At 41.6% G+C, this 144,179-nt stretch overlaps 2 protein-coding genes across 3 annotated transcripts; one reads left to right on the top strand and one right to left on the bottom strand.

Moving 5' to 3' along the window:
- The first annotated feature begins 69,896 nt into the window (after positions 1-69,896).
- Positions 69,897-70,595, top strand: LOC147881122 (plasmodesmata-located protein 8-like). The gene has a single exon (XM_087402335.1). The coding sequence runs from the start codon at positions 69,897-69,899 to the stop codon at positions 70,593-70,595; it is 699 nt and encodes a 232-aa protein (XP_087258461.1).
- A 31,616-nt stretch (positions 70,596-102,211) lies between these two features.
- Positions 102,212-115,481, bottom strand: LOC147881121 (ultraviolet-B receptor UVR8-like). Of its 2 annotated transcripts, none has more exons than XM_087402307.1 (12): positions 115,301-115,481; positions 115,005-115,149; positions 114,858-114,909; positions 114,717-114,749; positions 114,570-114,630; positions 114,272-114,387; positions 113,836-113,921; positions 113,538-113,739; positions 113,124-113,177; positions 103,055-103,165; positions 102,897-102,953; positions 102,212-102,802 (listed from the first exon to the last, which is right to left on the bottom strand). In XM_087402307.1, the coding sequence occupies exons 2-12, from the start codon at positions 115,133-115,135 to the stop codon at positions 102,554-102,556; spliced, it is 1,152 nt and encodes a 383-aa protein (XP_087258433.1). In that variant the 5' UTR covers positions 115,136-115,149; positions 115,301-115,481; the 3' UTR covers positions 102,212-102,553. The 2 variants fall into 2 exon arrangements, with proteins under 2 accessions (XP_087258433.1, XP_087258434.1); XM_087402308.1 differs by having other exon boundaries at positions 102,213-102,802; positions 114,832-114,909.
- Between the last annotated feature and the right edge of the window lie 28,698 nt (positions 115,482-144,179).

Here is a 144,179-nt window from a genome sequence, read left to right as displayed (position 1 = left end):
CAAGTTGTAATACATATTCTAAACTTGAACATGAGAGCAAAAAATTATGGAATAAGTATTTGGAATGAGACCATCAAAGAATTACGAGTGCTATGTTGCATGTGAAGCATGCATCCTAAAGACTATAAGATATAGCAATTTATTCAAAAACATCAAAATTTTGTTCTATCCATACAATGTCATCCAACCAAGTAATCATTCTAAAGTACACTATGTGAGCTTCTTCTCAATCTAAGGACACACCTAAATGAGATCATTATGCATGGGTTAACGGGCCTCCAATGTTGTGCTAAAGTGATGCATACCCATTTGAGAGCATGCTCCGTAACTTTTTTTTGATTTGTTGAAAACCAAAATGGATTGAAAATATGGAATCCAAACTATTGGGACAAGTGCATGGTGGTCTTAAAACCTTGATAGTTGTTGGTATAGATATCTAGATTCACCCTAAAACGGAAGAAGTTGAAAAAGTGCAATTTGTGCATGTGCAAATATATTTTAATAAATCCAACAGTATTTACAATTTTGAATTGTTTCTTTTTCTATGCACTTGCTTGCTATATGGCTCATAAGGATGCCAAAGTTCATTGCATTTAATAATACACAACATCAAACCTGATAGCGTGCCCTTTGTCCTATTTGTGTTTTGAAGCATTTTAGGCCACATTGCACTTGTTTGGGATATCCCAGTCTGCTGATGTGTATCGCCAGAGGGGGGAAAACCGGAGGCTGAAATTTCGCTACTCCCACAAATTTTGAATTTTCACACCTCCTGCCCATCAAATCTTGGAAGATTAAGTACCTGCAACTTGCCCTCACCCTGCGTAGACTTTGGTTTGCCATTGTCTTCTTTCGGGTAAGTTGTCTTCTATTCTTTGCTTGCCTCACTAGCTAACTTCTCTGTTTCTATTCTAGACTGATCGTGACCATGGCGTCAATGGCAACATGCAGCTCGCCATGGCTTGCAAGAGAAGCAGACAGAGGCTGCAAGATAGGAAAGCCAAAAATCTAGGTCAAGGCACAAGGAACAGAGTGCGGGTTGAGGACAATGCTGGCACGGTATCGAATCGACAACGGAAGACACTTTTACAACATCTACAAAGGGAGAAACAATGAGAAGAAAGAAGACTCCTTGTAGAGCAGCAGTAAGAAGCGATTGCACATGCATGCATTCGATCATTGCCATCGGAGTGAAGAATATGAGCTGTGGTGCCACGATTGGTGGGAGCATTCGAGGCAGCAACATCAGGCCATTCAGGTGATTACTAGTCTCGAGTCTTCACAAGCTTTAGCCTACACCCTAAAGTTCGTAGAGTAACAACCCTACCAACACCTCGAGAGATGCACGCCCAAGAGGCAATGCTCTCTAACTTGAGAAATGGCCTATAGAAAGTGAAAGGGGTGCAAAGCTTAGATCAACTAGCTGCATAGAGGGCAACATTAGCTATGTTGGTATCCCCTAAAACAAAGGAGGAACGGTTTGGGTGCACAATGTCGAAGATGTCAATTAGAAGGACCAATGTGGCTCCAGCGGTTGAACGTAGAGTAGAAGCAATGCACGTTCATCCCGATCTGAGAAGTCTGTGGGCTTCAACAGAACGTAAGAAAAGGAGAGACAGCCTAAGTGTGGAAGTCATTGCTACAGTGACAACGTTTTGGCACGAAAATACAAGAGTTTCTCCAAATAGAAAAGACATATGTAAGAAGGGGATGGGACGCAAGGTGTTTGAGGAGCACATCATACACATGCATCATACACATGCTAGATACAACACAGGTAACTAGTGTCTAAACTAGCTTGGTGGTTGTTTGTGATTGAGCTTTGAGATAGTTTACTTGTTTCATTTCTTAAACCAGCAGGCTTGGACTGAATGTGATTGTCCTAAACTAGCCCGGTGGTTGGAACATCATGCAAACCATAGGCTAGTTCAACTCAATCGCCAGTTATGTGATTGTCTTGAACCAACGTGGTTGAACAAACATTAGTTGTTGTCCTGTCCGGTGGCATGATTAAGCAGAAATTAATAGCAATATATTGTTATTTTACTAAACCAACCCGGTGGTTGGAACATCATGCAACTGTGGGCTGCTTCAGCTCAATCACCAGTTATGTGAGTATCTTGAACTAGCGTGATTGAACAGACATTAGTTATTGACCAGCTCGGTGGTTGAAATTATTGTGTTTCTTAGTACTTAAATTCGTTAAATTTATTTCCTACTATTCGGGTCATATACCACTATTAAATTATGGAATTCAGAATATATTGTTATTTTCTAATGGTGAAATCCAGAAATGAAAAAAATATACTTGTTATCATCTAATATGTGAAGTTAAGATCACCAAACTAAACCATCCCGGTGGTTGAAATGGTGAAAGTGTCCTAAACCATCCCAGTGGTTGAAATTAAGACTATCCTAAACATGTCCTAAACCATCCCGATAGCTGACTGTCCTAAACGTGTCCTAAACCATCTCGATGATTGAAATTGTGACTGTCCTAAACCAGCGTGGTGGTTGAAAATTGTTTTGCTTCATTATATACTTTAAGAGTACTTTAATTACACTGTGTTTTGTATTCTTTTAGTAGTAACAAAAAGGGGACTCATTGTTTTGTTGTTCCTGCATGTTGGGTCAGCAGATGGAGTTGTATCTCAAGTTTGTGGATCCGAATCTGAACATTTCAATTGGGCAGAGGAGCGTTGAGCATTGTAAGCCCTGGTACATCAGGAAACTCAAAGGCAGGAATGTTTGTTGTTGCAAAACACACATAGACTTTGACCTTCCCTGGCAAGCTATGAATGACTTGAGATCTAGTCGTGTTGGAGCATGGCTCCATGGGGATCGATGATGCCCATGTCTCCCCAATGAATGTGCAATCTATAGGCCACCTGGATCTTCATCATGTGTTGCAAGGGAGGGCAAGTTTTGTAGCCTAAGGTCTTTGTGGGAGCCAGTGGTTTGTCCAAAGGGAGACCATGAGTGGCACATGATTGATTGGATTCAGGCACATGCAAGCATTGCAATTTGAAGTTGAAGAAGAAGACATTTAGTGTCTATCCAAATGATATGATGGAAGACAACCACATTGCTTTAAAATGGAGGAGATTTGAAAATGTCAATGTTGAAGGATCTGATAAAAAGAGATGGCTACTATCTATACGAGCACCTAGCTAAGGGAGCTTGTAGGTCCTCGCAAATATGGCTTGGGAGCTCATTATCGTCCTTTATGGCATCGAATTTCAGCAATGCTCCAACCGTACTTGCCGGTACGTGGTTCAATCCATTCCAAAATATGTGCTTCACAATTTCATGGCCAGCTGGCAGGATAACTAGTTTAGGATGTGCCTTGCCAATTTTCCCCGTGACACTATTGTGTCTATCATAGATTTTGCAAAAAATTATTATTTTCAAGAACAAGATGAGATACAAAGTGCTCCCTAGTACAACAAGTAGATAACAATTCTTGTGCATATCACGTATAGTCATTTGCTTGATTCTTCCATTCCTGATGCCAATCTAATTGCTGACTCACAAGAGTCTAGGTTAGTGCAATGCAATTACCATTTCTACATTTCAAATGAAAGGGAACATGACACCCTATTTGTACAACATGGTTTTCTATTGCATTGGGAATGGCTGAAAACGGAAAATCCCCATACAGAAAATATAAAACAACATTGGGTGTGGTCAGATGGTGTTGCCTCTCAATTTAAATCAGCACGTGGATTGTACTTCGTCTCAAGGTGAAAATCCCTAACCGGTCTAGACATGATGTGGAATTTCTTTGGGTCTATCCATGGCAAGGGTGAACATGATGGATGCAGTGATGTTATTAAGCAATCTCTATTTAAACACCAATTAACATGCCCTCAAGAAAAACTCAATGATGCCCATGATGCTGTAACACGGCTTACAGCCAACCTCTCCATAGGTGTGCATTCAACATACAGTAAACAAAGCCTTAAGAATATTGTAGTACACAAAGTGTTCCATGAAGTGAAAGTGGATGAAGTGGAAAGGAGAAGCCGGCATGATTGCAAGAAAATTAAAGGAGTTCGTGGTCTTCACAACATATGGGGCTTTTCAAACAATCAACTGATTAAAATGAGAAAACCTTCTTGTTTCTGCAGTGTGTGCATCATAGAGGATCATGACGATTGTGAGAACATTGCAACTATGAAGACATGGGAGCAAGTTCAAGTTTTCCCTCTACGTTCAGATGGAGTGACAAACAATGGAGAGACAAACGACTCGCCATAGTTTGGGGAGACTTTTGATGACCTCACTGATTGTCTCGAAGAGTGGGATAACTTTGTAGTTGTCATAGATTCTGGGGAGAACGAGAAAGATGAACCATACTTTCTATTGCAGTGCACAAAACCTAAGTACAAGGTTGAGGAAACATTTAAGGATAATTGGGGAATAACCTATGAGAAGTGGGATGTAGTAGTCGGAGCTTTTTGGTACAAAAAAACATCCAAGAGATGCTAGAATTACGAAGTGCTACATAAGAGTCCACAAACATGTGTGTACTCTAATCTAGTAAGGTTCCAGATGCAACCTGTGCCTTCAAATTGGATTTAGACATGCATGAGCACATCTTGGGGTGTCTTGGAGCGGTGGATGAGGACGACTGAGGTAGTACTAAGAAAATGTATGTAGTCTCAACAATATGTCCACTTGTCCTACAGAATGGAATTTGTATTTGAGACTGCTTCTTTTTAGTATATCCCAAACAACCACCGTGCTGCTTTTAAATTGTTTTTGTAAATCCCAAATGGTAAAACCCATGCTTGTTTTTAGTATATCCCAACAACCATCGTGTTGGTTTCCCATAACAAATCCACACATCATACAAATCCATTCATCTTGTAATAATAGAAGCAAACCACCGCACTGGTGGCTGTTAATATCCTAGTGCAAACCAACCACCGCACTGGTGATAACTTATCCTACACTAATCGTGCACTACTACCGTGCTATCCCTACACTACTGTCATGCTATCCTAAAATTTGTTGTATAGTGCTATACTAAAATAGTGCCCTTTAGAATGTTTATCATTTTGTTAACCATCATATTTCATCCCATGTTTGCTTTTGGTATATCCCAACAACCACCGTGTTGGTTTCCCATAACGAATCCACACATCCTACAAATCCATTCATCTTGTAATAATAGAAGCAAACCATTGGGCTAGTGGCTGTTAATATTTTAGTGCAATTAACCACCGTGCTGGCGATAACTTATCCTACACTACTGCTGTGCTACTACTGCTGTGCTATCCTAAAATTTGTTGCAGAGTGCTAGTGCCCTTTAGATTGGTTATAGTTAACTGTCATATTTCAACCACTAGGCTACTTAAAACATTTAAGTACTAACATGGAAGCAGGTCGATACAAAATTAGGTATTACGAGCATCATGAGAATATCCACAAGTTCAAGAAATGTCTGCAAGATTTTTATTATTTCAAAACAAAACAACATTTTGCTCTTTCAAGGAAATTCTAGACTTCCAACTATCTTATCAACCTCTCTATGGCAAGCATCTCCCAGCTCTTGAGGCCAGTCTGCTGCACAATCGTAGACCTCTTCACGCACTTGGATTACACATTGCTTGCTTGACTCTACAGACTTATATGCCCATAGTAACTCCTCCTTTCACTGGGGGTCCTCTTCATCCTAGTCTTTGCGCTCTATACATCTTCGCGCCTCTATCATGTCCTACCAAAAGAGACCTACATCATGATCTTGACAAGTATCTTAAAGGAGCATGAAAAACAATAGCCAGGGAAATTAATATTCAATGTCTGTGTTGAATCGAAGTAATACACCCACCATCGAAGCATGTCCTTCTTCTTCTCTGGGTCTGTTTCTGTGAGGATGCCATCCAACATCATTTTTAGATAGAACAACAACATCCCAAATTTTTTTGGGTATGCCATATGTTTGCTATAGGTGGATCGGTGTACAAAGTTTGGATCGGTGTATAGACTTTTGGGGCTAGATTTTGTAATGGGCTCTTAGTTGTATCTGCACTACACTTAAATAGGGAGAGAGTTCATCGAGCCCGACCTTCTCATTCTTCAATCTCATGCTAGTTGTTTAATCAAAATCTTTCATCTCACATTAGTTGTCTAATCGAAATCTTTCATCTCACATTAGTTCACTAATCAAAATCTTTCAATTGTCTCACATTAGTGATCTAATCGAAATATTTTGTCTCACATTACTTCTCAAATCGAAATCTTTCGTCTGATTATTATCACTGCACTATCATGGATCAAAGGACACTAACTAGTCACATAGTTGAGAAAACATTGCCCAAGTGAACTCTGGAGAAGATTAACAATTCAATAGATTACACACAGATTACATAGATTACAATCTCAAAGACTCCTTTACTTCAGATTACATCTCAAGGACTCCTTATTGAGCTCCTTGATTGTAGGCTTGGCCCTCCTTGCTCCTTTCCAGAATGGGGCTGGTTCCTTCTTGCAAGGGCCTGGCCCCTCCATGCCACTCTCTCTTCCTTGATTTGAGCTTCCTGGTTTGGCCCTTATTACTCCTTTCTTGAAGGGGGTTGGTTCCTCCCTTCAGGCTCTTTTCTCTCACAGTCAAGCTCGATCTTAGCCTTCTTCAATTTTAGCTCCTTGTCTTTAAGATATTTTGCCCAAATGGCAAATTGAGCTACATCATCTACTTTCTCATCATAGATAGCTGTAGTAGGCATGCACATTTGATCTGTCCATGACCTGGGCAATGACAAATGGCATTCTCTACATAGTGATTTTGTATGCACAAACACTCCAAAGCAAAAAATATGCACAAGGTGGTAGCACGTAGGCCATCGGATGCAGCAGTCATCTATGATGGGGGTATGATAGACCATGCATTTTGAACCCTATTGCATAGCAGGATAGGCATCCGATTTAACTATTACAGCTGTCAATACCACAATCTTGCTCTGTACATGACGAAGGTGCTTTTTGATTCCTTCCTCCCTCATCCTAAAGTTGCAAATGTTCTCCTTCATCTCCTCCACTTTTTGCTCACTCTGTGCAACAGCTTCATCTGAATCCCTCAGCATGTATTGAAGCTGCGTAAATTGCTAAAAAATATCTTCATGTGCCATTTCCAAGACTTCCACTCTAGTTTGGAAATCTCTCAGTGTTGACTCTGTGCCAACATGAACTTATGAAGAAAGAGAAGGTGTAACAACTTTGTGTAACAACTTTGTGTAACAACTTTGTGTTACATCTTCTACATGAAGAGAGAGAATGTGTTACGACTTTGTGACACAACTTTGTGTTACAACTTTGTGATACGACTTTGTGTTACATGCAGAGAGGGAAGCTCTCCAACTTGTATAAATACCCCATAATGGAATGAAGCCCACACTCTTGGGGCATTGTGTTGAGTCTACATTGGTATTCCAAGCATTTGTCTCAAGTGTCCATGCTTCCTTGCACTGCACGTCCAAAAGCATGTCCTAACCTTGCAACCCTTCTCCCCTCTCCTCCAACCCTGCAACCCATCCTCTCCCTCTCCTCCTCCCTCCTCCCTCCTCCTCCTCCCTCCTCCTCCCTCCTCCTCCTCCCTCCTCCTCCTCCCTCCTCCTCCCTCCTCCTCCTCCTCCTCCTCCTCCTCCTCTCTCCTCCCTCTCCCTCCTCCTCTTCCCTCCTCCTCCTTCCTCCTCTCTCTCTTACTTCACCCATGCTCTTACACCTTCTTCCTCTCCCACTCCTATGCTTTCCTAAACCCTTAAACTCAATGATCTACAAGGGAGACGAGTTCTCCACCATGTACTTTACTCTGAACCTTGGATCCTTCTCCTAACCCTGAACTCCTTCTAAACCTTGGAACCTCCTTCTGAACCCTGGAACTCTTTCTAACCCTGAACTCTTTCTAAACCCTGGAACCTCCTTCTGAACCCTTAAACTCCTCCTAAACCCTACAACCCCCAATGAAGGCGGAAGCCTTCATTACCCCAACAACAATGGTTTACGTGCCTTTTACACATGCTTGCATTATGTTTACTCACCACACTTAAGCCTACGTCTCTCACCGGAACACGACTCGAGGTCCTAAGCTACATATATACTACAACGACAATCCTAATATATCTGTAGGTGACAAAAAGCCTCGGAACCCTGCAACATAGAAGACCCAGCTCTTCCTACGGAAGCAGTAGGAAGAGCCAACATTTGGCGCCGCTGCCGGGGAGACTAGCGTCTCAAGTAGCGACGAGTAAACATGCGTAGGTAGGTATAAAAGCCACATGATGTACAATTAGGCTAGGTAGTAAACACGGTTGCGTAGAGCTTTCAATTACGATCATTTTACCTTTTTACAGAAAGGCAAACCGAGCTCTCCATAAAAAGTTATGGCTCGGGAAGAGTTTAGGGTTAAACCCTAAACCTAAACCCTAACCCTAAAATCCAAACCTATAAAAACCTACTCCACCCCCCTCATTCTTCATCTTTCACTTTTTGCCTCCATTCTCTTCCACCTTCCGAGCCCCACGCAAGACACTCCTCCCTCTCCATCGACCGCCCCCTTACTCCTATCCTCGCCATGTAAGTGACATCGAGCCCTTCTCGCAGCAATGACCTAGCCTTCCACCCACCGTCCATTGTTCCGCGACAATCCCGTTCCATCGAGAAAGACTTGGAGAGCGTCAGGTAACCACTCCGCCTTGCTTTTCAAGTTCCGTCTTTCGTTTTTTTTTTTTTTTTTTTTTTTTTTTTTTTTGTTGCTCTTTTACCCCCCCCCTTCACCACCATCTCCCCCTCTCCCCCTCCCCCTTCATCTCCCCCTCCCCCTCCACCACCATCTCCCCCTTCCCCCCCCCTTTCATCTCCACCCCCCCCTCTCCTCTCATCTCCCCCTCCCCCTCCCTCTTCATCTCCCCCTCCCCCTCCCTCTTCATCTCCACCCCCCCTCTCCTCTCATCTCCCCCTCCCCCTCCCTCTTCATCTCCCCCTCCCCCTCCCTCTTCATCTCCCCCCCCCCCTCCCTCTTCATCTCCACCCCCCCTCTCCTCTCATCTCCCCCTCCCCCTCCCTCTTCATCTCCACCCCCCCTCTCCTCTCATCTCCCCCTCCCCCTCCCTCTTCATCCCCCCCTCCCCCACCACCTCCCCCCTCCCCCTCTCCCACTCCCCCTCCATTACCACCTCCCCTCTCCCCCACCACCTCCCCCTCTCCACCACCTCCCCTCTCCCCCTCCCCCTTCATCTTCCCCCTCCCCCTCTCCGCCTCCCCCTCTCCACCACCACCTCCCCCCTCCCCCCTCACCTCCCCCTCACCCCCTCTCTCTCTCACTCCCCCCCTCATTCCCGCCCCCACCCATTCTCTCTCTCTCCCCCTTACCCCCCTCGTCCCCCCATCCCCCTCACCCCCCTCCCCCTCTCGTTCCCCCTTACCCCCCTCACCCCCCTCTTCCTCTCGTTCCCCCTTACCCCCCTCACCCCCCTCTTCCTCTCGTTCCCCCATCCCCCTCACCCCCCTCTTCCTCTCGTTCCCCCACCCCTTCTCTCTCCCTTACCCCGCTCAACCCCCCCCCTCCCACCCACCCCACCCCACCCACCCCCTCGTTCTCGCGGCGGCGCTCCGCAGAGACGCCGCCGCCGCCCCCGCCCGGGCCGCCGACGCCCGCCCGCCAGCAGCAGCGCCACCAGCGGCGGCGCCCGCCCGCTCCGCCCCGCGGCGGCGCAACGCGCCGCCCCCGCCCCGCGCCGCCCCGCGGCGGCGCAGCCCCCGCTCCCCGCCCCCTACCCTACCCGCCCGCCGCCCTCGCCCGCGGCGGCGCCCCCCGCCCGCCGCCCTACCCGCTCGCCGCTCCCCGCGCGGCGGCGGCGCCCGCCGCCCCCGCTCCCCACCCGCCGCCCGCGCCCTCCTTCCCCGCGCACCCCGCCCGCACCCCGCGCCACCCCCGCCCCGCCCCGCGCAACCCCCTCGCAACCCCCCGCCCTCCCCTGCGCAACCCCCTCACCCTCCCTCGCCCTCCCCCTCCCCCTCGCAGACCCCTTTTCCCCCCCCCTGCGCAACCCCCTCCTCCTCCCCTGCGCAACCCCCCTTGCGAAACCCCCCCCCGGCGCCGCCGTCGACAACGCCCCCACCCTTAAAAAAAAAAAAAAAAAAAATAAAATAAAATTAACTACACCTAACCTAAACTAACCTCCAGTTAGTCCTAACTACGGTTAGGTTAGGTTAGATTAGGTTAGGTTAGGTTAGTCGATTAACCTTAGGTTAGTTAGTCTTAACTACAGTTAGGTTAGGTTAGTTAGGTTAGGCCAACTAAGTTAGTTAGTTAACCTAAGTTAGATTAGTTACGTAGGTTTGGTTAGTAGGAACTGCGGTTAGGTTAGTTTAGTTAGCCCTCGGTTACGTTAGACTAACTCTTCGGTTAGTATCTAACTGCAGTTAGTTTAACCTCCCAGTTACAGTAACTGGGAGGATCTAGGTTAGTTACTCTAACTAGAGTCACTTGGTTTCAACCCCTCGGTTGGACTTAAAGTCCATTCACACCACCATTAGGACCCCCCAAACACCAAATTTACCCCTCCTTTAACCCCTCGAAACTCATCCGTTTGGGACCCAAATTGAACCCCGTTTGAACCCAGATTTCACACACGGAAACACCACGTTACGAGGTATTTTTCCAGCCCATTGCACACCATTTCGGCATCCCTAGCACACGTTCGTTCGCGCCCCCGTGTGGGCCTCATTTTGCATTTATTCACTCGTATTTTCACGCCGCAACCTCCGATTAACGATCCGTCTGCACCGGCACATTTCCCTACACACGTAGGACAATCCTAGGCACATTATTAACACGACGGTCCCTACACAAACTAACATCACTCTAACTCTCCTAACGACACCACCTCCACGCCCGCCCTTGGGGTAGCGATCCCCTTGGCAAATCACGCACCATCTGCATGCAGTTACGTTCCGGCCAACGACTTCGTCTCCAACGCTCGCCCCATCCGCAACTAACTCCACTGCAACAACCGCCCCCGCCAATCCTCTACCCCGAATCCCCCCCTGAGATTCAACAACTTCCTTTAACTCCTCCTCGCCCCAACATGGCTGGACGTCGTCCTGAGCATGATGGGGACATCGAGCTCGATGCCGAGGCTGACAACTTCTTCAATCGACGAAATCACAACAATCACGGCCGACGCCCCTTGGGAAAACTGGAACTTCCCAAATATAATGGTAGGGGAGACCCTGCTCGCTTCCTCCAACATTTTGATGCCGCATGTCGAGCAGGTGGTGATCAATCCCATGAAACTAAGGTGGCTTGGTTTCCAATGGCCTTAACTGATGAGGCGTCAGAATGGTACCTCGACCTTCTTGTGGAAGAACGTGCCACATGGGACCTACTTCAAACCGAATTCAAACGTCGCTTTCAAACGGAAAGGCTACAAGATGACCCCGCTCTCCAACTCAGCAAGATCGAACAAGGCCGGAGGGAAGATGTACGCACATACCTGGGAAAGATGAAGAGATTGATCGCCAAATGTGACCCACGCCCAGATGCAAAGCACCTCACGGCATGGTTCATAGCAGGTCTACGAAAGAAAATCCGCAAGGAGATGAAAAAGATAAGTAGCTATGAAACATTCAGTGCTGCTCATGCGGCAGCCATTGACATCGAAGATGGCATGACAGATTCAGACACTAGCAGTGATGATGCCAGGTCCAATACACGAGATAAGCGCTCGAAAAAAGGTAAATCAAAGGACATTGCCGAAACATCCAATGAAGATCGCCTCGAGGCCATGACCTTGAAGCTGAAAGAAGATATGATGCAGGCCATGGATCAAAAACTTCACTTGTCTCAGCCGCCAACTCAAACATACCCACGGCGAGAAAATGTCTGGTGCCCACACTGCTTGGCAAATCATACAGCAAATGAATGCCCAGTCCTAAGAGCAAGAATCAATGCACAAGCAAATCCACCGCCATGGTTGTGGTGCCATATCTGTGTCGTCGGCGGCCATGATGAGACCAGTTGCATCTTCAACATGCGCAACAATCCGCCTCGACCACCACAATACCAAGCGGCACCCATGCCAGTATACAGGCAACCGGCACTTGCACAAGCGCCCCCAGCTCCGAGACTAAATCCTGTTCCCGTTCGGACACAAGTCCCACAACTACTCAGGAATCCAAATCCACGACCGTATCCAAGAGCACCAAATCCAGCTCCTCCGGCAGTTCCCATACATCAATTACAAGCCGAGGAAGTAGACTCGCTATTTGAGTATGAAGCAGAGTACCCAGTGTACTATGTAGAAGGTGCAGAGGGTCTAATACCAGTCTATGCAAATCAAGTGCGACCCAACACATTTCGAGCACCAATCAGATGTTACGGTTGTGGAGAAAATCATAGAATTGCAGAGTGCCCTCATCGCGGTAGCCCAGCTACTTTCCAACCACTTTGCAGAGATTGTGGCATAGGACATGCCTGTATGGATTGTCCCATGAAAAATAAGGTCCCAGAACAAACAGAGGTTAAGCCTGACGTCCCCATCGGCATCATTGGGGTGGACCATCAAAGTCTGGGTCCAGCAAGTCTAAGGTCACAACCTATCAATGTAATTACACGCCAACAGAAAGAGGCCACGAAGGACCCTATCATTCCAATCCAACCGAAGCGACTTCTGAGAAAGAAAGCACAAGTGCCTCCACCTCCGCCAAGCAATGAGCAGCCGAGCTCATCCACATCCACTCCCGAGCCTCGAATACAAGAAGCTCCATTCCCGAATGCAGAGGTGGAGAAGGCTCGTTTTCAGGTACTTCAGCAATGGGTTCAAAATGAACAAGCTCAATTTGAGGCTCAGAAACAAGCTCAAGACCCAATCCATGACTTGGCCCCACAAAGTATTGATACTGTACTCGAGCCTTTGTTCCAACAACAGACTCCACAACAGAATGTACCGCCACGTCAACTTGAAGGAGCTGCACTCTCAAGCATCTTGAGTTGCCCTGTGTCCATTCCCATCGGAATCCTCTTACGAAATTGTCCCAATCTCTGGGAGAGTTTCAAAGGATGGATTGAACTCGCAAATCCCCCTCCACCTATGAACGACATTGATGATATCCCTGTGCGGATGGGTGAGAAAGATGACATACGCAACATCACTGTGCCTTTGATCCACAAGGCATATAATGAAATCCAAGCCATAGTGGATGGTGGAGCAGGTGTCAATGTCCTATCAAAGGAGCTTTACGAAGAATGGGGTCTCCCACCAATGCAAAAGGCTAATTTCAACATACGCCTTGCCGATGATTCACGGGCTAAACCCTTGGGAATAGTGAATGGTGTGTCCACAAAGATCGCAGGAGTCCGCTTTTCCCTTCAATTCACAATCTTGGATCTCCCCAAAAAATCCTATCAAATCTTACTGGGACGTCCTTGGTTACGGGAAGCATCAGTCCTCCATGACTGGGGAACGGATAGATTGACAATCTAGAATCGAGACACTGCAGTCAGGGTGAATGTGGGGACAGGAGCTATTAAACCCATTGTTCCTAGAGCATTGGATGACACATCTTCCACGACAATTTCGAGCAAATCAGATCCCTTGCAACAGCATGCCATAGCAGGTGACTCACAAAGCAATGTCAATAACTGGATACAAACATTGGCAACCATTGACAACTGCCATTCATTAGACCCCATCTTCTCACAGATAGATGTTAACACACTACAGGTTGATCCTCCACCGACACATGAAGAACCAATCGATCTAGAGATGCCTTTCTTTATGGCTGACCTCGAATGGGATAATGAACCTGAAGAAGGTACCCATACCAATGATGACTCCGATTTTCCTTGGGACCTTGACACAGAGGCTACGAATGCTGCAATTGAAGATCAAATCTTTGATAATGACCTAACCATTCTGCATGCCTTAATGGCAGTTGAGCTCCCAAAGGTTGAACCTCCACAGTTGCATAACAGCAGAAGATCCCGCAAGAAAGCTGCCGGAGGAAATCGCAGAAGAGCCAAGGCTGAGCACTTCAATGAATTCGAACGAGTCCAAACACGGATTGTGGAATTGTATCTTGCAAAGGCAGTCCCCTCAACGTCAAAACCACCACCTCTTGAATGGTCCCCTGAAGGACTGGAAGGAGTATGTGCAGCACATGAACCCTTACTTGGAAACACCTTGCCAGTGGAAAAGTTACCCCACAGTTCCCAACGTAAGAAGTTTCGGAAATATAAGCCACATGTGCGGATGAAGCTTGATCCAGAGACTTCAGAAAAAGAAAGGAAAGAAGAGCCTAACAAATTACTTAATGCAACTATGCCACCCAGTACTCATGACACATCTCAGGCTAGTTCAACCCCATCAGAGGCCGATCTTCGAGAAGTGCCGGAATACTTTAAGAATTATACAAGTGGCAGTGCACCAATAGCAATGCCAAGACCAATCAGAGAATCTGAAGTTCAAGAAACCGATAGCATTGGAGAAACTCCAATCTATGAGGGACCGGCAAAAACACGCACAATAAACCTCGCCCTGGAAGGGGAGGAAGAAAAGTTGGTTTTCATTGGGAAACAGCTCCGTCAAGAAGATGAAATCAAACTCAAAGACCTCCTAATGGAATACCGTGACTGCCTCGCATGGTCATACAAAGAGATGAAAGGAATTTCACCAGAAGTGGCAGTTCACACGATCCCTATAAGGGAAGGTGCTCGCCCTAAGGTATGTGGACCTTATCGCACAAATCCTAAATATGGCACCATGGTTTATGATGAGCTGGAAAAACTCCTAGATGCCGGATTCATCTACGAGATAGAGCACACTGATTGGGTTTCACCCATTGTCATTGTGCCTAAACGCAACAAGAAGCTCAGAATATGCGTAAACTTGAAAAATGTGAATGCCGCCACAATTAGGGATCACTACCCCCTACCCTTAACAGAAACAGTGTTGGAAAAGGTGGCAGGATCCGAAATTTATAGCTTCTTGGATGGCTTCAGTGGCTATAACCAAGTACAAATTGCTCCTCAAGACCAATCAAAAACAGCATTTGCTACAGAATGGGGTATTTTTGCATATAGAGTCATGCCTTTCGGCCTTTGTAATGCCCCGGCCACATTCCAGCGAGTCATGTTCACAGCTTTCAAGTCATTCTTGAATAAGTTTTTACAGGTGTTCTTGGATGATTTGTGCATCCATTCAACCAAACAGGACCACTTCAAATGTCTGGAAGAAGTACTAATCAAATGCAGGGAGTATGGCATCTCCCTAAATCCAACAAAATGCCAGTTCATGGTCACCCACGGAGTTGTTTTAGGACACATCGTCTCTCAACATGGGATTGCAACTGACATGGACAAAATCAAAATCATCATGGAATTGCCTCCTCCTACAAATTCCAAAGGTGTACAGGTCTTTATGGGACATGCCGGCTATTATAGAAGATTTATATTGCGGTATGCCATGATAGCTAGACCACTTTACAAGTTATTAGTGGAGTTCTTATGGACCGAAGAGTGCGACCAAGCCTTTGAGCTTTTAAAGTGGCGCCTAATCACAGCACCCATCCTTCTATCTCCCAATTGGGATATTGATTTTCATGTTCATACTGATGGATCCAAGTATGCAATTGGGAGTGTGCTTTGTCAACCTGGTGAACATAAGAAAGACTATCCAGTCTACTTCGCCAGTCGACAACTCAATGATGCAGAGATCAACTATACAACCACAGAAAGAGAAGCCCTAGCAATGGTGTACAGTGTAAAGAAATTTCGGCACTATCTCCTTGCAAATGATTTTGTCTTCTACACCGACCATCAAGCATTGCTTTATCTTGTGAACCGTCCGTGTACCACAGGAAGAATAACCAGATGGCTCCTCTTGCTACAAGAATTCAACTTCAAAATTGTGGTCCGCAAAGGTGCCCAACACTACATTGCCGATCACATGTCTCGAGTAAAGACAGGAGAAGAAGCCACTGGAGTAGAAGATGACTTACCAGATGCCACACTATTTCAAATAGATGCTGTTCCAGAATGGTGTGGAGATATCATTGGGTACTTGATGGCAGGAAGACCACCCCCTGACATGAAAGCAGTAGATGCCAGAAAATTGATTCTAAAGGCTGCACCATATCAACTCATTGCAGGACAACTATACAAGATGGGCAAGGACCAGATATTAAGAAGATGTGTAATGCCTCATGAGATCCTGCCAATCCTGAGTGAAGTCCATGAAGGCATTGCAGGAGGACACTTCCAAGGGGAAGCCACAGCAAGAAAAGTTCTCCTCGCAGGCTACTGGTGGCCAACACTGTGGGCAGATGCCTATGAATTTGTAAAAGGCTGTGATGTATGCCAACGAACTATTAAACCACAACACAAAGACTTCAATCCCCTAACAACAGTTGTTGCACAACAGCCATTTGAAAAATGGGGGATTGATTATGTGGGTCGCATACATCCAGCAGCAAAAGGAACACAGGCACGCTACATCATTGTGGCCACTGATTACTTTACAAAATGGGCTGAAGCTAAGGCAGTCAGAAAGGCAGATGCCAAAAGCACAGCAAGATTCTTGTATGAACATGTGATCACCCGATTCGGATGCCCCATTGAAATTGTGTCGGATAGAGGCACACATTTTGTCAATGAGGTAATCCAAGAACTCTTGTCTGGCTTCATGGTCATTCATAGAAAAAGCACACCCTACTACCCCCAAGGGAATGGATTAGCAGAATCCACAAACAAAATCATATGCAATATCCTCACCAAGGTAGTAGAACCGCAGCGTTCTGATTGGGCAGAGAAACTGCATGCAGCCTTATGGGCATATAGAACCACATTCAAGGTCAGTACAGGGAACACACCTTTTCAATTGGTGTACGGCCTTGAAGCCGTGGTCCCGCTCGAATTTGTAATACCAAGCCTGCGCATCGCAATATACAAGAACGCATGGGTGATCATGAGTCCTTGAAAGAAAGGCTCTGTCAGTTGGAAAAGCATACAGAGACAAGACTAGTCGCTTATCATGCCATGACAATAGAAAAACGTCGAAGAAAGGCATGGTTTGACAGGAATCTAAAAGCTAAAGACATCAAGGAAGGCGACTTAGTCCTGTTATACAATGCCAAAGTACACAAGGGAAAACTGAAATATCTAGGTCAAGGACCCTACCGAGTACGCAAGATGAATCCCATTGGAGCTGTGCTCCTTGAAACACTAGATGGAGTGCAATTCAACACAACAATAAACGGGAGCCGACTGAAGCGCTACTACATCAACACGCGAGCCATCCCCGACAAAAACGAAGATTTGGGAAACCAAGTCTTCCTTAGTTAGGATTAGATTGTATCACAAGCACTCACTCGCATATGCACGTTTTTGCACATATAGTTTGCACTAGATTGTTACACGCACACTCACTGCATACGCACATTTTTTGCACATTCGGGATGTTTGAGTCTTAGTTTCCCTATCAAATCCCACAAATAAGCATATAGTTAGACACATCACATGCACTCACATGATTTTGCATAGGCACATAATAGATTGCATAAAAAATAGTATCACACACTTTCATTCCATACTCTCAAAGCATGCAATGAACTCACACGCAGTACACAAAGCTATGCCAAAACTCAAGATGAGTTGGCAACAGAGTCTGCAGCCTCCGCAACGAGACCCCCGCCAAACATCACAGCCGTCTCCTATATGCAAAAATATCAAACTTGCATACTAATTATCTACAAGCTCAATGCTACGGGTGCAATCGCATCCAACCTGTATGCAAGATAGCAAGAAATGACAGCCTCATCAACGAGACCCCCGCCAAACCTCTTCCCAAGAAGATTCGATGGCAGTGTCCGCAACCTCAGCAACGAGATCCCCTCTGACATCTACCCCTCCTGAAGTGAAGATAAGCTTCTTGACCAACATCCTTTTATACCAATCCTCCACAACGAGACCCCCGCTAAACCTCTTCCCAAGAAGATTCGATGGCAGCGTCCGCAACCTCAGCAACGAGATCCCCTCTGACATTCATAGTCATCTACCCCTCCTTAAGAGAAGATAAGTTTCTTGACTATTAACTACACATTGTGTGGTGCAAAAGAATTACAGCAGGAACGACTCGCATACCACAAGCTAAATAGCCACTGGATTACGCACATGGCATCTCAACTCTGAAATCAAAATAATCCATAACCCGAGGACGGGTAATAAAATGGATCCGGGAGTATGTTGACTCTGTGCCAACATGAACTTATGAAGAAAGAGAAGGTGTAACAACTTTGTGTTACATCTTCTACATGAAGAGAGAGAATGTGTTACGACTTTGTGACACAACTTTGTGTTACAACTTTGTGATACGACTTTGTGTTACATGCAGAGAGGGAAGCTCTCCAACTTGTATAAATACCCCATAATGGAATGAAGCCCACACTCTTGGGGCATTGTGTTGAGTCTACATTGGTATTCCAAGCATTTGTCTCAAGTGTCCATGCTTCCTTGCACTGCACGTCCAAAAGCATGTCCTAACCTTGCAACCCTTCTCCCCTCTCCTCCAACCCTGCAACCCATCCTCTCCCTCTCCTCCTCCCTCCTCCCTCCTCCTCCTCCCTCCTCCTCCCTCCTCCTCCTCCCTCCTCCTCCTCCCTCCTCCTCCCTCCTCCTCCTCCTCCTCCTCCTCCTCCTCTCTCCTCCCTCTCCCTCCTCCTCTTCCCTCCTCCTCCTTCCTCCTCTCTCTCTTACTTCACCCATGCTCTTACACCTTCTTCCTCTCCCACTCCTATGCTTTCCTAAACCCTTAAACTCAATGATCTACGAGGGAGACGAGTTCTCCACCATGTACTTTACTCTGAACCTTGGATCCTCCTCCTAACCCTGAACTCCTTCTAAACCTTGGAACCTCCTTCTGAACCCTGGAACTCTTTCTAACCCTGAACTCTTTCTAAACCCTGGAACCTCCTTCTGAACCCTTAAACTCCTCCTAAACCCTACAACCCCCAATGAAGGCGGAAGCCTTCATTACCCCAACAACAATGGTTTACGTGCCTTTTACACATGCTTGCATTATGTTTACTCACCACACTTAAGCCTACGTCTCTCACCGGAACACGACTCGAGGTCCTAAGCTACATATATACTACAACGACAATCCTAATATATCTGTAGGTGACAAAAAGCCTCGGAACCCTGCAACATAGAAGACCCAGCTCTTCCTACGGAAGCAGTAGGAAGAGCCAACACTCAGGATGGCGGACCACTTTTCATAACTGTCGAAAGCCATGGCAAGCTCATGCAAACATCTATCCTGATCTTCTTGCTAGGTCTTGTAGCTTGCTCTTTGGACTTCCAACAGTGTTTTGAAAAAACAACCCTCACCGTGGCTACTGCAAATTGCTCCACCATGGTGGCTATAACTTGCTCCGTCTTGTGGCTCCTCTCTGCATCCTTCCTAGCCTGGGGAACTTCCTCGTTGTCTTCTCCATGCCGGCTGCTCTCTACCCCATCCTTCCTAGCCTTGAATCTCTCTCGCAATTCCTACATCACCTTTCTATTTTCTGCATCCTCCCTTTTCAGCTCCTCCATCATCTGGTCTTTTTCAATGTTCAATGCATTCTGCATGTTCCAGAGCTGTTTGTACGGACCCTCCTTTTCAGCTCTCTGATGTTCAAGACCCTTTCACATCTTTTCTAGCTCCTTGTCCACGATGTCCCCGTCATTTCTCACTTCTTCGAGCCTATCTCAGAGCTCCTTCAATGAGGAAGCTCCACCATGGTGGCTAGTGCTCTGTCTGCTCTCTACATCCTTCCTAGCCTGGGGAGCTTCCTCCTTGTCTTCTCCATGCCGGCTGCTCTCTACCCCATCCTTCCTGGCCTTGAATCTCTCTTGCACTTCCTGCATCACCTTTCTGTTTTCTACATCCTCCCTTTTCAGCTCCTCCATCATCTGGTCTTTTTCAATGTTCAATGCATTCTGCATGTTCCAGAGCCGTTTGTAAGAACGCTCCTTTTCAGGCCTCTAATGTTCAAGACCCTTTCACATCTTTTCTAGCTCCTTGTCCACCATGTCCTTGTCATTTCTCACTTCTTCTAGCCTATCTCGGAGCTCCTTCATGCACTTCTCTGCTTCTTCTCTTTTATGCCTTTCCATGTCGACCAATTTTGTAGCGGCCTCACCTTGCTCTTGTGCCTGCAAGGCCCTCATTTGTGCCTCCTCTACTTTGGCTTCTGCACCTTCTATGAGACTTTTATCAAGTTGCATTGCCTTTGCTGCATCAGCGGATTTCTCTTCTATAAAAGTACCCTTCTGAGACATTTTCTTATCGTATTGCTTAAAAATCCCTTTGAGGGTAGATGCCATCAGGTGCATTGCAACTCCAGTGGACTGAGATAACAATTGGGATTTGCCATCCACACAATTTTTCAGGTTGGTTAACACGCTCTTGGAGATCGCCCTTGAGAAAGATACATCACACCCTTTTAATTACTCTACTACTGCTTGAACCTGCCAGAATTTGCAGGTTCCTCTCGTATTAGGAAAGAAGTGAATGGTCTTCTTCAACACATCTTGAAGGTCTATTGGCAAGCTCGAAATCTTGACTCCACCATCTTTACTAATATGAGCATTGGGGTATACGTCTATTATATCTTGTCCCTTCCACTACTTCTCAAAAAAGTGTGCTTGCAATATGCCTCCAAAAATTCCTAGAGCATTTTCAATCACGCTTTCATTGATGGTAATCTTTTGACCTTGACAGACAAGTTGCCCCTTCTTCATGTTCACCTCCTGTACCAACCTGGTGAAGTTTTGGAGAGCATCCAAATTGGTCTTTTTAAGAGCAAGAGAGGAGCTCCCATATGTCACGATTTCAAGATCAAGGGAGGAGGGGCTCTCGCACTGTGCTACAGAGGGGTAGGAAAGATTGTGTGAGGAGGTCTCGAACTGTGCAGAGTTGATTACGAGAGTGGATAGAAGTTGTAGGAAGAGTGAAAAGGAGATAGAAATGGTCGAGAGGGATAGAAGATGAAGCAGTGAAGGAAATGGAATAATGGAGGCTTGAGTTTGCAGTCTGATTGCAAGTCTGATTGCAAGGGAGAAAGAAATGGTCGAGAGGGATACAAGATGAAGAAGTGAAGGAAGTGGAATAGTGAAAGAATGAAATGCTCGAGAGGGATAGAAGACAAAATGGTTAAGGGAGTGGAATAGCGGTTGATAGCCCAACTACACTGTCAAGGTGAGAGCCACCATCGTGGTTGTAGCCTGACTACTGTCAAGGTGAGAGCCAGCATGGTGGTTGGCCCAAATTTGGAATAATTCAAGGCGACAATATTGACTTGCATGGTAATGATTAGAGGTGGTGGCATCTAAGATTCCTAGCCATGTTTGTGGTGGTGGCTAAGACCCACCAGGCTGCCAGTTAATTACTAACCACCACAGTGGCTCGCAATTACTCAGCTTTCAGTTACCACCACTGGGCTTGCATGCATGATTACTACGAGTGCAGTAAATTACTTGTCACCGGGCTTGCATGCTCAAGAGAGTACTAGAGTGCATGGTTATGAGGGATTAGAGGTGATTAGGCTTCATGATTTACTTTTGTAGGAATTACTGCCCGATGGTGGTGGCTATCATTAGCCACGTTCATTGTGTTGGCTACGTTTCCACCATGCCACCAGTCACCCACCACCGTGATTTAGCATGCATTATCACTACAAGTGCAGTAAAAATTACCAGTCACCGGTCTTGCATGCTCAGTAGAGAGCTAGAGTGCATGGTAATGAGTGATTAGTTCTTCATGATTACCTTTGTGGCCCGGTGGTGGTGGCCCTCATCAGCCACATGTGTTGTGGCTAAGATTCCACTGGGCTGGCAATTAAGTACTAGCCACCAGAGTGACACCACATGGCATCTTCTTCATGGTTACTAGCCCGCGGTCTGGGGGATTCCACCGCCGTGGCTTGCAATTAATATGGATGGAAGCCCAGGCTCGAGCCACCACGGTGGCTCAAACATTATAATATATATAAGATTCGTGGCATTTGGCATTATACTACGTTGCTCTAATCCACCCATGCTCTGGTACTTTGCTCCACATGGTTTGCTACTTTGCTCCACACCCCTCCTCTAGCTCTTTTCTGCCCCTTCTCTACTTCTCTCCATGCTTCCTCCTCCAACTCTTGTCACTCATCTGCTTCCTTGCTCATCTTCTACTCGCCCACTCATTTTTAGCATGCCTACTACCACCCCCCCTCGATGATCTATGATCCCAATGTTATCTGCCTTCTCATATAAGGTGACTGCGTTGCACTCACCTGAAGTAGAAATGCTAGCACTAGTGAAGACCCTTCATTCCCACAGTCGATTCCCCACACATTTGAATGTCATCACCTTAGATGACACTCACAGAGGGCCTCTTTATGGCTGTGCTAAATGGGTTCCCCCTAGATGTCGATGAAGGCCTCAGTAGTTTTAGAGCATAGTACTCTCGACCTGCTGGGGGGGCCATAATCTGAGTCCTGGAAATGTGCATGGTCTTCGGCCTCTCCATCATATCCTCCTTTGGCTCCCTAAAAATATTTAATGCAACAAGCTAGATTGGTGAAAAATTGAGTTGTACAAATTCCCTCTTGCTCCACCATGTGGCTGCTCTCTACGTCGTCATTCCTAGCTTGGGGAGCTACCTGGTTGTCTTCTCCACATTGGCTACTCTCTGCCCCATCCTTCCTAGCCTTGAATCTCTCTCGCAGTTCTTGCATCACCTTTCTAGTTTTTGCATCCTCCCTTTTCAGCTCCTCCATCATCTGGTCTTTTTCAATGTTCAATGCATTTTGCATGTTGCAGAGCCATTTGTAAAGACCCTCCTTTTTGGCTCTCTGATCTTCAAGACCCTTTCACATCTTTTCTATCTCCTTGTCCACCATGTCCTTGTCATTTCTCACTTCTTTGAGCCTATCTTGGAGCTCCTTCATGCACTTCTTCACTTCTTCTCTTCTATGCCTTTCCATGTTGACCAATTTTGTAGCGACCTCAACTTGCTCTTGTGCCTACATGGCCCTCGTTTGTGCCTCCTCTACTTTTGGTTTCGCACCTTCCCTGAGACTTTTCTCAAGTTGCACTCCCTTTGCTACATCGGTGGATTTCTCTTGTAGAAAAGTCACCCTCTGAGACATTTGCTTATCGTATTGCTCAAAAATCCCTTGGAGGGTAGATGCCATCAGGTGCATTGCAACTCCAGTGGACTAAGATGACAATTGGGATTTGCCATCCACACAATTCTTTAGGTTGGTTAACACGGTCTTGGAGATCACCCTTGCGAAAGATACATCATGCCCTTTTAGTTGCTCTACTGCTGCTTGAACCTGCCAGAAGTTGCAGGTTCCTCTCATATTAGGAAAGAAGTGAATGGTCTTCTTCAGCACATCTTGGAGGTCTATTGGCAAGATCAAAATCTTGACTCCACCATCTTTACTAATCTGAGCATTGGGGTATATGTCTATAATATCTTGTCTCTTCCACTACTTCTCGAAAAAGTGTGCTTGCAAACTGCCTCCGAAAATTCCTAGAGCATTTTCAATCACGCTTTCATTGAGGGTAATCTTTTGACCTTGACATACTAGTTGCCTCTTCTTCACGTTCACCTCCTATACCAACTTGGTGAAGTTTTGGAGAGCATCCAAATTGGGCTTTTGAAGAGCGAGAGAGGAGCTCCCATATGTCACGATTTCAAGATCAGGGGAGGAGGGGCTCTCACACTGTGCTGCAGAGAGGTAGGAAAGATTGTGTGAGGAGGTCTCAAACTGTACAAGGTCTATTACGAGAGGGGATAAAAATTGCAAGAAGAGTGCAAGGGAGATAGAAATGGTCGAGAAGGATAGAAGATGAAACAATGAAGGAAATGGAATAGTGGAGGCTTGAGTTTGCAGTCCCATTGCAAGGGAGAAAGAAATGGTTGAGAGGGATAGAAGATGAAGAAGTGAAGGAAATGTAATAGTGGAGGCTTGAGATTACAAGTGAGAATGAAATGTTTGAGAGGGATAGAAGACAAAATGGTTAAGGGAATGGAATAACGACTACATTGTCAAGGTGAGAGCCACCGCCGTGGTTGTAGCCCGACTACTGTTCAAGGTGAGAGCCACCGTGGTGGTTGGCCCAAATTTGGAATAATTCAAGGCTGCAGTATTGACTTGCATGGTAATGATTAGAGGTGGTGGCATCTAAGATTCCTAGCCATGTTTGTGGTGGCGGCTAAGACCCATCGGGCTGGTAGTTAATTACTAACCACCGCAGTGGCTCGCAATTACTCAGCTTTCAGTTACCACGACCGGGCTTGCATGCATGATTACTACGAGTTCAGTAAATTACTAGTCACCGGGCTTGCATGCTCAGGAGAGTACTAGAGTGCATGGTAATGAGGGATTAGAGGTGATTAGGCTTCATGATTTACTTTTGTAGGAATTAATGCCCGATGCTGGTGGCTATCATCAGCCACGTCTATCTTGGTGGCTTCGATTCCACCGTGCCACCACTCACACCCACCACCACACCTTAGCATGCATGATCACTACAAGTGCAGTAAAAATTACCAGTCATCGGTCTTGCATGCTCAATAGAGAACTAGAGTGCATGGTAATGAGTTATTAGAGCTTCATGATTTACCTTTGTGGGAATTACTGCTCAGTGGTTGTGGCTCTCATCAGCCACGTCTGTTGTGGCTAAGATTCCACCGAGTTGGAAGTTAAGTACCAACCACGAGAATGGGACCACATGGCATCTTCTTCATGATTACCAGCCTGTCTAGGGGATTCCATTGTGGTGGCTTGCAATTAATATGGATGGAACCTCGGGCTATAATATATATAAGATTCATGGCATTTGGCATTTTACTACATTGCTCTGATCCACCCATGCTCTGCTACTTTGCTCCACACGCTCTGCTTCTTTGCTCTACACCCCTCCTCTAGCTCTTTTTCGCCCCTGCTCTACTTTGCTCCATGCTCCCTCCTCTAACTCTTGTCACTCATTTGCTCCCTTGCTCATCTGCTGCTCACCCACTCATCTTCAGCATGCCTACTACCACCCTACTTGATGATTTGTGATCTCAATGTTATCTGTCTTCTCATATAAGGTGATTGCATTGCACTCATGTGAAGTAGAAATGCTAGCAATAGTGGAGACCCTGTGTTTCCATAGTCGATTCCCCACACATCCGAATGTCATCACCTTAGATGACATGCTCACAGAGGGCCTCTTTATGGATGTGTTGTATGGGTTCCCCCTAGATGTCGATGAAGGCCTAAGTATTTTTAAAGCAGAGTACTCTGGACTTGCTGGGGAGGCCGTTATCTGAGTCCTAGCAATGTGCATGGTCTTCGGCCTCTCCATCGTATCCTCCTTTGGTTCCCTAACAATTTTTAATGCAACAAGCTAGATTGGTGGAAAATTGAGTTGTACAAATTCCCTCTTGCTTAGATGAGGCTCTCAGTGATGGTTGGATGTAATCTTTTGGGCTCTCAATGATCTTTTGGCTCACTGGATGTAATGTTTTGGTCTCTAAGGCATTTATGTAATCTCTTTTTGTTCAATTCAAGTATGTACTGTTGTTAACTTTTATATTTGTATTTGTATGGTTATGGCCGCTATTTATAATCTTTTGGCCTTTAAGGCTCTCAGCAATTGTTGAGTTTTTATAAATGTAAGACGCTCTGTTCAAGTTTTGCTCGGTATAAGTTGATAATTTTTATATAAGCTGTTATTAGGCATAGATGTACATTGTAATCTTTTTTGCTCAATTTTCACTCGATAAATTGTACTTTTTTCCTCATTTATATTTATTGCAACGAGGACTAAAATACCAAGAAAGAAGGACTACAATTTTCTTGGTTTATGACCAAAATAAAACTAAAATAACTCCAATGACCCCACCATTGTGGTTGCATGGAGATACATCTAGAGAAATAAAATTAAACTTTTAGAAAATGCAATTGACAATATGGCCCTTGAGGGGTCCCCTCTAGGGGCAAGGGCCATATCAACGTGCATTATAGAATATCCAGGATGCCACTGGACAGAAATGGCATGTCGACATGGCCCTTGACCCTAAAGGGGACCCCTCAAGAGCCATATCACCAGTTGCATTTTGCGTGGTTACACAACTGAATACATTTTTCTTGGTACACAAATATATAACTCAAAGAACCAATGCGATGGATTTCATATATCTCCTTCTGTTTGCCAGCATGCTAGTTGTCATAGACCTCCTCCTGTAATATGTAAAAATAGGTAACGGAGCTATAACTCCAAGAACCAATGTGGTGGTGTCTCCAAGACAACCTTGAATTCTAGGTGATGACAGGTTTTTAGGTCAGAGACTACACTAAGGCAATGCTCAGAATGATGAATTGCATCTCATTATTATGCCAAAAACTAGCGTGGTGGTCTCTCCAAGCCAAACTATGATTTGCATGGGTTGCGGGCAAAGATGCGGCAAAAGGCTGCACGTCAAGCCAGAGGCTGCGCTACGGTGATGTTCAAAATGATTGATTACATCTAATTATTACGCCAAGAACCAACACGGTGGTCTCTCCAAGCCAACCTTTAATTTTGACGATCTGCATGAGTGCATGCCCAGTGCTAGGTGGCAAAGTTGCAGCAGCAGCAAAAGGGTGCGCGATGATAAGTGATCAAGTGGTGTAGGCCAAACACTGCACTGCACGAAGTAGTGCAGAGATGCCATGTGTTGAGCTATGTGGTGTTCTAACCAAATAAATTGTGTCTCATTATTACGCCAGTGCGCTTTCATGATGCCGAGAAAATTTTTTATGAGAGCGCGGGTCTATGCAAAATTCCACATCACGTCGCAGGCCCAAAATGGCCCCAAAAATAGTTTCACGATTGGCTACATCCAAGCAAACATTGACCCATGATTCATGATTTTTAGTGTTGTAATCCTAGAATTACTTTTTCTTAACTATGTGTCTTTTAAGTGAAACATTTTGGATGTGATTTGAGAAATTTTTCATCTATAACTTTAATGTAAGATAAAATTCTTTATTTCCATGTTTCTTTGAGATTGATATTGTTTGTAATATTGTCTGATAACCAATATTTTGGAAACAAACTCCCTTAATACCACAAGACATTTGGGATTTAAGTCATGAGGTGATGGGCTATTAGTATCATCATGAAATGCCCATTCTTGTAACTTGGCCATGAAATGCATTATGTGAATTAGTCTTTTATTTTCTCACATAGAAAGTGTCACCGATCAAATATCCTATGGTAGTGAGAAGCACAAAGCCATTAAAATTGAATTCATCACATAATGGATAAGAAACTGCTTGCTTTTTAGTATCACTAGTGCACCGTCAATACCATTATTGGTTGTATCGGTTCCATTACTAGAAAAGTGCACTATGATGAATGACCAATAATATTACCACATGACTTCCTCTATGGTCTAAGCTACAACTTGGTTGGACTCTAAAATTTTGTCTTATACTACATTGGAATATAGACTTTTATTCAGCATGATATGCCAAAACCATCATTTCAAACAACATCTATGAATTCATATTATGAATTACTTTCACATATGTAGCTCAAATGATGCATATGGAAACATGGAGGACATGCATATATGAATGAATGTGATTAAAAAACTCTTTGTTAAAAGCACAAAAATAATGAAATACCAAATAAACACATGGAGTGTGTGTGTGTGTGTGTGTGTGTGTGTGTGTGTGTGTGTGTGTGTGTGTGAGAGAGAGAGAGAGAGAAAGAGAGAGACGGATGGGAGGTAAACTACTAGGAAACCCTAGGTATCGCGTGAATTCAAGGGGTATTAAGAAAACCCCTCAACTAAAACTTTTTCTCATTAAAACCACCCCTCTTTACTTATGAACGAATGGAACTTTTTCTAAGCTTGAATTTTAAAACCCCTCCTGTTATTGTAATCTTGTTAATTTTTTTCCAAAAGGGGATTTAAAATAACCCTTCTTTTGAATGCATATGGTACACTAAATTTTGTGAGGTGCACCCCCCGAGGGGAGGGAGAGAGAGAGAGAGAGAGACAGAGGGGGGCGGGGAGGGAGGGAGGGAGGGTGGTTGAGGAAGAGAGAGAGAGAGAGAGAGAGAGAGAGAGAGAGAGAGAGGATGCCCCAAGGGGTTGACTATTCAAAACCTTAGATTGCACATGCATTCAAAGGGTCAAATTTACTACCCAAATGTTCCTGAGTTTGCTTGCCCAACATGCACAAACAATCGTATTGAGCACTACTATGAGGAAAACAATGTTGGGATAACTATGGTCAAGGGCTTGCTCTATGGTGCATGTGTGCATCTAGGGGAGTCACATGTGTGTGTGTGTGTCTGTGTGTGTTGTCCAGGCACATCTAGTGCTATGATGTGTCTAGTGTGTGACCTAAGTGATGATGTAAGCCAAAGACCCCCACATGGGAGGTTCCTTTGATTTAGGCCAATCCCACTGATGTAGGGGCTGATTGTCACTGATATAGGGGAGGTGCCTACACCATCCTCTCTTTCTATAAAATGGACGTCATTCCTTCATTCTAATACAATGGATTTTGCCTCACTTGTGCTCTCACTCTTTGTGCCATGATGCATCTCTTCTATCCCACACTCTTCTACATTTGGTATCAGAGCTGGTAGGCTTTGTAGAACTCATTTTGGTAGTGCCACCTCATCATCTTCTCCAACACCTCCTCGGGGGGGTCACTATGTATAAACCCTCTATATCACGTGCGTTCAAGGCCTATTTCTAAAATCCCTTATCTATAAATTTTTCATTAATAAAATGTACCCCTTTTCTATACAAATCTGTAAATTTTTTCCAAAACTATTTTAAATAGTCCCTTATGTATATTTATTTCTGTAAATTTTAGAAATAGAAAATATCCTTCTGTTGAACTCACGTGATAGGGTTACATATTATGAGTGACCCCCCCGAGAACACCTCTTTTTGAACTTTCTTCCTACTTCCTTCTCAGAAATGGCTTAGCTCCTATTCTCCCTATTCCTTGCGAATTTTGCCAAGCCCTTCCAGTTGGAGTTCTTACACAATGGGGTGCCCCTCTAGCCCAGAGCATTTCCCTAGATTTGAAGTATTCTACCCACAGTGATTCAAGCAATCTCTGACAAAAAAATGCACGATTCTGCTTCTCTGCTCAACCATTGCTTAAGCCCTCCTAGCACAAGCTGGTCCATGCCTAGATCCTGCTGCTGATGTGTTTTGAAGGCCAATGCTTGCTGGAGCAAGGAGAAATCAGAGAAAAGATAGTCAAAGAAGATGCAACTCTCCAAGACAAAAAGGCGCACTAATTCAGCAATGCTTTGTGGTGAACTTACTTTGATATTCAAACTTTAGTTTTGCACAAAAAACCCTCTCAATATCTTCTTTAGTTGTGTGAATTATGCCCTCCAAGCTGGGCAAGTCTACTGCAATGCATTTTTGACAGTTTTGGACATTTGATGCTAGAGTAAATGCTAGACATTTTATGCTAGAGTAAATGCTAGAGTGATTCTTGAGGATTGAAGTAATGCCAAAGTACAATTCAAAGATTTTATTTTTAGTTTGAAATTTAGTTAGGACTGATCTTTTGTCAAAATTGCAAGCTTTGAGGGCTTCAAATGCTAATCACTTGAAGAAGACTACAAGAAGGACAAAATTCAAAGTGAAGAAGACCCCAGCCAACAAGAAACTTTGGGAGAAGCCAACATGGTATGAGTATGCTAAACAATTAGGATTCTCTGAATTTATCTCTAGCAATCTACATTTGTATGCTGAGGGAGATTTCTTTGTTCCAACAAGATTAGTCATTTTGTAAGAGAGTAGACATTGCTTGACAAAGGTAAGACCCTCTCATGGCTACTTATAAAATTGACAAGTTCAATCGCCAAGGATTCCATACTTGGCATATGAAGATAAAGTTTATGCTTATGAAGGAGAATCTATGGGACTTAGTCAAAGAAGGAACTCAAACCTCTCAAGAAGGTGAATCAACTACAACAAAAGGTAAAGGAAAAGCCACTAACTCTACTTCTACGCCTACAGATGCAAAGAGAATTGAGAAAGCCTATGCCATCATTGCATTAGGTTTGGGTGATGACTATGCACACCACATTTCAAATTTGGAATCCCCTTTTGAAGCATGGCACAAGTTAGACATATTGTTTGGTGCTAGCTCTCATACTTCCAAATTAAATATGAAAATTAAGTTCTTGGAACTTAAAATGGAGGGAGATAATGTTGCTGCCCATGTCAACACTATGAGAAGTATTATGATACAACTAGCTTCAATTAATTCCCTTGTTACTGAGGATGATGCTATGGCAGTGCTTTTAAAGAGCATGCCTTAGGATTTTGACTATGTGGTTACTACTTTGAAGAATCTTCCTCAACCCTCATTAGAAGGCATCATTAGTGCCTTCCAAGAAGAGGAAAGGAAGAACACTTCAAGAATGGGCAAAATGCATACAGAGGCACTTGCAATGAGATTTTCAAAGAGCAAGTACAAGTCTTGTAAACACTCTGGGCAAAATGAGAAGGATTGTTATAGAATCAACCCTTGCTCATGTTGTGGAAAGAATAATCACTCTGAAAAGTTTTGCAATGAGAACAAGAGGACTATGTCAAATCTAGTTGAAGAGAGAACTCCATTAGCAAAAGAAGCATCCAACTTTGTAGTAGAAGACAAGGACTTTGCTTTTTAAGCAGCTTGTCTTTGAATTTTTGTTTATCATCACTTGGTCAAATTTTGAGGTCCTCTACCTAGAGTAGTACTCCAAAAAGAATGTCATATCTTTTGTCTTTTGTAAATCACCTCTGGTCACCATATGATGTAGGCCATGTGATATGTGTTTGGTCTATCCTAGTTTTGTAAACCTTGACACTTGGGCACCTTTGCTAGCATGAGATCCTAGACATAGATTTCTCCTTGACCACCATCAAATGGCCATGTGTGACCACCATGAGATGGCATGAGAAACTATGAGACTAGATGTATCCTTGACATTGCAAGAGGCAAACCCTTGAGGGGGGGTATGTTGGGATAACTATGGTCAAGGGCTTGCTCTATGGTGCATGTGTGCATCTAAGGGAGTCACATGTGTGTGTGTGTGTGTGTGTGTTGTAGAGGCACATCTATAGCTATGATGTGTCTAGTGTGTGACCTAAGTGATGATGTAAGCCAAAGGCCCCCACATGGGAGGTTCCTTTGATTTAGGCCAGACCACTGATGTAGGGGCTGATTGCCCCACTGATATAGGGGAGGTGCTTACACCATCCTCTCTTTCTATAAAATGGAGGTCATTCCTTCATTCTAATACAATGGATTTTGCCTCACTTGTGCTCTCACTCTTTGTGCCATGATGCATCTCTTCTATCCCACACTCTTCTACAAACAAAACAAAACATAATATGTGTAGAAACATCGTCTAAACAAAACAATTTGAACCACTGGGCTGGTTTAGGACAGTCACATATAATCAAGCTAATACTTAAACGAATTAAGCTACTAGTAAAACCAAATAATTTCAATTTAGGACAATCACATATAATCAAGCTAATAATAAAGTCATCAATTAAACTAATCAAGATAATAATGAAGCTAATCAAGCTACTAGTTGTAAAGAAAACCAACCAGGCTAGTTTAGGAGAATCACAATTTCAACCACCTTGATGTTGTACATACAAAAAGCACAGTCTAATTAAACTAATCAAAGCTACTAGAAAACATAACAATTTCAACCGCATTTGAGTTTCTCTGATTTTGAATTTTGTGAGCACTGTCTCTATGGGAAGCAGAATAAATCAGCCCATAAAAGAAGGGGAAAGAAAGAGTTTGAAAAGCTTGATTTGGTGCATTCAGATGTATGTGGCCCCATGCCTACACGGTCATTAGGCGGGGCTGAATACTATGCGACATTCATTGATGATGCAACTAGGAAAGTGTGGGTTTATGCCATAGCTCGGGAGAGTGATGTGTTCCAGGTATTTCAAAAATGGCTAGCCTTGAATCAGTCAGGTAGAACGCTTAAATGCCTATGAACTGACAATGGTGGAGAGTATCTCTCTCATGACTTTCAGCATTTCTGTGATACACATGGGATTAAGAGGGAGCTCACATCCCCTCATACTCCAGAGCAAAATCCAGTTGCAGAAAAGATGAATCGTACCATTCAAGAAAGGTTGCAATGCATGCTTTCCAATGCAAGTCTTTCTGGTGGTTTTTGGGCTGAGGCAATGAAGACTGCAGTGCATGTGATCAATAGATCACCTAGTAAGAGTTTGGATGGTGGTATTCCTGAAGAGGCATGGAGTTGCAAGAAGCCCTCTTACTCTCATTTGCATATATTTGGGTGTGAGACATATGCACATGTGCCAAAAGAGCTTCGAAAGAAGCTAGATCCTATGTCTAGGAAATGCATCTTTTTGGGTTATGGTGAAAGTGGAGAGATGGGCTATCGTCTCTGGGATCCAGAAGCAAAGAAGATCATACGCAGCCATGATGTAGTCTTCAATGAGAAGAAGATGCATAAGGCACCCATGAGGGATGTGGAAATGAGGAGAATCACTTTCCAAGATGTGAATCCACCTGCATATGTTGATAGACAGCAAGCTGTCCATGCACCAAATGTGCAAGAAATGGTACCACCAAGTACTCCCACAGGAATACAATCAAGGGTAGATGATGGATCATCTATTGGTGGAAATGATGAGCCAAATGTGGCTGATATGCAAGTGGGACAGCAAGCTGAAATGCCCTTGAGAAGATCATCTAGAGTGTCTAGACCACCTGATAGGTTTAATCTAGGGGTAGACTATGTGATGCTTACTGATTGTGGGGAGCCTTCTTGCTACAGAGAGGCTATGATGCGCGAGGATCAATGCAAGTGGGAGTATGCTATGCAATCAGAGATGAGTTCACTTATGAATAATAAGACTTGGGACTTGGTTTCTTTGCCACATGGAAAGAAAGCATTGCCATGTAAATGGGTCTACAAGATGAAGGTCACAGGTGATGATGTGCCTAGGTACAAGGCCCGTTTGGTTCAAGCAAGAGAATGGTGTGGACTTTGATGAGATATTCTCTCCGGTTGTGAAGATGACCACACTTAGATGCATACTTGGACTAGTGGCAACAGAAGATATGACGCTTATGCAGATGGATGTCAAGACAGCTTTCTTGCATGGGGATCTGCATGAGGAAATTTACATGGTGCAGCCGGAAGGCTTTGAAGAAAAGGGCAAAGAGCATTTAGTTTGCAAGCTGAAGAAGAGTCTCTATGGTCTTAAGCAAGTGCCTAGAGAATAGTATTAGAACTTTGATGCTTTCATTCGGTCCCAGGGTTTTAGAAGGAGTGAAATTGATCACTACCTCTACACTAAAAGGGCTAAGGATAATAGCCTGATAATCCTGGCACTATATGAGCAAGAATACTTATGAGCTAGATGCATTAAAGGCCAAGTTGCATGAGGCCTTTGATATGAAGGATTTGGGACTTGTAGGTCATATTCTTGGTATGCGCATCACGCGTGATCGGAGTAGGAAACTCCTTTGGATTTCATAGAAGGAGTATGTTCAAAAGTATTGCAGTGTTTCAATATGGAGGGGGGGAAGGCAGTGAGTACTCCATTGCCTCCATACGTGAAACTGAGTCATACAGATAGTCCCAAATTAGATGAGGAGAGGGCCATGATGGCCAAGGTTCCTTATGCATCAGCAGTCAGGAGTCTTATGTATGCTATGATAGCTACTAGACCAGACATTGCATTTGCAGTGGGAGTTGTTAGCCGATATATGGCTAATCTAGGAAAGAGGCATTGGGAGGCAGTTAAGTGCATCATGAGGTACATGAAGGGTACCAAGGAGATGTGCATCTGCTTTGATAGAGAAGACATGAGTGTACTTGGGTACACAGATTCAGACTATGCAAGGCATGTGGATAGTAGGAGATCCACTTCTAGTTATGTGTTCACCTTTGCAGGTGGTGCAGTGTCGTGGATGTCTCGTGCACAGAAGTCTGTTGCTATGTCTACCACAGAGGCTGAGTATGTTCTAGCCACAGAGGGTTGCAAGTAGGCTATATGGCTTGATCGGCTAGTGGGAGATTTGGGGATTCATACAGGTGTACCGACATTGCATAGTGATTCCATGAGTGCTATTCAGCTAGCACGGAATCCGGTCTTTTATGCAAAGACCAAACACATTGAGGTCAGGTACCATTTCATCAGGGAGGTACTTGAGGACAAGCGCATAGAGCTTGTCAAGGTTCATACAGATGATAACCCTGTAGATATGCTGACAAAGAGTCTACCTAGTCAGCGGTTTGAGTATTATCATGTATTGATAGGCATTGGATAGTATGCTCACTATTGTTCTCCCTTAAAGGCACATTGTCCTTTAAGTGGGAGGTTGTTGGGGTTAAAGTTCACTGTGCCTTTACCCCGGTTATGTACAATACTCAAACACATATATAAATGAATGAAAAAGAAGATCTGCACCCACCAAAACTTGTGTGGCTCTCTATTTCTCTCTCTCCCTCTTTCGTTCTTGCTTCTGTTGAGAGCACTCTCATTGAGTGATGACCCCACCTATAAATACCAACATATTTTGAATCCCATCAACATGTTTTGAATCCCATCTCTCTTCTCCAGTCTCTATTTCTACCCAAGAGAGATTGGGTTCATAGTCTCATGATATGGACTAGTGAGGATTATATTCGTCGCCTTTGTAAAGTGAGACACAAATAACCATGTACAGTGATGAGATGCTTGATTGGTGGGTCATTGTTTGCTTGGGTGTAGCCATTTTTGGTGAGGTTCAGGGACTTTTTTGTATACAGGTATCTTGCATGACCCATAACTTATGCATTTCTCAACGGAATTCGGCAAACGTTGTCTTCAAGTTGTAGTACACATTGAAAACTTGAACATGAGAGCAAAAAATTATCGAATAAGGATTTGAAATGAGACCGTCAAATCATTACAAGTGCTATGTTGCATGTGAAGCATGCATCTTGAAGACTATAGGATATAGCAATTTATTCAAAAACATCAAAATTTTGTTCTATACATACATGCAACCAAGTAATCATTCCAAACTATACTATGTGAGCTTCTCCTCAACCCAAGAACACACCTAAATGAGATCATTATGCATGGGTTAATGGGCTCCAATGTTGTGCTAAAGTGATGCATACCCATTTCAGGGTACCCTCCATAGCTTTTTTTTTATTTGTTGAAAACCAAAATGGCTTAAAAAACTTGGAATCCAAACTATTGGGACTAGTGCATGGTGGTCTTAAAACATTGATAGTTGTTCGTATTGGTATCTAGATTCACCCTAAAATGAAAGAAGTTGGAAAAGTGCAATTTGTGCATATGCAAAGATATTTTAATAAATTCAACACTATTTACAATTTTGAATTGTTTCCTTTCCCATGCACTTGCTTGCTATATGGCTCATAAGCATGCCAAAGGTCATTGCATTTAATAATACATAGCGTCAAACCCAGTAGTGTGCCCTTTGGCCTATTGGTGCTTTGAAGCATTTTAGGCCACATTGCACTTGTTTGGGATATCCAATTTTGCTGACGTGTATTGCTGGAGGGGGGAAAACCGATGGCTGAAACTTTGCTACTCCCATGAATTTTGAATTTTCATACCTCCTGCCCATCAAATCTTGGAAGATTAAGTAACTATAACTGCCCATCAAACCGAAAAGCCAGGTCAAGGCACAAGGAATAGAGTGTGGGTCAAGGAAAGTGCTGGCATGGTATCGAATCGACAACAGAAGACACTTTTGTGACATCTGCGAAGGGAGAAACAAAGAGAAAAAAGAAGACTCCTTGCTTGAAGAACATGAGCTGTGGTGTCAGAATTGGTGGGAGCAACATCAGGCCATTCAGATGATTACCAGCCTCGAGTCTTCACAAGCTTTAGCCTACTGCACCCTAAAGTTCGTAGAGTAACAACTGTACCAACACCTCGGGAGATGCACGCCCAAGAGGCGACGCTCTCTAACTTAATAAATGGCCTATAGAAAGTGAAAGGGGTGCATAGCTTAGATCTACTAGCTGCAAAGAGGGCGACATTAGCTATGTTGGTGTCCCTTGAAACAAAGGAGAAACAACTTGGGCGCACAATGTCGAAGATGTTGTCAATCAGAAGGACCAGCATGGCTCCAGTGGTGGTTGAACGTAGAGCAGAAGCAATGCACGATCATCCCGATCCAAGAAGTTTGTGGGCTTCAATAGAACGCAAGAAAAGGAGAGATAGCCTAAGTGTGAAAGTCATTGCTACTATAGTGATGATGTTTTGGCACAAAAATACGAGAGTTTCTCCAAATAGAAAGAACATCTATAAGAAGCAGACGAGACATAAGGTGTTTGAGGAGCACATCATACACATGCTAGGTACAACGTAGGTCAATGGTGCCTAAACTAGCCCGATGGTTGTTTGTGATTGAGCTTTGGGATAGTTTACTTGTTTCATTTATTTAACCAGGTTTGGACTAAATGTGATTGTCCTACCAGCCCAGTGGTTGGAACATCATGCAACTGTAGGCTGGTTCAGCTCAATCACCAGTTATGTGATTGTCCTAAACCAACGTGGTTGAACAGACATATTTGTTGTCTAGCTTGATGGCATGGTTGAGCAAAAATTTACAACAATATTTTATGCAAGATATTGTTATTTTACTAAAAGAGCCCGGTGGTTGGAACTGTGAAGAGAGTGGGAGAGAAGGAAGGAGTCTCACCTGCAGCTTTATCACATACACAATGGGGGAATATACACAAAGGTGGAGACTGAAAATAGTTTTCCTCTTCTTAGTTGTGAAAGCCAAAAGAACTCTAAGTACAAAAGAGTAGGTGAACCCTATATGTGGGTCTCAAACGAAACTCAGCTAACTAAGGTGGCATACTAATTGAGCCACTAACTAGAGTACATAAAGATAGCTGTCATCCAGCTATTATTCATGGGTGGTGTACCAACTGCATCTGCAGCTAACAAGTCGGTGACATAAATGCACAACGATCACCCTGGCATATCACGAGTGGAGCTTGATATCTCAACACTCCCCCTCGAGCTCAATCCCAATTTTTGCACACCAAGCTGGTCTCTGAACTTGTGCAGCTTCTTTGCATCCAATGCCTTTGTGAATATGTCAGCTACCTGATCCTCTGTGCTGACATAAACTAGATCAATAAAACCTACTAGAACCTTCTCCCACAATAGTGATAATGCACCTCAATGTGCTTTGTTCTAGCATGATAGACTGGGTTATTTGCCAAGCGTATACTGTTCATGTTGTCACAATAAATGACAACTGGCCCATCTATAGACTGATGCATATCATAAAGTAACTTATGCAACCAAGCTACCTCACATGCAGCCATTGCTACACCCCTGTACTCAGACTCTGTGCTCGACAAGGCAACTGTAGCTTGGTTCTTACTGCTCCAAGTGACTGCAGCACTCCCAAAAGTGAACAAATATCCACTTGTAGGTCGTCTATCAGAAATACTACCAGCCCAATCAGCATCAGTGTATCCATGCAATTGTATCTAAACCTCAGTCTCATAAAATAGTCCATACTACAATGTGGACTTCACATACCTCAGCATGCGTCTAGCCGCATCCAAATGCGGTTTCCTTGGAGCCTGCATAAACAAACTTACCAACCCAACAACATAGCTCAAATCTGGCCTGGTAATACTCATATAAATCAAACTTCCTACTATGCGTCTATACATAGTAAGGTCTCACTTGCATCTGCACTCAACTTCACATTCTGCTCCAAAGGAACTAAAATAGGCTTACAGCCTGTCATTCCATATTTGGATAGCATGTCCAATCCATACTGCCTCTGCAAGAGCCATATCCCACTTGTAACTCTAATCACCGCAATGCCCAAGAAGTAACGTAGCTCTCCCAAATCCTTCATCTCAAACTTCTGCTTCAATAGCATTTTTACATGAAGGATATCTTCATCACTATCACTTGTGATGATCAAATTGTCAACATAAATGACAAGCAGCATAATGCCTTTCTCTGTCTTTCTAACATAAAGTGAGAAATCTGCCTTGGAAATCTAAAAGACAATAGTGACAAGATACTGTCCTATCTTGTCAAACCATGCTCTGGGTGCTTGCTTCAAGCCATACAATGCTTTCTTCAACCTGCACACAAACTCAAGATGAACAGCATGACCATAACCTGGTGGCTGCTCCATATAGACCTCTTCTTGCAAATCACCATGCAAGAAAACATTCTTTACATCCATCTGATGTAAAGACCATCCCTTTGATGCAGCCATAGCAATGACTGCTCTTACGATTGCCATCCTTGCAACCGGATTGAATGTTTCTTCATAATCAATGCCATATGTCTATGCATACCCCTTAACAACTAATCTTGCCTTGTATCTGTTCACAGAACCATCTGCATTGTGCTTCACCTTATAAACCGACTTGCAACCAATTGCATTCTTGTCTTTAGGCAAAGGCACCAATTCCCATGTAGCATTTTCTTCCAAGGCATCCATTTCTTCATCCATGGCTTTCTCCCATTTTTCTTTTCCCATGGCTTGCTTAAAAGAAGTGGGTTTTGGTTCATGTATCACTTTGACCATATAGGCATAGTGAATGGCTGTGAATCCATCATATTTCAACCTATCCACAGGATACCTAGCTCTGGTAGACCTGTGCAAAATAGGCTCACTACCAGGTGCTCTCAAAACATCCCTTGTCTTCCTTATGCTAGGTGTAACATTCCTTACTCTAGGTGTAACAACAAAAGGAATACCCAACTCATCATCAAGGCTCTATTTAGTTAGAGCCACTGGATTCACCATCCACATAAGAGTGACCTGCATTCACATCAACCATGGGCTGATCTACTTTCTCTTTTCCTTTTCGTGATACTTGTATACCACTATCTGCATTGCTTTGAGGAGATCCTCCTGATCTTAATCTGCCTGTCCATGGCAAAGTATGTGAACCACTGCTAGAGGACACTATAGGTCCACTATTATTTTGTGATTGCTGATGTGAATTCTATGCAGCATTACCATTTTGTGCATCTACATCATCAATCACATTTACTGGTTTATACCAGCTACTCATCTCATCAAAAACAACATCTCTGCTCACTGTAAACTTATGAGTAGAAGGGTTATAGCATCTGTACCCTTTCTACTATAGAGAATAACCAATAAAGATGCACTTCTCAGCTTTTGGATCCAACTTGGATCTCAACTCATCTGGCACATGAACATAGGCAATGCAACCAAAAACTTTCAAATGAGAAATATTTGGTTTCCTACCAGTATACCTCTCCTCTGGCATCATGCCATGTATTGCTGTAGTGGGAGTCCTGTTCATTATGTAGACTGTTGTAGCAACTGCTTCAACCCAATAATAATGGCAGGTCTTTTTCGTTGAGCATGGCATGAGATGCCTCTCCAATATGCCTGTTTTTCCTTTCTGCAAGTCCATTTTGCTATGGGGTATGACTGCATGAATATTGCTGCTTTATGCCATGCTCTTGCAGGAAACTTGCAAACTCATTTGAGAGGTACTCTCCCCCTCTGTCTGACCTTAGGCATTTTATTTATAGGCCTGTTTCTTTTTCAACCATAGCTCTAAAAGCTTTGAAATGCCCTAACACTTCACTTTACTTTTTCATAAAATACACCCAAAATTTTCTGCTGTAGTCATCAATAAAAGTGACAAAATAATGACAGCCTCCAATAGATGCAGCTCTAGTAGTCCACACATCAGAGTGGATTAATTCAAATGGCCTCTTACTCTCTTGAACATGTCTAGAAAATGGTTTCCTTGCCTGTTTTCCAAATTGACAGGCTTAACATACCTTATGCATTTCTGCAACCTTGAACTTAGGCAATCCTGCAATAATATTTTGGGCTTGCATTATTTTAAGTCACTGTACATTAACATGACCAATGCATTTATGCCAGATATCAATATCTGCAGCTACACCGGTCCCATATGCAAACATTGCTGCACTCAATTCGGGCATGTCCGCATCCAACGTAAACATCATGCCCTTCTTCTTCCCTTTTGCTATCAAGCGACGTTTATTTTTCATATCCTCAACAAAGCATCCATGAGGATTAAATCTAACCTACAAGCCCTGCTCAACCATTTGACCAACAGAAACCAGGTTCTTGGTGATATTCGGGACATGAAATACATCAGAGAGGTATTTCTTTTTTCCATCCTGCATAGACAAAGGAATTTTAGCAATCTGCACAATAGGATGTGTAGTATCATCACCAATCTCCACAAATCCTGGTCTTTCCATTTTCCTTGCATCCTGCGTCCATTCTACATGACCTGTCATGTGGTTTGACGCACCTGAGTCAACATACCACACATCATTGCTTTCTTTTTCACTTGTCATAGAATTAGTCATGTGTTGCACCATAAACAGATGCTCATTTCTGTCATCACCCTGTCTACTAGAGGATGCATAATTGCCTTGCTGCAATTTTCCAGTCATGATGTCATTTTGCCTTTTATAGCAGTCTTTAACCATATTACCCATTTTACCATAGTAGTAGCATTCAACATTGTTGTTTGCATTTTGGCCTCTCTACCATCCACCATGACCTCTTTGGCTCCTCCTGCCTCTAAAGTTACCACATCCTCCTCCATAGGACTGGTTTTCTTGAATTTGCTACATATGTTGATTTTTGCCATGGCCTCCAAATCAGCCTGCTCTACCTCTGCCTCTACCTCTTCTAGCATTTGAGTAGAAGATAGCTTCTTTTGAAGTTCCCAAGATGCACCACCATTTCTCTGCTCTTCAAAAATTAGAAGAGCAATCAACTCAAAATCAGGAAAATTCTCATGGATGGCAATGGATGTTCGGAATTGTGCATAATCCTTTCCTAGACCATTCAAGGTCACAAAAACTAAATCATCATCTTCCACTGGTGACCCAATAGAAGCAAGTGCATCTGCAATCTTCTTAACCTTCATGTGGTAGTCATTGATGCTCATATTTTCTCTCTGCACATTATGCAACTCCTGCTTGAGCTGCATTTTCTTGGCTTGCGTATTTGTGCTATACATTTTTGTCAAAGTATCCCTAGCTCAAATTTCAAATTCCCTTTACAATGGTGAAAGGGGGGAATGTCTGACAATCTTTTGAAAGGACTAGGATGGAAGAATACAAGTTCACTAAGGCACGATGTGTTCACTATGATAAGGATAAGGGTTGGAATAAAGTGAGTGAAGCATTGGGAATGCTCTACTTTAAGTGAGTGCAGACTGTCCAACTGACACTATAACCAATAGTGTGTAATGAAAGGTTTGGAATAAAATATTGCAGAGCATTGGGAATGCTGTACTTTCAGTGCATTGAGCCATGAAAGCTGCAATCGAGTTGACAAACCAACAATAGTTGTCTTCAAGGTCCCAAACCACCAGACTCCAATGTTCCCTACACGAATAATTAAGAACCATTATTATTTAACACAATGTTGCTAGTATAAGATGAAAATAAAGGTTGCGATGATACTTACATCTCATGATATGCCATAAACAGGACTCGCACGCCATCTAAATGTAAAGGCTGTAACCATCTACAACTATTGGCTATCATCTTTCTGCTATTGCTAAGTATAGGAGAAAGGAGGGAATCCAACATATACACATGGTTTTGTACTGATCTACCAAATTGTGAGATAACTATACTCCGCCAACAAATAAATGAATATTAGCTTATTAGATTTAATCAAGATATTGAATTATCAAGTAGAGAAAAAGTTTGTATCGAACCTGAGAATGGCCATCATAACATTGTTATTGACCTCATTTGAAGCTCCAGGAAGGATTGAAATCTCCTCTCCACCAAATTCAAGATACTGAGGTCTATGTTGAATCATAACCCTAACATTAAAAGAGCTTCCCAATTCTTCCAATGAAGCCACGTTTGTAGAGTTAAGGTCTTCTATCCCCTTTGACTCTTTGATGGCATTCATTTCGCACTCCTCTAAGGCATTATCTATTTGACTTGTGGGAGGGTCCATAATGTTGCCCTTAATGATTGCTCGAATGGCACATGTTATAAATGCATAGAGATGCAAGTCTGTATATGTTGACAATGTGGTGTCATTTTGTATCTCAAAAATTTGACCAAGTACCAAAAAGCAATTGTAGCCCACCCTCCACCCACAATTGTAGATGTGGCTATCCTCTTGATGTAATACTTGACATGTTATATACTCTATTTGTTGTGCCAAGTCATGTTGCCGCATTATTGTGTCCATAGCACCTACCAACTTTCGAGCCAATCTACACATCAAAATATATAACAAGAGTGAATATGTGCATTGCATATCAATCTACATGTCAAGAACTGACAACAAGTGTAGTCTATACTTACTCTAACACAGTGCCATGGACAGATGTCATTGAGTTGGCAAAGAAGCACTTCTTGGAAAAGATGTCCACAACCACCAAACTCCAATGTGAGATGCATTATCAATAAAGAATAATTACTGTGTTTGAGAAAATTCTAGCAACGCAATAGAAAAAACAAGTAGGGTTTGCTGCTTACTTCTCATAATATGCTGTAAATATAACTCGTGCCTCATTCATAGGAACATGCTTCAACCAATTGCAAACATCCTCTATGGTTTTTTTTTTGTTGCTAAGCACTTCAGAAATAAGAGGATCGCACATATATGAAACTCTGTATATTTTGAGGAAAATCTGCTATAACATTACTACCACACAAAAAAAAAGTATTAGCTTCTTGGGTTTAATCAAAACACGAAAGTATAAAGCCAAGGAAAAGGCTGCATCAAACCTGAGGATGGTTGTAATGACTTTGACATTAACCTCTTTCTTAGGATTCAAGACCTGATTAAAATCTCCTCTTCACCAAATTCAAAAGTTTTAGGTTGTTGTCAAATTAACAACATAGCGTTGAATGAACTTCCAATTTGCTGTAATAGAGTCATATTTTCATTACTCATCTTATTGAGAAAGTGGTCTACATTGTATTCTTCTTCACTTGCTATGTCTTCTACATCCTTCTTCTGTTATAAAAATATATAAAAAATTATGAGATTTACACATCCCAAATAAAGGCTTAAACAAGCATAGCAATATAAAGATAAGATTTCATGCATGCTGCAATGTAGTCATATTTTTAGGTTGTTCCCCAATATTAATAATGTTTTTTTCATTAGACTGCATAGAAGTATATAGATAAGGTTTCATATATTCTTTCATTAGACTGAGTCTCTTCTCCTCTTGGAGGAAAATTTTAAAAAGTTACGAGATTTACACATCCCAAACAAAGGTTTAAATAATCATAGAAGTATAAAGATAGCATGCTTTCATTAGACTCAGTCTCTTCTCCTCTTGGAGGAAAATATAAAAAAGTTATGAGATTTACACATCCCAATTAAAGGCTTGAACAAGCATACAAGTATAAAGATAAGGTTTTATACATGCTGCAATGTAGTCATATTTTCAGGATGTTTCCCAATGGTAGCAATTAGATGCTGAATACTCTCAACTCGAAACACTAGTAGATCGGCTTCTGTATATGATTCCATTTTGGCTGGTAACTCCAAATCAAAAATCTCTCTAAGAAACAACATGCAGTTGTAGGCAACTCTCCACCCACAGTTGTGCCCATCTTTTTGCTCCACTAGTAGACATCGTTTGAATTCTATTTGATCTTGTTGCTCCCTGATTGTTCTGACAATAGATACTAGCCAATATGCAGCACTGTCCGTCATGACATATGAAATATATTAATATGTCATGATCATAAGATACAAAATAAGAAAGTAACAAAAATATTAAGAGAATAGTTACCTTGTGGAGTTGGCATGATAGCCTGCCATTGAATTCACAAACCACAAATGGTTGAATTCAAGGTCCCAAGCGATTAGACTCCAATGTGAGCTACACGACCAAATTAAAAATGATTATTGTTTAACATAAACTTGCCAAAGAAATAGTAAAAATAAGGTTGGAGTTTATAGTTACTCCTCATGATAAGGCATAAAGATGACTCGCACCCCATCTAAATTCAAAGGGCTTAACCAGGTACAAACATGTTCTATAGTCTTTTGAGGAGAGCTAAGAATAGAATAAAGGAGAGAATCGAGCATGTAGACACGATTCTGCACTGCACTAGGAAGTTGAGATATAACTACACTGCACCAAGAAATAAACAAACGTTAGCTTATAGACATGATTCTGCATCCTGCACTAGGAAACTGAGATATAACTATTGTCTTTCTTTCCAAAAAACCATTCTTTCTTTAAAAGTTTCTGTGCTGCCATGGATGCATACTTGTCAGGTAAGTACTTTATAGGACTCCACATCCTTGCCATCAACTCCTTCTTATCCATTACCTTTGACTTTTTGGAGACAAGCAAAGGAGCTTCGTTAAGTCAAATCTCCACGCTCACATGCAATGCACACTTCAAGCATATCATTGAACACTTCAACAGGACGAAAAATGATGGAAGTGTAGTCGGCATATCTGTCTCTCACCACCTTGAGGCTTGTCATATTTCTTCTCGCTCTTGAGTTCCCCTAGGCATAATTGCACTCAAAGAAGTATAGAAGTTTGTGAGTGTGTTGGCATCTACTTTTGTGACCTTTCTCTTCAAATCAGGGTTTGGAGAACCAAATGTTGTCCATACAACCATTGCCTTCTATAAGACCTCTAATGTTGAGGATATCTTACGCTTTTCATGGACATAATGATTAAGTCTTCCGGACTCAATCAAATACTTGATCTCATGCTTAAATATACATATGGTTGTTGTAGGATAACAATGGAATGAAGATATCTTTGCAAATTGTTCTGAAGTGAGTCTTTTGACCTCCTTTGCTTCTTTGGTGATCTGATGACAAGCATAAGCCCAATGTTGACCATCAATGGGCTAGAATTTGCAATTAAGGAGGAATTCCTTCTTTACTTCCTTCAACATATTCTCACCTTGTGCCTCTTGGCCTTGTTCATGTAGAATATTTTTAAGAGTGTCTTTAAAGAATTGAGTGAAGGTTTCCTCGAAATGTGTAGGCCCCGTAAATGTAATTTGATCCAAAAATCTATTTTTACAAAACATTATTGGATGTAGGACCACGTTGCTTGCCACAGGTTTCTTTCCATCTCTCAAAGTCTCATATATTTGCAGTGCATAGGATATATCAAGGTTCCGGCTATTAGTAAAGATAGCTGCAGCTTCCACATCTCCGGCATTCACAAACCACATCCTTTGACCCCAGATATATCCCACATCATCATCCGTTACTGCTTCATTAAGACATAGATTGAAATTTTTGATTGATGTGAGTTCATCTTGATCATCTTCAACTTCGGGTTCTGAGTCTTCTTCATCTTTCTCTTCTTTTAACCATTTTCCATCCACATGATCTTTCTTTCTTGTGGGACGATGCCTTTTTCTAATGCTTGGAATCGTGGCTCTTGGAGTACTAGCCTTTTGCATTTCACGTTGTGGTTTGCCACTAGCAAGAGCTTTTACCATAACTGCAGTGGATCGACCTTGATCTTCTTCAATTTTTTTAAATTCCCATGCACTCAAGGCTTGTGTTTCATCATCCTTCGTGACATCCACCATTTCTTGCTCTAGAAGTTTGCACTCATGTTCTACACGTTCGTGATGGTGTGCATGTTCTTCTTGCCCCTGCATCAAAGTATGTGCTTGATCTCCTTTATGTGAAGATCCTTGAATCTGAGGTGCATATTGTGCATCCTGAAAGTACTCAAACATAATCTTTGCATGCATCCTTTTTGCCACCACACTAGGAAATCACTCCCAAGTATATGCAAGAGCCTCCAATGCACTTTGTAGCTCTAGAAACTTTGATAGTTGAGGAGGAGGCATCACAAAGGTCTTTGAGTCTCTCCTTGACACAACAAAATGAAGACCGCCAACTTCAAGATCTGAACTCTTTGTGAAAATATCCATAAAAGTTTGTTTTGGCTCTAACATTATGCCTACTACAAGGCTCGAAGTCATATCTTTCTTACAGAATGTAGCATCCCATGGATCATCACCATCATTGAACTCCCTTTTTGACATAAGTAGAAAGAGTCTCTTTTTCTTTTGATCATGAAACCAAGCTCTTCTGCCCATGTGATATCGAGTGCACCTACCAAAGTCATTGGGGCTATATTACTTTCCTTTCAAATTCAAAGTGACATCGGAGACCCATGCTCTAATCTCAAAGTCATTTAGACTAGCCCCCACATTAGTTGAGTGCTCCATAATCCTACAAGAAAAGATAATGAAGAATTTAGATACATACAAGTAAAGTGCAATATACAAGGCTTGATACAATAAATGTGGGAAATAGCCCAAAAGGCTTTACAAGGCTTCATATGGCAATAAATGTGAAAAATAGCCCAGAGGTCTTTACAAAGAATTTTATAGCAATAAATGTGGGAAATAGCATAGAAGGCTTTACAAGGCTTAAATATTTGTACAAATGTAAGAAAACTAGCCAATAAAGCTTTACAAAATGAAATAAAATGCCCACTCTAGTGATAAAGCTCCAATCTTCCTGATGACATGTAATCTATCCATCCACTGATATATGTCCACTAATACCCAACTAATTCAATCTACCCACTAAAAATTGATCCACTGATATCCACTTATGCAGCCCACTAATACTCGTTAAATAGTGAATGGTCGGGTTTAATATAAGGCTCTTCATATGGCAATAAATGTGGAAAATAGCCTAGAGGGCTTTACAAGGCTTTTTATTGACAATAAATGAGCTTAAATATTTGTACAAATGCAATAAAAATAGCCAATAAAGATTTACAATGAAATAAAATGGCCACTATAGTGATCAAGCTCCAATATGCCCCATGACATGTAATCTTTCCACTGATAAACTTCTTGGTAAATGGTGAAAGGTCTTATTTAATAGCATGTTATGAGTGTGAGACCGCATGTGAGTGAAGGGACTGACAACAATTAGGAACTAGTCAGAAAAATTTGGGAGAAATTTGGGCATGGCTTCGATTGGCAACTTGGAGAATTGTCTCTCCTCTAAGGCAATCTAATCTATGCTAAACCAACCGTCGAAGCAAAGAAAAGCAATAAATAATTTCTTTTTCTGTGTTCATTTTAATGTGCTGGGGTTTAAGAGGCTTGAATATGCAAAAGAAGGGGTTTTGATGTAGAGGCTAAACCTGCATTGTGAGAGAAATGAAGAGCAAGTATCTAAAGAAAAGTTAACATTTTTCAATTAAAAAGATGAATATATATATAAATATTATCTCACCATTAAAACAAACCATCAATTCATACTTTTATAAATTTTTAAAAGTATAATATAAAACATGTAAATATATAAAACTTTCTCTCTTTCCTCTGAACTCTCTCTCTCTCTCTCTCTCTCTCAAGACTCCTAATTCTCTCTGTAGCCTCATTCTCTCTCTTAATCTCTCTCTCTCTCTCTCTCTCTCTCTCTCTCAACTCTTATGTCTTTCCCTCTCTCTCCTCATCCCACTCATTCTCTCTCTTAGTCTGTCTCAAGTCTCTCTCTCTCTCTCCCTCTCTCCCTTCCTCCCTCTATCCTCTCCCTCTCTCTCTCCCTCCCATGGCCGCTAGGATTCATCATTCTCTCTCTTCATCTCTCTCTCTCCCCCTAGGATTTGTAATTCTCTCTCTCTCTCTCTCCACCTCTCTCTCCCCATATTTATCATTCTCTCTCTTAATCTCTCTCTAGGATTTGTAATTCTCTCTCTCTCTCCTTCTCTCTCTACCTTGGATTTATCATTCTCTCTCTTCATCTCTCTCTCTCTGTATCTATCTCTCTCTCTCTCTCTCTCTCTCTCTCTCTCTCTCTTCCCCTCTCTACCTCCTCCCTCCCTCTATCCTCTTCGCTGCTGGGAATTGTCATTCTTTCCCCCTCCCCCCCCTCTGTCTCTCTCTCTCTCTCTCCCTCCCTCATTCTCTCTCTTAATCTCTCCCTCCCTTCCTCCCTCCCTCTGTCCCTCTTCTCTCTCTTAATCTCTCTTTCCCTCCCTCCCCTCTTCTCTCTCATTTCTCATTCTCTCTCTCTCTCTCTCTCTCTCTCTCTCTCCCTCCCTCCCTCCCTTGGCGGCCACGGTCGCCAGAAGTTTCATTCTCTCTCTCCCTCTCTCTCTCCCTCAGTCTCCCTCCTCTCTTCTCTCTCATTTCTCTCTCTCTCTCTCTCTCTCTCTTTCTCTCTCTCTCTCTCTCTCTCCCTCTCTCCCTCCCTTTGGTAGCCACGGCTGCTAGAAGCCCCTCTTCTCTCTCTTAATCTCTCTCTCTCTCTTTCCCTCCCTCCTCTCTCTCTTTCTTTCCCTCCCTACTCCTCTCTCATTTCAGGAACCCCTCTTCTCTCTCTCAATCTCTCTCTCTCTCTCTCCTCTCGCTCTCCCTCTCTCCTCTCTCTCTCTTTCTCTCCCTCCCTACTCTTCTCTCTCATTTCTCATTCTCTCTCTCTCTCTCTCTCTCTCTCTCTCTCTCTCTCAGCTCTCATTTCTCATTCTCTATCTCTCTATCTCTCTCTCCCCCTCCCTACTCTCTACTCTCTCCCTTTGGCGGCCACGATCGCCAGGAGCCCCTCTTCTCTCTCTTTATCTCTCTCTCTCTCTCCCTCTCCTCTCTCTTTCTCTCCCTCCCTATTCTCTCTCCTTTCTCTCTCTCTCTCTCTCTCTCTCTCTCTCTCTCTCTCTCTCTCTCATTTCTCATTCTCTATCTCTCCCTCTCTCTCTCTCCCCTCCCTCAAGAGCTCCCTCCCTACTCTCTACTCTCTCCTCTGACGGCCATGGCCACCAAGACTTTTCATTCTCTCTCTTTCTCTCCCTCCTCCCTCTTCTATCTCTTAATCTCTCTAGAGCTCTCCCTACCCTCTTTCACTCTTTCTCTTCCTCCCCTCTTCTCTCTCTTAATCTCTCTCTCTCTCCCTCCCTCTCTTTCTTTCTTTCTTTCTTTCTTTCTCTCTCTTTCTCTCTCTCTCTCTCTCTCTCTCTCTCTCCTAATCTCCCTCCCTCTCTCTCTTTCTCTACCTCCCCTCTCCTCTTCTCTCTCTCTCTCTCTCTCTCTCTCTCTCTCTCTCTCTCTCTCTCACTTTCTCTCTTTTCAAATTTACAAACTCAAATTTCAATAAGAAACTAATTGAAATAGAACTCAAAAGCTCAAATAAGAAACTAATTTAAAAAGAATTGTAATGCCCACTAAAAAAACTCCCTCCCTCCGGCGGTCACAGCTGCCAAGAGTTTTCATTCTCTCTCTTTTCCTCTTTGAGTTTTCATTCTCTCTCTCTCTCCCTCTACCCCTCTTCTCTCTCTTAATCTCTCTCTCTCCCTCCCTCTCTCCTCTCTTTCTCTCTCTCCCTCCCCTCTTCTCTTTCCTCTCTCTTTCTCTCCCTCCCCCCTTCTCTTAATCTCTCTCTCTCCCTCCCTCCCCTCTTCTCTTTCTTAATCTCTCGCTCTCTTTCTCTTCCTCCCCTTTTCCCTCTTCCTCCATCTCTCTCTCTTTTTCTCTCCCTCTCTCTCTCTCTCTCCCCATCCCTCACTCTCTTTCCTTCTCTCTCTCTCTCTCTCTCTCTCTCTCTCTCTTTCTCTCTCTCTCACACACACTCTCTCTCCTACTTTCTCTCCCTCCTTTTCTCTCTCTTAATCTCCCGCTCTCTCTGTCTCCTCTCTCTCTCTCTAGCTCTTGCTTTCTCTCTATCTCTCTTTTCAAATTTAAAACACAATTTTCAATAAGAAATTAATTGAAATAGAACTCAAAAACTCAAACAAGAAACTAATTGAAAAAGAATTGTAAGTAAAGGAAAAGAATTACAAGAAGAATTGTAGAATTGCGAGTAAAGAAAAAGAATTGCAAATACCTTGAAAAAGTGAAAAAGTGAAAAAAGTAAGGCTCCGCTTTTGTCCTTGCTCTTCCGGTCAGTCTTGGTTGCTTCAATGAAATGAGGAGAGAATGAGAATGAATGAATGGAAAGAAGAGTATATATAAGAAAAACTAGCCCACTCCTCCCACTCACGAATAAATTTGAATTTTAAAAAAAGAGAGGGAAATTTGAATTCATTCTTCTAAAGAAATTTGAATTCAAATTTGTGTTCAACATTCTTCTTGGTACAATTGTGTTCGACATTCTTCTCGTGCGTCCCTCTTCGTTCTTCTCGTACGTCCCTCTTATTTGTCACTCTTGCTCATGGTAGGCTCTTGTTTGTCACTCTTGCTGGTGGGTCGTTCTACTCTTAGTTGTAAGAATTCGATCTCTCTCTCCCTCTATTCCCCTCCTCTTCTCTATGTAGTGCTCTGTCTCTCTCTCTCTAATGGAGCTCCCTCTCTAGTCGCATATCTCCCTCTAGTTGCATACCTTCCCCTCTCCCTCAAGTCTTCTCATCTCTCCTCTCTCTCTAATTGTGTACCTTCCCCTCTCCATCACGTCTTCTCTCTCTATTCGCATGTCTTCCACTCTAACTCACCTCTCCTCTCTCTCTCTCTCTCTCTCTCTACTTAGCATATTTTCTCACCTCTCTCTCGCTCTCACTCTTCTTTCTCTCTATGTCCTCTTCACTCCCTTCCCTCTTCTCTCACCTCGGGGCCACGGCCCCCAGGAGTCCTCTCTCTCTCTCTCTCTTCCTTCTGTCTCTCTCCTCCCCTCCCCTTCCCTCCTCTCTCTCACTCCTCTCCCTCCCTTACTCCTCTCACTCTCCTCTCATCCCTGGGGGCCGCGGCTGCCAGGGCTTCTATCTCTCTCCTCTCCTCTGCTTCTCCTACCCTCCCCTCACTTTCTCTCTCTCTCTCTCTCTCTCTCTCTCTCTCTCTCTCCTCCTCGCATTCCTCTCACCTTCTATCTCTCTCTCCTCTCCTCCCCTTCTCCTACCCTCCCCTCACTTTCTCTCTCTCTCTCTCTCTCTCTCTCTCTCTCCTCCCCTCATTCCTCTCACTTCTCTCACCTATGGATGCCGTGGCCGCCAAGGCTCCTCCATCTCTCTCCTCTCTATCATCTCTCTTCCCTCGCTTTCTCTCTCTCTTCTCCCTCCCCTCACTCCTCTGTCTCTCTCTCCTCTGTCCCTTCCACTCATTCCTCTCACCCCTAGGGCTGTGACCGCTAGGGCTCCTCCTTCTCTCTCCTCTATCTCTCTCTCCTCTCCTCCCCTTCTCCTACCCTCCCCTCACTTTCTCTCTCTCTCTCCTCCCCTCATTCCTCTCACTTCTCTCACCTATGAAGGCCGCGGCCGCCAAGGCTCCTCCTTCTCTCTCCTCTCTCTCCTTTCTCTTCCCTCACTTTCTCTCTCTCCACTCCCTCCCCTCACTCCTCTGTCTCTCTCTCCTCTCCCTCCCCTCACTCCTATGTCTCTCTCTCCTCTCCTATCTCTCTCTCCTCCCCTCCCCTTTCCCTCACTCCCCTCCCTTCACTCACTTTCTCTCTCTATCCTCTCCTCCCTCCACTCATTCCTCTCACCCCTGGGGGTCGCAGCCACCAAGGCTCCTCCGTCTCTCTCCTCTGTCTCCTCACTCCCCTCTCTTCCCTCACTTTCTCTCTTTACTCTCCCTCCCCTCACTCCTCTTTCTCTATCCCTCCTCTCCCTCCCCTCATTCTCTCTCTCTCCTCTCCCTCCCCTCACTCCTCTCACCCTGGGGGCCGCGGCTGCTAGGACCTCTCTTTCTCTCTCCTCTAGCTCCTCTCTCTCTCTCTCTCTCTCCCTCCCCTCCCTCCCCTCACTCCTCTCTCTCTCCTCTCTCTCCTCTCTCCTCTCTCTTCCCTTACTTTCTCTCTCTACTCTCTCTCTCTCTCATCTTTCTCTCTCTACTCTCACTCCTCTTTCTCTCTATCTCTCCTCTCCCTCTCCTCACTCCTCTCACCCTGTGGGCCATAGCCGCCATGAATTCTCTCTCTCTCCCTCTCTCCTCCACTCACGCCCCTCACTCACTCTCCTCACTCACTCCCCTACCTGCCTCACTCCACTCACTCCCCTCAGTCCTCTCTCACCTCCCTGCGCCGCCCTCTTCCCTCTCCTAACTGCGTAGAGCCTCCTGCAGTGCCTCTCCTCCCCTCCCCTACTGTCCCCCCTCCTTCTCTACGTCGCCCTCTTCTGCCCTCCCACGCTGCCCTCCTCTGCCCCTAGGTTTTCCTCCTCCTCTCCTATTGGCTTTCCATTCCTCCCCTCTCCCATTGATACCCATTACTCCCCCTCTCCCATTGGACCCCCATCCCTCATGCCAATCTTCCATTGGCCCTCCCCCCCATCCATTTCTTCTTCCTCCCCCATTGCCACCACTCCCATCCCACATTTCCACCACGTCGAATACTCCTCCCATTTCCCCATCCCACCCTTCCATTTCCCAAAATCCCATATTTCGCCATCCCACCCTCCTCTTTTTCATCCCCTATTAACTCCCCTCACTCATTTCACTCCCTTATTATCCTACTTCCCTATTACCTCCCCCTCTCCCATTCCATTCCTCCCTCCCCACCCTCACTTCCACTTCCCATTACTCACTTGCCATTTGCAAACCATTGATATATTATTATACTATTTTTTATACTTATTATCATACACCCCTATTACCTCCCCCTCTCCCATTCCACTCCTCCCTCCTCACTCTCACTTCCACTTCCCATTACTCACTTGCCATACACATTTGCAAACTATTAATACATTATAATACTATTTTTTATACTATTTGCAAACTTACATGTGGGCAAAATCACAGGTGTTAAAGTGATCCTATCGTGGTCATACGACAACTGTGCTTTTATTCAAGGGCATATTTATCCTCATCAACAATCTTATTTCAGCATTTATTTTGACACAATACTCAAGGTATGAAGTGCATGATTTGTGCACGAGGTGTTTACTTTGTTGTATCAAAATTGTTTGCCACACACACACACATATACACATACCGAGAATATGCTAATATTATCGCATCTACATATCTCCGATGGGCACAAAACTTTCTACATGCCTCAACCTAGGTCGTATTGACTTGCATACAAAGTGGTGCACCCATCCCATAAGTACTTGTTCAAATAACACACCTGCAAACGTATTTTATGACAATTGTGTAACACTAGGAACAAAATGGTGTATAATGCGTGATCGACTATGCAAAGCATATCCAATGGACACAAGACTTTACACGTTCCTCAACCTAGGTAGTATTGACTTGTGTGCAAAGTGGCATCCCCATCCAATAAGTACTTGTTTGAATAACACACCTAGGATTGTGTTTTTTTACGGTTCTGGATGACACTAAGGCAAAAACGGTATTTAATGCTCGGTCGACCATGCAAAGCATATCTGATGGGCACATTACTTTGCATGTGCCTCAAAAGCAGTGGTATGGTGTTGCATGCAAAGTGGAACGCCCATTAAATAAGTACTTGGTAGGATAACACACCTAAGAGCATGTTCTTTGACGGATGTGCATAACACTAGGGGAAAAATGGTGTATAATGCATATTCGACCATGCAAAGCATAGCCGATAGACACAATACTTTGCACGCACATCAAACTAGTTAAAATTGAATTTCTTGCAAAGTGGCTCCCCCATCTGACAAGTACTTGTTTGAATATCACACCTAGGACCATGTTTTTTTATGGTTGTCCATGACACTAAGGCAAAGACGGTGTTTTATGCTTGATCGACAATGCAACACATATCCGATGGTCACAATACTTGCAAGCACTTCAACCTAGGTGTTATTGACTTACATGCAAAGTGGTGTGCCCATCCCATAAGTACTTGTTCGAATAACACATCTAGGACCGTGTTTTTTTACGGTTGTGCATGACACTAAGGCCAAAATGGTGTTTAATGCTTGATCGACAATGCAAAGCATATCCAATGGACAAAATACTTTGCACACACCTCCACCCAAGTTGTTTTGACTTGCGTACAAAGTGGAACCCCCATCCGATAAGCACTTGTTCGAATAACACACCTAGGACCGTGTTTTTTTATGGTTGTGCATGACACTGAGGCACAAACGGTGTTTAAATCTTGATATACCATGAAAATCATATCTGATGGGCACAATACTGTGCATGCACCACAACTAGGTGGTATTGAGTTTCATGCAAAGTGGCGTGTCCATCCGATAAGTACTTGATCGGATAGCATACCTAGTAGCGTGTTTTTTTAGGATGTGCATGACACTAAGGCAAAAATGATATTTAATGCTCGATCGACCATGCAAAGCATATCCGATGGGCACAATAATTTTCCTATGCCTCAACCTAGGTGGTATTGACTTGTGTGCAAAGATGCACACCCATCCGATAAGTACTTGGTTGGATAACACACCTAAGAGCGTGTTCCTTTATGGATGTGCATATCACTAGGGAAAAAACAGGGTATAATGCGTGATCGACCATGCAAAGCTTATCCGATGGGCACAATAATTCACAAGTGCCTCAACCTAGTTAAAATTGACTTGTGTGCAAAGTAGATGCCCCATCCGATGAGTACTTATTTGAATAACACACCTAGCACCATGTTTTTTTATGGTTGTGCATGACAGTAAGGCAAAAATGGTGTTTTATGCTTGATCGACAATGCAAAGCATATTTGATGGGCACAATACTTTTCACACACCTCAAACTAGGTGAAATTGACTTACATGCAAAGTGGCGTGCCCATCCCATAAGTACTTGTTCAAATAACACATCTAGGACCATGTTTTTTTACGGTTGTGCATGACACTAAGGCAAAAACGGTGTATAATGTGTGATTGCCTATGCAAAGCATATCCAATGGGCACAATACTTTGCATATGCCTCAACCTATCTTGTATTGAGTTGCATGCAAAGCGACACGCCCATACCATAAGTACTTTTTCAGATAACACACCTAGGAGCGCATTTTTTTATGGTAGTGCATAACAAAAGGATGAAAATGGTGTATAATGTGTGATTGACAATGCAAAGCATATTCGATGGGCACAATACTTTATGTGCACCTAAACCTATGTGGTATTGACTTGTGTGCAAAGACATGCCCCCATCCGATAAGCACTTGTTCGAATAACACACCTAGGACCATGTTTTTGGATGGTTGTGCATGACACTAAGGCAAAAACGGTATTTAATGCTCCCTCGACCATGCAAAGAATATCCAACCAAGTACTTATCTGATGGGTGTGCCTCTTTTCAAACAAGTCAATACCACCTGGGTTGAGGTGCAAGTAAAGTATTGTGACCATCAGATATGCATTGCATGGTCAATTGAGCATTAAATACTGTTTTTGCCTTAGTGTCAAGCACATTCGTAAAAAAACATGGTCCTAGGTGTGTTATCCGATCAACTACTTATCTTACGGACATGCCACTTTTCATGAAACTCGATAACACCTAGGTTGAGGTGGGTGCAAAGTATTGTGCCCATCAGATGTGCTTTGCATGGTATATCATGCATTAAAAATGGTTTGTGCCTCAATGTCATGAGCAACCATAAAAGAATATGCTTTTAGGTGTGTTATTCGACCAAGTGCTTATCGGATGGGTGTACCACTTTGCATGCAATGCAATACCACCATGGTTGAGGCTCATGCAAAGCCTAAGGGCGTGTTTTTTTATGGATGTGCATATCACTAGGGGAAAACGGTGTATAATGCATGATCGACCATGCAAAGAAAATTTGATGGTCACAATACTTTGCACACACCTCAACATAGTTGACATTGACTTGAGTGCAAAGTGGAGCCCCCATCCGATAAGTACTTGTTTGAATAACACGCCTAGGACCGTGTTTTTTTATGGTTGTGCATTACACTAAGGCAAAAACAGTGTTTTATGCTTGATCGACAATGCAAAGCATATCCGATGGGCACGATACATTGCACACACCTTAAAATAGGTGGAATTGACTTACATGAAAAGTGGCGTGCCCATCCCATAAGTGCTTGATCGGATAACATACCTAGCAGCATGTTTTTTTACGGATGTGCATGACACTAAGGCAAAAATGGTATTTAATGCTCGATCGACCATGCAAAGCATATCCAATGGGCACTATAGTTTGCAAGTGCCTCAACCTAGTTAAACTCGACTTGCATGCAAAGTGGAGCCCCCATCTGAGAAGTACTTGTTTGAATAACACACCTAGGACCATGTTTTTTTATGGTTGTGCATCACACTAAGGCAAAAACTGTATTTTATGCTTGATCGACAATGCAAAGCATATCCGATGGGCACAATACTTTGCACACACCTTAAACTAGGTGATATTAACTTACATTCAAAGTGGCGCGCCCATCCCATAAGTACTTGTTCAAATAACACATCTAGGACCGTGTTTTTTTACAGTTGTGCATGACACTAAGGCAAAAACGATGTATAATGTGTGATTGCCTATGCAAAGCATATCCGATGGAAACACTACTTTGCATTGCATCAACCTATGTGGTGTTTAGTTTCATGCAAAGTGATGCTCCCATACCATAGGTACTTGTTCAGATAACACACCTAGGAGCACGTTTTTTGAGGGTAGTGCATATGACAAGGATGAAAATGGAGTATAATGCGTGATTGATAATACAAATCATATCCAATGGGCATAACACTTTGTGCACACCTCAACCTAGGTAATATTGAGTTGTGTGCAAAGAGGTTCCCCCATCCGATAAGTACTTGTGCGAATAACTCACCTAGGACCATGTTTTTGGACGGTTGCGCATGACACTAAGGCACAAATGGTATTTAATGCTCCCTCGACCATGCAAAGCATATCCGATGGGCACAATACTTTACATGAGCCTCAGAAGTGGTGGTATTGAGTTACATGCAAAGTAATACACCCATCCGATAAGCGCTTGGTCATATTACACGCCTAAAAGCGTGTTTTTTTATGGTTGTGCATGACACTGAGGCACAAACGGTGTTTAATGCTTAATATACCATGCAAAGCATATCCGATGGGCACAATACTTTGCATGCAACTCAACCTAGGTGTTATTGAGTTGCATGCAAAGTGGCGTGTTTGTTAGATAAGTACTTGATTGGATAACATACCTAGGACCATGTTTTTTTACAAATGTGCTTGACACTAAGACAAAAACGGTATTTAATGCTCAATCGACTATGCAATGCATATCTGATGGGCACAATACTTTACTTGCACCTCAACCTAGGTGTTATTAAGTTTTTTTCAAAGAGGCACACCCATCCGATAAGTACTTGGTTGGATAACACACCTAAGGGCGTGTTCTTTTACGGATGTGCATATCACTAGGGGTAAAATGGTGTATAATGCATGATCGACCATGCAAATCATATCTAATGGTCACGCAGCTGAACTTGACTTGCGTGCAAAGTGGATCCCCCATCCGATAAGTACTTGTTTGAATAACACACCTAGGACCATGTTTTTTTATGGTTGTACATTACACTAAGGTAAAAACGGTGTTTTATGCTTGATTACAATGCAAAGCATATCTGATGGGCACAATAATTTGCACACACCTTAAAATATATGGAATTGACTTACATGCAAATTCGCACACCCATCCCATAAGTACTTGATCGGATAACATACCTAGCAGCGTGTTTTTTTCCGGATGTGTATGACACTAAGGCAAAAATGGTATTTAATGCTCGATCGACCATGCAAAGCATATCCGATGCGCACAATACTTTTCCTATGCCTCAACCTAGGTGGTATTAACTTATTTGCAAAGAGGTACACCCATCCAATAAGTACTTGGTGTGATAACACATCTAAGGTCATGCCTTTTTACGGATGTGCATATCACTAGGGGGAAACATTGTATAATGCATGATCGACCATGCAAAGCATATTAGATGGACACAATACTTTGCACGCACCTCAAGCTAGTTGAAATTGACTTGTGTGAAAAGTGGAGCCCCCATTTGATAAGTACTTGTTTGAATAACACACCTAGGACCGTGTTTTTTATGGTTGTGCATTACGCTAAGGCAAAAATGGTGTTTTATGCTTGATCGACAATGCAAAGCATATCCGATGGGCACAATACTTTTCACACACCTTTAAATCAGTGGAATTGACTTACATGAAAAGTGGTGCTCTCATCCCATAATCACTTGTTTGAATAACACAACTAGGACCATGTTTTTTGACAGTTGTGCATGACACTAAGGCAAAAGTGGTATTTAATGCTCCCTCGGCCATGCAAAGCAAATATGATGGGCAAAATACTTTGCATGAGCCTCAAAGGTGGTGGTATTTATCTACATTCAAAGTACTACACCCATCCGATAAGCACTTGGTCGTATAACAACCTAAAAGCGTATTTTTTTATGGTTGTGCATGACACTGAGGCACAAACGGTGTGTAATGCTTGATATACCATAAGAAGCATATTCAATGGGCACAATACTTTGCACGCATGTCAACCTAGGTATTATTGAGTTGCATGCAAAGTGGCATGTCCGTTCAATAAGTACTTGATTAGATAACACACCTAGGAGCGTTTTTTTAAAGGAATGTGCTTGACACTAAGGCAAAAACGGTATTTAAAGCTCAATTGACCATGCGATGCATATTCGATGGGCACAATACTTTACTTGCACCTCAACCTAGGTGGTATTGACTTGTTTGCAGGAGGCACACCCATCCGATAAGTACTTGGTCGGATAACACACCTAAGGGCATGTTTTTTAATGGATGTGCATAACACTAGGGAAAAAACGGTGTATAATGCATGATCGACCATGCAAAGCATATCCGATGTGCACAATACTTTGAACACATGTCAACCTAGTGGAAATTAACTTGCGTGCAAAGTGGAGTCCCCATCTGATAAGTACTTGTTTGAATAACACACCTAGGACCGTGTTTTTTTATGGTTGTACATTACACTAATGCAAAAACTGTGTTTTATGCTTGATTGACAATGCAAAGCATATTTGATGGGCACAATACTTTGAACACACCTTAAACTAGGTGTAATTGACTTACATGCAAAGTGGCATGCCCATCCCATAAGTAGTTGTTCAAATAACACATCTAGGACCATGTTTTTTTAACAATTGTGCATGATACTAAGGCAAAAACGGTGTATAATGCATGATTGCCTATGCAAAGCATATCCGATGGGAACAATACTTTGCATATGCCTCAACATATGTGGTGTTGAGTTTCATGCAAAGTGACGTGCCCATACCATAAGTACTTGTTCCGATAACACACCTAGGAATGCATTTTTTGACGGTAGTGCATATCACAAGGACGAAAATGGTGTATAATGTATGATTGACAATGCAAATCATATCCGATGGACACATTACTTTGCACACACCACAAACTAGGTATTATTAACTTGTGTGCAAAGAGGTGCCCCCATCTGATAAGCACTTGTTCGAATAACACACCTAGGATCGTGTTTGTTGACGGTTGTGCATGACACTAAGGCAAAAACGGTGAAAAGCATATCCAATCGGCACAATACTTTGTATGCACCTCCAAAGTACACCCATCCGATAAGAACTCGGTCAGATAACACACCTAAAAGCATGTTTTTTAATGGTTGTGCATGACACTGAGGCACAAACTGTGTTTTATACGTGATATAACATGCAAAGCATATGTGATGGGCATAGTAATTTGCACACGCCTCAACCTATGTGGAATTGACTTACATTCAAAGTGGCATGTCCATCCAATAAGTACTTGATCAGATAACATACCTAGCAGTGTGTTTTTTTCCGGATGTGCATGACACTAAGGCAAAAATGGTATATTTAATGCTCGATCGACCATGCAAAGCATATTCGATGGACACAATACTTCGCATGTGCCTTAAAAATAGTGTTATTGAGTTGCATGCAAAGTGGTACTCCCATCTGATAAGCACTTGGTCGGTTAACACACCTAAAAGCATCTTTTTTAAGGATTGTGCATGACACTGAAGCACAAATGGCGTTTAATGCATGATATACCATGCAAAACATATCCGATGGGCACAATATTTTGCACATGCCTCAAACTAGGTGTTATTGAGTTGCATGCAAAGTGGCATGTCCATCCGATAAGTACTTGATCGGATAACACACCTAGGAGCGTGTTATTTTACAGATGTGCTTGACACTAAGGCAAAAACAATATTTAATGCTCAATCGACCATGCAATGCATACCCAAAGGGCACAATACCTTACCTGCACCTCAACCTAGCTGGTATTGACTTGTTTACAAAGAGGCACACCCATCTGATAAGTACTTGGTCGGATAGTTAACACACCTAAGAGCGTGTTTTTTTACAAATGTGCATAACACTAGAGGAAAAATAGTGTATAATGCGTGATCGACCATGGAAAGCATATCCCATGGGAAAAATACTTTGCACACACCTCAAACTAGTTGAAATTGACTTGTGTGCAAAGTGGAGCCCCCATCCGATAAGTACGTTTGAATAACACCCCTAGGACCGTGTTTTTTAATGGTTGTGCATCACACTAAGGCAAAAATGGTGTTTTATGCTTGATCGACAATGCAAAGCATATTCGATGGGCACAAAATTTTGCACACACCTTAAACTAGGTGGAATTGGCTTACATACAAATTGGCGCATCCATCCCATAGGTACTTGTTCAAATAACACATCTAGGACTGTGTTTTTTTACGGTTGTGCATGACACGAAGGCAAAAACTGTGTATAATGCATGATTGCCTATGCAAAGCATATCCAATGGGCACAATGAAATGCATATTCCTCAAAATATGTGGTGTTGAGTTTCATGCAGAGTGACACACCCATACCATAAGAACTTCTTCGGATAACACACCTAAGAGCGCGTTTTTTGACTGTAGTGCATATCACAAGGACAAAAATGGTGTATAATGCATGATTAATAATGCAAATCATATTATATGGGCACAATACTTTGCACACACCTTAACCTAGGTGGTATTGAATTGTGTGCAAAGAGGTGTCCCCATCCGATAAGAACTTGTTCGAATAACACACCTAGGACCATGTTTTTTGACAGTTGTGCATGACACTAAGGCAAAAATAGCATTTAATGCTCCCTCGACCATGAAAAGCATATTCGATGGGTACAATACTTTGTATTCACCTCAAGAGAGGTAATATTTAGTTGCATGCAAAGTGGTACACCCATTGGATAAGCACTTGGTTGGAAAACACACCTAAAAGCGTGTTTTTTAATGGTTGTGCATGACACTGAGGCACAAACGGTATTTAATGCATGATATACCATGCAAAGCATATCCGATGGGCACAATACTTTGCACGTGCCTCAACCTAGGTGTTATTGAGTTACATGCAAAGTGGCTTTTATGTAGCAAAAGAGTAGTAGTTGCTTTTGCTACAATCCATGATAGTGATCCCAATTCAGTTTGCCACTTTCGAAGACTTGGCGAAGATAAGGTGGCAGTTACTGTATCAAAGATTCTTAGCACACATGTTGAGCTAAAGTATAAATGTGGAGATATGGAAACACTTGGAGATGTTATGCCCTACAATACATCCAACAAATAATTTATAGCATGGGATAGAGATGAGACTTATGCAACAGACATTATCAAGAATACAAAGTGTACCACCTTGGATTTTACTGTAGGGGACATTTTACAAATGAGATCATTTGCAAATAAGAATGTAGCAGAAGGTGAAGTATTGGGATTTGAACAAGTGAAGCAATGGTCATTTGCACAGATGAGGATTCTAAAAGTGAGTGATGATGGTATGGTTGATAACATAACATCCTTATGTGATCCCTACTATGAGGTAGGCAAGAATATGAGATGGAGCATGCAATTTTTAAACATGAGAAAGAGGCACGTGGTTTTCAATGATAAAGACAAGGTATACTACAATATTAAAGGACCTAAAAAGCGTGCCCATGTGCCAAGCTCTATCACTTCAAACATGAATGATTTCAATGTACTCAATTATAGAAGTGACACCTTATCTGGAGTGGATGAGTTCATTGGTTCCGAGAAACAAAAAGATTTTAGAAGCGAAGCTTTATTTGAGATGGATGAATTCTTGCACAGTGAGAAGGGCCAATGAGCAATGTTCTCTCAGGAGTGGAAGAGTTTCAAGGTTCTCAGTACTCTCGTAGAATATTGAATTCATTGAATGGCCCTAAGAGTATGTTAAAAATGAGGATGAGATCAACAGAGGATTATTCATCAGTATTTAACTTTGATTGTGATATGGCCAAGGATGCAACTACCAATCATGGATGCTTGGTTACAAACAAACGTGAGGAGAAGAAGTGCATAAATACAGATAACAACGTGCATGAGGAACGAAAACGATCATACAAATGCATGAAGAGAAAGCAAATCCAGGCAGATCCACAAAAGCAACCAAAGAGGAAGAGAGTAATGAAAGAGGAGAACATGTTAAATGCATTGGGATATCTATGTTACAAGCGAAGATGTATGCACTTCATTGATCTTGCAAACATCAAGGAATGTAGAGGACACATGTGGGCAAAGAAGAGGAAGTGAAAGAAATGAATACCTTCTCACAAGTCTCTCTTGCTTTCTTCAGAATGGCAATAAAAGGCTAAGTTCAAGACAAAAGGTAAAACCTCTCGTAAATGGAAAAAAATATTACTAGATTATCCCATGGTACATATTGGGATTTAGTCACCAAGGCAAAGGGCGGAAAAAAATTTAGCATTCATGGTAATATCTAGGAAGGTCAAATCAAGAATCTCAAGTATTAGGGCAGCAGCAATTCTGTAAGACTTCATACATGAAAATGCTTTACCTCAGCCCCATATATCTACCAAACTCCCTAACAGTGACACGATCACTGAAATGCACCTTCCAATGGCTTGACAAAGCTTGAAGTATTTGACTCTATTGCAGAAAAGCAAAGGCAAAGAGGGGATGCCGTGGCTTCTTCTCATACTTTGTATACTCTTTGGAAGAAGAACTTTGGATATGTTAAAATCCCAAAGAGGCAAAAAATATCAAAGTGCAATGTTTGTGATGATTTAAAGGGAGCAATTGAGAGTGCAACATGTCCAAATCAAAGGGAATTATACAAAAAAAAACCAAAAATCTCATCATGACCTTATTCGACATTCCAGGCCAAAATATAAGCTATTTCACATCCCGATGACTACATGTGCCTTATTGTAGATCACTACAAGGTATAGGCCCTTTTTTGATGGAAATACCAACCTTTTTTACACTAAAAAGTTTTTTTTTTAACGGGCTTAAAGGTCGGTATTTACGTCGCTATAAGCGTTAAAAAATAACGATCGCTATATAAGCGTCGCTATATAGTGACACTGGTAAACATCGCTATATAGTGACACTAGTAAACATCGTTATATAGTGACAATTAACAGAAGCTTAAAAAAAACATTAGTGGGGCTAAACAGGGCCACAACAAGCCCTGTTTTGCCCCACTAATGTTTTTTATTTAGTAATTACAAAAGAATGTTTTTTGTTACAAAATTTCCCTTGTGGAAAGGATGATACAAAATCGCTCAAATGAACCGAGCGACAGAAGCATATACATGTCGAAGATATACAACATTGTTTCTTACAAAATTACCCTTTCGAAAAGGGTGATACAAAATCGCTCAAACAAGCCGATATACAAAAGCATATACATGGCAAAGTATATGCAAACTACTACTAATATTACTACTACTACTACTACTATTGCTCATTCGAATCGTTGTCCTCGTCCTCATCATGCTGGCCTGATCCTTGGCCCTCGTGAGTTGCGCCTGATCCCTGGCCCTTGTGAGCTGCGCCTAATCCCTGGCCCTCGTCGAAGCTATGTAAGCCTAATCCCTCATCATCACTGCTCACCTCTGCTGATGGAATGTTCGAGCTTTGATTCTAAGAGTGAAACCATATTAATTGGAAATTAGATTGGAACTTAAAGAATAAAACATTTTAAAAATTGAAATTACAAGTAGGAGTAGACTTATACCGTGCGAGTAGCCACCTCAACCCAATCAACCGTCGCTCCCAGTGCCTCCTGCTTAATAAACCACGGCTTTGTTCCTACACAAAATGCACGTCTCGTCTCTGTGTCTACTATAGGAAGGCGACCCATCACAGCTTGCTATGGGCCCAATTTACGAGAGTTAGATAAAGTGCATGCAATATGTAGTAAAACAAATAGAATAATACATTAAATGAGAAGAAGTAGACTTACCACAGTTGCCTTGAATGCCAACCATCCGCCTGCACCAAAGTCCGAAGTACCTACAGAGTCCAACCATCTCCTCGCAACCCTCCTCTAACCCTCGAATAGTTCAGGATGGTCCGTGTACTTCTTCTTGAAAAGCTTCCAATCAGCTTTGTCTACTCAGCTGGGTTTAGCCTTCCCCTTTGCGATGGAAGTATGCAAGGTTGACCTACGATGCTTCAAGAGGACCCCATGTGCTCTTTCATATAATCCAAATTGAACTCCCAATTTGGAGGGTTAGGATATTGTCTTTTCAATTCATTAATGACTATGTGCTTCTTTTCCTCATCTTGGTACTGCCTATCAGTAGCTATGCTGCTCCTGAAGTGGTGGCTCATCAATCGTCTCATGGTGGCCATCACTGCTAAGCCCTTTTTATTTTCTATTATCTCTCCAACAACCATGATTTCATAGGATAGGTCCTCAACCAGGTAAGGAGGACTCATGGTAGTGGTAGAGTCAGAACGAGTGGTGTTACTGCAAGTGCTTACGGAGCGAGGAGTAGCAGTGGGAGTAGGAGAGGGCAAGTGACCTGACTGGTATTGGGTCTCAGGACCAAGTGGAGACTTGAAGGGATGTGAGTGTGCTGACTCATCTACATCTCCCGAGTCAGCACAACATAAGCGACCCCTCCTACTCTTCTTTCCCTTATGATGGGCATGCCCAGGTGATGACCCCTCGGTCGAAGGGGCCAGAGGGGACGGCTGGATAGTAGGTCTTGCCATCTGTGTAGGAGAAGGATTTGCTAAGGTCCTTTGGGATAGCAGAGAGAAGAATCTCGCTACCTCCACATCGGTCATCTGTGCGATAAACTCGTCGGGACTCCCGACAAAGCCATGGGATGAGCAAAGGAGTTCCCCGAGGGGTTGTCACAGTGCTACATCTAAGAGGAGTCGAGCCAGGGGTAGTCACAAGGGTAGGCCCCTGAGGTGTCGCCTGAGTGGAATCAAAGTCCTCTAGAGAATAGAGATCATGGTCTCCTCCTATGAGGGTTTTTGTACTCGTCGGACGTGCGATGTGATCCCATGTCTAATTTGGGGAGATTGGACAAACGTAGACACAAACACAAAAACAAAAAACAAGAGCGGATAAGAAGCGGAAAGCATATGAGGGAAAGCATATGCATAAGAGAAGGAGAAGCATAAGAGAAGCATAAGAGAAGCAAAAGAGAAGGAGAAGCATACGAGAAGAAGAGGGGAAAAGAAGAGAAATAAAAGGGGAAAATAGATTGAAAGAGGGGAAAAGAACCAAATATGCATAAGAGAAAAAAGAGAGAAAGCATATGCATAAGAGAAAAAGAGAGAAAGCATATGCTTATGCTTATGCATAAGCATATTATGAGCATATGCTCATAAGCATAAGCATAAGCATAATCATAAGCATAGGCATATGCTTATGAAAAGAAGAGAAAAAGAGAGGGAAAAAGAAGAGAAGGAAAGGAGAAGGAGAAGGAGAAGGAGGAGGAGACATATGCTCATGCATTTAAGCATAAGCATAAGAGAAGAAAAAACATATGCATAAGAGAAAAAGAGAGAAAGCATATGTGTGAAAGAGGGGAAAAGAGATTGAAAGAGGGGAAAAAGAGATTGAAAGAGGGGAAAAAGAGGAGGGGAAAAGAAGAGAAGGAAGAGGGAAAAAGAGATTGAAAGAGGGGAAACAGAGGAGGGGAAAAGAAGAGAAGGAAGAGGGGAAAAAGAAGAGGGGAAAAGAGCATAAGCATAAGAGAAGGAAGAGGGGAAAAGAGATTGAAAGAGGGGAAAAAGAGATTGAAAGAGGGGAAAAGAGATTGAAAGAGGGGAAAAGAGCATAAGCATAAGAGAAGGAAGAGGGGAAAAGAGACTGAAAGAGGGGAAAAAGAAGAGAAGGAAGAGGGGAAAAGAGATCAAAAGAGGGGAAAAAGAAGAGAGGAAAAGAGCATAAGCATAAGAGAAGGAAGAGGGAAAAAGAATGGCACGAATTCAGGTTCTTTAAGAGCAACAATTTTGTAAACATATGTTCAATCTCTATCATTTTATACAAAGACTCCAGCCGAGAGCAACGTCTCTCAATGTAAACATATAATGATAGCTATAATTGCTATTATAATTCTTTGGTTCAATACAAAACTTGGGTCTTATGGCATCATGTCTTTTTCCTATTTATTGAAAGTCTTAAATTTGTGCATATTGCGAGTGACAATGTTATTTACATGAAATATTTAAGTCTCCTTTCATGGATTTATAAATTTATCATGTTAAGGAAAAATATTAAAAATAATTAAATTAACAAATAACTAAGGAATAGCTAGAATTTCTAAAATAGGATTATTTCAAATTCTTGCATGTTAGTTATTACGCCAAAAACTAGCGCGATGGTCTCTCCAAGCCAACCTATGATTTGCATGGGCTGCGGGCAAAGATGCGGCAAAAGGCTGCACGATAACAGGTGGTCAGGCCAAAGACTGTGTTGCGACTGTGTTCAGAATGATAGATTGCATCTAATTATTATGCCAAGAACCAACTCGGTGGTCTCTCCAAGCCCAGCATTCAATTTTAATAATTTGCATGGGTGCGGTGCCCAGTGACAGGTGGTAAAGCTATGGCAAAAGGCTATGTGATGATAAGTGATTAGGCAGCATAGCCAGAGATTTTGCTACCCAAAGCAGTCATGCAGAGATGTTTTGTGTCAAGCTATGTAGTGTTCAGAACAAATAGATTGTGTCTCATTATTAAGCCAGTGCACCTCCATGATGTCAGGAAAATTTTCGGCGAGAGCATGGGTCCATGCAAAATTGAAATATTCACCCAAGAGCGCATCGCATTACGGCCCCAAAATGGCCCCGAAAATAGTTCCACGATTGGCTACATGCAAGCAAACGTTCACCCTGGCAACCTTGTCATATGTACCCCATTCAAAGGTGGTATTCGAATTTCATTGCTTTTGCATCCAATGACCATTGAAACAACTTGTAGCTCCTTGATGAATGCGAACAGATTGATCATTCTAGTTAATCAAACCCAAGAGTGTTATTAAATGAGAAAAATCCTCTTGACTCCCTTAATTCGATTCTGCTTCACACACGATATTGATGATAATAAGACCCAAAAGAATATCACGAGGCAACTTATTTGCAATATCCATACATTGAAGTGTGCCCTCACTGCAAAGACTACCCATGGAATGTTTTTATCAATTGGTCCTGCAATTCTAGTGTGTCACAGGTTACATGAAGTTATCATATCTATAACTAAAACTGGTAAGGATGCAAGCTTCTTAATCTGACCATCTATAAATTTTGTTATATTCTTCATCTGTAATTCTACAAGCAGATACGATAGAAGCCCAATTCTACTTCTTATCTCTAGCAAGTGTACTATAACATTTGGTAAGTGCTCCTTTGAGAAGATGGTCTACTTTCATCTTCTTTGTGATGTCTTACGACCATGCTCACCATTGAGGCGTTCTTGCTCAAGGTGAGACGGCGGCACTCTAGATTTACAACAAACACCTCGAACACTTCCATGTCTATCAAATATTCTTCCTTCTTTGACTTCCTAAGGACCACATTATGGTTCATGATCTTATCTTGGAGTTCTCAAACGTTGTATTTAGATAGCCCCTCCAAGTAATGAAACAAAGTTTCACAAATGGGAGCTATGTGTAGTGCTTGTTCTACCCTTGAAAAATCCTCTCCCTCTTTGATTGCATCCTTTTCTTTTTGGTCTTCTTTCAGTGTCTCAATCTTCAATATGTTAGGGAGTTGGCTAGCTATGTACATCTTTCCTATTTTTATCCACTTTTAAAATATGTATGTGGAAGATGTGATCATATGGATGTCGTGTTTGAATGTGCTCTTGTCAAGGGCGAGTTTCATCATTTCAATGAATTTCTGTCATCATTGCATCAAAATTTTAAGATTTTTCATTGAACGTGGCTTAGTACTAAAGCTAGCTACCATCCTTGTAACCTCAAATTTATCCAATGTTGCTCTCAGCATTACCTGTTTGCCTCTCTTTGTCTTTATCTAAGCAGCAATACATGGATTTGCTTTACTATCCGCACCCTGTTGCATATCAAGCACCTTGCCAAGAGTGTGCCATACCTTTCAAGTTTCCTATGCCTCCTTTAATAAACATGGTAACCTCTCCAGACATTTATCCTCCATTTATCATAATCAATTGCATAAGTGTCCACATACCATTCAGCTGTATACATCAAAGACTTTCAAAACCTCTACCTCCTTTGATGTCCCAACATTCTTATTTGAAACTGAACCATCTCGTTTCTCATTGGTTGGATTTGCTTTCTCATTTGTTTGATTTGTTGTCTAATTTGTTAAATTCTCTTTCTTTTTTGATGGATTTGGTGTCTCGTTTGTCGGTTTTTCATCCTGTTTTGAGTATCCATTGTATTTCTCTACATGGACACATTGTTAGTATTACTATCAAGTGATTGAGTGAGAGAATCACTTTGCTTTAAAATGCCCTATATACTATGTTATTGTGAGATTTGAGGTCACTATCATTGTCTCTTTAGGGATGGTTTCAGATACCTATCTAGTTTCTTATCCCACCCAGATCAAAGATGTCTCGCTACTTTCATCCATGGGGTTGTCCAACATTGGGTGACTTTGCTTAGGACACAGATGCAAGATCAAACTGTACATCCAAACTCAACTGAGAGCATGATCAGTGAGCTTTTCCAACAAGATAGCACGAACCACTCCTGCTCAAGGAGACAGCGGATATAAGGACTACATCGAGAGACAAGGTAGACTTGCCAACTGGCTAAGGCACAAATCCGGCTAGGGTTCATGTTGACCGGATCAAAGGCATGGCCGATGGGAGTGACATTGGCACTTTTTCAATGTAATTTTGGAGCTATATATAGTTGCCCTAACTCAACCTAGCTCTCAACTATATATACCTATGAACTATCAGTACTCCTTTGGGAGCAACTTGTGTCTTGTGGCTCTCTCTCTCCCTTCGTTCAACATGGTCTCAGAGCCTCTTGTTGGCTACCCTATAATCAAAATCATCCATCTTCGTGGAGGATTTATGCCCGTATCTTGACAGAATCCTTATTGTCCTATCGAGATTGAGGTTTAATTGATCGCATCTCCGTCTTTAATCTTTACATTAAGGAGTACCACAAGGTATGCAATATGATCATTCCACTTTGTTTTCACTTATTATGCAATCTATTTTTATATATAATAGAGGGTCATGCAAGGAGAACCACATTAAGCGACATCCCATCATTGAGCGACTAGGAAAAGTGGCCATTGTCAACGATATTGACGAAGACAAGGTCGGGAGTTCTAAATCCTCTTAAGGAATTCACTTTGAAAACTAAAACCTAGCCTTTCTTAAAAGGTAAAAATTACACACCATTAAGGGTGCGGTTTGCTTTTTCAATAGCATATGATCAACAAGATAAATAGCTGTTTAATATAATAGCTGTTCACATCATATGATGCCGGAGAGTTCTAACGAGAATAGATTTCGTACAACGCGCACAGTCGATTGCAACTGAGCACATGCCGACTATCCACCCGTTGAGAGTTTGTGGCGCACTATCCCATCCACCAGTCCACTTGATTAATGCTCAACAAATGAGATATATCAACCCTTCAATCGTTACCCTCGTAGAGCATATGTGATCAGATTTTCTACCAGATACGATGGCAAGAAGAAGTGATGTTGCCGCCATGCTTATGCTTGTAGTTCTCTTGCTTGTGGCCGCTGTAGCATTCGATCCTCTTGCCCAAGTTTACATTATCTGCAACAGAGGCAAGTTCTCGGATAACAGCTCTTACAGTCAAGATTTGAGTACCGCACTTGGAGCGCTCGATGATCTTTCTTCGTTCACGATTTTCGGCACCGCCACGGAGGACGATTTCTATGCCATGTATCAATGTCGAGGTGATATCTCCGTCAATGGATCTGCTTGTTCTGGATGCGTTTCCAGCGCTGAGACATCCGCTAAGAAGAATTGCCCGAACGCTATCGGTTTAAAAATACAGCTAGATGGTTGCTATCTCCGGTACGAGAAGTACCCGTTTTTCACGCCTGATTTGACCCCCGTTGTTATGCTCTGTAGCACCACTAAGAACACGGACTATGCTTTTCAACTAAGGGTGGACTCTTTGCTTAAAACAGTGACGGCTGCGGCGGCCGCTAACGGTGGGTATGCATCAGCGAACGCTCAGGGTCTCTTTGCGGTTGCCCAATGCCTAGGATATCTGTCGAAGTCCGAATGTGCAAGCTGCCTGGCAAAATATGGCAGTGCCTGGAAGAGTTGTGCTTATACTGTGGGTGCCCAGCTGCATACCGTTTCTTGTTACTATCGCTTCGAGACGTACGCTTTCTATAATGCATAATTAATCTTGTACTCTCTTATCTATTATATATTATTAATCTACTATCTAGTATGTCATAGTGGCTCTACATGTTAATTTTTTTAACTCTCAATCTACAACTCGGATCAGAGCACTACCAAAGTCAGCATTTTTTTTTAATGCCTATAAAAATCACTTGCTTAAGCTCTCAAGCTAATAATACAGTGATGTAACAGAGTACAACATTATACGTCGCTTATAGGATTAAGAATTGGACAAAATGGTCTTAGTGTTGGCAAGTAAAAATCAATCTACAATTTCATTAATTATGTGTTCATTAAGCTATGGCTAATCAGCATATAAAATTTGTAACTCAATTAATTAAGTAGCGTGGGTTAACGGGCCTCCAATATTGTGTTAAAGTGATGCACACCCATTTTAGGGCACGCTCTATAACTTCTTCTTTTTTGTTGAAAACCAAAACGAATTGAAAATTTGGAATCCAAACTAATGGGACTACTGCATGGTGGTCTTAAAACATTGATAATTGTTAATATTTGTATCTAGATTCACCCTAAAATGGAAGAAGTTAAAAATGTGCAATTTGTGCATGTGCAAAGATCTTTTAATAAATCCAACACTATTTACGATTTTGAATTGTTTCTTTTTCCATGCATCTGCCTGCTATATGGCTCATAAGCATGCCAAAGGTCATTGTATTTCATAATACATGGCATCAAACCCAATAGCGTGCCCTTTGTGCTATTTGTGTTTTTACTCGGGGGATTCACCTCCAAAAAATTTAGTGTACCACGTGCATTCAAAACGAGGGATATCTTAATCCCACTTTTGGAAAAAATTTAATAGGATTACAATAACAAGAGGGATTTTTTAATTTAAATTTAGAAAAACATCAGTTAGTTCATAACTAAAGAGGGGTGGTTTATTGGGGGGAAAATCTTAGTTGAGTGGTTTTTTAAATGCCCCTTGAACTCATGTGATGCCTAGGATTTCCCAGTAGTGCAGCCGTAGTGATAGCATGCTTCACCGCCACCATCTCTCTGAACACTCAACATAGCCTAGAAAATCATGCATCGTCAACATCAAAACTGCCTTGCAGTTGAATTCTCATGACGAAGGAGGCTCATGTCATGCACCTCGATACCTCTCCAAAGCATCTCCAGCTCATCATCAATCAAAGGCTCCAAATAAACATCTGTATTTTTGACTTTATGTTTCCTGGATAAAGGTATGAAGAGCTTCTTGTCTTTGTTCAAAGCTTCCTCCCCTTCTTTTCTTGTGGCTTCCTTCTTCACCCTCTTCTCTTGTATGCTTGGGGATGAGTGTGTATGCTTGGAGATGAGTGTGTGCCTAGAGATGAGTGTGTATGCTTGGAGATGAGTGTATTGAAAGCAAAGCAAGCGTGGTGGAGTGAGAAAATGAGTGAATTGTAGGTTTAAAAATCGGTCCACGTGTCTAAAAGCACGTCTAACAGTGCATCTACACCGTGTTTTAGATGCACCTATAGACGTGTTTCATAGTATAGACATGCTTTTAGATGTGCTACAAAGTTTTCTCATTAAATTTGCAAGCACAAACACATTTTTGGGGTTGTTTATCTGTAGGATGTCTTCATCTTCAACAACTACCTCTGGTGAGGATGAATCCCTCCATATCCACCATCAAGAAATGTGGTTGGAGCAAAGAATCAAATGTATGTGTGGTTGATGTTGAGGAAACATGTATCGTGCACGTAGAATTACATTCAGTCACATTTCAAAGTATGGAGAATGGGATGTGACCATATCCATGGTAAGTGTTAAAGCATTGAGGTTGATTGAGATACCTATGGGTTTTCAAGTGTTTGATATATGATCCTTTTCTAATTTGATACAGTATGCAGTGCACACCCGCATATGTTGCCCTATGCTCGTCGTCGTAAAGAGGCGAAGTATCAGCGACGATATGAGGTGGGATCTTTAGGAGGGACCATTATGGATGCATGGAGTGATGGTAATAGTAGCCCTCCACCGAGGCCATTGAGGAGGAGGTGTTCGATGATATGGTGCAAGATTTATTTGCCCATATGATAGCATGGAGCAAGATGATCTTTTTACTGCAGCATCGACACTAGTATTTGAGGGGTGCACATTCTCTATTCTATGTGCCTTCCTTGAGTTACTAAACTTGAAGACCATTTATGGATGGAGCAATGCAAGTTTAAATGCGTTACTTAAGTAAGCTTTAATTTCTATTTTGCAAACATGGTGAATTATGCTAATGGGTCAATTACTAGAATACTTTTTCTCATTTATGGTCTTCACATGCAAGCTATTGTCTAAAATGCTTCCAAGGGAGAATAAATTACCGACCTCAAGAGATATGGCGAGGCAACATGCAACCTCTCTTGGAGGGTTGGATTACAAGCACATCCATACATGCGTCAATGATTGTATTCTGTTTCGTGGACCACATAAGGAGGCAAGAGAGTGCTCTACTTGTGGCGAGGCAAGATATAGAGTAGGATCTCAAAACTTTGGATGTGCCTCATAAGGTTCTATGACATTTTCCCATAATCCCTCGCATCCAACATATGTTCAAGTGCAAATCCATTGCAGAGCTCATGTCATGGCATTTCTCCCATCGATCAACCGATGGCAAGTGGAGATCTCCCGTAGACACTGCTGCGTGGAAGCATATTGAAGACACATGGCCAAGCTTCAAGGAAGAACCTAGGAACTTGAGACTTGGATTGGGTATGGACGGTGTGAACCCATTTGATCTCAAAAGCACCTCTTACAGTGTATGGCCAGTGATTGCATACAAAACTTCCCTCCTCGTAAGGAGAATTAGCATTAAGATGCTAACGGAGCGTGTAGCCTAGAGAATGTATAGCAGCGGCCGGTGCATAAAAGCATTGAGGTTGGATGACTCCTATAAGTTGTCTTCTAGTCTTTGCTCACCTCACAAGCTAGTTGGTATCTGTTCTGGAGGTTCCACTCTAGAGGTTCACTAATCAGTGCCATTGTGTCAATGGTAAGATGCAGCTTGTCATGGCTTGCAAGAGAAGTAGATAGAGGCTACACCATATGAAAGATAAAAAGCTTCGTCAAGGCACAAGAAACAAATTGTAGGTTGAGGAAAGCAATGGCACGATATCAAAAAGGCAACAAAAGACACTTTTGGAACATTTGTAGAGGGAGATATAACAAGAAGAAAGAATACTTCTTGTAGAGCAGTAGTAGAAAGCAGTTGCAACTGCACACCATTGGGGTCTGAGACCTTGTGGAAGACTTACAGGACGACGATGGCGCAGTGAAGCAGAACCTGTCAAAGATGTCATTTGCATGCAGGCACCATTAGCTGTGAGCTCGCTTGGAGGCTTTGCGTGGAGAAGTTGTTGCTGGAAGTAGCTAGAGCTTAGAGGTGGTTGCGCAGTAGCTGTATGGAGGGGGCGTATCGGCCGTTTAAGGAGCTGCTTTTCATTGGTTGGAGTGCTGGGCTATAGAAGCGTCCGCGTGCTCGTTGTGGGCATTGTTGGAGTTGGGCGAAGGCATATCTGATCTGCTTACCAATTGCTAATGATGCTTCTATCTGGATAGACTAGATTGGGTTGTTTGGAGTCGCCTTGTTTGCTGACCACCATTGGAGGCTCTATTGAGGTTATAGAAGCCTATGGAGGGCATATAGGTTGAGACTCTATGGAGGTATGCTAGCTAGAGGAACAGGGCTATCGAAGGAGCTATCGGTTTGGAGCTTGCAGTGCGGATGCATGGTCACCTTGCTTTCGGTGTTGCATGGCCCCGTGAGGTGCTTGTCATCCTGCATTATGTGCTATATAGGCCGGTAGACACTCAGTTGGAGGTCGCTGGTGTGTAGAAGAACCGTTGAAGACTTGAATTGCATGTTGGTTGTGTCATAGCCCATCCGCTAGCCGTTGAAGCCGTGGAGGCAACTATGGAGTCGTCTTGGAGGTGCCTTGAGGAATCATCTTAAAGAAAGTCGTCAGTGTAGCATGTAGGAGCCCGATTGTAGCTGTGGTTTGAATCGACCAAGGTTTTGCGAAGTATGGAGGTGGACCTCAAGTTGTGAAAACCGTTTGCAAGGGCACAAACAATCGGGTCATCGTTGGTGTGCCGCCCCTGAGTTCACCAGCTATAGCGTCATGTCTTTGGTCTACTGTGGCATAGCTACACCTCTCTATGGAGGAGAGCCAATCATTTGTAGATGGTAGGAGCCATTGAGGGTCACTGGAGTTTGAGTTGCCTGGGCGGGCTGCTTTCTCATGTAGTTGAGGATGGAGCCGCTTTTCATTGCCTTAGTTGGAGATGCATGCAGGGAGAAGGTGCTAAGAGCTACGAACTAGAGTGTAGAAGAGGACGCTGGAGCTATAGGGTCATTGATGAGGCCTTTGCTCTAAGCTTTCTCCATCTTTGGCCAACTGAGTCAAACCACCTATGTTGGATCTAAATAGTCACTTGAAGAATGGCCAAAAGAAACCCTTGAAGAGCTCTATCTCGGGTACCAAAAGAAGAGCTAATAACTCTTTCAGAGAAAGAGTTGAATCTCTCTTCCCTCACAAAAAAATAAGCCTTCCACAAGGCTCATCCTCCCTCGTCCTTGGAATCTTCCTCAGTTGGAATTATTTCCTCTTTGTTGATGCTGATGTTGTTGAGGATGATGTCGATGCTGATTTTGACTTTGATGATGATTTTGTTACCGATGATGACCACTTCGCTAAAATGATCTACCTCTGCCTCTGCCTCTGCCTCTGCCTCTGCTTCTTGTTGAGAGTTCACGCTCAACATCATGTGATCATGTGTGCATAGCACCATCACGTGATCATATGTGCATAGCACTAACCTTATAGAGTGCTATAAAGAAAAGGGTTAGATCCCCTAACCCTAACCCTAAAAGGGTTTGTATATATTCTATTTTTTCAACTAAATCTAGTGTACAGTTAGTCATTTGTGGTGTGCTCTCTAGCTGTGCCCTCTCTCCTCATCTCCACTCTTCTCCTCTCCCCTCTTCATACTTTGTCATGGTATCAGAGCATGGTTCTGCCTTTCGTTGAGGCGCCATCGATTCTTGAGAGTGTGAGAGAGATTGTGAGATTGAGAGTTCTCTTGAGTGTTCTCCGTGAGAGTCCACTTCCGATGAGAGATCTTGATCCATCCATTTGAGAGAAAATTTCCGTCATTCCTTAAGAGATTTCTGTTCATTTCTTGAGATTTCCTTGTGAGGATTTCAATTCATTTTGTGGTTCATTCTTATTGTGAGAGAGAGATTTCATTGAGATAGGAATCCATTGCTTGTGAGAGAGATTTGGAGAGGAAATCCATTCGGGAAAGTTCCTGAGATTTAGTTTCGAGAGCTTTATTGTGAAGAGATTCATCTCTTGTCACAAAGGTTCTATTCTATCACAAGCCCAACTACAAAGCAACTGCAAAGGAGCCGACACAGATGACCTTTCAGCTGTTGCCATATTGCAGTGAAGCCTCCTCTAGTCATCTCCAGCCTCTTCGGGTCGACAAGGCGACCCTGCTATAGGCACACGAGGCTTCAACTTTGGAGACAATACCTTTGGAAACAGGCCTCTTGCGACCACCGTGCCGAGCTTTATCAGGCCAAGTGGGGCGGGTGATACGAATGATACCGACAGAGCTTTGATAGAATATCACCAACGAGCCGCAAGCTGCCATATGAACCGCAAGCCTCCACCCTCACGGCAACCGGTGCCTTGACTCTGCAGTCTGCACAGGTTGCGCCATCGACAAAGGGCTCCAACTGCTCCCGACTGCACTAAGGAGCTCTAAGGCTCCTCCCTGCGCTCAGCTGCACCGCGTGCATAGCCTTTCCTGTGCATCGCTCAAGCCTCACATCTGCCCGCAACAACGCCAGTTCGCAGCCCCAGCGATGCAACCTCTCCAACGACTGGCCAGCAAAGTCAGTGCATCGCCAAAGCCATCTTCAACACCAGCAGAGCTCTCAGCCACCGTCTCTTTTGCGCTCCCAATAGAGGGCTCATGTACTATTCCATCGAGCTGCACTTATCCTTCAATGAATACGATCGAAACTCCAAGAGCGACCCCGACTCCAAGCTCATAGCCATAGCCTCCGAAGATGATGCTCCATCGACTTGGCAGCGTTGCTCCACAGGCCACAAAGCTCCAGTGAGACCTCGCAGCAATGCCAAGCTCCTACAGTGACTCCAGCGACAGCCACGAATGGCTCCATCTCTGCACATCGATGGAAACGACTACGGAATCACTATATTCTGTCAGAATCTTCGAAAGATTTCGGTGCCCAATAGTCAGACACGTGGCAGATAGAATAGAACCAGGGTTCGATTAAGATGACCTTGGGTTAACTGTTTGATCACAGTTGTGACACATGGCAGATAGGCTTTGGGTCAGGTCACTGGACCCTGGGTTTGGTCTTTGGTTAAAATTTTGCCACGTGGCAATCCTTATCTGACACGTCAGTAGCCCCGTGAGACTGCCACATCACCTTGCCAGCTCAACTGCCACATCATCTTGCCACATCATCAGTGACACATCATCAATGCCACATCATCAACCACATCATCAACCACGTCATCAATGCCACATCATCAGTGACACATCATCATCGACTGCCACGTCAGCATTGCCATGTCACCTCTACCACCTCAGCTGTCCAGTCAGCATTGACCCCTGCCAGGCACTCACAGTGCTCCATAGGCACTTCATGTGAACACCCCTACCACCTCAGCACAGAGCTTCACAGGCACACCTCTTGCTAAGCACAATGCCACATCATCATTGCATGTGACTCACAGTGACACATCATCATTGAGCACATTTGCACTCCTTTTGCCCCTCCACCTAGATCAAGTCATATCTCTTGATCCAAGAAGAATTTGAGGGTGCTCCAAAAAGGAAAGTCGCTCGTTTTTTCGTGCTCTACGTGCTCATCACATCACGTGCACATTTTGGCACAAGTTACACTCACATTTGAGCCTCGCTGACAAAACCACTTCCTTCATGCACATTTGCCTCTACATCGACGCATCTGACCCAGCACTTAAAAAGAACAAAAGAAAAGGAATTATTTGATGTTCTTTCATCGATCGACGGTTGGTTTAGATCTAGATCAGAGTAGACTAGAGACTAGTACCTACTCAAAGTCAGTCCATCTGCTCACGCTTTCACATCATTATAGGTATAGCATTTGATTTCACACACACATGCCACCATTGTAAAGCCTATTCGGCTATCTCACGGCATCGTGCACATCATTTCAGCCTTGTAAGGCCTCTTGGCTATTCCCGGCATCATTGCCACAAGCCTTGTAATTCAGATCAGATTTTATATACTGCAGTTATATCTTCACCGACGGTTCAGAGATTTCACTTGGCATAGTCAGTGTATTTGCAGTTGATTCATACAGAGATCTTCACGACACTTTTGAGTACATTTCTTGCACCATGTCAACTAGCAACCTCAATCTGGAGGCATCTGCTAAGTTAGACAACTCCAATTACGGTACATGGAAATACCGAATGGAGACCATTCTTGTGCTTCAAGACAAATGGGAGTATGTCGATGGGTCTACACATAGACCATTGGACAATCCAGCCACCAGTAGCTCTACTCCATCTGTTGTCACAGCACTAGCAACGGAATCTACATCGGGATCTACATCTACACAAACAGTTTCTGCACTAGTAGCAGATCCTGCCATTGCCCAAGCTCAAGCAGAATGGGATAAGAAAGACAAGTATGCCTATCACCTGATCAAGCAAAATGTGCAAGATGTCATGCTAGGACAACTCAACACAGTCAAGACATCAAAAGAAGCATGGGATATGTTCGTAGCTCTCTACGAGTCCAAGAACACATCCAAGATTCTCACCCTAAAAAACCAGACCAACCAGAGTTTCTGCAACAGCAGTGAAACCGGTCATGCTTATGTACTCCGCATCAAAGACTACAACAATCAACTTGCAGCAGTAGGAGAGACTATGAATCCCACAGAAATGGTTCAAGTAATCCTAAATGGACTAGGAGAAGGATATGAGAATCTAGTCCAGAGTATTGCCATCCAACGGCAAATTCCAACACTGGAAGAACTTCAGTCAGTTCTACTTGGTGAAGAACTCAGGACTCAGGCCATTCAAGCACGTAAAGGTCATTCTAATGATCAGGCATTCATAGCTTCAGACAGAAGCAGAGGCAAAAGCAGAAGCAGAGGTAGATCATACCAGAAAAGCGGTCATCATCAACAAAATCAAAGTCAGAATCAACATCAGCAGCAGCAGCATCCTCAGCAACATCAGAATCAGCAAAGAGGAAATCATTCCAATCGAGGAAGATTTCAAGAACGAGGGAATGCATCCACCAATGTGTCAAACATTCAGTGCAACTACTGTCACAAGTTTGGACACTATGAAAGAGATTGCCGCAAGAAGCAGTACGACCAAGGCAGTCAATTCAGCACTAATGGAGGGAATTCTCGAGGAAGAGGAAATCATCGTGGTGGACATTCTAGTCAAGTGATACCAACCAAGCACCTAGAAACAGTGTGCTTGGCAGGAGGTAGGGGTGCCTAGCTGGCACTACTGATAGGGCAACTGAGGTGGCAAGTGACTAGGCCTGCTAAGGTGGCAGGGATGACATGGATGCCATGTGTCAACTAAGATGTCAAGGTAACATGGTAAATAAGCTTGATGATGTGGCAAAAGTGACATGGCAGATGACATGGATGTGTAGATGGACTGTTGATGGACGTGGCACGTGGATAGCCTTGATGGCTAAGATAGCCACGTGTCAGGTTTCCATGGTGCCACGTGTCTCCATTGAGTGATGCCATGTGTGAAGAGATAAGATTGATCGAAATCTCTTGAAGATTCCGTCAGTCGAAAATAATCCGTGGAATAGTAGGAGTGTCAGTGTGACAGATAGAGCTTGGAGGAGCATGCTATTGGACCTTAAGCACTACGCAGGTGGAGCCCTTGTGTCGTTTGGTGTTGGCGACATGCAAGCTTGCTACTGGAGCATTGCGAGGCAAAATGGATGGTGCCTTGCAGAGTCATCCGTTGCATCAACTATGGAGTTGGCCGATTGACGATGAACTGGTTGCACAACATTGTTCAACAGAGCGTAGAGGTCGCCATTGAGGATAGGCGCTGAAGCCTCGGAGGTACTAGGCCATCGATTGGCCATGGAGTCGGTCCCTATGGCGCTGCTTTGGTGGATGGAGATAGAGCCTTTGTAGTAGGGCCTTCAAGGAGGTTCGTAAAAGCTTGGTCGATGCCTCGGTGATGGAGCCAGGGAGCGCATGTGGGGCTGGCTGTGAACATGCGCTCTGGCTGTGGAAGTTACAATAGTGAAATGAATGCGGGCGGGCTGACCGTGAGCCGAAAGAGTTGGTTGGCGTAGGAGGCGCGCTGTGGCTCTAAGTCGCTGCTGCTGCTGTTGGAGCTGTCTTGCCCGTGGAGATTGGAAGGCACTGATCTTTGATGCTGTTAGTCTGAAGCTATATGAAGGCTGCCGGTTGGAGAGATGGTCGCCCGCATTGCCTTTGTTGGAGCTGGGGTGTTGTAGAGCCGTCTGTTGATGGAGAGGCAGTTGTCGGGTCGTAGTATGTCATTGAAGGTGCTCGAGTCTGCAGGTCAGCCGTGGGAGGTTGGTTGTTTAGGTCGTTGGAGGAGCCGCCTTTGGAGAAGCCGTTTTGGGAGGCTGAGGTGCTGGTCAGTGAGGTGCAGGAGGGTCTCTCCACTTACATGAGAGACTCCAATCCTCCACTTACATGAGAGACTCCAATTCTCTCAAGGTCCTTGAGTGCCAAACATAACTCTATCTCTTTGAAAAGAAATCTCGTAGGAGCTTTGCTTGTTGCAGGAGAGATAAGACTCTCCCTATCTCTCTGAAGTCTCCCTATCTTTCCTTTCTCACAACACAATTGGAATTCTCTCAATGACTATATCACAAGTCCCTCTCTCTCATGTGATGATAATTTCTCAAATGAATGAACGGAGTTTCCTCTCATCGGACGAGAAGAAAGCACTCAACAATCTCACAATCTTTCTCACATGAATAAAATTAAACACTTAATGAATGGAAATGTCTCTCAACGGAATTCTATTGAGCAAATGGAAACTCTTTTTTATCCTCATGATCACTCAAGAACACTCTCGATCTCTCAATCACTCTTATGCTCTCAAGCAAGGATCACCATGTCTCAACAAAAGACAAGGGAGCTCTGATACCATGACAAAATATGAAGAGGGGAAAGGAAAAGAGTGGATATGAGGAGAGAGGGAATAGCTAGAGAGCACACCACAAATGACTAATTGTACACTAGATTTAGTTGAAAATGCAGAATATATACAAATCCATTTAGGGTTTAACTTAGGGTTAGGGCGTCTAACCCTTTCCTTTATAGCACTCTATATGTGTTAGTGCTATGCACATGTAATCACATGATGTTGAGCTGATCTCTCAACACCATCTTCGACCTGTGAACCATGATTATGATAGATCAAATTCCCTCTTTTGGTCCACTACCTTCTCCCCTAGAGATTAAGGAGTTAACATTTTTCTTAATCTCTCCCTTATGAGGCCCTATTTGAGTCCATATTTCCCCTAACGGATGGACACTCCAACACTTTTGACTTGTTTTTGAAAAAAAATCTTTGTATTTAGTATCGGTATCCATGTCGAAAAAAGGCCCATGTCTTGTAGTGTCTCTTACTACTAAATTAAGAGAGAAATAATTGACTATGAACTACTTCTGGGTCACTTATGCTGGCTAATAACAACCCATTTAATGCCTAGCACTAGCTGATTGTGTAGCTTGCAATTGCTAGCTTGTATCAACCTAAAAATTACATGCTAGAGATTCCCATGGACCATACTTCTTTATTAAGACACAATAATTGTCATTATGTTATAACTTACATTGCAATATAGTCTATAAATTTCAAGAGTCGTATCTTCTATAAACATAAAAAGATTAAGAACTTTTAGGTTCCTTGTATTATATTTCAATAATAACAAATAAACTTATTTTTGGTGTCCAACTTTAAAAAATATAAAATTTTTTGATAAAAATAATTGATAAGCATAGATGTTAAGTATTGCTACTGTGGTTACATTTCAATGTACTATAGCCATTCTCTTTACTCTATATATACAAACAAACATCTTAGACTTCTTCATAGTGAAGGTCAAAAAGAAGTGATGATAAATGTAGATGTTGTTGAGATATCGAGCTCCACTCGTGATATGCCAGGGTGACCATTGTGCATTTATGTCATCGACTTGCTAGCTACAGATGCGGTTGGTACACTGCCCATGAATAATAGCTGGATGATAGCTATCCTTATGTACTCTAGTTCGTGGCTCAGTTAGTATGCCACCTTAGTTAGCTGAGTTTGGTTTGAGACCCACATATAGGGCTCTTTTATTTCTTTGTACTAAAGTTCTTTTGGCTTTCACAACCAAGAAGAGGAAAACTGTTTTTCAACCTCCATCTTTGTGTGTATTCCCCCATTGTGTATGTGAGAAAGCTGCAAGTGAGACTCCTTCCTTCTCTCCCACTATCTTCAATGGTATCAGAGCTTGGTTCGTGGTAAGGAGCTCAAGAAAGCAAACCAATTTAGTGGTGTCTTGGTAAGAGGACCAGTGTTGCTTTCCTTTTTCCAGTTTGGGAGCAAATCTCTGTAGGTAGCATAGCCGGAAACTGCAAGAGTGCATTGTCTCAGATTGAGACGCCCTTCGCGGTGTGGCGAGAGGGCAATATATGTTCAGGTAAGGACAAAGCCCTCGATGACTTTATTTTTCTGATTCGAGGTCATTTCGGGGCCCGTTTTGGAGGTAGAATTTCTCCGCAAGTACTGAGAAAAAGGCCCTGTTTTTGCAGTACGACCACTGTTCTACGGGTCGGTGAAAAGTTGCCACAGAAATTGCATTATATGCCTGTGTGCAAAGATATTGGGAGTTGCAGAATCATCCTTATTGCATGTTGATGCAAAATCGTCACTAGGGAGTGACTGTGGTCAAATACCACTTTCGTCAGTTTTGCAGATTTTCCCTTGTGAGGCAGAAGCTGTGTTTTTTGCAGTGACATAATATTTTGTAGTGTTCTATAATGGCGTCTGATTCTCTTTCACAGATTGTCACTGAAAAGCTTGACGAGAACAATTTCCAAGCATGGAAGTTCAGAATGACAAATTTCCTTATGGGAAAAGGCTATTGGGAGTTCATTACAGAAAATGAAGAAGAACCAGTTCTTCCTAATGTTCCCAATCAATAGGAAATGCAGGCATTTAAAGGATGGCATGAGAGAGTCAGAAAAGTTATGTACTGGTTGTCTATCAGTATTTCAGATTCTATGATTGTGCATATTCAAGATGCAAGTACGCCAAAGGAGGCATGGGATACTTTGGCAAAAATGTACAGCACAAATATGCAAGCCAGGAAAATGCAGCTCAAGTAAGAGTTGCACAATGTGCAGAGAGAAAATATGAGCATCAATGACTACCACATGAAGGTGAAGAAAATTGTAGATGCACTTGCTTCCATTGGGTCGCTATTGGAAGATGATGATTTAGTTTCTGTGACCTTGAATGGTCTAGGAAAGGATTATGCATAGTTTCGGACATCCATTGCCATCTGTGAAAAATTTCCGGATTTTGAGGAGTTCTTTGCTCTTCTAATTTCTGAAGAGCAGAGAAATGGTGGCGCATCTTCTTCAGGAGGAACTTCAAAAGAAACTGTCTTCTACTCAAATGTTGGAAGAGATAGAGGCAGAGGTAGAGGAGGCTGATCTGGAGGCCATGGTAGAAATTAGAATATGCAGTAAACTCAAGAAAACCAGTCCTATGGAGGAGGACGTGGTAACTCTAGAGGCAGGGGGAGCCAAAGAGGTCGTGAAGGATGGCAGAGAGGCCAAAATGCAAATAGCAATGTTGAATGCTACTATTGTGGTAAAATGGGTCATATGGCTAAAGACTGCTACAAAAAGCAGAATGACATTATGAATGAAAAATTGCAGCAAGGCAATTATGCAAGCTCTAGTAGACAGGGTGATGACAGAAATGAGCATCTGTTCATGGTGCAGCACATGACCAATTCTGTGACAAGTGCAGAAGAAAGCAATGATGTGTGGTATGTTGACTCAGGTGCATCAAACCACATGACAGGTCATGCAGAATGGATGCAGGATGCAAGGAAAATAGAAAGACCAGGATTTGTGGAGACTGGTGATGATACTGCACATCGTATTATGCAGATTGGTAAAATTCTTGTGTCTATGCAGGATGGGAAAAAGAAATACCTGTCTAATGTATTTCATGTCTCGAATATCACCAAGAACCTAGTTTCTGTTGGTCAAATGGTTGAGCAAGGCTTGCAGGTCAGATTTAATCCTCATGGATGCTTTGTTGAGGATATGAAAAATAACGGTTGCTTGATAGCAAAAGGAAAGAAGAAGGGCAGGATGTTTACGTTGGATAAAGACATGCCTGAATTGAGTGCAGCAATGTTTGCACATGGGACCGGTGTAGTTGCAGATATTGATATCTGGCATAAACGCATTGGTCATGTTAATGTATAGCGACTTAAATCAATACAGGCCCAAAATATTGTTGCAAGATTGCCTAAATTTAAGGTTGCAGAAATGCATAAGGTATGTGAAGCCTATCAATTTGGAAAACAGGCAAGGAAACCATTTCCTAGACATGTTCAAGAGAGTAAGAAGCCATTGGAATTAATCCACTCTGATGTGTGGACTACTAAAGCTGCATCTATTGGAGGCTGTCATTATTTTGTCACTTTTATTGATGACTACAGCAAAAAAGTTTGGGTGTATTTTATGAAAAAGAAAAGTGAAGTGTTTGGGCATTTCAAAGCTCTTAAAGCTATGGCTGAAAAAGAAACAAGCTTGCAAATAAAATGCCTAAGGTGAGATGGAGGGGGAGAGTACCTCTCAAATGAGTTTGCAAGGTTCCTGCAAGAGCATGGCATAAAGCAGCAATATTCATGCAGTCATACCCCACAGCAAAATGGACTTGCAGAAAGGAAAAACAGGCATATTGGAGAGGTATCTCGGGCCATGCTAAATGAAAAGGACCTACCAGATTATTATTGGGCTGAAGCAGTTGCTACAGCAGTTTACATAATGAACAGGACTCCCACTGCAGCAATACATGGCATGACGCCAAAGGAGATGTATACTGGTAGGAAACCAGATATTTCCCATTTGAAAATTTTTGGTTGCATTGCCTATGTTCATGTGCCAGATGAGTTGAGGTCCAAGTTGGATCCAAAAGCTGAGAAGTGCATCTTTATTGGTTATTCTCTGCAGCAGAAAGGGTATAGATGCTATAACCCTTCTACTCGTAAGTTTACAGTGAGCAAAGATGTTGTTTTTGATGAGATGAGCAGCTAGTATAAACTAGTAAATTTGATTGATGATGTAGATGCACAAAATGGTAATGCTGCATAAAATTCACAGCAGCAATCACAAAATAGTAGTGGACCTACAGTGTCCTCTAGCAGTGGTTCACATACTTCGCGGACCTGCAGTGTCCTCTAGCAGTGGTTCACATACTTTGCCATGCACAAGCAGATTGAGATCAGGAGAATCTCCTCAAAACAATGCACATAGTGGTATGCAGGTATCATGAAAAGGAAAAGAGAAGGTAGATCAGCCCATGTTTGATGTGAATGCAGGTCACTCGTATGTGGATGGTGAATCCAGTGGCTCAGAACAGAGCATTGATGATGAGTTGGGTATTCCTTCTGTTGTTACACTTAGAGTAAGGAAGACTAGGGATGTTTTGAGAGCACCTGGAAGTGAGCCTATTTTGCCCAGGTCTGCCAGAGCTAGGTATCCTATGGATAGGCTAAAATATGATGGATTTACAGCCACTCACTATGCCTATATGGTCAAAGTGATACAGGAACGAGAACCCACTTCTTTTGAGCAAGCCATGGGAAAAGAAAAATGGGAGAAAGCCATGGATGAAGAAATGGATGCCTTGGAAGCAAATGCTACATGGGAATTGGTGCCTTTGCCTAAAGACAAGAATGAAATTGGCTGTAAGTGGGTTTATAAGGTGAAGCACAATGCAGATGGTTCTGTGAACAGATACAAGGCAAGATTAGTTGTCAAGGGGTATGCACATACATATGGGATTGATTATGAAGAAACATTCAATCCGGTTGCAAGGATGGCAACCGTAAGAGCAGTCATTGCTATGGCTACATCAAAGGGATGGTCTTTACATCAGATGGATGTAAAGAATGCCCTCTTGCATGGTGATTTGCAAGAAGAGGTCTTTATGGAGTAGCCACCAGGTTATGTTCATGCTGTTCATCCTGAGTTTGTTTGCAGGTTGAAGAAAGCCTTGTATGGCTTGAAGCAAGCACCTAGAGCATGGTTTGACAAGATAGGACAGTATCTTGTCACTATTGGCTTTCAGATTTCCAAGGCAGATTTCTCACTTTATGTGAGAAAAACAGAGAAATGTATTATGCTGCTTATCATTTATGTTGATGATTTGATCATCACAGGTGATAGTGATGAAGATATCCTTCATGTGAAAATGCTATTGAAGCAGAAGTTTGAGATGAAGGATTTGGGAGAGCTGCGTTATTTCTTGGGCATTGAGGTGATTAGATCACCAAGTGGGATACGGCTCTTGCAGAGGCAGTATGGATTGGACATGCTGTCCAAATATGGGATGACAGGCTGTAAGCCTATTTCAGTTCCTTTAGAGCAGAATGAAAGCCCACAAATAAGCATCTAGTTAGTCCCTACCTAGTCGATAGGTCACATGCACTCACACGATTTTGCATACGCACATAGTAGATTGTATCAATAAAAGTATCACACACTTTCATTCCACACTTTCAAAGCATGCAATGAATTCACAAGCAGGACAAGAAGCTATGCCAAATCTCAAGACAATTCAATAAAAGAGTCTGCAGCCTCAACAATGAGACCCCCGCCAAACATCACAGCCATCTCCTCATGAACCCATATTAGAGCTGCATACAAACTGATCTACAAGTTCAATGATTCAGCTACAATCCCATCCAACATGAATGTAGGATAGCAAGAAATGCCAAAGATAATAACGATTCGATAGCCTCAGCAATGAGACCCGTGCCAAACCTCTTCTCAAGAAGATTCAATGATAGAGTCCGCAGCCTTAGCAACAAGATCCCCTCCAAAATTCACAGCCATCTACCTCTCCTCAAGTGGTGGATACAAGCTTCCTAAAAATAGAGCAAACATTGTATGGCACGAAGACATTACACCATGATCAACTTGCATGCCACAAGTTCCATCGCCACTAGGTTACATGCATGGGATCCAACTTCGTGATCACACTAGGCCATAACCTGAGGATGGGTAATAAAATGGATTCATTGAGAGAGTATGTTGACCCTTTGTCAACATAGACTTACGTAGAGCAAAATATGTGTGTAGAGTGGTAGAAAAGATCCACTTGTACTTGCCATAAGACTAGGAATAATCTCTCTTAGGAATCCAACATGCGTGTTCTACATGCAACTTCTACATACGATTCCTACATGCATGTTCTACATGCAACTCCTACATACATGTTCTACATGCAAGTCCTACATGCAACTCCTATATGCATGTTGTCCATGCAAGTCCTACATATGCAATTCCTACATGCAACATGCGACTCCTACATGAAACTTCTGTATGCACCTCCTAGATGCAAGTTCTACATGTAGAGAGAGAAAGTCTTACAATTACTACATGTAGAGAGATAATCTCTCCAACTTGTATAAATACCCCATAATGGAATGAATCCCACACTCTTTCCTCCCCTTTCCCCCCTTCTCATCCCTTCTCCTCCCTCTCCTCCTCTCCCATGCTCTTACACTTTCTTCCTCTCGCACTCCCTCCCCCTAAACCCTTCTCCCTTAGTCTAGTTCCTTAACCCTTTACCTCCATGATCTATGAGGGAGACGAGTTCGCTGCCATGGACTCTACTCTGAACCTTGGATCCTCCTTCTAATCCTTGAACTCCTTTTGAACCCTAGAATTTCTTCTAAACCCTGCAACCTCTTCTGAACCCTAGAACCTCTTCTAAACCCTAGAATCTCTTCTAAACCTTGTAACTCCTTTTGAACGCTGAACTTCCCTCTAACCCTTAAAGTCTTTCTAAACCTTGAAACCCCCAATGGAGGCAAAAGCCTTCATTACCCTAACCATGATGATGCACATTCCTTTCACACATGTATGCACTATATTTGCTTCCCACACTTAAGCCTACGTCTCTCATCGGAATACAACTCGAGGTCCTAAGCTACACTTATACTACAAATGGTGACACCGATATATTTGTAGGTGACAAAGAGCCTTGGAATCCTGCATAACTAACAACACCCTGCTCTTCTTGTGGAAGCTGTGGAAAAGAGCGAACATTCCATATTGGCCTTTTGTGAAATAACCTGACACATGCATTTGCTTTGGACAATTCAATACTAGTCTTGCGGTTCTTCTTGCATAAACACCTTGGATTTGTTTTACCGCTAGGAAATCACTCAATTGCAAAATTTTAGCTACTTTGATTGAGTGATAGCACCCAATAAGAGTATGTGTATAATCTTCAAATAACATGTTGGTGAGTTGCAAATTGGTGTTTGGATCATATGGAATCACATCTGCTTTAGTAGAGTAGTCCCTTGGATTCATCATAATTCTTTGACCGAATTGGAAACATTTCCCACCATGAGGGGCCTATACACATAATCAATTAGTGCTTTTCATGATAGGGATGGAGAACCCCTTTGACCTAAAAGGATAGTTCTACTGAAAATTGTCTCCCTTCTCTCCTTTCTCCTTCCAACCAATAATGTCCTCCTCTATTGGAAATATCCTCAATGGCTCTACTTCAATGATAGTCGCCAAGGCTTGTTCATGTACCTCCCTAGTATCCGCTAACGGTTACATTACCCTCACTTGTATTTCTTGGCATTCTAATGGTCTAACCGATTGTGTTGATTGCATCAACAATTATGTCAAGAGTTGTCTTTTCATCAATCACAATATTCCAGCTTTTTTTTTCCATGGAATACTTCTTGCCCTTCTTATGTTTTGGTTTTATGTAGGTGACAGGTAGTAGACTTTTAAGCCAATTTGGATGAAGATGGCCTCGTCACCTTCTTGACCCACTATACCCTTATTTACTCCTGTTACATGCCCTTTGACATCTTCAAAGACCAAAGAATCATTTCTTTTAACAAACAAGGGGACCTTCTTGAAAGGCTTACCACTTTCACTCGGATGTATCCGCATACCCTCCCCATTGTGGACCATTGCAACCATTACAAACATCCTGGGAGGGCTTGCTCTTCTTGCTAGTTGCACTACTATCACCAGTCTTTCCACTTACTCTCTTTCCTTTTGACTTCTTGATCGACATTTTGGTGCTCTTGCTTACCATGTCCTATTTCACAACACAATGTCAAATCAACCATAACAAAACACCAACACAAACCCAGACACAATCACCTTTCATATGCATAATTTACTTCGCATTTTTGTATAACTAAGACTGTAAGTGGAACACGAAAATAAAAAGAGACTCATCCAAGGTCCAAATTTAAATGCCAAAGGTTAGGCTCTTTCTCTCTCAACCACTATCCTATTGGGACATGAAAACCATTTTCATGTCCCAATAAGATTGGTTTTGAAACCAATCTTGGTTGGAGGGATGAATGCCAAAGGTTAGTCTCTTTCTCTCCCAAGTACTATCTTATTGGGACATGAAAAACATTTTCCCTTCATCCCCCAACCATGATCGGTTTTAAAACTAATATTCTTGGGACGTGGAAGGCCTTGCCTTTGTTCTTTATTCTCCAATCAAAGATCGGTTTCGAAACAAATGTTGATTGGGGTGATGAAGGAAAAAGGCTAGCCTTGCACCCCCCTCGATCATGGATTGGGGGATGAATGTAAGAGCCTTTGGCCTTCATCACCGCAACAAATATCGGTTTTGAAGCCAATCTTTATTGAGCTAATGAAGGCCAAAGGATTTTACATTCATCCCCCAATCCAAGATCAGTTTTAAAACCGATTTTGGATTAGGAGATGAATGTGATCCCCCCAAATTCAAGTTCAATTTCACTCAGATTGATTTTAAAACCGGTCTTTTGGTTAGGGGATGGAAGGCCTAGCCTTTTTCCTTCATCTCCCCAATCAAGATCGGTTTCAAAACCGATCTTTGATGAGAAGAAAAAGAGCAAATGCAAGGTCTTTCAAGTCCAAACAAGATTGGTTTCAAAACCAACCATGGTTGGGGGATGAATGGAAAATATTAGGCCTTTCATGTCCTAAGAAGATTTTGGTTAGGGTATAAAGTGCCTCGTGTTTGCCCTTCATTCTGCCAACCGAGATTGGTTTCCAAAAAAATCTTGGTTAAGGGGATGAAGGCTAAAGTCTTCTACCTTCATCCCACAATCCAAGATCGGGTTTGAATCCAAGATCGATTTTAAAACTATTGGGGGATGAAGGTAAAAGCCTTTGGGGGATGAAGGTAAAAGCATTTGGCCTTTGTCCCCTTCAACCAACATCAGTTTCAAAACTAACCATTGTTGAGGTGATGAAGGCCAAAGTCTTTTACCTTCATCCCCCAATCAAGACCGGTTTTTAAATTGATCTAGGATTATTAGATGAATTTCATCCCCGCATTCAAGTTCAATTTTACCTAAGTAGGTTTTTATATTGGTCTTGTTATGGGTGGGAAGACCTAGCCTTTTTCCTTGATCACCCTTGGCCAATCAAGATCGGTTTCAAACCAATCTTTGATGGGAAGATAAAGAGCAAGGGCAAGGTCTTTCAAGTTCGAACAAGATTGGTTTCAAAACCAATCATGGTTGGGGGATGAAGGGAAAATGCTAGGCCTTTCATGTCCCACTAAGATCTTGGTTAGGAGATAAAGCTCCTAGCCTTTGCTCTTTATCCCTCCAACCAAGATCAGTTTCAAAATCAATCTTGGTTGAGGGGTTGAAGCCCAAAGGCTTTTACAATCATCCCCCAATCCAAGGGCAGTTTTTAAACCGATCTTGGGTTAGGAGATGAATGTCATCCCCCAATTCAAGTTCAATTTCACCAGATTAGATTTAAAACCGGTCTTGGTTGGGGGATGAAAGGCTTAGCCTTTTTTCTTCATTTCCCCAATCAAGATCGATTCAAAACTAATCTTTGATGGGAATATAAAGAGAAAAGGCAAGGTTTTTTATTGGAGTTGAAGTCCAAAGGCTTTTACCTTCATCCTCAAATCCAAGATTGGGTTTAAAAATCCAAGATCGGTTTTAAAACCAATCTTGGATTGGGGGATGAAGGGTGAAGGGCAAAGGCTTTGTCTTCATCTCCCCAAATTATTAAAATTTCATTCATGTGTTTTGAATTTTCTATTCTAAAAATGATGCAAACTAAGCATGTAACAATATTAAATGATAATTAAAACTAATCTTGGTTGAGGGGATGAAGGGCAAAGGCTTTCACATTCATCCCCCAAGCCTTTTGCCCTTTATCCCCCAATCCAAGATCCTGATCTTAGAGAATTTTAAAAACCAATGCTGTAATTTAAATCCAAATTTCAAAATTTTCAATTAGTTTTTTCAAAATTTTAATTTTGTAAAATAATATAGAGTAATTATGTAACTTTAGTTTCTAACCTCCACCAAGATCGGTATGAGATTTCAAATTAGAGTCAGGGAGGAATTTCAAACTTTGCTTAAATTCTTCATAATTCAAATTTGCATTAAACGTTTTAGGTTACTATATTTAGCATGCACACACACACACACAGTGGGAAAGTGGTCTCTTTGTGTGCGAGAAAGTGAATGAGAGCATGTGTGTGTGTGTGTGTGTGTGTGTGTGTGTGTGTGTGAGAGAGAGAGAGAGAGAGAGAGAGAGAGATTGTGTGTGTGTGTGTGGTCATGGAGAGAGGAGGAAGGGAGCATGAGGGAAAGAGAGGCTAGAGAAAGAGAAGGAGAGACAAAAGCCTACCTCAGTTGCAAGATGGAGTCTTTCGATGGCAAGCGTGAAGACCTCATGGCAACCTCAGAGTAACAAAAGGAGGTGACCTAGTAGCAGGAGCACAAGGTGTTGAAGGCGACCTCTTAGGAGCTAGGTGTTGGATGTGTTCAAGGCGTTAGAGGCGGCATGGAAGGAATGGAAGGTGATCGTGTAGAATGCCACCTTGAAGAAGGCTACCATGAAGAAGGCCACCTTGAAGGAGTTGATGGAAGACAATGTGCAGAGCTTCCAAACTATGCAGATGCAAACCATGGACTCGATTGTGCAGAGCTTCCAAACCATAATGCATGAGATCTTGATATCAAACGTGATGCAGCCCGTGATGTCGACCTTGCTATAGCCAATGAGGCAGACCTTGTTGCAGCCCATGACAATGAGGGTAGACCTTACTACAACCCGTGACGACGAGCTTGATGTAGATTGTGGTGACATGAGATGAACGAGACGTTGCTCCAGCCAGTGATAGCAATGACAATGGTTATGGCCTTGCAGATGTTGTTGCAATTAGTAATTGAGATGGTGACGATGACCTTGTAGCGGATGATTGCGATGGTGATGGCGAAGGAGATCGTGATGGCAATGGTAACCCTGATAGCAACGGCGGCCGTGGCGGTACACAGAAAAAGAGAGATAAGTGTTTTAGGTTTTCTCTTAGGTTAGTAATGTTAGGTTTTCTCTTAGGTTAGTAACGTTAGTCGAAAACGTTAGGTTAGTAATATTAGGTTTTCTCTTAGGTTATTTTAACATGTTAGGTTTTCTCGTAGGTTAGTAATGTTAGTTTAAAACATCAGTTTAGGTTAGATAGGATTAGGTTAGCAAGTTAGAATGCATTGGATTTAGTAATGTTAGTTTAAAACTCTAGTTTAGGGTTAGATAGGCTTAGGTTAGTAACGTTAGAATGGATTTAGGAGGGATTTAGTAATGTTAATTTAAAACATTAGTTTAGGTTGGTTTAAAAAGTTAGTTTAGGTTTTCTCTAACGTTAGATAGGATTAGGTTAGTAACATTAGTTTAAAACTAATGTTAGTTTAAAATGTTAGTTTAAAATGTTAGTCTAAAATGTTAGTTTAAAGTATAGTTTAAAACTTAGTAACGTTAGGAACGTTAGGATTAGGTTAGGAATGTTAGTTTATATTAGTTTAAAATGTTAGTTTAAAGTATAGTTCAAAACTTACTTAAGAACTAGTATAATAAAACTAGGGCATATTAAAACTAGTTAGTTTAAAACTAGTCTTAATATGGACATATATTTTAAAAATGTTTTAGTACAATTAAATTTTTTATTATTAAAATATATGATAAAATGGAGACATATTTTAAAAATATTTGAGTACAAGAAAATATTTAGTATGTACTTTAAAATAAAATATGAAATATATAGATTTACATAGTACAACTCTTCTACAATACAATATCTTTAAATAAAATATATTTGAATATATATTTTACTAATATATTAAATTATTAATAGCAAATATTTATATATGTAAGTATATAAATATAGAATATATTTAAAATATTTTTAATATTCTATAAATATTTTATTTATTAATATGTATTTGGTATATTTTAATTATTAGAATATATGATGATATGGAGATATATTTTGTATTTAATATATTTAATTAATAAAATATATGATATGGAGATATATTTTAAACACATTTTAGTACAATAAAATATGTTATTACATTTTTAGTATGTACTTTTTAATAAATTATGAAATATATAGATTTATATAGTATAAATCTTCTAAAATCTATTGCTTAAATATCTTTGAGTAACATATTTTCTAATATATATTTCAATAATATATTAAAATATTTATAAGAAATATTTATAAATGTAACTATATAGAAATATTTTAGTATTATAGATTTTAATTATTAAAATATATGACGATATGGAGATATATGTTGAACATATTTTAGTATAATAAAATATTTAATTACATTTTTTAGTATGTAGTTTAAAATAAATATGAAATATATACATTTATATTGTATAAATCTTCTAAAATCTATAAGTAAAATATCTTTAAATAAATATTTTTAAATATATTTTGCTAATATATTAAAATATTAATAGCAAATATTTATATATGTAAGTATATATATATATATTATATTTAAAATTTATTTTAATATTATATATTTTACTTATTAAAATATATAATGATATGGAGATATATTATAAACATATTATAGTACAATAAAATATTTTATTACATTTTTAGTATATACTTTAAAATAAAATATTAAAATATATAGATTTATATAGTATAAATCTTCTAAAATCTATTACTAAAATTTTGGTATTCTATATACTTAATACTAAACCAATAATATAATTTAGCTTTCATAATAAAACACTAAATAAAGAAATAAATGAAATCTTTCATCCCTGAAGAGAGACCAGGATTGGTTTAAAAATTGATCTCGGCTTCATCCTCTAGAGGACATGATGGAGGGCATAATCAATTTTAAAATCGGTCCTAAGATTTCATCCTCCATCGAGCATGTTGGGATGAAGATCGGTTTCAAAATCGATCTTAAACTTTCCCATTTTAAAACCGATCTTGGTTTCATCCTCCACAGGACATGATGGAGGCCATGATTGGTTTTAAAACCTAACTCAAGCTTTCATCCTTCTTCCTACATGAGAGATCAAGATTGGTTTCAAAACCGATCTTGAACTTTTATCCTCCATCACGCATGAGAGTCCAAGATCGGCTTTAAAAGCGATCTTAAATCTTCCCATGATGAGAGACAAAGATTGGTTTTGAAACCAATCTTGGTTTCCTCCTCCATAGGACATGATGGAGGCCATGATCTCAAGCTTTCATCTCCATAGTGATGAAAAAAGAAACAAGACTCACAAGATAGGGGATTACTAGAAACCGTGGCTAGGAGGCAATTAGCATGAAAGCCCTCTATGGTGTGGAAGAATTCATAACATTGTGATGTAACATGGGTATCAAGCAAGGCATACAACCTGAGGAGTTAGTGGGATACGAGGAGTTGAACGTGCATACACAGATACGGGTGACGAGCGTTTGTTGCTTGGCATTGAGACAGTAGCCTTAGAAAATCACTCTTCAAGGTTGGCACAATTGCAAGTGACTGGATCACAAAGTGTGGACGATGAATGGAATGAAGGAATGATCGTAGGTTCCTTGTGTTGGAAGAGTTACGCAACGAGGGCATTGGAGGCAGCACGATTTCGAAGACACTCTCCTTCTTCGTGCACTACCTGCGGCTTATTTGTCAACACACACCAGTGCTTAAGTTCTCTATGTGTATTCCAACATGCAGGACTCGAACAACATCTATGCTTTTGTCTCCTCCTCTATCATCATACCCAGGGCCATCATTGATTGGCTGAAGCTATTGTGTGATTGCTTGTTGATCGTCATAGCCAAAACTTCGAGAAACAATTCGATGAGGGGATTGCTTGTGCAGGTTGCTTGCTATCCCTTACAAGAACATTGCAAGAATGCTAAATTGAGTTTTTCTCAATTTTAGAATGATTTCCTAGAGTCCTTAAAGGGGAAATGTGAGTTTGATCCTCACTTCTCTGAAATATGGAAAGCAATTAGAAATAGGGATCCAAATAGTCGAGGGTCTTTCACTAAGGAGTCACATGGGAATGGTGACATACCACAGGTTGGTGATAAAGGACTCAAGTGGGAAATATATACTATTGAAGATGGCTACCTGCTCTACAAGGGTAGAGTATGTGTCCCCGATAATGATGACATTACGCACTCAATTCTTTTTGAATGTCATGATAGTCTGAGTGCTGGACACACCCGGGAATTCAAAAGACATATGCGCTTCTGAAAAGACAATTCTTTTGGCCTGGAATAGGTAAGGACGTCCAAGACTATGTATTGAAGTGCCAAAAATGTATTGAAGTAAGGAATAGGTAAGGACATCCAAGACTGTATTGAAGTGCCAAAAATGCCAGGTCAATAAGGTTGAACGCCTTAAGGTAGGAGGTCTCCCACACCCATTGGAGATTCCATATGGCAAATGGGAAAGCACCTCCATGGATTTTATTGTGGGATTACTTAGGACACAGAGGGGGCACAACTCTGTATGGGTAATTGTGGATTGATTGACCAAGATGGCACATTTTATTCTTGTCAATGAAGATGTTAAAACTCCAAAATTAGCTAGGCTATTTGTGGATCATATTTATAAATGTTGGAAAGTTTAAAAAACTAAAAGCAAAGAAACTTTTGGAACGTGTGGCTCATGCAACAGGTTGAAAGAGATACAAAAAGTTGTGCAACAGGTTGAGATGAAGAGAGAACCAAGAAAATGAAGAATGAGCACAGAATGAAAGAGTGGCTTATACTTATACTTAGGCTAAAAAGCTTTAAAAAGCTGCCCTAACCCTATTTATAACCCACTTCCCCATAAAATCTCAACCTCCCTCCTCATTCTCTCATTCTCCCTCCTTTTTTCAAATCCTCCTCCTTACATCGGACGACTCCTCTCCTCTTGAGGTATTCCCTCTCCTCCCTCCCTCCTCTCCTCCTCCCTCTCCCCTTCTCCTCCACTCCTCTCTTCATCTCCCCTCCCTCTCCCTCCGCTCAGCTCTCCTCTCCCCTCTCCTTCTGCTCTGTCTCTTCCTCTCCCTCCACTCGGCTCTCCCTCTCCCTCCGATCGGCCCCCTCTCGGCCTCTCCCTCTCCCTCTCTCCCTCTCCCTCCGCTCAGCCTCTCCCTCTCCCTCCACTCCGCCGGGTGACGTAGAACCCTTCTCTCTCTCTCTCTCTCTCTCTCTCTCTCTCTCTCTCTCTCTGCGGGTTGTGGGCGAGCGGCGTAGGATTAGGCAACACAAGGTGACCCACGGAGGTAAGGGGGACCATTAGCCCTACCCCCAACCTGTTGCATGCGGAACAGGTGGGAGGGAGGTATAATGCCCTCCCTTTTAATTAAGGGAGGGCATTAGCCCTCCCCCCCAACCTGTTGCGCGTGCAACAAGCCGGTTGACTTGTTGCACGTGCAACAGGTGGGGGGGAGGGCTAATGCCCTCCCTTTCAATTATGGGAGGTCTAACGCCCTCCCTTATTGCTCCTTAGGCCCCCCATTAACCCCCCCTTAGACCCTCCTTAACCACACCCTTAACCACCCCTTAGACCCCCTTAACCACCTCCTCCTTAGTCATCCCTTTAGGACCCGCTTAACCACCCCTCCTTAACCAATTCCCTTTAACCACCCCCTTAGACCCCTCCTTAACCACTCACCTCCTCGTTAACCATCCCTTCAAGACCCCCCTTAACCACCCCTCCTTAACCACTTCCCTTTAACCACTTCCCTTGAACCACTCCCTTAGACCCCTCCTTAACCACTCCCTCCTTAATCACTCCTCTTTAATCACCCCCTTAGACCCCTCTTCAACCACCCCCTCCTTAACCAGCCCCTCTTTAACCACCCCTCCTTAACCATTCTCTTAGGCTCCCCTTAACCCCCTTAGTTTCCTAATTAAATTAAGTTTAATTAGAAATAAATTCACATTTAAATTAAATTTAAAAATAATTAAAATTTTGTTAAATTTAATTCAATTTTTAAAAAAAGTAATTAAATTTTATAATTAATTTACTTTTATAATTATATTTTAGCTAAAGTTAACTTAATTTTATTTTAAACTAAATAATTGTTAAATGTCTTATTTCATGGCTCCCAAAGTTGCTTTCAAGGCTCCCAAGATAATTGAGAAATACCTTAAACATGGTTGGTAATTGATGGAGCATAATTCAAAGTGTTTCTTAGTGATCACTAACGAGGCTTTGTCAAGCTCCAATTACAGTCATAAGGCAATAAGAAATGGTGGAGTAGTTTCAATGATAAGTATTAAAGACAATGGTTCGGTTGAGGTTGCATGCAGAAGTAGGAATGAAGATGTGGTATATAAGTTATGGACAATGGACAAGTACATGTTGAAGCCTGTACCCGATTCAGTGGAAGGATTTGCAGAATTACTTGATGCCTTGAGATTATTCAACATTTCATTAGCGTGGAGATTTTCTCAAAGCCTTCGAAGAGTTTAAAGATAGTGATTTTGCTCGTGAAGCTGATCTCTACTAGAGTAGATATCGGAATGACATCGAGAAGAGATATATGCTTGCAAAGAATAGGTTCCTTGATAGATGCAAGTTTAAGCCCATTGATGGGCAACACTTTTGCGAAGCTTGTAGAATTGCCCTTGAAGAGGGATGAAAAGGAAACTTGAATCACACTGATTATCTACAAAAGTTTCAACGGGTCATCTATTGCATATGCTTATTTAATGATGACTCAAAATATATGCTTGAATCCAAAAGGTTGAATTTGGTTCCATTGACTAGGAGGAAAACTCAACTCTTTCCGAGATCCTAACAGAGGTAAGGGAGTTATGGATCGGATGCGGCTCGCCACAAACAGTAAAGTGAAGAAGACCTACTGAATATAATATGAAGTGGACTCGTTTTTACATATGCTTGAAGGGCGTAGGGAATGATACACAATCAAGTGTGTAGGACTTGAAGACCGCAGTTGCAAGATATAGAGACTTTACTTGCATAATGTTCCATGGGGAGTCAATCTTTCATATTATCTTGGATGTTTGTTAAGCATATGAAGCGGGAAAGATATCCTATGAGGCACCAGAGCATGCGGTAGGTCAGAAAAAAATAACAATAAAGCAACTATCTATTGTTTGGTGGAGACCACTACGGTACGTTCCAGATGAAATAACGAAGGATGTATGCCAACAGTTGCTTGATGGTGATTGCTTCTTTGGGAAGAAGAGAAAGCATAGTCACTTGGATGAAGTAGTCACCAAAATGGTCACAAGCGAAGCTGCTTTATCGGCAGTAATGTTTTTATTGAATTTGGATCAAGAGTTGTTTTGGCTGGCAAAGTTGCTAGTGTGGATAAGTAAAAAGTCATTGGTCTTGGTCAAGTGTTTGACAAGTTGTGGGCCAAACGGTGGGTGTGTTCATTAAATGCAGATGGCACTCCAAGAAAGGATGCAAGAGGAAAGATGCCAAAGATTTTAGAGAAAGAGTATGCAGAGATCAAGAAGAATACCTTGGCGATAAACTTACAAAGTACTGTAGCAGTAGTTGGTTCAGCCCTCAGCTTCTCTTATGACATCCTCTTATCAAAGGAGGATACAAAATCTGTACGCATCAATGGCATTGATACGGAGCGCTTCATGGCAATGAGCAATGATGCTTGGGATAAAAGCCATGTGTGTTCATCCTAGATGAGTTGCAAGACTTTGGAGTGGCGAGGATAGTTGACCTTGTAAATTTTATCATACACGGCCCTTTGGAAGAAAAGAAAATATCAAGGCTGGTCATGTTCGTGTCAACAGCACAAAGGGATCCCCTCTTTGCTAGTTTGACATCAGTTGGATATCCACTTACAAAAATCTTTCATGGTGTAGTGTTGCACTATGACTTGATCATGCTAGAAGGCACCGGTATTCAAGTCTTGAATCCATACTTGATTTGCTTCTTAAATAGGGGTGACGGTCCTTTAATTCAACTTCCTGTAAACCCTATGGAGCTTTATTACAAAGATGAAGAAAAGCCTAAACTAGATGCATCAATGGTGGACTATCGAAAGCCAAAGCACCCTAAATTGATAGATGAGATGGTATCCCACCTATTGAATGATGGATGGATGGTAGCATTGTATCGAATGGGTTTTGTAGCTTAAAAAATGCTATGCCAAGGTATTAATATAAATATCATTTATACCCCCCATCAAATACAATATTTTGATACACTTTATAGTTGTACTATAGTCTTTGAAGAGGAAAGTTTCGAAGAAGAGAGAGGAGATACGAAGGTGACTCTGAGGCTAATGACTCTAGTGCAAGTAATGAGGAGGTGGATTGCTCTTCATCTAGTGAGGATCACATGCTTGAACTACGCACGAAGAGGAAGAGTGATTTAGTATCAGAGAGAGAAAAGGAGGTTCCAGTTGCCATACGAGAGGGCTAGAGGCAAGAAATAGTCCACTATGTCTAAGGCAAAGGGAAGGCTACAGAAGTGGAAAGTGTGGAGAAATTAAAACCCCGTAAGCCATCCAAAGTCTTAGATGCTCCAGGGACGTGGAGCAGCTGGGATATTTAGCAAAGAGACTGAAATTGAAAGCGGGAAGACTGGCGAGGATCCCAATCCTCAAGGTCAAGAAAGTGGAGCAAGTGAGATACTAAGCAAAGAGCTTGAGCCTGAAAGCTTAAAGAGTGCCGAGGATCCTAATCCTCCAGAGGAGACTGGTGAGGATCCTAATCCTCCAGAGCACCTAGAGCAGCCTATTAGTCAAGACTCCCCTAGTAGTCAAGGGCCTGTGCTTGGTACTCAAGAGCAAGAGCTTTAAATATTCAATATAAAAGAGATTTTGGAATAAAATAATGTATTTTGTATTAGTCAAGAGCTTGTAGAAAGGGCATGTGCTTGGTACTGAAGAGCAAGAGCTTTGTGTATTCAATGTAAAAGAAATTTTGGAATAAATTCATGTATTTTGTATTAGTCACTTTGATCGATGATGTGATTATTAAGAAATTTTTAATGTGTGCTGAGCAAAATATATTTGTAACCTTTCACTTCCAAGTATTGATTCCCAATGCTCCACTCACTAAAAGTAGAACATTCACTTCCAAGTATCGATTCCCAATGCTTCACTCACTAAAAGTAGAGCATTCTCAATAAAGGAGTGCCTACAAACCATGGTATACATAGAGATATTCCCAAAAATGCAAAGACTTTATTGCAGATGCTATGGCTACACAAAGGGATGATCTTTGCAAGGCTAACTTCATCCCTAGTGATATGTGTCTATGCTTTCTATCTTATCCATGTAGCTTATTCATGTATAGACTCATTGATTGCTCATTGGACAATACAAATAATAAGTCCTTTCGTGCAAATGATTGGGAAGCAACTTGAAGGCCTAGGAAGTGAATCTAAAAAACACTAGTGATTTGGAAGCAAAGTGAAGGCCTAGGACATGAGAAACAAACATGGGTGACAATATGGTATCAATTCTAAATTTTCACAAATGTTTAGACCAAGCAGCCAAAAAACGTGTGGATGTGTATGTGCCGGTCCTGAGTTCAAGTCCTAGAGGCAGCTCAAGATTCTATCTTGGTCACCTCGTATGGGGCGCTGTTGGCACTTTCAATTTCAATACAACACCCCCAAAAAAAAAACAAGAGCTTTACGTAGGTAAGAGAAGGCATTCTTTTTTCCTCCTTTAGGCTGCTACGATGTGTCTTTGAGAATCAGTATCCTCGTGTCTCATTATGCATGTTGCTACGGATGGATTTAGATAATACAAGATAGTGGAAGGTAGATGACCATTCCACTTTTACATTCAGATAACACAAGAGAGTGGAAACGTAGATGTTTCCACTTTTAGATTTTGATAATACAAGAAAGTTGCAAGAGGTAATGTAGCCTTGTGATTCATGCAATACAAGACAAACAAAGGAACACTTCTGTAGCTTGACTTTGAGTTCACGTTCCAGCTCATCTTGATAGTTACTCCCCTTGATTATTGTGAGACTTAGTTTGTATCCTCAAGTTATTTGGATTAGTTTTCTTCCTTTTCGTAGAGTACCTCTTATAAAATAGTTTTTACCTCTATTATACATTGCTGGTCACCCATATGCCTTCCAAGTATTCATTGTGTATCAATATCTCATATTATTAGTTATCATTAGTACTTGGACTTGATAATAGTAATACTTCTTTCTAACTATATGTTCATATAAACAAGAGTGTTTTTGGCATTCCTTGGATACTTTCTTCAGCTTCAAAATGAAGGATGCAAAAATCCTCGTAAATGAGAGTCATTCACCTTGGATAATGAGAAAGGACAAGTCTCAATGTGTGAACACCTCAAGAACGTGAATGCACTGTAGAAGATTGGGTATCATAGTCCTCCCATGATACTTGATCAGGCAGGGAACATATAGTAAGGAAAATCCGTGCCTCTTCAATTGGCAAGAGGGTTTGTCTTGAAGAAATCCAAGAGAAATCTTCTTCTATGTGTCCCAATTGTTATATGATTGGACACACGAGAGGAAATGCCTGAATAAATTGGTTGATGGATCAGATGGGGAGCTAAAAGTAGAAGAGAGTGCTACTCTTACACCCAATAGACATGTACACTCACTTATGGCAAGGGAGTGGCTATTATAGCAGCCCTACTAAATGCAACCAGCAGCTATTGAAGGGGGTGTGGACCTCAACATAAACCCATCACATCTATGCAAAAGTCTTTGTACGGAATCTCTGTGAATAATGATGAAAGCTAGCACATACGTTCTCTTCATATACACCATGACTCCTTGTGAAGACAAGATCACTTCATTTGAGTCTCTTCGAAGATGTAGTTCTAAGCAAAGAATGTAAACCATTGCCACACACTGACACTTTGAAGAATCTTACCCACCAAATTGTATCCCTTTACATGGTTAAACAATTTTTTTCTGGACAAAACAATCCTTTAACAACTTAACAAGGAAAACCAATCTGCAGACTTCACCTATAGCTTTTCTAACCTCTATGTCTACAGTGACAGAAAACAATCATTTGAGACTTTTAAAAGTTATACTCACACAAAAATCTACATGCAAGGCTGCAGAAGCTTCTTTTGGAAAGCTGAACCACCTTGGGTGCAGCTGTAGAGCACAAAACAAATGTTTGGATCAAACGTTCTATTGTTTGACATTCATGTCTCCTCATCATGATCGATCCAAATCAAGTAGGATATATGATTATCTGAAATGAATGATTCTTTGGGACTAGGGCCTGTTAAGTGTTCTTAAAATCTATACAAGGTTCTTGCACCCTCATACTGCAAGTGTGATGGACTTACTATCTTCCCACACGTTGTGGGATGTATATGAGATACTAAACCACTTCTGGACCCCAGGAAGCAAGAGCCAAAGAATGTCTTCCCCCACATGCAATGTATTTGACCAACCAATGACCAGAGCTATCCCTGCTGAACTCACCTCTACTGTCATTAAAGTGATGCCCCCTTCCATTCATTGATCCAGCTGCCTTCCTCCCTCCTAAAAGCATAACAGGTACTTCCACAGGATGTCCAGTGGTAACAGCCAGGTCATAACCCAAGCGTCCATGATCAGCTCGTCCAAACTGTCAAATCAAATCATGCAAGGTTTCCATCAGCTATAAAACTCTATCACACAAACTTTGAAAGCTAATGAGTTAGGGCATGCTGTGATCTTACAGAGAACATCTGCCCCTCAGCTGATAAAGCCACCGAATGTGTCCCACCACAAGAAACCTTGAACAAAAACCTTCAAAAGTCAGGTCTCTCACATCCACTAGTTTATTAAGTGAATTTGTAAGCCAAAAGCCAAATTTGTTTACTGTGATCTTTCAAACCTGTATAATAGTCTCCCCAGCAAAAAGCTGTACTTTTTGAGGAACCATCTTACTGCTCTTGTCATCCCCAAAACCCAATCTGCCATGCTCACCCCTGCCCCATGCGTACACCTGTTGCCATCAAGAAACAATTCTGTAAATTCCAGAAAACTGTTTTGCCTTTGAAACTAAGCCCCCTACATTTGATCTGGCTCTCTATATGTATCACTGTAGCGGGAGATAGACTACTCTCTCTCCTGCTCACTACTCACTGAACTGTGACAATGATGCCCTCAATACACAAGTGATGCTGTGAGTGAGAGAATCAAAGGGAGAGAATATAGCGGGCCTCCAAAGAGGAATTTATAACTGAATGTATGAATGCCCAAAGGGCTGAATACAACTGTATGAAGGGATGAAACCCTTATGGGACATGAGGGGCTCTCCCAAACCCTGGAGTGTGGACCTATGGTAAGTTTCCTTTTCATCCTCGCCATTAAGTGCCCCCCCCCCCCCCCCCCCCCTGATTTGGATCATGGTGAGTTGGAACATGCACAGACTTCATGATTGGACACGACAGTAGCCACAGCAACTGATACTTCATCAAGAGTTGCAAAGGGCTTTGGTAGGACGAACAGTAGATATTTGATTCAGGACCACATGTTCTAAGTTGCAGACATCAAACGGTGGTGCCGCTCCTCCTGAGGAGAGGACCTCAAGTGTTATTTCCAATAGTGGACACGGGCTAGGGAGTTTGAATTTTAGTAGCCTAGTCTCTCATCCTAGATGCACTCGATCAAGGACAGCTTATTGGAAGGCATGTGATTTAGATTGGCCTACGAATAGGAGACTCCAACTTCAAGATCCTGAACATTTATGCCCTTGCTGGTCAATAGCAGCCTCTTTTTCTGGAGGTGGCTTACATAGAGCCTCCTAGACGTAAACTCTTGGATTGATAGAGGGGACTTTCACAATCTAGAGTTTGAAGAGGATAAGCAAGGTGGAGCCTCCTTCTTGGCGATGCCCTCTGCTAAGCGGAGTACTTGGGAGCATTTCATCTTCACATCAGCAATCATGACTCTTGGAGGGGGGCAAAGTTTCCCAGCAATCTCCGATACTCCTTCCCTACCCAGCAGCAGCATGATGGTCTGCTGGTGAGACTTGACAGATTTTACATGGGGGATTAGGCAGGAGAGCCACAAGTATTTTCACAGTGACGACAATGTCATATCACTCCCCAATTGTGAAGCACCTAGGGCAGCCCATTGTCCACAAAAGGGGTCCGCATTCAACAGGCCATAGCAGCAACTAGAAAGCCCTCCCTAAGTTGGCCGGGCTATTTGGGTAGCAGATGTCATTCAGAGGAGCAGTGAGGAGCTCCAAGCACCGACATCACTCTAAGAGAGAGAGAGCTGTATTAATGTCTTCAAGAGGCCTCACGGGCCTATGAGACAAAGTACAATCAGCAGAATAGCTCGTACAAGCCATTGTGGCTGAAGCAAAGTGCTCGCCAAGGCCCTTGATGAGTGCTATGCTAAGCTAATAATCTCAAAATCTCAAAATACTGGAGCAGGTAAATGCCAAATACATATCTAGGAGACATGGAATCTCTCCGATGAGACACGAAGATGTCACGTATGTGCCGCTGTCAAGCCGTCTCTCGTTGTGACGGGGGAGTGGTCTTCGTGATCTCTGTATCAACATTGCAAGAAGTCAAACTTGCAACTACATAGATTGATCAGCGAGAGACATCATTTTGCAAAAAAAGGGGGTTCAAGGTCTGCCCTTTAGGTTGACCAGCCCTTTGAAGAAGATATTGCAGCCATTCTATTGAGGCATCCAACTTACATCCATTTTACAGCAAGTGCAAGTAAGAACACACTAAGCATGTCGGATAGGTGCTGGAAGTATTGAGGTTGCATCAGCTTTGTGCTAAGGCCCAGCACATGCACTTCTATGTAGAATATAATGGGCACATTGTGGGCCAAAATGGGATAAAAGCGGAGCCCTCAAAGGTGAAATGTATGAGGGCATGGGACAACCATGCAACCCCAATCAGCTGAGGATTTTTTAGCGTTGCCGGGTAGCTTCTCTCACAGACCACATGAAAAACGATGCCTTCTTGTGGTCGAAGGAAGGACATATCAACTTTGAAGATCTGAAATCTTATTCACAATCACTCATTGTAGGGAAGATGCCAGCAGCCAGTGATTAAACAGAGTTTCGATTGATTAACCAAAGTTTCAATTGAGAAAATCTTTGGAAAGTTAAGGTAAAATATGTCTCAAGATGCTTGCCATGCCAGCAGTTGCCGGGCAGCTTCTCTCACAGACCTCTTGAAAAACGATGCCTTTTGTGATCAAAGGAAGGACAAATCAACTTTGAAGATCTGAAATCTTCTCTGAGACACGGCCTAATGTTGGTATGTCAGGATGTTTCACAATCACTCGTTGTAGGGGAGATGCCAGCAGCCAGTGATTAAACAGAGTTTCAATTTATTAACCAAAGTTTCAATTGAGAAGATCTATGGAGAGATAAGGTGAAATATGTCTCAAGATGCTTGCCATGCCCGTAGCATAAAGTGGACATCAAGCTACTGACTGATTTGTTATAGACACTGCCCATCCCAAAGGGCAAGGGGACCCCAATCACCATGGATTTTCTTTTATCGGCTCTCTTTCATAGACAGGGGACAGGACAACATTTTTGTTATGTACCTAGACACTAATCCTCATATTAGTGGACTTAATCTAGCAAGGTTAGGGAGCCGTGTTATTGAGGAGGGGACCCCTGGGATTAGTGAAAGCAGGCTAACATGGGACTAGAAGACTTGAACACTAGCAAAGGGCCAGAGCCATGACGCTTTCCATAAAGCGGGACGCACTTCTATATGAGAGTGGCCAAGGCTATTGTGTTGGCATTCAGTGTGTACACACCACTGGATGGTCTGGTCTACATCTTGAGCCTAGATACCTGCCTTCTACATGGCAGATCACGAGATGCTGTGCCAATGGTTCCTTGGGAACGGATTTTGGTGGTATGGGACGCCAAAGCTATGGGCATAGGCTTGTTAAGGTCTGATCTCTAGCCCACGTGCTCGGGGGTGGCTGGGAGGTGAGTCGCCTGCTGATTTCCATTGAGTTTTGCTGATTGTTTTTGGACTATGTTTAGGGTTAGATATAGTGGGATGCAACTGTCGATATCAGAGCAGCCCTCGACGCGAAGGACTCATTGCAAGGTATGCAAGTGAATGCTGTCGAGCATGTGTTCTGGTAGTGTGATGTGTTTGTGCAGGTTGCTGAAGTGCCATGAGGTAGAATTCATTGTGTTTTATGAAGCAGCATGTAGAGAACTGTTCGCACTAAGAAAAACCCCAAAGGTGTGTTGAACATGCTTACACAAGGCGTATCAAAAGGGAGTGAATTTAAGTGCTGGTTGTTCAAGAATAGATGGGTGTAATGTCATAGCAAATTTGCTGGAATAGGAGGGCAGCGAACTGGTAAAAATCAGCTCGCAGCTCCCTGGGTATCAGTTCGCAGGTCCCTGGTGTGCGTCTTGCTGTAAAAAGATTGGATATTGAAGGTGCATTCCACCTGTTTGTGATTCTAGATGGATTAATAGAACCATCCAAAAGACAACAGGATCTTCTGTACGACTCACATAAGTCGTGGCCAGACCAAAATAGAGTGATATAACAGCTATGCACTGCCAGGAATCATGGTGAAACGATTGTTGCAGAAGGTGCAGACTTACATGTAATTTCGCTGCCATTATGGGGTTTGAGTAGTTGGTGGTTGGTCATCTAGGAGTGCAGCAGAGATTTGCTTGCTGATTACAGATCTGCATGGGCTGATCATGGGTGGAAGATTGCAAAGAGCAGCACCAGTTGGGCCTATGACCAGGAGGTGAACTGGGCTGAGGAGCTGCAGACTTAGCTCACAGAGGGCTGCCTACCTAGGCTGACACACAGGGCAGCAAAATTGAGAAGATCATTCTGGACAGAAAGTCTACAGACGCTCAAGGTGGAGTACACGGGCTAGAGTCTAGAGATAGCCGGCAGATAGGAAAAATACCTTGTGGTAAGATCAGAGGACCACACCATTGGTGGGACTCTGAATCTCTCTCTTTTGTATTGTGTCCATATCTTTGGACGGAAATATATTATTTTGGTGGTTTATATATCTGGCTGGTTCATTGTCTATTGATGAGTCTGCACATCATGTGATGCACATTAAGTTTAGAAGTTTGTGATTCCACACCCCACACCACACTGTGTGAGCTCCTGGGCTATTCTATCAGTCTTCCGCTGTGCGTACCCTCTGTTGGTCGATTTCTAGCTCCCCTTCGCTACTTTTTTCCCATCCACCCTCCCTTCTCAGTTCTACAGCGACATGGCTACCCAGCTTGCGATGCTAGAGAAAAAGATTAGGATTCCAGTATTACCTGCCTTTCCAGTGGACCATCAATTGGACAGGAACAATTACGGTGTATCTCCAAGTCATGATGGAGTTAGTCTTGCAGTCATATGATCTTGCAGACTTCATCGAGGCCAGATCCCCTTGAAGCAAATCTAGGGATCCTGGAGCAGGAGAAGACTGAAAATTAGCTCAGCTCTGTTAATTAAGCACATAACGGTAGCCAAAGGGATGTGGGAGCACTTGGCATTCTCCAAAGAAAAGGGTCTCACTGGAAGTCCGAATGAGAGTGTTGGATCCCACAAAGTCATCATCCATGCGGGAACACATCAACAAGCTCTAGGAGCTTCAGCAAGAGATCCTTCAGGCAAGAAAGGATATACCATCTGAGGACATTGGCCATTACGTTGCTCTCCCACCTGTCTTTTCCGTACTCCGCATTTTATTCATCCTTCATCACCAATGGGAGGATGAATAGGCTTACTTGGGAGATGATTGCCAATGCAGGATCCCAGACACTCCAATTTTTTATCCTAGTGAGCAATCATTGTTTCTGGAGCACATGTGGTTCATAGATTTGGTGTCAGTCTACCAGATTGGACCTCAGAGGGGGCTTCACGAGGTGCTGTATAGCTCAGCAATGCTGTAGCCATCCAGGTGAGCAGATGTTGCAACAGTGCAATAAAGGACCAGAGACAAGAGGAGTTTACCATGTCCAACATGTGCTTCAGTGGCACACCCAGCTTCCTAGAGATGATGCTACATGCAAGAGCTGAGAGGGGGCAGTTAGCATTTCCTCCCTGTAGCTGAGTGAGGGCCTTTGTTGTGGGTGTGCCCGCCCTATGTGAGGCTAGAGTAGGAGGGGGTTGGCTGTGTACCTGTGTACCATGAATTCCTGGAGGTTCCAGCCTGTTCCACGTACTTGGAGACTACACCAAGGTACTGTCATCATACAGTGCATGCTACGGAACAGTGCGGCACAATACGGCACTGTTCAGGATCCCCTAGGACCTGTTTTGCTGCCACGATACCTGCCCCTAGGCTGCACCTAGTGAGCCACCGTGGGGGGCCAACCAGGCCACCCCCTAGGCTGTAGACCCGACCTGCTTGGTCGGTTACCAGGCCCCATCAGCCGGATTGTGGGTAGGCGTACACCGACCTGAGAATTAGCCCCTTTGACAGCCAGTTGGCCTGTCTAAAGGTCCGACTGCATGGGGGCCTGGGGCGATATCCCTTGCAGTCTCTCTCTCTCTCTCCATTTTGCAGTTCAGTTTGCTCTCTCCTTCGTTGTTCATTTTCTGCTGCACTCTCACAAATCACTGGCAAGTGCTCGAACCATACACGCAAATCATTTACACCTGTTTGGACAGCAAATTGCTATTGCAAACTACATTGAAGCTACAGCAAGAACTAGGACCTGTTCTGGACAACAATTATCCTCCATATAGCCTCTCTCGCCCTCTCTCTTTATAAGCGCATAACTTTGCGCAGATTCCAGCCTGTCCTCTCTCATCTATTTGCTGAATTTTCCCCTTCTTTCTAAGATCCCTCTCCTACTCTCGCACCCATGGCTGAAGGAACCTGCATGCATGAGGAGGCTACAGCTAGTATGCCACCCCTTGAAGAGCCTCATGGAGAGGAGGGTGATGAGATTGATAACCTCGTGACGAAGGAGCAACGTTCGGAACTGAAGGCCTACTTCAACACACAAATGAAGGACTTGAAGGACTTGATTGATAGGCTGCAAGATCTGCCCATTTTACGAAGATTGACCTTGGTACCGGTTACCACCAGATACGCATAGTTGAAGAATTCATCTATAAGATGGGATTCTAAACTAGGTATGGTATGGAAATTTGTAATTGTATTCTTAGACAATATCATGGGTGTACAGCCATTCTCTCGACAAGCACATTGAGCATCTCCGCATTGTGTTAGCAACACTAAGGCGTGAAAGAACTCTTATACGTGAACATTGACCATGAGAGGATTCAAAAGGTATTTAATTCGTGCCTTCCTAGGATTCACTTTCTTAGGGAGTCAGTGAGGCATTCCTTTGACAAAGCTTCTAAAGAGACCTGGACTTCAGTCCAAGAATCCTAGCTACTCGAGTATAAGCTTGATAAAGCATTCCAGAGTCTCAAGTTTAAGGTGAAAGAAACACCTATATTGGCTTTAACGGATCTTAGCCAATAATTCATGGTCGAGGCTTATGCTAGTTGATTTCGCCGTAGGCACAACCTTATTCCAAGAGGACTAACCTATAGCTTTTGAGAGTAATAAGCTAGATGATACTCAAAATTGATGGCTTACTAAAGAAAAGGAATTATATGCCGTCATTCACGCATTGTAAACTTGGAGACATTATCTATATGGAGTCAAATTTGTTGCATTGATGGACCATCAGTCTCTCAAATACATATGTGATAAGACTTGAGTTGAGGGAAGAAAGGCACGGTGGACAAAATCAATGCAAGGTTTTGATATGGAGATTTGACGTCAAAAGGGTAGCTTGAACAAGATTGTTGATGCTTTGAGTCGCATTGATGAGGTAAATCTTTGAGTTTTAGGAGCTGACTTCTAAGATTGGTCCAAACACAGGCTCCACATAAATAGACCAAGACGAAAGGATTATACCACATGTTCAGGTGGCACGTGGTTAGTTCTACATTCAAAATGGCTTGTTATTCCGAAATGAAATGGTTTGCATTCCTAATGACGCAAAAAGATCTTATATGAATGTCATGACGCTCCAACCACACATCACACAAAAATTTAGTGAACCTATCACAAACCTCTTTTAGGGACTTTCCACAACCCTATTTTGGCTCATTCGGGCCCCATTTCGAAGCTTCTTCGACGACCTTTCTCCCGAGCCTCTCATCGACCTTTTCGTGGTTTCACACACTATCTAAGGTGCTCATTACAGCAAGGAATTGCTGTCCATTTCTCTTTTCCTACACCTCTCTCCAGGGCCAGTCACCATGCCACAGAAGCGTGCCCCTCGTGATATATTGCATGACAGTGATGAGGTTGCTCAATGAGCAAGTGCCTGCCACAGTGGTTGCATCCACTAGTGGTACAGAGGTTCCTTCCACTCAGCCTCTCTCTCCTACATCCCGGGAAGCGCAAGCAACGCAAACACAGTTTTTGGATGCCCTTTCCTCTATGCTCCAAGGTGCTTTCCACCAAATGGGACAGGAGTTCAGCCAACAGCTAACCACAACCATGGCTATGCAGGATACCGCTCTTGCCCAGATGGGATAGCAGATTGGTCAGCAGATCACATTTGCTATTGCTTTGCAGGATAAGGGTAAGCAGCCCGCACCCCAACATGGGGATCAGTCAGATAGCCATGATGAGTTCTCGGGCCCACGCAGAGGGTTTATGGCTGATGCACGCCGTGCCTGAGCATGTACCCCAGCATGGAGATTACACTGATTTGGGTGATGCTTTTTCTATGCTGCACAGCACTTTCTTGACAAATACCAAGCCACCTTTTAGCTCACAATTTCTTGCTTCTACGCAGGCTGGGCCGTCTATATTGGGCCGACCTTTGGGTATGCATTCATTCAGTATTGCACCCGTGAGCGTGCTTGGATCTGGTTTTGGGTTACAAGCCAGCTAGGAAAGAGGTCGGTCCTCTTCTCAGGCTTTTACCGCACCATCTTTTCAGAGGGATGCCTGTGGAAGGCAGACTCAGCCAAGGCTGCATGTTTCTATGGCTCCATCAATGAACACCTTTAGTCAAACACAGCCCGTGCATCAGGCTGGTGGTGTTACTATGCAGCAGAATGCTGTAAATGGGCAGCAAATGACCACAGACGATATGCTCTCAGATGCCTTACGCTCTTACAGAGCCTTTCCTGAGAAAGTGCGGGATGAGATGCCGTTTCCTCAATATGTGAGCCTTAAGCGTGAGGAAGCCCGACGTTCTGGTGGGCACAATAAGCAATATGCAGCCAAGGATGTGAAGGATAAGCTATCGGTGCATAAGTTTAAAGGGGACACTCACACTCCCATTGAGTTGGAGGAGTGGCTCACGAAGCTGGAAGACTATTTCCGCTTCTACCCCAAGTCTGATGAGGAGAGCATCATTTTTGCAGGTATTCATATGTAGGACTATGCCCACACATGGTAGCAATACATGAGGGATTCGCCTCAGAGACCAACCACCTCCAAGACTACCCCTATCTCCTTCCGGGCTGATTAGTAGTTGCTGTTTGCTGCACCGTTTGGACAGCCAGGATGTAAAATTTTGCCGGAAGGGATGGCTGTAATGAAGCGGGGAAATGGGATAATTTAGAGGCCCTTTAGAGGGATTTTAGGTGGGACATGTGGAGGGACTATATAAGTCTCCATCCACCACTCAATGTATACCTTTCGATGTGACATCTAATCCCATCTACTCCCTCCTCCTTCCTCCTACGTGCTGCCTACTCTCTCTCCCAATCTCCCTCTATCTCTCTCTTCCCCTCACTCTTTCTCTCTCTCTTCCTCCCCCTCTACCCCTTCCTCTCCTTCTTCTCCTTCATCTCTCTCCCTCCTACCAATTCTACTCCTTTCTCTAATCTGCCCTTCCCCCTTTCATTGCATGTTTAAGAAGTTAGGAACCACGTTAAGTATGAGTTCCACTAATCACCTAGAGTGTAATGGGCAAGCTGAAAGGTGAACCGGGTCTTGGATATGCTTCGAGCATACATCTCTCTAAGAAGCCATCTGATTGGGAGAAGTACATAGCTTGCGAATACAAAAGGATTAAGATGTTACGAACTGAGTTGGTAGAAAAGTTATCCCCTACTTACTGTGGAACCTTCTTAATCTTGAAAAAGATTGATGAGGTTGCATATAAGCTAGAATTGCTTCCACATGTACAAGTTCACCAAGTCAATCATGTCACTAGACTAAAAGAGGTGCTGGGGCTGGAGACAGTCTTGTTTCTCTCCAAGAACTTATGGAAGTTGAGGATTTGACCCATGTTCCACATGAACCTGGAAAAAGTTATCGATTTCAAGGAAAGGAAACTTAAGAAAGGTAGACTCCGGGGTTCAAAGTTGAGCAGAAGGATAGGTCTGAGGAGGACTCAACTTGGGTGTCAATTGAGTGTAAACTCTTAAAAGAGAGGAAGGATGTTATGTACCTAGATGCTAATCATGGGGTTACTGGACTTCATCCAGCAAGGTTAGGGGGCCCTAGGATTAAGGGAAGCAGGCTAGCGTGCTATTATGTTGGGCTCGTTGGCCCAAGTCTTCCTTACATGGCCATGCATATGACTGGCCCATTGTGCACAACCAATGGCTCTGATTGGTGGCCCACACTGTAGAAAGTAGGCATTGTGATCCCTCTCAAGGCCTTCATGAAGATACATCCGTACTTGTTTGAGGCTATCTAAATGTATTTGATACAAGACGTTAACGTGTAAGCATGGAACAGTAAATTCTTCGCAATAGCAAAGGTGACATTCCTACAAGCAGTTAGGCACACCATCTATTTATCCTATCCAAAATCTTATTATCAACTGACTTAAAAAGATTCAGCCAGCATTAGTATCTGATACACTTGTGATACTTGAAGTTATTCACATCATTATATGAACAATGAAAAAAGATGCAATGGTGACGCTTTTAGCAATATATTTGCAGGCAAACTGACAGTAGAAGAGGTAGCCCTCTCACCTCCCCATCAGGAGTCAACGCCATTGAATGCCACCCACCAGCTGCAATATCTATCTGTAAGGAGCAGAAATTAAATTAAATGTCATTACTTGATTTTCACCGAAGGTAACAGCAGGCTGAATAAGCCAATCTAGAAGCCTCATTGTTTGACCAGAGGCAATCACAGAGTTTCCTGAAATTGACCGTAATTGAAAAAACATCTGCAAGAACATTAAACGTTCAAATGGCAGCAAGCAGTGATTTGAAAGACTCCTTATGTGCACTCTTCAAACTAAATATGGGTTAAAGGACTAAACAATCAGACCTTCACAAAGAGAGAATTAGAAGACACGTAGCCTTAAAAGAAGGGCCATGTCCACGCTCCTCGAGAGGCAAAATCAAAAAATGGTCTGACCAGATGAGAAAGAAAGAGACCATCCTAAGGCCATCCAAGCCCTTGACTGGAACCGGCAGAGCTCGTGGCTGTGTGTCTCCTGTTCCTAGTTGACCATATTCGTTGTTTCCCCAAGCCCACACTTCACCAAATTCCAAAAGCGCTAAGTTGTGGAAAGCACCCACTGCTATCAGCCTCACGTTGTCAAGCCCCTGTACTCGCACAGGGGTGGAAATTTGTTTTCTGTATACATCATTCAAATCTATTCCAGAGTAAGCTTCTAAAAAAAATTACCAACTTTGAAATACAGCATGCAAGACCTCATGTGCTAACACTCACATATCACCCGGAGGCCAGGGTTGCCCCCAAGTCCAGACGTGTCCATCGTCTGTAAGTACCACTGAATGGGTGCCTCCTGCCGCCACCTGTGAACTCATGGTTTTGAGTGAGCAAATTTATGTTTGATTAACTTCCATCCACTGAGCATTTGCAAAGACATACTCTCGTAAGAGACCATAATATTCACCTATGCCAACAACTGGCATTTCAGCATCTTATAGGCACATTGCCCACCTTTGTTATTTTGTTTCGTCATGCTAGGTGTCAACGACGATAACTTCAGGCGTTATCTAATCTTCTTGAAATCCTTCTTTGAAGATTCTAAACGCAGGACTTCACAGGACCCATCTGCATCTTTTCTCAACACACCAATTGGACACCAATAACTCAACCAAGTTTCTGGGCACAACAAAGTATAGTAGGTATGGCCATTTACCTGACGGACACACAGATGGGGTGCACAGCGTTGAGGAATGACTATGTCTCGCCTTAAGACTTTAGTATCTCCTTTTTGCTCGGGTTCTTCCGCACATTGTCCATATTCATTTCCACCTGCATATCCAAACACCCTTGCAATTACAGGGTATGAATGTATCAGACTGTGCCTACATTCCATGTGACAAAGTCTATAAGCAAGTTTTAAGTTGCGTAGGTACTCCTACGATATCAGATAAGGGGAAAAGGTTTACAGCAGTTCGGGCTTGCAAAAAGAGAAGTAGATCAAATGCACATACCCCACGCGTAGGCACGTCCGTCTGCGTCAACGGCTAAGCAGTGCCAGCCACCAATAGCCGCCTAAATCAATTGGCTATATGATGTTAGCAGATAAGGCAATCCTCTTAAGCCAAAAGCTGCAGATGATGGGAACAGAAGCCATATACCTGTACGATTTTAACATGAGCCAGAGCCTCGACCTATACAGCAGGACCAAATTATCCGTTAGCACCCAAACAAAAGACTAACAGCAATAAGAGCAATCCGGCCCCTTCTCCGCACCTGACTCGGCGAGCATTCAGTCTTACTTTCTTGTGGATGACCAAGGGTTCCACGTTGATTCCAGCCCCACGTAAAAAGCTGTTTTTGTTCCAAACCCTCGGTCAGTGAGCAAGAGAACAAGCTACCAGCGATCGTCCCGACGTAATACGACCAGAGATAAAGAAGAATGTTACCCTCCCATCTTCACAGATGGCCAGGGAGTTCCTGCTTCCAGCGACCACGGACGATACTTCCTCGTTTGCCAATACCTCGACTTCACAGACCAAGGGTTTATCCCTGAGATCCCCGAGCCCAAGCTGGCCATCCTCCCCCGCTCCCCTAGCCAGAGGATGCAAGCAAACAAGATGTCAAACACAGTTTTCCCGAGCACGACAAAAGCATTCCAGCTTCAGCTACAGCTGGTAGCACCCTGCAATGCTTGGAAAGAGCACCAAAATCGGAGCATTGGCGTGGGGGAGAGGAGATTTACCACGCGAAGACGACGTTGCGCGGCATGATATTCGATTTTCCGCGGTGAGTGAGGCTCAAGAGGTCGCTGGAAAGCTGGTGAGAAGGAGGGGCAAGGGAGGGGAGGGCATGGCGGATCAGAGGAAGCGAGAGGAGATGCAAATGGAGCTGGAGGAATCGGAATTTCTTGCGCGAAGCGTGCAAAAACGGAGCTGAACAGTGTGGCCACGCATCAAAAGAAGCTTTTCTTTATGGGATTTCTCTTTTGCCACTTGGCATCACCATCTCTTTTTCTCTTTCCTCTCTCTCTTACGTAGAGTTTGATTCTCACTCTTCTATCGAGTTCATTCATTCATTCATTCAGTCTCGCAAAGGGTCTTAGGGTGGGTCTACTTAGCAAATGGGCGGGTTTACGAGTACCTGGTCAAGTTGACCAGGTTAGTAGCACCGCACGGGGTTAGGATTGAGTTATTGGTGTGGTTAGGGGAAAAGGCGAGGTTAGTTTAGAGTCAGTTTAGGGTTAGTGAGGGACCTTAAAAACCCGTTTAAGGTTTGGGAGGGTGTGCCCATTATGTTTTGAGGCGCCACCCTCATCGCTCCCTTCGCCCACCCTACTCATCCTCTTCCTCGCCCCGCCTGCTCTACTTCCCCTCCTCCTCACCTGCTGTGCTTGCCCTCCTCCTCCTCACCCGCCCTGCTTACCCTCCTCCTCGCTCCACCCGCTCTGCTTGCACTCCTCCTCGCCCGTCGTGCTTGCCCTCCTCGCTCCGCATGTAGCACTAGTGTCGTTGAGCTGTTGCGTTCCGTCATTTTCGTGGTCCTGTTGCGCTATTGTCATTGAGCCGTTCCATTTCGTCATTCTCATCGTTATGTTGTGCTATTGTCATTGAACCGCTCTTTCAGAGCTATTGTGCTAGTCCTTCGCTGTGTAATCGGGTTGAAAGGGTCATAACATAAGTTTAACGAGCCCCTATATAAACGAGCATGCAACAGATCGTTGTTGTTGCATGTCAGTTATGAAGGGCAGATTAAAAGGGCCTTCTTTATGTGGTGTCATGTGCTGTGTGGAGAGTGATAGAAGTCGGTCAGATGAGCTAGCATGAATAGAGTCAATTATCGAATACCGTAGAAGGTCGACTGTTTTAGAAGTTGTGATTTCGGGATTTTGGTCATGAGGTATCTATCACCTATAAAAGGATGGGCAGCATCATTGTAATGGTATAATCAGTTCTTGCCTTACCTCGCTTTTGCATTGGAGTCTGCAGCCATGTGCTTTCGTCTTTGTTCGGAGCGTGCTTCGGAGCGTGCAGTCTTTCGATTTCATATGAGAACTCGACTTATTTCAAGTATCAAAGCAAGTTCTTTGGTTGTGATGTCAAGCCTTTACGAAGTAGACATGTTAGACTGTGCTGAAGGTATTTCGTCTTGCTCTTATTTTTTTCCTTCGTGAAGTCTTTGGTATATCCGCGTATGTTATCTGGGTTTAGCATTGCATTTTTTACCTCCACAGTTGAAGTTTTGATCGTTTTAAATTGCTTGCTTGACAAAAGTGGTCTATATGTTTACTGTTTGAACTCGTCTCTATATCTGTGTATCTATCCCGTGTTCAATGCTCTTTTTTTGTCGCGGCGTTTTTTTGGCCCTTGGTTTGCTTGATAGAAGCGGCTTGTATATTTGTTGTTTTTCTCCCGAGAAGTTGCTTTAATAAAAACGTATGTTTGATGTGTGAAGTTGATTTTATATATCCATATGTTATCTGTATTTAGTAGTCTGTTTCTACCGCCACACTTCCAAGACTCGATTCTGTTTATATCTTCTTTGTTAAACTTGACCTATACTTTTTTTCCTACACACTCTGCTATCCGATTTTGAAGATTGTTGTTTCATTTTGTACTTCCTTCCCATTTTATATTGTCTGAGGGTCTCGTACTTTTGGGAGTTGCTATTCCATTCTCTTTCAAAACTCCTTATTATTTGCTATCATTCCGCATTGCTACTACTATATTTGCTTCTATTTTGCGGTTTTTTTCATTAAAGAATTGATGAGTCAAGCTCAAGCTGTTCTATTGGTTCTGTTGTACTGTCTCTTTCAACGTATGCTTACTTGTACTACACTGGTGTGTAGCATAGATAGTGTGATATGGAAGTGTGTTTGCTTGTGACATCACAATTATGTCTTCCAGAATCTTTGGGAGACATAATAGATGGACGGCCCGATATTTCTAGTTCATGCCAATGTTTCTCCTTCAATGAAGAGATTTGTAGAAATCATAGGACACTTCGATTTTGAAGTTGTTAAAATTAAATGAGTCTTTTAAAGACTGAATACCTTGTAGCAGTTGCTGTTATGAAAGAAAACTTGTAATTTTCTAAGTATTTTCTCAATAGATTTATTTTGATTCATTGATGAATTAGTATATTTGTTTGAATGCTGTAATCATCATGAAACTCATGGTGCATTAATTTAAAAAAAATTTCATTCTATTCTTCCTGATAAATTAGTATAAATATTATAATCATCATGAAACTCATGGTACATTAATACATAAAAAGTTTTCATTCTACTCTCTTCAGTTGTACATAAGCTTATTTGTCTTAATTAATTTTTGGAATGCCAAGTTAGAGTTATGTATTTATCAAATTTTATCATTGTGAGAACTATAATTTTTGCAACGTTTGTTTTCGTATTTTGTTTTATTTTATTTCATACAAGCAGTAAATAAGTACTAGTGTTTTTATTTTATTTCATGATGGCAGTAAGTAAGCATTATTGTACATGCTTGTACCCCCTATTTTCGCCTGTAGCTGTTGCTCAACATGGTGAATGTATTTTTTTATAAACTCAGTCTAAATAGTAATTTTAAAATCTTACTATAAACTGTTAAAATTTCAAAAATGGAAAATCGTAATAGATTTATATTTGTTAATTTCTAGTGTCTTACCATAAGTTCAAATTTATAAATCTAAAGGATTTACTTTTTTTTTTTTTGTGTGTCTAGCTATAAGTTTAAATTCAGAAATGAAAAATCATAATAAATTTAAGTTTGTTAATTTGCTACTAAATCTATGTATAAGATTTGGAATCTTAAATGAAGTATAAATCTTAATTTTTAGTGTCTTGCTATTAGTTTAAATTTAGAAATGAAAAATCATAATAAATTTAAGTTTGTTAATTTCCTACTAAATCTATGTATAAGATTTGGAATCTTAAACGAAACACAAATCTTGGTATATCAGTATAAATTTTACAAGCTTACAAATGTTAAAGCACAATTAGATAATAGCAAATGTACACTCTAAATTTTTCATATACAAACAACTGTGTATTAGACTGATGGTAATTTCGAACAACATATGTTATTTTGAGTGAAAATTAAATCATAGTTAGTATAAATATCCTAAGTACACAAATCAAAAACCATCACAACTATATACTTTGAACTTTGAAAGAAATGATGGTAATAAGGACATGTGATGCTTCAGTTTCTTTTTAGTATAGCATAGTTAGTACTGGTTAATATCAGATCCATACTTTACTTCTTTTGTATCTAAGCAACTTTTAATTATTTGTTTGTTTAGTACAACGGTAATGTCAAATCAATGCAAAGATAAAAGCTTGATTAGCTCATTGATAGTAATCAGCGTTCAAAATCAAAGTTTCTTGCAATTAGAAAGGAGCTTGTTAAGTATAAAACAAAAGCCAAAAAGATTGTAAAGAAACCTTGGTACTATGAAAATGCTAGAGCTTTAGGTTTTTTTGAATTTATAAGCACACACATGCATCTATATAGTCAACAGTAGTTTATACACATAGCCAGCCTTGTATCTACATAGTTTTTAAGAAGTTTATGCACAACATGCATCTATATAGTCAAGAGTAGTTTATGCACATAAGCCAGCCTTGAATCTACATAGTTTTTAAGAAGTTTCTAATATGGATGCATATTTTACATTTTGGACAAACAAATACTTTTATTTCTTGTGAAAGTGTATCTAATACCTATGCTTTTTCAAATCTGTTTGTAGTTTAAAGCTATGTATATATGAAATTATGAAATCATGATCTAGAAGGTATTTACGTTAGCAATTTCATTATGATCAATAGGTAGAACTTTCAAATTAGCATCAAATTCTAAATTTATGGTAAATATGTATTTAAGATTCACATAGGTATTACAGTAAGGACGATGCAGTAGTTCCCGTTCAATCTCATGCAGAATCATCAAACTTTCCTGTTGTAACTATCAATAAGAGCTTTGTAAAAAGAATGTACGATGAGGTAGATTTTGGAGAAGACAAATGAGTAAAATGAGAATCTCCAGAGGAAGATAAGACTTACCATACTTTAACTATAGAATGCCCAGAGAACGTGAGCATTGAAAGTGAATACTCACCTAGCGAGAGGCCTTTATTTATTCACATGAAGTGGACCTATCTGTTAAGAATGGAATATTCAAAGGTAGACTATTGAATAAATACGGTACCTGGGCTTTACAAAACATCAATTACCCTAGACTTAACTGATAGAGAAGGTGGTGGTTGTATAACTCTCGTGATAGGCAAGGTTTACTATGCCGATTTTGTTAAGTCATTGAATATAGGGGATTGTATTAAAATTACAAACTTTTTAGTTTGTAATAAAAATTCTCGGAATGATGGAGGAACATCTGATTTCACTTTGGTGTTTGACCCCTCGACTTGGGTTGAACGTTCTGAAATGTTTACAATTGATCCAATTTTCGTTTCAACCACTAGTATTTGCGAGTATAAAGAAGATTGTAAAGAGATAATTAGCAAGGGACAAGGGAACTACTTGCCACTGGCTACAGTTGCAGTAATAGTAATTAAGCTTGGAAGCTGCATGCATCAAATGGATGAACTTATTGTTGGCAAGACAACGAAGATGTAGATGATCTTATTACGGTAACTTGTTGTTTCAACCTGTTACATCGTAAATCGCAAGGATATTTCTACCCTCAGACTAGACAATATAACATATATTGTTACTGCAGCAGCTAACTTTTTGGAACAATCCGTGCTCCGATTATGTCAAGATAGTCGACATATACATATTTAAGACTGTAGGTTTCTGTCATTTTGTCCTGAGGAACATAGGAGCAAAAAGAAATAGCCAGCCTATCGCATTGAATATGCTTGATCTGACTATCATGGCACCTGCTCGAGTTCTGTCAATTTTTGCAAAATTAGCATGAGTGTTTCATCGGCATATACAGCAGATCGGCTATGGGAACCAAGTATTATTTCATTTGTATGCATTAGTGTATACTAGCATAAAACAAAATACAGTTAAATAATAGTTAATACTTATTATCTTATATTAATATAGGTAAGCAGCGTCTTGACTATTACGGGTCTAAAATCAACATTGTACGAGCTTGTTTGCATGCTCTGTAAAGAAGGCAAGATCTTAAAGGAAAACACCATAGCTTGATGCTTAACATGTGATCGCATCACAATTTTGGAAAAGATTCCTAAGGTAAAGGCTCTTATAACAAGCTTGGATGGTGCAACCATTGATGTCACGCTGAAGAGCACATGGGTTGATAGGGTTTTAGATTTACCTCATCCTTTAATAGAGTCACTAGAAGATAACACACAGTTTCTAAAGTCGAAATTGTTCGATCCACGAATTGAAGGAAGATTCCTAGTACACATGCACGGGCCTTGTTGCGGGCTTTATTCCTTTAAGGCGCAATGGTGCATGAGTACCTCAACAACCAAGCATACAATGTACTGCATAATACTTCCATTGTACAACACAAGATCAGCAATTCAGTTTGTTTCCAATAGAGTGATAGCCTTTAGTCTTACAGCTAAAGTTTCCTTCTACACATATTTCAAGCTTTTCACTGGGAGTGTTCTTCGCATATGAGAACACATGAGCTTGTAATTTTGCTTCTTTCTTAACATAGTAGCACTCACTGCTACATGTTGCTTTGTAAAATGCTGTTTATTTATTACCAAAAAAAAAATTGCATTTGGTTACATGTTATTCTAAATACTTTAACACAAGCTTATTGTTTCATCAATAGAATTGTGTTACCATAATAAAGTCAAACTAATCCCAATGTTAAAGTCAATCTTACTTTGGTATCTTTTCAAAATAATATTGATAATATTTGGTTATGCTTTTAATGCCTTAAGTAGTTGTTCTTAACCAAATAGTACTTCTGATTTAACTGGTAGGTATATTGTTACCTTTTAGAATATTTTTAGCCCACCACTATTATTTATAATTGAATAATCTAAGTACAATTTCATAACACATACAATTTAGCGCACACATCCTACAAATGTTATTTTGAATATAACGATAATAAGGTGTTTCCTGTAAGAAAATAGTACGCAGCGGAAGATAACAACAAAACGCAAGTGCACGATGGAAAGCTGGAGAGAATACAAAAATTCTGATATACCAAACTGCTGATACAACTGATGGTTGGTTGTCCACCCGTGCGCTCTACAGACAGAGCTTCGATGGTGATCTAGACAGATGTTGGACGGAGGACTATGAGCGTGAAGAACTGGTGATCTGATGATAGGGGTGGCCACTATTATATAGTGTAAGTCGGTTGACGGTCGGCCTTGTAATAGGCAGTCGGCCTAATAGACAGTCGGCCTGGAAGACCAGCCGACCCTTCAGAAAACATGCTGGGGGCTTTGCCCCCAGACCCCCACCGGGGTCCTGCGCCCCCCGGACCCCCTGCTATCGGGGGGGCTATCGCCCCCCCGAACCCCCCCTTTTTGCAGACGGGTATCTACTCTTGGCTCCTAAGCCGTCTCATAACCATCTGGTCTACTCTAAGACCCCTTCCAGTGTCTAAACTGGGGATCCCTCCCAATATCTGATACCCATCATGGCTTCTCCTCATATGGGGGCCTTACAACATTAGGTACATAGAATATTGGTGGGTTACATGAGAGGTGGACATTTGAGCTAACTCTAACATTTCCCAATTAGCATAAGTTTTGTGTATGAACTAACCAATTTCATTTCCCACATCGAATAAATACTTCCAGACAAGCCCCCGGTATTATTTTTACATTATTACTAAAACTATTAAACAATACTTATATCTTCATTACTATTATAATGATCATTATGCACATAAACTAAAATCTTCATTATCTACTACATCTTAATAAATATAGTACATAGTTAATTACATGATTGTTTTAAATATTAACAACTGTTTATCCAATCAACCATTTCGTTTTCCATATAATAATTTTCATTTTATTATATGCTTTCAAATCCAACTCTATATGCTCCAAACGAGAAACACTTATTACAACTATAATACTATAGTATTAGAAGACTATTGACCTTTCTCGACAACTTAGTCTTGCTCTGATACAAACAAATTATTCTAACACTCTTTAGAAAATCTTCAACACACTACAATCAAAGAAAACAATATGACAAGTCACCTACTCTGACCAAATGAATATTGACACATAATTCCTTGAATTATATCCACAAAATAAGTGCATCTTCCTATGTATATCTTACATGTTTAAATGTCATATCACACCAGAAGCATTACGAAGAACAATGCACATCCAATGCATAAGAATTTTAAAACAACCTGAATTCGAGATAGCAAAATGGGGTCAACAATTTTTTAACTCTAAGTTATTTCAACAATTGTACCCCAAAATAAAAGGCATTACCTAGTACATCGAAGAATTGCTACATAGTAACTATTACTATTGCATCAAAGACTTATTCCTGCAATATGTTCTCTTTTATACATTTGGTTTTGAATTTGAAATACACCATTTACACATGCAAAATAATGTTGCCCCTTCTAAAATAACACAGTCTATACAAAACCCACAAAAAGTACGAGTTCTGATAAGTAATCCAGATATGTTAATCTTCCTATGTGCAATGAACATGAAAATAACAAAATATACTCGTTGGACCAAAGACATGGGTCATATTCTAGAAAATATCATCAACAACAACACACGCATTTCCCCCGAAGCAATCCATATTGTAAATTAGAGATTCCCACAAGCAATTCTCCGTATGGATATTGTTAAACGTAAAATTTTGAGCATTCAAAAAAGACAAAAAAACCCAAACAACAAAATATAAGCATGATTGTACTAATCAAAACAAAAACCAACACAATCAACTACAGGAATACAATGATACAACAACAACAATTACACTCGAACAAAACTTGAACTCACAACCAAAACTAGTAACAAGCAAACGAAAACACACATGCATAATAGATGGATGTATAACGCTACAAAAATACTTCAAAGGATTTGGAACTGCTTTAAACTTTGTTAAAATATATATTATCTCGATTCGAGACACTCCAAAGTACAAATTCTTCTCATGTGACTATCTATTATTTAAAAAACAAATAGCATATGCAAATGAAATCATACACATTTGGATAATAAGCAAAAGATGGCACAATATTCCTTTTGAAGAAAAGACACGTTGTGTTTGTAGAGAGTGTAAGACAGCTATAAAATCGAATAGCATGCCAAAATATTTCATCCCTCATCATATACAACGAAACTCAGAGATAATAAATGTAGTAATACTTAATGACAGTGAAGAACGATTAGTTGCCCCTAGAATAGCATTCACTCAAATAAGAGAATTAACTTATGGTGGTCAATACGGAATGCATGGTAGCATTGTAAACGTTATGTGTGACACAACTAAAGTACAACATATCTTACCAAGATTTATTAATGATGAATCATCGATAATACTTGGAATTTAAAAAAAGCTACAATATAAAAGCACATACTTAATTGGAAAAGTCGGACCAATTGTTCTTATGTGAGCGTTACATACACTCGTTCAAACACCACTGTACAAATCTAACAATGTCCAAATCAACCAACAATGGTCACAACATTTAAAGGAGATCCTACGTTCACAAGAAAACATAGAAGAAGAATACAATAACCAACAATCCTGGTCAGATGACACTGATGAACTTTACACAGACACTCTAATACATAACATTATTACAGCTGAGCAGGTTATAGATTACGAAATTGATATCAACCACGTAGCCCCTTGTGAAAATAATAGACCATTGGGCCTCTTTCAGGACAAAAATAGTGAAGAATTAAATTTTCCTACACTTTTCTTTGGGTCAGAGAGAGAGATTAAAAATCCTCGACTGACATATCAAGATATTGCAAAATGAGAATTAACACATAAATCAATTAAGTTTTCACAAAGCATACCTAATCTATTTTTCAAATCAATTAAGGTTCTCATTAACCAAGTAATACAATCCATTTGGGTATGACTGCGCAAAGGTGCACTACAAAACAAAGTTCTATATGCAAAAGATGTTTCTAATGACACAAACATTGAAGCCATTTTAAAATCCAACATTGGATACTGGGACTTTGAAAACCTATGCACCTCTCCGGACCATAAAGAAAAACTCAGGAAAAATGCATTTGCAATGATGAGACAACTAGGTCCTCCTTTATTTATGGCATTATCATGTGCAGAAAGAATGTGCGAACCTTTAACAAAATGTTTACATAATACATACTCTACTAACAACCAACAAAACATAACACAACAACACAAAAACATTAACACAAAGGAGTTAATACGAAAAAATCCAACAATTTGTGCAAGGTATTACACTCACAAAATCCAGCACAAATACTAATGAAAGATGATGAAATTCTTGCAAAAGTATACGATTACTTCTTTGTTACATAATTCCAAAGTAGAGGAAGTCAACATGAACATGGAATCATATGGATAGAAAATGCACCAACATATGGTATTCATGACAATAAAGACATAACATCTTTTGTTGATAAGTACAAATCATGTGATAAAAATCTACTACCACTAAATATCAAAGAGATTCAAACACACAAACATACACCCACATGCCACAAAAAGAGATCTACCATTTGTAGATTCCATTATCCCAAGCCTCCACTAGATAAAACAATGATTCTAACCCCTCTAGATGCCAATGAGATCCACATTAACAAAACAGTGTACACAGAAATTGCTACACATTTACACAGTATAGATATCTAAACAGATATAACATTCATCAAGTGGATTGGTAATATTGGAATAGATATATCAACATATATACTAGCAATACAATCACAATTAGGTAAACCAACACTATTTTTGAAAAGACAATTGAAGGACATTTTCACAAACGCTTTTAATCCAAAAATGAGTTTCCTATGGCAATTAAATATGGACATACAATACATTATGGATCCATATTCAGCCACAACATACTGCACCTCATACATTATAAAAATGGATGATACACTAATAAAAAATCTTCAACAAACAATTAAAAGTTGCATACAAGACAACAGTACTGTGTATGATAGACTACAGAAAATGGGAAATACATTTTTACATGCACAACAAATGAGTGCACAACTAGCATCTTTTATTACTCTATCTTTACCCTTACATAGGACAACACGGAGCTTCTACTTTATAAATACAAATAGTCAAGAGAATAGAGCACTCATCCTCAAGCGAAAAAAATAGCTACAACATCTCCCCAATGATTCCACCAACATAACTTGTGACACTATCATCACTAAATACACAAAAAGGAAAAACATGGAAGATATTTGTCTCTGATGAAATCTCATTTGTAGGAAGACATATGTTGGACTTTGCAGATCTCTGTATGAGAACCATTCAGAATACTTTGGAGATGTCGATGTTATCTATTGTGGAGATCTATATCAAGCAAAACTAGTAAGAGATAGCTAGGTATTCAAACTGGAGCTAGACTCATTACAAACAATAGTAAACACATACCGGCTCACAAAGCCACGATGTTATGAGCTTAAAAAAACAATGCGCCAAAATGATACTAAATTCATACACATTAAACTCCTTCAGAAATTGCACAACCAACTTAGCAAATACAATATATAAACCAATCTTGCCTTCATGAGCCACCTAAAGACCATACATTCCCTCACCTTTACTATACCAATTTTGAAACAAACAAACATAATGGCCAAGTATTCCACCAAGTAATAGAGGTAAAGAATAGAATATCAAAGCAATCGATATATTTAATAATGATACTAAGGAATGTTAGTTGAATTATGTGCAAGGAACATTAATCAACAAGATGGATTAGTAAACGACGCAGATGGAGTTTTTATGACCATGTCCACATACAACAATAACGACATTGTGTGGATTCAATTTCAGAACCTAAGAATTGGTAGTGAAACTTGGAAGAACAACTCCCAAGCATACACTTCAAACATCAATCACAAATGGATACCCATATTCCAAATTACAAGGGAGATACAAATCGGTCTTTTCAAAGCAAACATTCTTACTCGTCAGCAATTTCCCATCCAAGCAGTAGCTAGTAGTACTAGAACAATACACAAAGCACAAGGTCTAACAATGGATAAACTAGCTTTCTCACCAGTAGGAATTCGAACACACGGCCTTGCATACACAGCACTTTCACGTGTAAAAAACATAGAGAATCTTTACTTACTTCAACCAATCCAACAACAACATTTCCTAGAAATGGAAAGACTAACAACTCAATCAAAATGGGAACAACTACACTAATACAATATTTAAACACAAGGTCATTGCATAAATACAAAGATGACATATAAGCCATAGAATCATTAATGAACTCCAATATTATATGTTTACAAGAAACTAGATCCGACCACTACCAATCTTACATAACATCGGACTTCCAATATATAAATAATTACAACACTTGTACCTGAATACGAAACAACATCATCATTGAAAACACAAATAAAATTTCATTACATGGAATTGAAATCACGACTTCTAAAATCAAAACAAAACATGAGACATATGAAATTATAAACATATAAAGGCCACCATCCAAAAACACAAAATTATTCTTTCAATTACTTCACACAAAAATATCATCAACAGCAGACTCTCTCTAAAAAAAATTCTCATAGGAGCTTCAATATTGACATGCTTCAAAAAACAAAAAAAACAAAAAAGTTACAACATATTATGAACACTTTTGGCTTCACACTTCAATGCCACCACATCACAACAATATATGGATCACAACTAGATCACATTTGGACTCACATACCTAACAAAAAAAATGACTGTCGATCTGCATATGCATATTGGTCGGACCATTCTATAATCTACATACATGTCTACATACATGTCGATAATTGACTCCCTAGAACAACCTTCTAAAAACACAAACTCAACTGTTAATTCGAAAAAACAAGCAACAAGCTAGGCCAATAATACATTATTAATTTACTCATACAAAAAAAATACCTTTATTTTACCACCACAACCACTATAATACATTATGAACAATTTTAGCTACGCACTACAATACCATCATAAAACAAAAAAAAAGACCGTGCATCTACATATGCATACTATTCAAACCATTTCATGATCCACATACATATAATAATCATATTCCTAAAAATTTATCCTCCACCCTTCTCAAAGCAGGGCCCCAGTGGATCCTCCACCTTGTTTTTCAAGTTAGTTTTGTTAAAAAGATAAACTTTTATATTGGTGTTGAAAGTTTGTATGCCCTAATAAAAATAAATGTTTGAAACATTTGCCAAAATTCGAAACTTTTATGGAAAAAAATTTTAAAGTTTCACCAAGATTTACATTTTTTCCTTCAAAATTTCAAAGAATATATTTAAAAAAGTACTACATTCTACTAATATTATGAAACTAAAAAAATGATCTTAAAAAATTTCGCCAAGATTTTATATTAATCTATAAGCACAGCTTCGATAAAAACATCCCTGGTCTCAATCTTGATTCATTCATTCTCAATCTTGAGTCATTCCACCTCACTGTCTCCATAGTTGCGAATCCTATCCAGTTCATCTGTCCACCATATTCATTCTTTCCATCCCCATTTATCATGCCTTATGATAATTCATCCAATCTAATGCCTCTCATTCCTAATTCATTCAATTTGTCGCTTTTGATCTAAGTCCTTTAGTCTCACGCTTTCAATCTAAATCTAAGTTGCTTTAGATTGAATCTAAAGTAATTCGTCCAATCTAACCTCAAAATCCTCATTCGCTCAATCTCATGCTTTTAATCTAAGTCGTACGCTTTCAATCTAAATCCAAGTTGATTTAAATTGAATCCAATCGAACATTCTAAGTCCTAATTCGTTTAATCCCATCTAATTCATTCTAGATCTATCTAAGTTGATTTTGATAGTTTTACATTGAACAAACCAACGTTGATAGTCACCATTCCAAAGCTACCTGACCTGATAGTGTTTGCGACTCCAAGAATATAAAAACAAATCTAGCGATCAAATGACGCAGAGACAAGAGGTTGAATTGTTGAATCCAAAGGCATGATCAATCTTTTGATTAGTTAGTTGTCCTGTTGCCTACATTGATTTTGTCATTCTAAACCACCACGTGATTCACATTGAACAAACCAAAGTTGATAGCCACCATTCCAAATCTAATCAAAGCTGGTAGAGTTCAAGACATAAAAACACACCTTGCAATTGAATGAAACAAGAGGTTGAGAGTAATCATGCATCTTAGCCTCATCCACCAGTGATTTGAACCTCCTTGCTACAAGTGTAAAATATTGACTGCTAGCTTGAGGTGGTTCCTTATCGAAGATGAGCCTTTGTGGTAGCTCAAACAGTTTGGGAGCCTCAGTTGTGGACGCATGCTAGGGTCAAAACGTAAGTAGTTGCTGCTGATGACCATCTATACAATCGAATCTTAGCTCTTTCAACTCCTCTTTCAAGCTTCTATATCTCTTGATCAACTGTTGTCTATCTTGCAATATTGTACAAGCAGTGGCACCCCTGTTTGCTACATTGCATTCCAGCTCAGCCAAAGAGGTTCGGTGCAACTAGTCATTGAGAATGAAGGCTCAGGTGATTCTTGAGCTATAGATGTTACAGTAATCGTCGATATGTGTGTCGAGGTTTGTGGCAGTGTGGGCATGGATTTGGAACCTGCAAGCAATGAAGTTGATGACCAAAGGGTTCATCCCTTGAGAACAATCTATACTACTTCCTGACATACATGCAAATTGCTAGACCGCAGGAGTCCGATAGCCCTGCAGAGACTGGGTTCACCGTCCACAGGCTTCATATAGCAGTGATTGATGCATAACACTATGCATCTCTCCCATTGCCAACTGCTAGCGATTGGAAGGTTCTTACATGTGGTTTTGATACATTGGTGAGCCCACTTAGTGACATACTGAGTGGCTACCAAAAAAGATTGAGCACTACAACCACCAAGAACTGTAAGCAATGAAGAAAGAACAATGCATACCAGGCTTATGATTTTTCAAGTACAGCATTGATGAAACCCATCACGCCTGCCCCCCACCAAAGATTGAACCACTGCATTTCCATCTTCACATCATTGTCCACATTGAATTTATTTGATTGCAATGGTTCAAGCAAGTATAGCTTTTGTATTGATGTGTATGTTAAGCCATGTGCACATACTACTCCTTTTGGGGAGAAAGCAAGGTTCTTTGTTGTTAGTCCTTGAGCTCTATGGATTGTTCTTGTTGTTGCTGGTTGAATTGGACCTTGTTCACGTGTGAGAATGCTTGCTTTTTATGGTCCTATTTGCACTTCTTTTGTTGCTCTATACATTTATGTCCACCCTTTTTGTATGTTCGTAGTATATGCGTGTTTGTTGTCATTTCTAGTTTGCATTCCAATTCCATGCTGAGGGAACAATATCCAAACTATTTGTTTTCCCATGTAAGTGGATGATGTCATTAATATACCATCTGCACCATTGTAGCTTTTGTAAAATCCATGTCATTTAGAGGGTATAGGTTGAAAAAAACAGAAACCCATGTAGAGTTGATTCTTATAAATGCCCCTTTACCAGAAAAGACTAACTGGATCTTAATATGCTCAAAGGCTTGCCATAGAGATTTCTAGAGCTGACTCCCCTTGGTTTAACAAGGTTCTGGGTTGCACACAGGGTAGAAAGGGAGGGGTAATTTTTCCATTTTGGAGCTCTTAATGGTTCGATGTACTTGGCATTTCTTAGGACTAGTTTGGCCCAATTTGCTTCCAGGTGCAGAAAAGCTTTAATCACCCAAGAAGAAGCCAGCTTGTAGGAAGCCTATTGGATATTCTGCCTTGGGTCTAGTGCAATAAGACCACTTGACTTTGGATATTCTTCTCTTAGTGTTAGTCCCACCCCACGGGAAGTTTTTGCATAGTCTAATGAATTTTTCAAGGTGTCTTGGAGGGGCACCAGCAGGAAAGGTAGAAGATGGACATAGGGTAGAGACAATGGTTGAGGATAGTATTTCTACCTTCCAAGTTAGCTTGAAAACCTCCCCACTTGTCAAGTTTGGATCTGTCCTATTTAAAAACTACTCCCACGTGTCTTTCATGGAGACTTCAAAGCCCATGGGAATGCCCAGAAGTCTGAAAATAGTGCCCTTGGGGATTTTTTTGCATCCTACATGTGCCATGATTGGTTGATCTTTATCCTTTAGAATTGCATACCTTGTTTTGGAGCCCAAGGCCATGCAAAAAATATCAAGGTATTTGAGCACTGTTGAGACATCTTCCAGTGTATTTCTCAGTGTGAGGTTTGTATCATCTGCAAACTGTTGAGTTACAAGCTACATACGCCCTAAGAGCTCAATCCCTTTGAGATTTCCTTTCTCTATCTGTTCTTGAAAGAGACATCCTAGAGCGTCAGCACAATAGCATAGAGCAGACAGGATATAGGGTATCCTTGTCTAAGGATCTTCTTAGAGAGAAAGGTAGGGTCATCTCACCATTAACACACACTTTGGCTAAGGCATTTGTAGGAGTAGCCTGATGTGTGAAATAAAGTGTTCTCCAAGGCCCATGTTTTCTAGAGATAGAATAAGAAATTATGAGTCTATTTTAAGGAAACAAATGTTTTGATTCATTTCACTGGCATGTTCACATCCTTCCCATAGGTTTATGATTGCTTCTAGCAAGTGCCTCCCTTTTATAAGGCCTTTCTGTTCAAGTCGGATCCAGTTGTCCATTTTGCCTTGGATTCTAAGAGCCAGATCCTTTGCTAAATCTTGTAGCTATAGTTAAGCATTGTGAGGCGTCTCCAGTTTCTTAGCCAAGATTTATCACCTTCCTTGGGGACTAGTTTAATGATTCCTCCATTCAAATGGGCTAGGACAAAGCCATGGGCAAGACTCTCATTCCAAACTTTGAGGAGGCAAGGACCGACTATATCCCAAAAACATTTGTAAAATTCATATGGAATCCCATCCTCCCCAGGTGTCTTGCCCTCAGTCATGGAAAAGGTTGCATCTTTTAGTTCTTGGAGAGTGTCAAGGTACACTCTGTCATACCCTCGCACTGTCACTTTTCTTACCGTGCTACATTGCCTTCTCACTTCTGTAGTGTTGTTAGTGTCATTGTCTACTTTGTTAAGCATGTCTTGAAAGTAGAGCCTTATGTACTGCAAGTTTACCTTGGTTGATGTAGTTAGGAGGTCATTGCCTTTGTTGAGAAAGGGGATTTCTTCATGGGTTTTCTTCCTCCTAATAAGTTTGAAGTTTTTTTTAGTCAGTTTGTCTATTTTCCTTGCCCACCAATCTTTGTAGTAGACCTTTGAATCATTTAACTTGATTTGCTCCTATAGCCTCAACTCTTTTCTCTTAGTAACTAGTTCTTCTTGGGCTCAAGTGTCTTGAGATCTAGCCTTCTTTTCTAGGTCCTCAATAGTCTTTTTGATGTTGTCCATTCTTCTAGTACCTATGATTGCTCTATTTTTCCTTGCTTTTTTTAGAATTCCTTGGGCATTTTTTATGGCAGTTTGCCAAGTCTCTTCAGTTGAAGAGTATAAAGAAGTTGGACAGACTTGAGCAAAAAGAGTTTGGGGTCTGCCTTGAACCAAGTTAGGCTCTTTCTACCTTTTCCAAAGTCAAGTGTTGTTAATACAGGTTTGTATTCTGAGAGAGCTAGTGTAGAGAAAGTCGTAGTCTTGGAGAAGATTGTCTGTGAAAGTAGGCTTTGTGTGACATACACCTTGTCGAGCCTTGCTTCTTTCTAGCCGCCCCATTTTAAAAGGGAACTCCAAGTGAAGACTCCTGGGATAGCTAAGTTACTATTTGGAGATTTTCCTTCAGTTCCTCCCAAGCTAGGAGCTCAACCCCTCTCAGAGTGGAGCCCTTTATTAACCATATGTCATTAGAAAGCTCAACCATATTGAAGTCGCCTAGCAGTATGGTGTCTGTCCTTGATCTGTTTAGTTGCTCCCAAATGACTCTTCCTGATTGAGCACCTATGGGGGCATACACTGAGGCTAGTGTAAATGAAATGCTCTTTATTCTGCAGGACAAGGAGATCCATCTACCATCTTGGTCAGTTTAACTGTTTAGGATCCCTTCATTGTAATGTAGAGTACTCTTATGGCTATGCCACCTTTACCATTTTCATGTTTAGTACAAAACCAGACTCTTCTTCTGTCTACTTCTTTAAGTCTTTGTTCAAGAGTCTCATCTCAGTAACTTTAACTTCTTGTAGGGCTAGAAAAGTTGGGGAGAGAGAATTTGTTCTAGGCCAAAAGGCAAGTTCATGTCCTCTCATAGGATCAATTAGGCCACAGACATTTAGCAAAAGGTAGGAAATGGGTTTACTTACCATTCTTGATTTCCCCCTTTGTTGCCTTAGGGGGAGGACTCTTTGGGAGGGTATTCTAACCAAGTTTCACCTGGGATATTCTTCTTTTATGGATAGTTGCTTGGGCTATAGATTTGGGCGCACTCTCTGCAACTGTGGTAGTAGGCAGCTCTTCTTTAGAGTCCCCCAGCTCAAAGTCACTCATGTCTGTATCCTTTTGTTTACCTTATTGCTATACTGCATTCATGGCAAATTCTATGTTGCTTCTCTTGGAATGTATCATTGTTACTTTTTCTTCTACTTGCTATCCATTTGAAATGTTTTGGAAAGGTAAGTACTATGCTTCGTGAAAACCATTCTTTCATAAGAGTAGCAATCATGTGAGGGTGTGTCCTTATCTCTTTTATATTTTCTAACATGTCTTGAACGTTTATCAAACATAAAGACGTACTTTTCTTCACTAAGATTTTCATCGATTGTAATTGTTTGCCATCGACTCCTTTTTTTTCGGCAAGGGTGAGACGACCTTGCTGTCTTCATAGTTATGCTTGTTAGATGCTTCGATTGTTATTGAATGTTGCACTCGGGCTGAGTTTTCCTGATTTCAAAAATTTTCCTTTTCATTAAAGTTAGAGATATATTTGTTGTTGGGTAGATTGTGTGCATAGTATTCATCATTTCTTTGATTGTTTTCTTCTCTCCTTCTTATAAAATCTATTGAATAATATAATAGATTATTGTTTGTATACATTTGCTAGATTAATTAATTTCGATATACTTTTTTATACCTAACAAATATATATTCTTCATGATGTCTAGAAACCCAAAAGGTAAGTGTCTTCTACTACAGGGAGAAAAAGAGGCAAAAGATAAAAAGCATCAAGACTTGAGCAAAACCAAGTGGTGGAAGAGCTTATTGAAGAGAATGTTGATGAAGGCAATCCACTTGCCATTGTTCCTTTGACCTCCAATAGCTTTCTACTATTTCATTACTCCATATCTTTCTTCTCTTGAATTTCTTTCATAATTTGCATGGAAATATAGCCACGTGTGGATGTTGTATTGTAATTTGCATTTTTATTTTTTTGGACATCAATTTGTCACTCTCAAAACATCGATAATAAAATGTCAGTGCTATAATGGAACAATTCAATTTTTAGTGCAAATGTTTCAATCAATGTAGAGAACAAGAAAATGTCATATGGCAAGAAGAGAAAATCTTCTTTTTGTAATTCAATAAGATATGCTTTTGTACTTGTTAGTCCTGCATAAACTTCTTTCAAGTTAGATGCATGGAAGAACATATTGTTTCAAACATTTAGTTCTTCAGTATTTGAATCTAAAATCTTGACAAGTTTGTGAACAATGAAGATTTTCAACTTTTTGGTGAAATGTGAAAGTTTAGCAAGTAAGAAATAAAAAATAAGATATACTTATTACTATTAAAAAGTTGGTGGACAAAGTCCATGTCTATCTTAAAATCACACAATGATTTGTTATAGTTCATTTTATTTGTAATAAGTGTAAGGAGGATTTCACAAATTGAAAGACAAAATTGAATACCAATAAAATGTAAAACCTTAAGATGAAAAGAGAAGACAATATGTTAATATATGAGAAATCTGAGAATTTATTCCTTAAAGATTGGCAAGTTGCAAGAATGGTGAAAAGTAGAACAATTTTTGGGAAACAACACAAAGATTTCATTGCATTCAAAGGTGTGATACAATGAACCATGAAGATGATGAACCTCTCATCACATGGTGTTTTGCACTTCTTCAACCTTTGGAGCAATATATGCGGTCACCACGCCAAACATGTTAATGCTTCAATATTTTTGTTGAAGAGATAAGACTTCAACAAGTGTGTGTTGTCTTGTAGAAGGTCAACAAATGGACGAGGCAATTGTAGCACCTTGTCCACTAATAACACTTATTTCATTAATTTTGGACTCATATCTACATTTGGACTAATCCTAAAAATCCTTCCCAAATGAAAAGGTTTACTTTATGAAAATGTCATTCGAGAATCAAAAGTTTACTTTCTGGCACGATCATTTCCACATAATAAATTTCACAATATCTCTCTATAATCATTAGGGGAGAAATGGGGTCTCAAAAGGGCCTTCAATTAGTGTTTCCTAATTTCAAGGATATTAGGGAGGGATTTGAGGTGTACCAATGAGAGTGCTCCAAGTTATGGGATGATGGTATGTTGAGGTGGACGGTGGGAAGGCCTAGAAAGAGCCCTTTTTTGTTGTTCCCCTTATAGTAGGGACCACCCAAACCATCCACCCCCCTCCCCCCCCTTTACCCTATGCTTAACCCTCCTCCCATGTGCACCTTTCCCACATCAGCCTCAAATGGCATTCAAGAGGAGGTGGGCCATCTTGGGCGAGTTTTGATCGCCCCTCCCAAATCAAAAGTTACTTTTTGACACTATCCTTTCTCAATAAAATTTATATTTACTCACACTATTATTTTGGACTAATAATGCAAAAAATAGGAAACATAATTCGTACCTTACTCTACATTGCAAAAATCCTAGTATAAATATTTATTTAAAAGAAATTCAATCCTCTTTCAAGAACTAACTTTTTCTTAGCTTATTAATAATTTAAATATACAAAAAACCATGAAAATATTATCTATATATACATATAATATTTATTTATTTATATTTATATAGTTAAGGTCCATGCATGAGATTAATTTACCATTAGAGTCTTCTAAAATCTCCAAGACTTGATAATGGTGTTAATAAACACCATAGGGCCCCAAAATGAGTTTCTTGTTTCCTAATGTGTTGGCTACATGATACTTTGCACCTACATTAATACAACCTGTTTTTAGTTGTGTGCAAAGTATCATGCCCATTGGATATGCTTTGGATGGTGAAAGTCGCCACAAACTACATTTTTCATCAAGTGTTATGCACAACTACCAAAAAATAGACCAAAAAATAGAGTTTCACGTGTGTTATTCGAATGCACACATACAGGGTGGACATGATACTTTGCATTCATGTCAATACAACCTATTTTGAGGTCTTTGCAAAGTATCATCCCATCGAATATGCTTTGGATGGTCAAGCACATCACAAACTCCATTTTTCACCACAACTGCCAAAAAACACACTTTGAGGTGTGTTATTTGAACGTGCACACAACCGATGGGCACGATACTTTGCAAGTTCATCAATACAAACTATTTTGAGCTGTGTACAAAGTATCGTGCCCATCATATATGCTCTGGATGGTCAAAGTCACCACAAATTCAATTTTCCATCAAGTGATGCACAACCGCCAAAAAATAGTATTGGAGTTGTGTTATTCGAACACGCACATACCCAATCATGCACAGCTGCCAAAAAACACGCTCTGAGGTGCGTTATTCAAATGCGCACATACTCGATGGGCATGATGCTTTGCACGTGCATCAATACAACCTATGTTGATCTGTATGAGAAGTATTGTGTCCATCTGATATGCTTTGGATGTGGTCAAAGTTGCCATAAGAGAGAGAGTTTAATAAAAGTTCCTTGAAAGACCAAAGGGTCTATGAGAATAAAAAGACTTGATATACTAGGCTGAGGGGTGGAGCCTCTAAATAAGCATCAACACCCATGATGAATACAATAAAAAATCCATGATCATAATGATACCGATACATAAGAGATGGGGAGTGGCGGGACTGTGAATGACCATCTGGTGGAGAAGTCAAGCCTAAGAGGGGGTCGACAACGTGTGCAAGGTTATTGTGGCACCATAAAACCTGTGATGGGATGATGAAAAGGCTGTCAGTATGTGTGGTCTGCTATGGTCTTCTAGCTATGGCCTTGCACTGAAACCAGTGCCACTATCGTGCCAATTGGTTATGCCTCCGATCTGGTGAGTGTGAAGTTCCAAGCTTTACAAGAATGCAAATGTGTGCAATGCATGCATAATTTGAATGCCGATTGGCCCTCCAATGGGAAAGAGCGCCCTCGTGAGTGAAACTGGCCTTTGGAATCCCCAAAGGGTAGTGAACAGATAATAACCAGCAAACACTTAATTTCCAGACATTTAGAACTTTCCAAGAGCTAGTTTGCCCTCGTCTGCACTAGACACCATAAAATGTATCTGAGGTGTGTCATTCGAATGCACTCATACTCGATGGGCATGAAACTTTGCACACACATCAATACAATCTGGGTGATTGACATCGAGAGTATGTGTTGAACCATGGACATCTATGCATTCCATCTAAAAAGTAATATTTGAGGTGTGTTACTCAAGTGCGCACATATCAGATGAGCATGATACCCTATACTCATGTCAATTTCAGCTTTTTTTAATCATGTGCAAAATATCGTGCCCATTGGATATGCTTTTGATGGTCAAACTCACCATAAACCCTATTTTTTACTAAGTGTCATGCACAACCACCAAAAAACACGCTCTGAGGTGTGTTATTCGAGCATGCACATACCCGATGGACATGATATTGTGTATAGGCATCAATCCTTCATAATTTTATGCATGTAAAAATTATCATGCCAATCAGATATGCTTTGGATGGTTAATGTTGCCACAAACCCTATTTTTCAACAAGTAATATGCACAACTGCCAAAAGAAACTATGTAAGGTGTGTCATAAGAATGCGCTCATACTTGATGGGCATGATACTTTGCACATGTGAATCCAACCTATGTTGATGCATGTGCAAATTATCGTGCCCATCGGATATGCTTTGGATGGTCAAACTCGCCACAAACCCTGTTTTTTACCAAGTATTATGAGTATCTAAGGTGTGTCATTCGAATGTGCTCATACTTGATGGGCATGATACTTTGTACACATTTTCTCTAAGCTGGAATTTGAAAATTATAACCATATAGATGACTCTAGATCGATTATGCCAATCGATTTGAGTACTTGGAGGGCTAAATTTGGGTCTCATACGAGGAAGTTATGTTAACTTCTGGGTGAATGTATCAAATTTCAAGATTGTCCTAGATTTGCCTTTGGGCAAATATTCACCCTTAAAAATTTACCTTGGAAAGTTAGGAAAAATAGGGAATGCAATGAACTAGGGCCTAGATGATTCACTCTTAGTACAAGGGGGATGTCACCTACGTGCATGAACTTCAAGAAAATTCCCTATATATGATCCATGTAGCATAATAAAATACCCCTAGTTAAGCTTATAAAGATACCTCCAAAAGCACAATATGTCCCTCCTTCCTTAAATCTATGTTCTTTCTCAATTATTTGGATTATACCATAAGAAAATTAAGATGATATATATTAGACCATCTTCAAATATTCACCAATGGGTAGTATTCATTTGTTTCCCTACTATGGCCTAAAACTAGCTATAGCTCAAGCTTAGTTCATGCACAATTGGTACATGACTGATTGTCACTAGTCAAATGTGTATATGTGTGTACTTTTTTAAGGTTTAGGGGGTAAAAACTTGTATTTCCGTATACCCCTCCCTCTTCCTCCCCAAAGATAGGCCCCCCTAACTTACTTGAGAAAATTTTGAAAAGGCCCCCCACCCCTAATGTATAAGATTATGCCTCATCTTTAAAAAAAACCCTATTGTAAACTCAAGTGATACCATAAGTTTCCCCTTGTGAATCCCCCAGGGGAGAGGGGAACAGAAGGAAGTATGATCGCATTGGTAGGGAAAGTGAGGAGAGGGGAGGGAGGGAAGGGAAAGGGGGGAAGGAAAGTGGGGGGAGGGGGGTGGGAGGGTAAAGGAGTAAAGGGGGGCAGTAAAAGGGGGGGGGGAGATAAAGGAGGAAAGGGCGGGGAGGGGAAGGGGAAAGGGGGGGGGAGGGTAAAAAGGGAGGGGAGGGGGAAGAGTAGAAAGGGGGGAGTGGAAAGAAGGGGGGGGAGGGGGAAGGGGGAAGAGTGGAGGGGGGAGGGCAGAGGAAGGGGGAAAGGGGGGAATGGGGGGAGGGGAAGGGGGAAAGGGGGAATGGGGAGATGGGAAGGGGGGAATGGGGGAAATGGGAGAAGGAGGGAATGGGGAAAAGGGGGGAAGGAGGAGGGGAAAGGGGGGAGAGGGGGAGGGAAGGGCCTACCTTGCCCCCCCCCCTCTCTCTCTCTTTTGGTCCCTCCCCTCCCCCTCCCCCCTCCCCCCCTCTCCCTCTCCCTTCCTTTTTTTAAATTTCTAGCTACTGTGATAGTGTGCCCCTTCCCTCTCTCCTCTCTCTCTCTCTCTCTCTCTCTCTCTCTCTCTCTCTCTGTGCATGTGCGTGCGTGTGTATGTGTGAACAAATGCAAGGGTTGTGCAAAAAAAGGGAAAAAAAGTTTTTTTTTTGCTATCGTGGCAGTGTGAGAGCTTCCTTACCCCCCCTCTCTCTCTTCTCTCTCCCTCCCTCTCTCTCTCTCTCTCTCTCTCTCTCTCTCTCTCTCTCTCTCTCTCTCTCTCTCTCTCTCTCTCCCCCCCCCCCCTCTCCTTTCCCCCTCCATTCCATCTCTCCCTCCCTTCCTCTCCCTTTTACTTCTTTCCCTCTCTTTCCCACTCCATCAAGATGCATCATTTGAAGGCATGTGCTTAAAATTTTTTTGTAACTATTGCAAGGATCAGCACGATTATACCATTTTTGCTTTTTGAAACTTTGAAAGGTGTTTATTGGCACCATTATTAACTCTTGGAGATTTTAGAGTTCTGAAACTCTAAAAGGTGTTTATTAACACTATTATTAGGTCTTTGAGATTTTAGAGGACTCTCATGGTAAATTAATCTCATGCATGGACTTAACTATATATATATATATATAAAGTTAATAGAACACATTATCAACCAACTACTATATATAGCAATGCTTTGTTATCAACACATAGTTTCATATAGTCATTGTTAGAATTTAACATGCTATTAACTAAGCATCGAAGATAGTTGTTGATGTAGTATGGTTGCATTTATAATTGCAGACAAGATTGTATATGTATTTAACTTTCAATTTTTTGCCGTACATATATCAAACAGACACTATGCAAGCAAAATTTTTATACCACTACACACATGTTGTTGACATTCCTTACCACATTTTTTGCATTTTGCACTTGGAAAATTATAAAAATCCTATCCTATTTGCTTGCTTGTTTCATTTGGAATTGCACAAAACCAAATTCAAAGTTCAACAATAATCATGAAGACAGTGAAAAAATTCTATTTGATATAGCTTTTGCAAGTACAAAGGTTTTGCAACCTTCATTTCTCTTTATGAAAGAGATAGTGATTGGACTCAAACAGTCCTACATGAGGGGGGGTTATATGATTGTAAAATGTTGGGGGTTTCAAGAACTATCTATACAGGCAAGCAAAATAAATAAGCCTTCACAATTCATACATATCACTCCAAGATCTCAATTTCATTTTCAATTTGTCCATGAACCAGTCAAATCATTGTCTCATGGTCACATCTACTCCCAAAGGAGCCTTGAGGTATCTTAGAATCGTCCCTCTTGGTGTCAGCTTTAAATCCTTTATCTAGTCTAGAGGCATGTCATAGCTGGATCTGAGCAAGAACATTTTTGTCCAATTGGTCTTCGATCGTAAAGCTACACAGAACACCTCAATTACTTCAAAGGGCCTCTTCACCCACTCCTCTCATTACACCCCCACCAATGCCGAGCCTATGTGCATTTGATCTTCCTTCTTTGTGAAGTTCCAATCCCCTCCTACAACCCAATGGCTCCCTACTAGCTTCGACCTCAATAGACTCGAGCAATACCTCCTCTCAACTATCGAGTTGGGAGCATAGGCACATGCTACTCTAAAGTCAATCCCCTCAACATATGCTAACACACCTCTACCCACTCGTGGTTATCTCTAAGCTTCCCTTGGACACAAGGACTTCTAAACAAGGATGACAGAACCTTCCTTCTCTTTAGTAGGCTAATTGACAAACACCTCATACCCCAATTGTTTCAAGGCAAACCTAAATCCATCCTCACAGCCACACTTCATTTCTTGAAGCAAGACCACCTTAAAAGTTTTAACCTACAAATTACAAACACGCACCCTTTTTTCTTGGTTTTATTGCAACAGCCCCTAACATTCCAAGATAGCACAAACACATGGGAAGTTGAGGCTACACTCCCCACCCCGCCCTCCAAATTAATGTGTGAATGCTTTGTATGCATCCTTAAAGAAATTGAACTTATTGTATTACCTCCCCTGGCTGCCTCTTTGATGTGTTTTGAAAGATTGTGTTGATGGACCGAAGTGCAGTTCTTGGAAACCTTCTCCATCTTCTATTTTTCACGATTCTCTTTGTGGACTCTCTTTTTATGATTTGTGTATGGCTTATCTTTCTCCCTCCAACTGCACTAGGGTGTCCAATGCTATGAGAGATATGAAGCCCCGAAAGGTGTTGGGATGAAAGGGCAGTGACTACCATCTAGAGTCCTAAAGACCTTCCAATCATTGTGTATGCGCAATATCCCTTGACAAAAGCATGCTTGCAGAAAGATGGTAGGAGTGTGAGGCAATGTTTGTGCTTCCTTTGTCATTTCAACTGCTTTGCATGCATCGTCTTTCATAGTCTCCTCTCCAAAGTCTGTTCTTTCCCCCACTACTATACAGTGGCATTTGCAACTATAATTATGCAATTCCTTGTGAGTGCCCCAATCTTTTTCACACATAGCAAGCATTGGAAAGTGGACTAAATTTGACTTGGAGTCTAATCATTGGATGATCAAGAAACTTGACATCAACAAAATCCGAGATTTCCTAAAACTTGTCCTATAGGATCTGGGATCTCTTCCTTCTAGTCAGGGACAGGGCTGAGGAAGTATTTGAAGCACCTTGTTCAAGGTCAATATCAATCTACCAACCTTGTCGCCCAGCCCAGGAAGGACTACTTAAGAAGTAAGAAATAGTCGACACTAAATTTTGGAGTCCACAGAACCACCAACTATTGGGGATCCTAAGAAGAGAAAAGACCCTACTAGTAGATCATTACGAATCCCTATGGGGTGAAGGTGTTAGTGTTTGTTAATAAGGTGTTAGTAGATTATTATTAATCCCTATGGGGTGAAGGTGTTAGTGTTTGTTACTAAGATGTTAGTAGATTATTCTGAATCCCTATGGGGTGAAGGTGTTAGTGCTTGTTAATAAAGTCCATAGTCAAGTACTTCATTCATTTGGTCAGTTTGACCAACCTTAATTAAGATCAGATTTTGGGTCATATGTGGGTTAGGTGTAGTTTAGTGTTTAAAGGTGGTTTAGGGTTTTCTAGGGTCCTTACTTTTGGAGTGTAGTGGAGGTTCTAAAGTGTTTTGGCTTGTTCTCCTCCATAGCACAGTGACTCTCCCCCTCCCCACCTGCATCGATGGTGGCAGCTTCCTTCTCTCTGTGTTTCCTTCCTCTACGTTCTCCATTCCAACGATGTGTTCCCTTCTTCTTTGTGTCTCTATGCCAATGGTTGTCCTTCCATGTATTCTTCTGTGGTGCAGCTGGTTATCTACCGTGGGTGGTTGGTGAGCTTGATGATGACCTTCTCCTTGTCTAACTCTACTGTGGTGGCATGTTGGCTCTGTTGGCATCTTTTTCGTGGACCTGTGTAATTTATGGAGTGGGTGGCTCTCCAACGGTTCTCGGTGTTACATGTGCGAGCAGCTCTCCATATGAGCTTGGTGGCTATGAGATTATATCATGCTTATTGATGCAGCTCCCCCCCTCCTTCACAAATGTTTTATGGCAATTTGCACTTTGCAGATTTTGGTATTGATATGGCTGACTACGAAGGTGTGCTCCTTTGTGACTTCTGCATGTGATATTTAGGCAACTTTGGGTGTTTGTTCATCTTGAGAATGAAGATTATGTTGTTGTGCAAGTATTGCATGTGAAATTCAAGAAAGTGCTCTGCTTGGTAGTGTGTGCATCATCAATTGTTTGTGCTTTGTGTCATTGTCTATGCTTGACAAAATGAACGTGTTGTTGTCTCGGGTTCTTTCTTCTTCCTAAAGTAATGCTTTTGTATGTTGTGTCATCCACATGCCTACAGTTATGATGTCTGTATGGTTTCAGAATGTATCTTTACACAGTTTTCACTGTGCAATAATGAAGTGTGGTAGAATACTTTGAGTTACTTTGAGTTGGTTTGTATTTTTGAGATTGACTGACTTGTAGAATGCTTCTCAAATATTTGTTACTCGGTTCCTTTGATTTTCTAAGTGACGAGTAACTTGTAGCATGATTTTTAGGTGTTTGGTGGTTGCTTGTAATGTTTCCAATGTGCTGTTGTGTGGTTCTATTTATTCTTAGGCCTTTTGAGGCACAAGAGTGCTTTTTTTTTTTTTCATGACTCTTGCTTTGGAACTGTAGACCTGTTTCTATTTTCATAGATACAAAATTACCCAATGGTTAGAAGTGAAAATGATCTTTCGGGGCTTCTTATGGGTAGAAGAGAACAAGAGAAGAAGGATGCACTATATTCCTTGGGAGTCCATGAAGACTCTGAAACCTCTAGGTGGCTTGGGTTTGTTGCCCGACAGCAAAATTCACAATGCGACCTTGTTTGGGATATGGCTCCCAAGCTGTTCGAGGGGCATGCCCCATGGACGACAATTTTGAGATACTTCATAGGAAGGTCAAAGAGAAGAGGTTCAAGTACATGGATGGGTCTAGCATGGTATGACATGTTATGCACAAATTACCTAATCAAAACGGTAGGTTTGAATGCTATGGCAGGTTGTGTTTGAGACTAGAAATTGTGTATTAATCAGTTAACATGGAAAGGTCAGAAAGGGTTAAGGGGGGGTGCCAGTTTGCATGAATGCATGGTGTGTTGACTGGCTCTTGATGGAGTAACTACAGGACAAGTTCCCTATTACAGAGGGGGAGAAGGTTCTTCTTCAAGCAATGATTGACAAGATGCCAAAATTGCAACCATCAAACTTGGTGTCGGAGCAAGATTGGAAGGCAAACTAGAATGTATGGGTCTAGCATGGTATGACATGTTTGCCTTAGGTCAGAAGATTGGGTTTGGCATTGTATGACATGTCGGAGTAAAATTGCAGCCCCATCAAACTCGGTGTCCACTGCATGGTAAATCGATGGAATTTGTTAGATATTTGTTATAGAATTGTGCAATTACTAGAGAAATGTGGCTCAAGGTGGAGAAGACCATGCAGAAATCTGGTCTTGGACCCCGATGTGGGTGGACTAGTCTATTGGGGGATCCTTTCAAGCTACCCTCAACTCCTACTATTGACTGAT

This window comes from Dipteris shenzhenensis, chromosome 31, assembly GCF_047967505.1.
Source record: "Dipteris shenzhenensis isolate YYH24624 ecotype China chromosome 31, Dip_SZ_1.0, whole genome shotgun sequence".
Classification (NCBI taxonomy): domain Eukaryota; kingdom Viridiplantae; phylum Streptophyta; class Polypodiopsida; order Gleicheniales; family Dipteridaceae; genus Dipteris; species Dipteris shenzhenensis.
Note: the sequence above shows the minus strand (reverse complement) of the source record. Positions and strands in the feature narration are given on the sequence as shown.

Excerpts from the sequence above, each read along its gene's own strand:
- LOC147881121 (XM_087402308.1), bottom strand. The coding sequence starts at position 115,326 with ATGCCGCGCAACGTCGTCTTCGCGTG. Across the intron at positions 115,150-115,300 it reads CGCAACGTCGTCTTCGCGTG|GGGAGCGGGGGAGGATGGCC; the intron begins GTAAATCTCCTC and ends TCCTCTGGCTAG. Across the intron at positions 103,166-113,123 it reads CGTTGACTCCTGATGGGGAG|GTGTACGCATGGGGCAGGGG; the intron begins GTGAGAGGGCTA and ends TGATGGCAACAG.
- LOC147881122 (XM_087402335.1), top strand. The coding sequence starts at position 69,897 with ATGGCAAGAAGAAGTGATGTTGCCGCCATGCTTATGCTTGTAGTTCTC.